This window comes from Rosa chinensis, chromosome 1 (assembly GCF_002994745.2).
Source record: "Rosa chinensis cultivar Old Blush chromosome 1, RchiOBHm-V2, whole genome shotgun sequence".
NCBI lineage: Eukaryota > Viridiplantae > Streptophyta > Magnoliopsida > Rosales > Rosaceae > Rosa > Rosa chinensis.
The window spans coordinates 46131056-46271740 of record NC_037088.1 but is presented as its reverse complement, the minus strand read 5'-3'; the positions used below and the strand labels follow the sequence as shown (position 1 = coordinate 46271740).

Here is a 140685-nt window from a genome sequence, read left to right as displayed (position 1 = left end):
TAAATGTGACGTTTGTCCATTAGCGAAACAAACTAGTCAACCTTTTCTTCCTAGTTCAATTTCAACTTCTAAGTGTTTTTCCCTTATTCATTGTGACATTTGGGGTCGTTTTAAAACCCCTTCTCTATCTGGTGCTTATTATTTTTTTAACTATTGTGGATGATTTTTCACGTTTCACATGGGTATTCTTAATGTGTCACAAAAGTGAAACACAAACATTACTACGCCAATTCTTTCATTATGTTGCTACCCAATTCAACACCAAAGTCCAACAATTTCGATCCAATAATGGAGCTGAATTCCTTTCATTACAAAATTTTTTCCTTGAAGAAGGTGTCATTTTTCAACACTCTTGTGTCTACACACCTCAACAAAATGGTGTTGTCGAGAGGAAACATAGACACATACTTGAAACAGCTCGAGCCCTTCGTTTTCAATCCCATCTCCCTATTGGTTTTTGGGGAGAATGTGTTCTCACAGCCGTTTATACAATTAACCGTCTTCCTACCCTGTTGCTTCACAAGAAGACACCCTTTGAAATTCTTTATAATAAGCCTCCTGATTATTCTCGTATGAGAGTTTTTGGTTGTGTTGCTTTTGCAACTTCTGTCATCCCATCTTCCAAATTTGCTCCTCGTGCAACCAAATGTATTTTTCTTGGTTATCCCATGGGTCAAAAAGCATACAAACTGTACAACATTGAGACCAAGAAAATATTCACTAATCGGGATGTCATTTTTCTAGAGGATACTTTTCACTATTCATCAAATCCAACTACACCCATAAATCCCATCATTAATCCGACCCAGCCCATTCCCCTTCCTCTCTTACCTGATATCCCTACATCAGCGCCTCCTTCTTCTTCGATCCACACCGACGAAATTCCTCCGTCCCCTAGAGCATCTTCCTCACCTGAGCTCGACCCATCCACTTCTGACCACATACCTTCTTCTCCCCCAGCCCACCTTACTCCAGACCTTCCCCAACTTCCTTCACCACTTCAACCCGCCAATTCCGCTGTTCCTCTGGCTAATCCCTATCTCGATGTTCCTCTGGTCAATTCCGATCCTCTGCCGGCGACCCCTATTCAGCCTCTCCGCCGTTCTCAACGTACCCGAGAAGCCAATGTCCGCCTTAAGGACTACGTTTGCTCGCAGGTGATTCTGCCTCCACACCAACTTTCATCGGCCTCGCCTAGTCCTACACCAGGTACGAGATATCCCCTTTGTCACTGTTTATCTTATCATCATTTTTCTCCTGACCATCTTCGTTATGTTGCTACTGTCAGTCGAGATGAGGAGCCGACTTCCTATGAAATTGTCGCAACAGATCCCAAATGGCAAGGGGCCATGAATTCTGAGCTTCAAGCTCTCATTGATAATCAAACATGGAGTCTTGTCCCTTTACCCCCTGGAAAACGTCCAATTATTTGTAAATGGGTCTATCGGATCAAACGCAAGGCTGATGGCTCCGTCGAGCGATATAAGGCTCGCCTTGTTGCTCGGGGTTTCACCCAGGCTGCAGGCATTGATTATCATGACACTTTGTCTCCCACTGCCAAAATGGTAATTGTTCGCTGCCTTCTTGCTGTTGCTGCTAGTCAGAATTGGTTTTTACATCAATTAGATGTTAATAATGCTTTCCTCAGTGGTGATTTGTTGGAAGAAATTTATATGTCTCCTCCTCCTGGTCTTCGGCGACAGGGGGAGAACCTTGTGTGTCGCCTCCACAAGTCGTTGTATGGACTGAAACAGGCCTCTCGTCAATGGTTTGCTAAGTTCACAGAAGCTGTTCTTACTGCTGGCTTCTCTCAGTCAAAAGCCGACTATTCTTTATTTGTCCGCAAAGATGGTACGTCTCTTACCGTCCTATTAATCTATGTGGATGATATTTTGATCGCAGGAAACAATATGGAGTCTATTAATGACCTGAAACAATTTCTTCATGCTCGTTTTCATATCAAGGACCATGGTGATCTGAAATTTTTCCTAGGCATTGAAATAGCTCGTTCCAAGAAAGGGATTTACATATCTCAACATAAATATGCCTTGAAGATTATCAAAGATAGTGGCTACTTGGGTGTTAAGCCGGTTGAGTTTCCTATGGAAGAATCCAAGCTTTCAAACAAGGGAGAACTACTCAAAGATTCTGCTGCATATCAACGACTAGTTGGTCGATTGATTTACTTCACCATTACTAGACCCGATATCACATACTCAGTACATATTCTCAACCGATTCATGCATGAACCACACCAACCTCACATGGCTGCTACCCTTCGAGTTGTGCGTTACCTAAAGTCATCTCCTGGTCAAGGTTTACTTCTTCGTTCTCATGATTCTTTAAACTTAAGGGCATTTTGTGATTCTGATTAGGCGGATTGTCCTATTACCCGGCGCTCCACTACTGGTTATTGTATATTCTTGGGAAGTTCTTTAATTTCATGGAGGACTAAAAGGCAAAAGACTGTTTCATTATCAAGTGCAGAAGCTGAATACAGGGCAATGGCAGGTACATGTTGTGAGCTTACTTGGCTGCGATATTTATTGGCAAATTTACATATGCCTATTTCGAGTCCAGCTATTTTGCATTGTGATAATCAAGCAACCTTGCATATTGCTGCAAATCCTGTATTTCATGAAAGAACACGGCATATTGAAATGGATTGCCATTTCATTCGGGACAAAATTTTACAAGGTGAGGTTGTCACTCGACATGTGATTTCTTCACCGCAATTGGCAGACGTGTTAACTAAAGCTTTGGGGAAAGAGAAGTTTAAATCGCTCATGTGCAAGTTGGGAGTTCTTGACATTCACTCTCCAACTTGAGGGGGAGTCTTGGAAAGTATATTGGCATTTAATTAGGATGATCTGTTAGAATATTTTCAGCATCAATTTGTATCAATCTGTATTCATTCTGTAAACAATCACGTTAGCTGTCTTTCCTTCTTAGTCTCCTAACTAGATAGAGATTCATAGCTGTGAAGATGTAATCTCTGTATATATTGCTGATAGTCAATACAAGGAAATCATTCTGGTATAATATCTTTTCCTATAGCCATTACCCAAGGTATCTACATGTCATTAGTTTTTTTCTGTGCATTTCTCTATTTCATAGTAATTGCAAGTTACTTTAGATTGAACTGTATTGTTATCTTTAAGTAACAAATCATGCAATTATGGAAACTAAGTTCTCAATCTTGCTACTTTTCAATTCAATTTTCAGATTACTACTCTAATTCCTCAAATTTTTTGCTTTATTTTGGTTGCTTCTTGGGTTTGTGAAGTAATTGCTCCTGTTTTTGGTTTTGGTTTGTGGGATCTGTGATGTTTTACTATTGTGTACAAGTCATGAATGAATGAATCAAAAGTTAAAGGCAGAAAGAAAAGAGAGATGGAATCAGTTTTGGTGGTGCATTATCTGGTGGCTTACATTCTATCTTTTTCTCACTCTGTTTCTCAATTGCATGAATATGTTTTTCAATGCAGAGAACGTCCTCTTTTTTTTTTTCCGCATAATGATTCGTGGCCTTTTGAATGGGAGATATTGATTCTAATTGAATAGTGTGTGAAATTAGGACTTTGGAGTGTAGTACTTTCAGCAACCTCCTCCACAAGTTGTGAATGCTGCTCTTGATGACTTGTGTGAAATTGTTAGAACTAGGAATGTAGTTGTTACTTCCTAATTGTTTCTTTGGGCCTTTTGGTCCCCCATATAAAAAATATAAAAAAAATAAAAAACTTTGCAATTGCATAGTACTTTCATTATTTGTCATTTGTAGCCTGATTTGTCCACCTAAAAAGCTATAAAGCACTTGGTAGCTAGCTGTTCATTTAGAATGGAATATTACTGAATTGATTATAGTAAGCTTCTCTTTCAGAAGCAAATCCACGTATACCTCTCATGCAAATAGGTTAATCATGCATCTCTGTCCTTAACTATGCGCTTTGACATATCTAATGGCTGCTCAGGGCAATAAAAACTTAAAATTGTGTAACCAGTAAGAATTATTAATAAAATCATAACAAAAGATTTGAACTTACATTCAAAGGGTACAGCTGGATATCAATTAGTAGGAGTGTGTGTCACGCCCCTGATTTTACACACATGAAAATCGATATATATAATCTCATAATTATACATGCGTGAACGTTCAGTCATCAATACAAAATACCTGAAATCTTTTTCCCTTTAACTTACACAGATATTGATGCCCTGAACTCTCAAAGTTAATATACACTCGCTCCATAGAGTTATGTATTACACAAGCTTACGAATTAAATTTCCAACAACAAAATAAAACGTAAATGCTGCTCAGAGTAACTATACAACGGAAGTCCTTATCAAAGGTAAAGTCACAAAGATGGCTTCCTACCGTAAAGCTACTAGCTCGCTGCCTCAACCTCGATTTTCCTAACCTGCAGGATTAACCCCTACACCGTTGGAATGGTGCACCGGGTTGCCACACAACAAACCCGGTAAGCTTTTGCAAACCCGTATGAGTAACTCAAAACACACATGCACAACTCACGCCAAAAACGAGGAAAACCTTTCAACTCGCGAATAAAGAAAACATATCATGCTTCCAAAAACAATACTCTTTTCCTAAAAGGAACAACGAAAGTCACACCGTGACAAAATCATAAAAATCGTTAACCTAACAATTCAAATGTGATAATCGATCCAACCTGGATAAAACAATAATTAGGTCCAACCTGGACAAAACCGAAAATAGGTCCAACCTGGACAAAACAACAAATAGGTCCAACCTGGACAAAGCATCAACACAAATAAATCATACCTATTGTTAACCTAACAAGTAGAATATGATAAATCGATCCATCCTGGATAAAACAGTAATTAGGTCCAACCTGGACAAAATATGTACCCAGGAGTCTTAAGTAACCTACTTAGATCCCTGAAGTACGATGGCAGACAGACTAGAGCTCTAACTGAATCGTAACCTGTCACCCGGCCAAGGTTCAATCTTACGATATAATATTGCCATGAGGATGCAACCTGCAACCCCGGATCCTTAGGCCAACCTGACCCTCAGATCAAAACGTTAAATCAACCCAAAAGGAGAAATCACAACCTGTGACTCTCAAATCCTCAGACCACCGGTCGTTAGATCAAAACGTTAAATCGAATCAAAAGGAGAAATCACAACCTGTGACTCTCAAATCCTCAGACCACCGGTCGTCAGATCAAAACGTTAAATCAAATCAAAAGGAGAAATCACAACCTGTGACTCTCAAATCCTCAGACCACCGGTCGTCAGATCAAAACGTTAAATCGAATCAAAAGGAGAAATCACAACCTGTGACTCTCAAATCCTCAGACACTTTTCAAAACAATAGAAATACCATTTCCCACCAATTGTTTTCCAAAAGCCACAACCCAAAACAATAAAAAGCATCATTTCATGCATATTGTTTCACAAATCCACAAACCACCAAAACATATATATCTACTAATACATGAATACGTATGTATATATATACATCCCATAATATATATACACACACAGATAGTCATCTACTCAGAATTGCCACTAATACCATCTACAGTTTACAGTTAACCAATTAACTCTCAAAACGATAAGGGTATTCCCGTTCGTGAATGAACTTCGTGAGATTACTCACCTCAGAATCCCGTTGTGTCTTCAATACAGAACCAAACTAACACTATCACCAACAACTCGTCCAATTCACCTTTAGAAGCACCTAATCACCAATGATCTCAAATTAGTAACGATTCACAAATGATTTAAGTTTGAAACCCTTGTTTTGAACTAAAATCCCCAAAGTGGTGCCAATCGAGGCGAAACCACATCCGAGACCTCCCAAAGTCTCCGGAATACGTCCACGATCGATGTGACCAAACCACAAGTCGATCGGACGCTCAAATCCTCACGGATAGCATAAATCGATCGGTATGAAACTGCAAAAATCATAACAATTCCAAACGAACTCCAAAACTTGCATATTATATATCGAAACGCTCGTATCAACGAGTAGAACATATATAATAACAAAAACAGTTCCTTAAGTGGCCGGAACACCGCCGGAACGCCACCACAGACGGTGGTGCACCGCCGCAGGCCAAAAACACATTATTTCACAAAACTCCGAACATCAAAGTTCTTCATCTAAGTATGCTTGTGAACTTTCATAACTGGATCGAAGTCAGAAAACAAGCATAAGGGGTCGAAAACTACCTCACAAGCGCTGAACAGTAATCCAATCCGAGTTGATCGAAGTTTCACGTGAATCGATCCAAACAACCACCAAGGATCGATCGACGAGGCCGCTCTGAGTTCAACCAAGAAAACTTGAAGCCTTGCCGACGTCAGAACAAGGAATTCCGACCGGGTCCGAAATCCACAAACTGAACTGCCTTTCAGCGCCGCCGTGGAGGAGAATCGGCGCTAGCAAGGTTCTAAAAAACGCTAGGCGCTAGTCGGGCGGTGACCCAGAGACTAGCGCCTAGGGGCCTAGGCGGGGACTAGGCGGTTTTTTTTTTTTTTAATTTTTAAATTATTTTAATGACATATAATAATATAAATGATAATATTTAAAGTCTAAAAATTAATTATAAATATAAAAATAGTCAAAATATAGAATAAATTAGGGTTTATGACCGCCTAGGCTCCGCCTAGAACCGCCTAGTCCCCGCCCAGCACCGCCTAGTCCCCGCCTAGCCCGCCTAGTCCCCGCCTAGCCCGCCTAGGCGCCCAGCGCCTAAGGGAAACGCCTAGGCCAAAATCGGAGCGGTTCCTTGCCGCCTAGCGCCTAGGCGCCGATTTTTAGAACATTGGGCGCTAGAGGACACTAGAGGGACGACCAGACGGAGGAGACGATCCTATCTGGAAAGTTTCGTCGCCGGAGACTGCCGCAGTTCGCCGGAAAAGTCGGGTCGGATCGACCGGGTCCGGGTCGGGTCAGTCGGATTATTTCGATACTGAAGGTAGCAGCCGAGAGAGAAGAGAGAGGAAGGAGCTGGTTTCCGAAAAAGGAAACAAATGAAAATAGTAAGTTTCTCCTTCGGGAAACTTCTATTTATACCAAAATGGAAATTTCTTCCAATGGCCATAACTTTCTCATACGAACTCCGATTCTCGCGTACATATCCACGAACTCGTATCGACGCGTTCTACAACTTTTGTGAAGGAAGTTTTCGGAGAATCCCAACGAATAAAAAGTCAACCTTTGGCAACCCCCTAAAACCATATTCTTCAATTAATTATTCGCCCGAAACACTTCCGCCCCATCCACGAGCCACGAAACCGTCCAATAGTTATAAAATTAATTCCGGAAAATCCTCGGAAAATAAATACGAATTTCTGGGGCATCACAGTGTGGTCTTCGAGATCCAAGTAACCTATAGACTGCTCTTTATTTGTTTTATTTTGATTTATCATTTGAAATTTGAAAGAATTGTTTATGTTTCTCTTCTATCTGTATTATAATTATATCTGAATTGTGTCATTTGGTTTAAGAATAATTGTTGATAGTAACCTAATAACTCTTTGAAGGAAAATTGTGGAACAAGTGGTTGATTGTCCAATGGCTGATCTAAGCACAAGTTACTGTTCTGTTGGGTAAGCACTTCTATCTATTCCTTTTGTTTTGTGTTTCGTGGGTTTCTCTGCCTTCAACATGGCTGGAATATGTGTGCATCATCTAGCTCCTTCTGGTGTATTAATTGTTACAACATTTTGGAGTCAACCTTCTTGCTTAGTCATACCATTAGTTACTGTTTGGAATCTCGATAAAGAATGGTGTGCAAGGTTTTGCAACCTTAGGTTTTTGAGTCCCTAGATTTATGGATTTTGATTATTCTAATAAGCAAATATGTCCTTATCATTTTATTATGTCTCTGGATTAAATCCCGACAGAAAAAGTTTCCATTTAATGGTCAAATCATTTAGTTAGAGCAGTAGTTTGTATATCAGCCAAACAACAATTAAACCAATACAAATATAACTATTAACCAAATTTTGAAGTGACTCATGAATAGGAAACACTAAAAATCATACTCATTACTTCTGGGCAGGTAATCTGGTTTTGTTTTGAAGAGTTTTTCATTGCCTGATCAAAACTACTGGTTTTGAACAATTGGCATTTTGTGTGGGTGAAGGTTATACTCCGTTTTGCGTTTATCGAGTTCACTGTTGAAGGTAGTGTGGGTTGGCCATATGTTGAGATTATATGGATGCATAAATTTGAATAGTTATATGTTGCAGATATGATTTGCTAATTGTAATCTGTTCATTGATATGGTTCATGGTTTTTGTTTAAGCAGAAGGTGCAAGCGCTGCTTTTCTACACTGTGAGGGTGTTGCCTTCTAAGATAGCTATTGCACCTGTTAACCCAACATTCTTGCCTCCGGTAAGTGAACCTCTTTTTTTGAGATAGTTACAGATTTTTGAACTTAAAAGTCTTTCAGCACCACATAATCAATAGTTTCTTTATTAATAACGTGGTTCTTCTTTGTACTTTGGTTTAGACTGAAGATGAACATGAGATGTGTGCAAGAAAATATATACTTTACAAATATTGACAAGAAGGTATTTTTATTGGTAACAATTTGTCATTTGTTGGCACCTAGATTTTGTTGTAGGAGAATAGAATTGTGTGTTTATTATTGATAATAGGAGCCCTTATATAGGGAGTTACAAGGTATACAAAAGGTAAGAGAATCCGAATACAATTGAATACCTATAACACTTTCCTATTACAATTCTAAACCCTAGTTTGTAGAGGCACACTATGTCGACATCCTTCAACACTCCCCCTTGTGCCGCTCAAACTTGGTGATGACGCTTTGATCGTTGCCTTGTTAAAAACCTTGCCAGGTAACAAAAACCCTGTGGGATAAAAATAACCCTGGTCGAAGGACAAAAAGAGCACAACACGTCCTTCACTCTTCGAGATCGAACATGTAGACATCATGCCTCCCCCTGATGTCAATATCTCCCCCTGATTGCTACAATCATGGGAGTTCGGATAAATCTGATGCTCTTCACATGTTTCTCGAAGGTGGATTTTGGTACCGACTTAGTAAATAAGTCCGCTACATTATCCTCTGATAGGATTTGGTTCACTTCAATATTTAGAAATGCTTGTTGTCATTTTGATGGAGGGGAGGAGGAGCACGGAAGGTGGCATTTTGCCTTATGGGGTCCGATCCCACACTTCCGTCATCTCTTTTCTCTGTAGGGATAGAACAAGCCCATATCAATCGTACCTCTCAAATATCGAAAGATTGTCTTTATACCAATCTAATGGCGTTGCGTTGGTGAGAGCTATGTCTAGCCAACAAGTTCATAATAATTGAGGTGTCCGGTCTTGTATTGTGCTAAATACAATAATGCTCCTATTGTACATAAGTAAGCACTTCTGCTATTTACACGTCTTCGTCATCATCCCTGGGACGAAACGGATCCCTTTTAGGGCCAAGACTACGGACGACCATGGTGCATCTTTGACTTTATCAAAAATGTCTCTTGACACCGTATACAAGTTCTGAATCTAGACAAAACCGTGTTCTCCCAAGGTCCTTCCTCTCAAACTCGGATTTCAAGTGTTCAGCAGTTTCCCTTAACTCTCAAGGGTTCCAATTATAAACCGCGACAATTGCAAATCCGGAACTTGTCATGGAAACGTGGGCATAGTTCATCATATCCCTTCCCAATCAAGTAGTCATTTTAGTGAGCATTTCAACCTCGTTGCAAATGCGCTCCGTGGTCTAGAGCCACTTGACTTGGGTATATAAAGTCCACAAGAACCTTCATTATATTCCGTATCTAGATCCCCATAGAGATACGTAGTGACCACATTCGTAAGCTGCGCGCATGTTCAGTTATTTGGAAACTACTAAACTGACAAGGTAGTGGAGTGCAATGACATCCATTACGAGAGAATATATCTTCTCATAGTCGATTCCAGGGCGTTGTGAGAAACCTTACTCCATAAGGCGAGATTACCATCTTTTTTTCTCATCACGCTATCTAACGAAGACCTATTAATGTCAATAGGTTTATGTTAGGAGGTGTTGGCATCTCAGGCCCGAAATCATTCCTCTTCGTTAGTGAATCCAATTCAACCTGGATCGCATCTTTCCATTTAGGCCAAGTTTCTCTACGTTGGCATTCTTCAACGGAGTAAGGTTCAATGTCATTGGTCTCAATAATTCCACGTCCTCATGTACACTAGTGTAGTTCGTAGAGATCTCTATATTCTCAGGAATTGGTTCTAACATTGAGGTGTCCCCCAACGATGTCTCTTGGACATAACCACAATCCAAAATATTCTCATGAGATGGATTTTGAGTATCAATGATCAATGGATCAAGTTGTGCCAAACTCGCTCTCTTCCTAGGGTGAGAATCCATCGAACCTATGGGTCTCCTACTCTCTCTAGCGGAACCCATGGCCTATGACGCCATTATGCCACCTTTGTGGGGTCACCATACCACCATCCATGGTGGTGTTGCCGTACCCATCTTCTGGGTGGCACGATGTCCTCTTGTGGGGACATCAATCCTTGCAGGCATGTTTGCAGCAGGTATATGTGATCTCGTCACTTTTAGGGGATCAAGATGAGACATAGTGGGGACAGACCACGACAATTCCTGTCGTTCCTGTTGAACATTGACGTTCTAATCTCCCCTAACGACGGGAAGACTGTCTCATCAAAGTGACAATTCGCAAATCCAGCGAAATAGAGATCGCCTGTTAAGGGTTCTACATAGCGGACTTATAGTTGGAGACTCATGTCCAACAAATATATATATGCATTCGTTGCAATGACTCATGTTGATGCGCTGTGGCGGCGCAATTGGCACATGAAGCGCACACTCAAATATGCATAAATACGAGATATTAGACTCGAACCCAGTCACTAGCTGTAACGCAAATAAAAGTTGAGTGGCTGCTATGAGTCGTAGACGAATTGGCATAGCTGCATGCAATATTGCATAATCCAAGCGGAAATATTGGTGCGCATTACCAATGTCTGGGCTACCATCGTAGTCGTTTAATGGTGGCTTTTCCGCGAGACCAATTGGGTGTGTACATGGAAATATGATACTTGATATCAATACCCAATGACATGCAATAGTCATCGAAAATTCTCGATGTAAACTCTCTAGCATTATCAAGTTAAATTGACTGAATGGGATAATCTGGGTAGTGAGCCCGTAGCCATATGTTATGTGCTAGGAGTGTAGTATAAGTAGCATTACGAGTGGATAATGGCACAACACGTGACCAGCGTGTTTGCGTATCAACCAACACCATAAAACATCTATACGGTCCGCAAGTTGGTTGATCAAATCCATAGAATTCCCTTAGATTCTTTGTAAGAATGGAATTATTTCCTCAATCTCCTTTGCATAGGATGGTCTCAATCCTAAATAACAGGCTTTACAGAACGAAACATGGGCTTTATAATCAACCAATGAAGGTTTTGGTTAAGCCATAATGTCACAATAGACTTGAGAAGTAGAGAGAGGAGTTTATGGCGTCAATGCCATGTATTTGCCACAGGGGGTAGGCGGCGCCGGTCATGTATGGCCGGTCTTTTCACAATCATGGCGCCATGAGGTGCATGTGCAGCTCCTCGAACCAATTCTTGGTTCTTACTTTTCTTCGTTCTGAAAATGGATGTCCGTGTAAAGTCTTTAATACACGGATCATCATGTCAAAGCCTATATGTGTCAAAATCCCATAAGTCGTGTCTCATGACATGGTTGGATTCAATAACTCAAATAGTGATTGCATACAACCCACTAGAGTGACACATAAGTTTCTCTAATACTCGTTTATGTTCGTAGTCATTAGAGGTGATGCAAAGGAACTCTGTCCATTCTCATAATGTGTTTCCACATGAAAACCATTGGCTCTTATATAATAAAGTCTGAATTAAGGTATGTCCAAGACATTAAGGAATCGACACTTTATTAATAGCCAATTAATGATTACATCAAAGTTTCTTAACCAAAGTCTAATCCAAAAATAAAAGTCAAACTTAGACAGATTGTAGTCACTCAATCCGTTCGGTGACTCCAATCAAATATGACCAGGAAAGTAGAGAGAGACATTGGTGGAGCAAGGCTCTCTTAAGTACCAATAATCTCAATTACTTTCCTAGACATCATACTTAATTAGGTGAGCCAAGAGAGAAAGAGTTAAAACAAAATGTCATTTATTGATTTAAGGCATAACTGCCATTACATAATTCTTGGAAAAATAAAAGACTATTCGAAATAAAAATCTGCGGCATTTTGTCTTCATCGCCAAATTTAAAGTCTTTTTGAACTCGATGTCTTGATCACTGTGAGGCAGCTACCTTCTTAGGTACATTGCACTCAGGCCCATTGATCAGACGTTCCATATCAGAAATAGATACCATGAAGAGGATTCTCCCTTGATTGAGGCACATTGGCGCAATGTGCATGGTCCCTAGGACCTGAGGCGTTGGAAGATTATGACCATGACCAACGTTGGCTCTATGGTTTCCAACCCTTAGTCCCTCAAAATCACGGCTCCTACAGTGGCGTGATTGTCGCCTTTGGCGACTACCTTCATGAGCATTTCGATCATATGGATCATGATGTCTATGGCGACTTTCTCTAGCCATGGGACGATGCTCTGGATAGCTATCTCGAAGCCTATCAATTTCTCTTCTCACAAGCTCGTTGTCTTGCCTTTCAGCAATTTCCATAGCTTCAATAAGCTTTTGAAAGCTTGTGATCTGTCTTACATTTATATGAGTCCGAAATAAATCACAGGATCTCATAGCATAGACAGGGAAGGTATTGAGGGTTTTCTCAATCAATTGTTCTTCTATGATCGTCTTGTCACAGAAGCACATCATTCCTGTGATGCGGAGAGCTTCCGAATAAAATTGTATGACTATATCAAAGTCAGAGAAGCGAAGATCATTCCATTCTGCTTCTAAATTCGGAAGGATGGAGTCACGAACATTGCCATGACGTTCACGAAGCGCTTGCCAAAGCTTTATGGCGCTATCCTCTTTCATGAACTCAAACTGGAGGTCTCTAACCATATAACGCATCATTAGGGCAAGTGCCCTGGAATTGTCAATCTCAGTTTGATGGTCTGGAGCAGTTCCTTCAGAACAAAGCTCTTGGATTATGTGCAATAGATCACGGGAAATAAGATGGAGCTCAACGTCCTGAGCCCACAATATGTATCTTTTGCCTGCATAATCCAATGGAACAAAATCGAGTATGTTCGAGTTTGACATCCTAAAAAAGGGTGAAACAAGAACGAATTAGTTTCGGAGCTAAACTTCCACGAAAACTAATAATAATAAGATTTCCGAGCTATGCTACCAAGAAATCAATTTCCAAGAATAATTGGATTAGACCAAACAATGATGTTTTAATATGGTCACAATTTGATGCTTACGGACGCTCTTAGTCCAAGCATTATGAACACTCTTAGTTCATACGAACGCTCTTAGTTCGTTTATTATGAACACTCTTAGTTCATTGGTTACGAACGCTCTTAGTTCGTTAAGCGTGAATCCCCACAATTCCGCTTATTAAATAAACGAACTCATGTTCGTATTATACAAATCCTGCAGCAAATAAAGAAATTTAAAAGACAAGAAAGCAGAAACTTTAATTACAAAAGCTTACTTGATGATTCGAGGCTTGAGAACACGCGCGTGTTGGAGCAGGCGTGTTAGGGCAGCAACAGCAACAATTGGCAACCGGAGGTGGTTGACTGGAAGTCGTTGCTGGAGGTGGTCACCGGGAAAGCTTGGCTTGGTGGGCTGCCCTTTCCTCTTTTTCTTCTTCCTTTTTACTTTCTTTCTTTATTTTGGTTTGGCCCAGGCCTGCCTTTCCTCTTTTTTTTCTTTTCTTTTCTGATTCGGCCCATGCCCGCACCTCTTTTTTTTTCTTTTTCTGGCACTTGGGCCACAGGCCCTAGGCTGCCCTTTTTTTTTTTTTTGTAGTCTTCTGGGTCCCACTTCTCCTTTACTTCTTCTTCCACATTTTCTTCTTATGGGGCCCAGTTTTTCTTTTCTTTTTCTTCCACGTTTTCTTCTCTTTCTTCTTCTGGGGCCCACTTCTCCTTTTCTTCTTCTCTTTCTTCTTCTTCTATCCGTCTTCTTCTTCCTTTTTCTGTTTTGCTGGGTTTTTTGTTTCTTTCGACAGCAAGAGTTGCTGCTGCGAGGGCAGACTGCAAGGGCACGGGCTGCAAGTGCTTGGCGGGGGCTGCTGTGCAAAGGCAACAGCAGTGGCTAGCTGCTGCGGGGGCGTCGTGCAAGGATGGCAGGCGCACTGGGCAAGGCTGCAGGACTGTGGGCTGCAGCGCGGGGGGGGGGGGGGGGGGGGGGGGGGGGGCGCAACCTGGCTAGGCAGGGTGGTGAGGCTTGCGGCAGAAGTTGAGCAGCAGCAGGGACTTGGTGCTGCGGTGTGGCTGCGGTGAAGTTGTGGTGAAGCTATGGTTTGATGTGCAAAGCGAGCTGTCAAGGTTGCAGGCGGGCTGGCAGGGTTGCAGGCGGGCTGGCAGGGAGGCTACTTGCGGCAGATTTTGGTGTTTAGGGTTTTTAGGGTTTTTTTTCTTTTTTTTTCGGCTAGGGTTAGAACTCGTGCTGATAACGTGTTGTAGGAGAATAGAATTGTGTGTTTATTATTGATAATAGGAGCCCTTATATAGGGAGTTACAAGGTATACAAAAGGTAAGAGAATCCGAATACAATTGAATACCTATAACACTTTCCTATTACAATTCTAAACCCTAGTTTGTAGAGGCACACTATGTCGACATCCTTTAACAGATTTTTAAATTTCTTATCCGACTGTTTTTTGGCTTTATTTTTGCAGGTTTTTCAAGCTGATGTTAAGCTCTTTTTTGAATCAATTTGTGGAGAGGTTTGTGATTTCAGGGGAAATTTAAAGTATTATGTTTCCCTTTTGTATTTTGGTTTCTAATAGTGACTACAGTATTGGACTCTATTCATGAGGATATATCTTCTGCTGTAGGTTTATCATCTGAGGCTGCTCGGAGACTGTCACCTCTTTAATTGAAAATGTCCAAGATAACTATATTTGTTTGTTAATTCATTTTATCTGATAAACTCTGGCTTGGCCTTGACGCCTACTACCAGAGGTGCGTGGAATTTTTTTCGTTTCTTTTACTCAACATGGAAATAGTCAATTTCTATTATGACTATTCCATTATGACTATGATGCTTGGGTGGATGAGTCAAAGCCTTACTTTCTTTCTCAAATACTTTATAGTTTGGTATGAGATCCAGAAGTCATCACTGTCATTCGTTTGACTTGGAGGATGGTAGTATGAGCAACATTGGCTATTCTTAGTTGTTCCGAACCCCCCTCAAATTGGCCTACTAATTGATGTTTGGTTGAATCCTTTATATGCAAGTTCAAATCTTTTGTTGTTACTTTATTAGAATTCTTACTGGTTACACAATTTCAAGTTTGTATTTTTTATTGCCCTGAGCAGCCATTAGATCTTTTAAAGTGCATAGTTAAGGAACAATTGGAAGGAACAATATTTTGGGGCTGCGGTGTGGTTTGAACAAGTAACCCTATTAGAGGGAGGAGATAACTCTTTGTTTTGTGTATAACTTGGCTCAATTCTTTGATGCTGGTTTTAGAATTTAGCTTTTTCAAGTAAAGCAAGCTTATGTCGTTCGTTAATTCTCTGAACAATAGTTATTTTTCTAAGCACAGTCTCTTAAACATAAAGCATACTAATGATTACATTTTGGTGATGAAAGCTTGACAACAGAACAGATTATTGTAGCGTGAAAATGACTCTAATGTCTAGAAGTTGCAAGAAATTGGTATGCTTTGTAGGTCACTTTTATATTAAAATGTTGCACAGAGAGGGAACATTGTTATAATACTAGAATTTGCTTTTTGTGTCTGCTCTATGGGGATACCCTTATGTTTAGAACTAACAATGTACATTCAACGAATGAGCCGAAGATGGACTTGATTGTTGAGTTAGGGTGTTCAAAGTTCATAGAACTGCTACTTTTCATATGTCATTTTAGTCACCTCTTTTTACTCCGTTTACTTCATTCATCAGGTTATATGTTTGTTTTGGATAGATCTCTATTGAGATTACATGTCATTATAAAATGCAAGCTTGCTAAGTTAACTGTTTTGGTAGCGGAATCATAGCAGTATTTGGAATATTTTTATTATGTTTGCTTATATGAAGGTGAATTGCTTGAATGCCAAGTCTATCAGCAGAGCAATAGTTCTGTTCATATAGATATTTAAGCCCTAACTATTCATTGGATTAGGACAATTAGCTGTCATGATTTCTCTCTGCTTTTCCTTTATCCCAATTGTACGTATCATTCTATTTTTTGTCTGTGTTAGTTGATCTTCTGTGGTTTTTCACTATTAATCCTATGATGTTACAATATGCAGTGAATGCCAGATGCGGCACATCTCAACACCAGATGAACCAACTGAGGGAATCTATTGTATTTTTGTTATGTCCAACCATTTTTGTAACCAGATCAAAAGCAACTTTGGTTACAGTGTTGATTTTCCTGAAATTATAGTTGAATGCGATTCAGAATTTATTTTTCAGTTGATGAACTATGGTGTAGATAACCTTCATCCTCTTAAGAGTTTTATCGGTAGCTGCCTACAAATGAAAGCTGGATTTGAAGTGTGTATTGTGGCTCATGTGTATTGAGAAGTTAACATGGTTGCGGATGTGCTATCTAAGTGTAGTTTGGACACTGACATTGGCACTATCTACTTGTAGTTTGTAATGCTTTAAGTTAGTGTTCTTGTTTGGGTCTTTTTAGGCCCCAAAAAAAAAAAAAAAAAAAAAATCGTGATAGCCAAGCTTAGTCTGTTTGGAACTTCGATTTTTGAAACATGTAAATATATGAATCTGGTTAGAACTCCAGATTTTGAAATATGTAAATATACATCGTTTTATGAAAAATGTATACATATACCCGCAGAATCGGGCGGGATATCTACCTAGTGAGATAATTGAAGCCTAGCTTTAGTAACTATTATTTTTTTTTTTCCTGCTGCTTGAAGTACCAATTGATTCTGAGTATGTGTGTTGCTGGAGGATGAATTTTTCACTGGAATTTGGTAACCGTTCAGTGATAATCCATAAACTCTTGTTGGTATAAAATGTGTACTCTGATTCTTTCAATCTTGTTGAAGTATAAAATGTTTACTCTGATTCTTTCAATTTCATTGTGAATTGAATGGTGTAAACCATATTTAACTTTTGTCTTGTTTTTTTTTTTTCCTTCTTTTATTAGAAAGAAGTTTCAATATTGATTATAGATGTTTCCTATAATACTATTCCACTGAACTTTTATGGGAAAACAGAGGTAGACAAAATGCTACATTATCTTTAACAGTAATTTGAGTCCACCGGTTCAATCCCAGAGATGAAGGGCTGTTTGGGAGGAAATTTTTACATCAATATGTATTTTTGTACTAACAATTAAGAAATAATTGTCTATTTTTCTTGTGCTATTTAGTTTAAGAACAAAAACAGAGTGATGAAAGGAAAACAGAGTATTTCCATCAAGTGCTACTTCTCAAGTCAAGTGAGTATTAGGCAACAATTGCATCGTTGACATAATAACTTGTATTGTTACACAATTCTAGAATTGTAGCTGTAGTAGCAGATACTACAAAATTACCAAATGATATTGTATAGTGCACAAGGGATCAAATCAAATGAAGGAATTCCTATACAAACTAGCGCACTGCAGGAAACATAACAAATACTATGCTATTAAGTTTTGGACCTAGAACAAAAACTGAGTATTTCTCCCACATAATCTCTTGTTTTGTTTATTTACTCCAATTTGTTAACTGATTTCAACATAAAAATAATGTAATTTACCGGTGATAATGAGATGACTCCTTTGAAATTTTTCGAGATCTTATCAGAAGCCCACAAGGTTCTCTCTGAGCAATTTCTGAACACAAGCTCGACGTCCTAATTGATTATGGCTATCATGGAAGACTGAATATCACTACCAAGTCAAGTCAATACTAGACCATATTTTCTTTGTGGAAAATTACAACATCTTTAGATTCTAATGGTAGTAGCAGACTGAGATTGGGCCAATTTTTCTTGTTTTCTATCAAGTCGTGGCTGTTTATTGCTGCGTCTCCTCTACGTTCAAATATTAATTCATGTGGGCACTGGTGTCTTGCATTATAGCTACTATACGATGCAATTTCCAAATGATAGTGACGCCGGCGGGAAAAAAAAAAGAAGAAGCAATAGCAGCAGATTTAGGTCCTCCTGATTGTAATAACTTTCCACTCTAATTCTCATGTAATTAGTAAGTCGGAACTCAAAATTACAACTCAACTGATGGAAAGGGGTGACAATTGAAAGGTGCCCTTTAGTAGTGTAGTTAGTTTTCACTAACAAATTACCTCTTGTCCGGTCAAGGTTTCTTTAGGAACCAGCAAATCTGACTCATCAACTTTTAGAATCTTGCCTCATGGACATGGTAAGAAGGTAAAAAATTATGAGTGGCTCTAGGAACTTTGATATTGTGCCTCTATATAGCTAATTTATCTCTATTAACCCAGATCATATTTTTTTCTTGGAAAACAGAGCTAGACAACATGCTACTTTGCGTATTTTTGTACTGAAAATTTTAAGAAAGAATTGTTTTACATGGATGATGGATTCACAGATACTATGCTATTATGCAGAGTATTTACTTTAGGAAAAAGAAAAAAAACAGAGTGATAAAGGAAAGCAGAGTATATGATTTACCTCTCCATTTTTGTGTTTTCTTGAACTTGTTGACTGATTTCAACATGAAAAGGTAATGCCGTAATGGTAATTACTGGTCATAATTACTATTTTACTCTGACAACAAGAGATTTAGAGCCTTCTGAAAATAGAGTATTTCATATACATCTCTTTTTTTGTAATGGTAACACACAGACTCTGATCAAGAAATCAATATTTTACTCTCCACTTTCCGACTTCTTATCACAAGGATTTTCTATGAGCAATTTCTGTCCAAATAAACTGATCACGGCTAATATGGAAGATTTTGTGAGCAATACTTAACCACATTTTGCATTGTGGAAATATACTTCTTTAGATTCCAGCAATAGTATCAAACAGAGATACTTGGGTCCAATGTTTCATGTTATCTATTAAGTTGTGGCTGTCTATTGCTGCATCTCCTTTACGTTAAGCTTATTGACCACCATCACAAGACAAGTCAATATTAAGCAGCAATAAGCAGATACTAAGCAATTTCCAAACGATTGTGATGCCGGCGAAGAAAGCAATTTTAAATTTCATCTTCTTCCATACATGATACCCTTTTTCACTAATCACATAGAAGAAAAATATGGAGGCACCTTGCAGTGTCAATGAAATATTTATATTTTACTCTAAGCAAGCTTAATCTTATTCTGAGAAATCTGACAACTTCAGAGTGTCATTCATCTTTTTTGTGTTATAAGCAAAAGTTCTCTTTCTTTTAATTGTTTTTACTAAATGATCCTCATAATTCCAACAACAACATTCCACTAAGAAACTCATGCAATTATTAAATCAGCACTCGAGTCATGTCAGTTAATGCTCAAAGTAGAGGATACTCTCTTCCTTCTTTCCACTTTTGTCCTGTATGAACTTGTGGCTCTGTTTCACAGCTTTGTTCAGATAGGAAATCCTTGGATTAATTGTTCTGAGGAATTACTATAAATAGGGAATGATTTGCATACAAAGATAGTATTATGAGATATCATATAAATATTTGTAGTGCATTTGTGCTTCTTATTCCATCATCTTCTGGATTACATTAATTAAGATGGAGTTGGGAAGGTGGCTCAAACATGCTTATGCAATATCAATTGTGCTTCTTCTGCATATCAACACTTCCTTATCCCTCGGCCACCACCATGCTAACATGACGGCAAGGTGCCTAGACAGGGAGAGGGATGCACTGCTTGCTATCAAAGGAGACCTGGTGGATGAATACAACCTGCTCTCTTCGTGGGGAAGCGAAGCCAAAAAGCAAGACTGTTGCGGATGGGAAAGAGTTCACTGCGATCACCAGACTGGCCATGTTATTCAACTTCATCTGAATGCAGAAAAAAAGGAGGTAATCCCGCAACTAGAGTATACCTCAATAACTTTGCAAGGTGAAATTAGTCCTAAAATCATTGAGTTGCAGCATTTGGAATATTTGGACCTCAGTCACAATTCCTTCACTGCCAGCCAAATTCCAGCACTCATTTGTTCTCTATCCAATTTAAGACACCTAGATCTCAGTTTCAATGAGCTCTCTGGGAGCAAAATTCCAGAGCTCGTTGGTAACTTGACCAATTTAAGATATCTAGATCTGTCTAAGAATTTTCTAGTTGATGAAACTCCATATCATCAGCTTGGAAACCTTACTCACTTGCAGTATCTCAATCTCGGGTATAATTTCTTCACTCCTGCTGGAGGAAACCTCAATTGGCTCCCACATCTTTCTTCTTTAAAATACGTGGACCTGAGTTGGGCCCGTCTAAGTAAGGCTTCTAATTGGTTGGAAACAATAAACAAGCTCCCTGATCTAAGAAACTTGACCTTAATAGAATGTGATCTTCCTCCTCCAATTCTTTCCACTCTTTCGCACATAAATTCTTCCAATTCTCTTGTAAGTGTTGAATTGTCCAAAAATCTTGCTGTCAGTTCTTCAATATTCAAATGGTTGTGCAACTACAATACCACCCTTGTAACTCTTAACCTCTCTTTCAACCAATTAAGTGGTTTGATTCCCGATGCTTTCGCAAACATGAGCTCACTTGAAACTCTTGACCTCTCTTCCAACCAATTAAGTGGTTTGATTCCCGATGCTTTAGCAAACATGAGCTCACTTGAAACTCTTGACCTTTCTTCCAACCAATTAAGTGGTTTGATTCCCTATGCTTTTGCAAACATGAGCTCACTTGTAACTCTTGACCTCTCTTCCAACCAATTAAGTGGTTTGATTCCCGATGCTTTCCCAAACATGAGCTCACTTGAATATCTTGACCTCTCTTCCAACCAATTAAGTGGTTTGATTCCCGATGCTTTAGCAAACATGAGCTCACTTGAAACTCTTGACCTCTCTTCCAACCAATTAAGTGGTTTGATTCCCGATGCTTTAGCAAACATGAGCTCACTTGAAACTCTTGACCTCTCTTCCAACCAATTAAGTGGTTTGATTTCCGATGCTTTTGCAAACATGAGCTCACTTGTAACTCTTGACCTCTCTTCCAACCAATTAAGTGGTTTGATTCCCGATGCTTTCACAAACATGAGCCCACTTGAATATCTTGACCTCTCTTCCAACCAATTAAGTGGTTTGATTCCCGTTGCTTTTGCAAGCATGAGCTCCCTTGACCTCTCTTCCAACCAATTAAGTGGTTTGATTCCCGATGCTTTCGCAAACATGAGCTCACTTGAATATCTTGACCTCTCTTCCAACCAGTTAAGTGGTTTGATTCCGAATGCTTTCGCAAACATGAGCTCACTTGCACGTCTTGACCTCTCTTCCAACCAGTTTAGTGGTTTGATTCCGAATGCTTTCGCAAACATGAGCTCACTTGCAACTCTTGACCTCTCTTCCAACCAGTTAAGTGGTTTGATTCTGAATGCTTTCGCAAACATGAGCTCACTTGCACGTCTTGACCTCTCTTCCAACCAGTTTAGTGGTTTGATTCCGAATGCTTTCGCAAACATGAGCTCACTTGCAACTCTTGACCTCTCTTCCAACCAATTAAGTGGTTTGATTCCCGATGCTTTCGCAAACATGAGCTCACTTAAATATCTTGACCTCTCTTCCAACCAGTTAAGTGGTTTGATTCCGAATGCTTTCGCAAACATGAGCTCACTTGCATATCTTGACCTCTCTTCCAACCAGTTAAGTGGTTTGATTCCAAATGCTTTCGCAAACATGAGCTCACTTGTAATTCTTGACCTCTCTTCCAACCAGTTAAGTTGTTTGATTCCGAATGTTTTCTCAAACATGAGCTCACTTGCAACTCTTGGCCTCTCTTCCAACCAAATAAGTGGTTTGAGTCCCAATGCTTTCAGAAACATGGGCTCACTTTATTATCTGGGCCTCTCTTCCAACCAGTTAAGTGGTTTGATTCCGAATGCTTTCGCAAACATGAGCTCACTTTCATCTCTTGACCTCTCTTTCAACCAATTAAGTGGTTTGATTCCCGATGCTTTCGCAAACATGAGCTCACTTGAATATCTTGACCTCTCTTCCAACCAGTTAAGTGGTTTGATTCCGAATGCTTTCGCAAACATGAGCTCACTTGCAGGTCTTGACCTCTCTTCCAACCAGTTAAGTGGTTTGATTCCGAATGCTTTCGCAAACATGAGCTCACTTGCAGGTCTTGACCTCTCTTCCAACCAGTTAAGTGGTTTGATTCCGAATGCTTTCGCAAACATGAGCTCACTTGCATATCTTGACCTCTCTTCCAACCAGTTAAGTGGTTTGATTCCGTATGCTTTCTCAAACATGAGATCACTTGCAACTCTTGACCTCTCTTCCAACCAGTTAAGTTGTTTGATTCCAAATGTTTTCTCAAACATGAGCTCACTTGCAACTCTTGTCCTCTCTTCCAACCAAATAAGTGGTTTGAGTCCCAATGCTTTCAGAAACATGGGTTCACTTTATTATCTGGGCCTTTCTTCCAACCAGTTAAGTGGTTTGAGTCCCAATGCTTTCGCAAACATGGGCTCACTTGCACTTCTTGACCTCTCCTCCAACCAATTTAGTGGTTTGACTCCCGATGCTTTCGCAAACATGAGCTCACTTTCATATCTTAACCTCTCTTCCAACCAATTAAGTGGTTTGATTCACGATGTTTTTGCAAACATGAGCTCACTTGCACTTCTTGACATCTCTTATAACCCATTCGAAGGAGGGATCCCAGCATCTATTTGCCTGTTATGCAGTTTGCGACATGTGTTAGTTTTAGGTTGTAATCTGACAAGTGGACAACTTTCTGAGTTTGTTCAAGGATGTTCAGCATGTGTTCAAAACTCATTACAGAGTTTTGATCTTTCCAATAATCAACTTGCTGGGTCACTTCCTAATCTTACAAGCTTTTCATCATTGGAGATATTAACTCTCTCTGAAAATAAGTTAAGCGTTCTGGATAGTATTGGAAATTTTTCTTCTCTGAAAGAATTATATGTTGATCAAAATCAATTACGATGGATGATACCGGAAAGTATTGGGAAACTCTCCGGTTTGTATGTCTTGGATCTCTCTGGAAATCTTCTAAGCGGAAGAATTCCAGAAGGTATTGGGCAACTCTCATCATTGGAACGTTTAGTTCTTTCTGGAAATCAATTAAGCAGAAGCATACCTGAAACTATTGGGCAACTATCATCTTTGCAAAGTTTAGATCTCTCTAGAAATCTGTTAAGCGGAAGAATACCGCAAAGTATTGGACAGATGTCTGGGTTGGGCTTTATAAATCTTAGTATGAATCGTTTGGAAGGGGAGATTTCAGAAACTCATTTCTCAAAACTCTTTAATCTAGATGAGTTGGATTTATCCTATAATTCATTATTAGAATTCAATGTCACTTCTGATTGGATTCCTCCTTTTCAATTGAATTACCTAAGTTTGAGGCATTGTAAGGTGGGGCCGGATTTCCCAAAATGGATTCGAACCCAAAAAGGTCTTTCCAACCTTGATATGTCTTATGGTGACATTTCAGATGTCTTTCCGAGTTGGTTTTGGAGTCTATTTGGTGACACTCCTACTATAGATTTGTCTAACAATCAAATTAGAGGAACATTAGGGAGTTCAGAGGCAGTATCATTCAGCGGAGTTGAAGTTCGATTTAGTTCAAACCAGTTGGAAGGTCCAATACCCTCATTTCTATCAAAAGCGTCATATTTGGATCTCTCTGATAATAAATTTTCAGAGGTGACTTCCTTCTTGTGTTCTGCGAATGTAAAAATTTCTAAATTTCTAGATCTCTCCGCAAACCATATTCCTGGAGAAGTTCCAGATTGCTGGAGACATTGGGTCAATCTAGAACTTCTCGATTTGAGTAACAATTCTTTTTCTGGGAAAATCCCATCCAATATAGGATGTTTACTTCGAATCAAAACATTGAAATTAAGAAGCAATAGACTTGTGGGAGAATTGCCTTCATCCTTGAAGAATTGTACAAGCTTAAATGTTATTGATCTTGGGAACAATACGCTTTCAAGTTCAGTCCCTGAATGGTTAGGGGTCAGTCTTTCAAAGTTGGTTATTCTTATGCTTCAATCTAATCAGTTTAGTGGAAGTTTGCCTTCACAATTATGCCATCTAGCACGCCTTCAAATTTTGGATGTCTCTGTGAATCAAATCTCTGGAACTATACCAAAATGCCTCGATAATTTGACTTCTTTGGCGCAAGAAGGAAATTCAAATCTAACCATCAGACATTCTTTTAATACATCTGAGGCCGAACCACCTATGAGTTCTCTATATTATGAGGATGATGCAACCTTCATGTGGAAAGGAACGTTGTCTTCATACAAAAGTACTTTGGGACTGGTCAAGAGAATTGATCTTTCAAGCAACAGATTAACAGGGGAGATTCCAAGTGAAATCACTCATCTCGTTGGGCTGGTTTCTCTGAACCTTTCGAGGAACAATTTATCTGGAAAAATACCTCTAGAGATCGGAAAGTTGAAGTCACTAGATTCTCTTGATTTGTCTAGAAACAAGATAGGTGGCAGGATTCCAACAAGCCTTGCTCGGATCGATAGACTTACCTACATGAATTTATCATATAACCACTTGTCTGGTGAAATTCCAACTGGTACTCAGCTCCAGAGCTTTGATCCGTCCTTTTATGCCGGAAATCCTCAATTGTGTGGACGTCCACTTGAAGCTTGTAATCCAGAGGGAACTGGTCGGCCAAATGTCTCGAGTGATCAAGCAGATCCAGATGAGCTCATCACACCGGGCTTTTACATAAGTCTGGGACTTGGATTTGCTATTGGATTCTGGGTTGTATGTGGGAGCTTGATATTCAAGCGGTCATGGAGATATGCATACTACAACTTCTTGAATGCTTTAAATGATTGGCTTTATGTGAGGGTAGCTTTGATCAGACGGCAATTAAAGGATATGCTTAGTGGACAATCTTAAGCGGTAATCTCTCTCTCTCTCTACATCTGTGTGTTCATCATAGATAGCTTTTTTACACTGCATCATCATTGGAATAATTGGTTATTATAAGTTTGTCTTTTCCTACTAATCGACTAATGGTATTCCACTTATGTTTTATACAGCGCCAGCATCTTCTGAAACAAGCGCTTCCTTTCAATTGAGCACATCACATACTTGCGCTGTACAATCATCTGCTCAAGTCTTCAAGTATACAGAGTGTTTAGTACCCTGCTTGTTCGGTCATGTTTTTCTTTCTTTTGTCTATACCTTGCAATTCGGTTTGCATGTCTCTTTGTATTAGTTTTCAATAAGAAGCTACCCCTCTGTACCATTGACATTTATGATAAGTATCAGAATAGTCGGAATTGGCAGTTGGTCATTTTCTTCATATTCATGTTAGAGTTGTGCTCAGTTAGTTATTTTACCATTCTTGATTATTGTACTTTTTAGCTTGTATATTATCCTGACAAGGTATTGGTATAGTCCCCCTTGCTATCTATCTTTTATTTGATTTTCAATAAATTCGGGTAAGAGCAATGAGTTAGCTCTTACTCCGCTTCCTAAAAAAAAAACCTGTAAAAACTTGTTGGTCCAATCAACTCTTTGCCTTAAATAATTTCTATTCTAGCTAGTGTTATTTCAGAAATTTTTGCAGTACAATAGTTTAAATGATAATGTATGCGCTCAGTAACTACTGAATGTCCAGTGATTAGGGACTGCATCTTAAGGTTTTCTTTCTTGAATTCAACTGTTTTTCATCAAGAAGAATAGACAGGTATCTATACACATATTGCATGCTTTTGTTATACATCTTTTCCTCCAACTGCCTTCTACAACTAATCTCAACTAATCTTCTTCTTCTTCCATGTTTTTTCAAAGTTATTTGTACAGGGTCAAACAAAATAAAGATTTAACTACAAACTAGCGCACCGGAAAATAACCATAATGTGTGAAGCTTCAACTTCCCTGGTTTGGAACCTTGTGTTGAACCTATATATTCCCTGGTTTGGAACCTTGTGTTGAACCTATATAGGTTAGAATGAAAAGTGTCAAATTTAGTACCTGTGCCTTTATTCTCACTTGTGTCCAGCAGTAGTGTTCCTTTTGGCTTCAAGCATAATTCCTTCACTCTAGATTGTGCTTTATTCTAATACAAGTGCAGAAGGGGCAGCAGCCTGAAGATAAGATGCAATGTGCCATATTAGGGAAGTTACATGAGGTTGCATTACATTGTTTAGAGCTTCCTGAATGGCAAAATTTATGGGAAAGACCATGTTTCCAACATCAATGAACTGCAAGTGAAAGTAACTGTTGGCATAGCTGTTGAAAAGTAATTGACACTGGGAAGTTCTAAATTAAGCTACTGTTGAAGAATAGACAGCCATATAAATACTTTGTATGGCATGAGCTTCTTCTTCCGTCGTCTGAAATAATCTTGTTTTTATTTAAATGTTATGATGGAGAGACTAGAAGGCGCTTGAAACATCTATTCAATATTGACGCTTCCTTATCCCTCAGCCACCACCATGTTAATGTGACGATGAGGTGCGTACAAGCGACTCTCTTCATGGGGAAGCGAAGCCAAAAATCATGACTGTTGCAGATGGGAAGGAGTGTACTATGGCCCCCTGACAGACCATGTGATTCAACTTCATCTTGAAGGAGTCTCATCACAAGGTGAATTTGTTAAAGGTATAGGTAGTCTTAAACCCCTTGAGTTGGAACATTTGGATCTCAGTCACAATGACTTTAATGGGAGCCAAATTCCAGCTCTCATTATCATTGTCGTGATAATGATTTTGTTTAACTTTATCTTTAGGACCTTCATCCTTGGAAGAAGTAGATGCATGTTTCCCTTGAGTTGAGGAGTTCATAGTTGCCATGGACGACAATAAAGCAGTACAAGTTTTCGAGGTTGGAGTGCAAGTTAAGTTCACAATTAAGAGATAAATGAAGCCTAACTTTAGTAATTAATTTTTTTTTTTCCCTTCTGCTTAAAATACCAATTGATTCTGAGCATATATATTGCTGGAGGATGAGTTTTTCACTGGAATTTGGTAACTTTTTCCATAAACTCTAGTAGAAGTATAAAATGTTTACTCAGATTCTTTCAGTTTCATTGTGAATTGAATGGTGTAAACAATATTTAACTTTTGTCTTCTTTTTTTCTTCTTTTATTAGAAAGAAAATTCAACATTGATCATAGATGTTTCCTATAATACTATTCCACTGAACTTTTATGGGCAAACAGAGGAAGACAAAATGCTACATTATCTTTAACAGTAATTTGAGTGCACCAGTTCAATCCTAGAGATGAAGGGCTGTTTAGGAGGAAATTTTTTAGATCTGTACTAACAATTAAGAAAGAATTGTCTATTTTACTTGTGCTATTTAGTTTAAGAAGAAAAACAGAGTGATAAAAGGAAAACAGAGTATTTACATCAAGTGCTACTTCTCAAGTCGAGTCAATATTAGGCAACAATTGGATCGTTGAAATAATAACTCGTATGGGTACACAATTCTAGAATTGTAGCTGTAGTTGCAGATACTACAGAATTACTAAATGATACTGTATAGTGCACAAGGGATCAAATCAAATGAAGGAATTCCTATACGAACAAGTGCACTGCAAAACAGAAAACATGACAAACACTATGCTATTAAGTTTTGGAACAAGAACAAAAACAAAAACTGAGTATATCCCACATATAATCTCTTGTTTTGTTTATTTACTCCAATTTGTTGATTGATTTCAACATAAAAAAGTAATGTTATTTACCGGTGATAATGAGATGACTCCTTTCCTCTGAAATTTTTCGAAATTAATCTTATCACAAACCCACAAGGTTCTCTATGAGACAATGAGCAATTTCTAAACACAAGCCCTATGTCTTAATTGATTATGGCTATCATGGAAGATTGAATATCACCACCAAGTCAAGTCAATACTAGGACATATTTTCATTGTGGAAATTACAACATCTTTAGATTCTGGTAGCAGACTGAGATTGAATATCACCACCAAGTCAAGTCAATACTAGGCCCAATTTTTCTTGTTTTCTATCAAGTCGTAGCTGTCTATTGCTACGTTTCCTTTACGTTCAAATATTAATTCCTATGGGCACTGGTGTCCTGTATTACAGCAATAGTAGCAGATACGATGCAATTTCCAAATGATAGTGACGCGGGCTAAAAAAGCAATAGTAGCAGATTTAGGTGCTCCTTATTCCAATAACTTTCCACTCTAATTATCATGCAATTAGTAAGTCGGAATCCCAAATTACAACTCAACTGATGGAAAGCGGTGACAATTGAATGGTGGCCTTTAGGAGTGTAGATGATTTTCACTAACAAATTACCTCTTGTACGGTCGAGGTTTCTTTAGGAACCAACAAATCTGACCCATCAACTTTTAGAATCTTGCCTCGTGGACATGGTAAGAAGGCAAACAATTATCAGGGGCTCTAGGAACTTTGATATTGTGCCTCTATATAGCTAATTTATCTCTATTATCCCAGATCATTTTTTTTCTTGGAAAACAGAGCTAGACAAAATGCTACTTTGTGTTTGATAGTAATTTGAATCCAGTAGTTCAATCCCAGAGATGAAGGATTGTTTCAGAGGAAATTTTTAGATCTATATGTATTTCTGTACTGACAATTTTAAGAAAGAATTATTTTACATGGATGATGGATCCATTGACACTATGCTATTATGCAGAGTATTTTGTTTATGAAAAAGAAAAAAGGGAAAAAAAACAGAGTGATAAAGGAAAACAGAGTATATGCTTTTCATCTCTATTTTTGTGTCTTCTTGAACTTGTTGACTGATTTCAACATGAAAATGTAATGCCGTAATGGTAATTACTGGTCATAATCACTATTTCACTCTGATAACAGGAGATTTAGAGCCTTCTGAAAACAGAGTATTTCATATACATCTCTTTTTTTGTAATGGTAACACGCAGACTTTGATCAAGAAATCAATATTTTACTCTCCACTTTCCGACTTCTTATCACAAGGATTTTCTGTCAGCAATTTCTATCCAAATAAATTGATCACGGCTAATATGGAAGATTCTGTGAGCAATACTTAACCACATTTTGCATTGTGGAAATATACTTCTTTAGATTCCAGCAGTAGTATCAAACAGAGATACTTGGGTCCAATGTTTCCTGTTATCTATTAAGCTGCGGCTGTCTATTGCTGCGTCTCCTTTACGTTAAGTTTATTGACCACCATCACAAGACAGGTTAATATTAAGCGGCAATAAGCAGATACTAAGCAATTTCCAAACGATTGTGATGCCGGCGAAGAAAGCAATTTTAATTTTCATCTTCTTCCATACATGATACCCTTTTTCACTAATCACAGAGAAGAAAAATATGTAGGCACCTTGCAGTGCCAATGAAATATCTGTATTTTACTCTAAGCAAGCTTAATCTTATTCTGAGAAATCTGACAACTTCACATTGTCATTCAGCTTTTTTGGGTTATAAGCAAAAGTTCTCTTTGTTTTAATTGTTTTTACTAAATGATCCTCATAATTGCAATAACAACATTCCACTAAGAATCTCATGCAATTATTAAGTCAACACTTGAGTCATGTCAGTTAATGCTCAAAGTAGAGGATACTATCTTCTTTCTTTCCACTTTTGTCCTGTATGAACTTGTGGCTCTGTTTCACGGCTTTGTTCAGATAGGAAATCCTTGGATTAATTGTTCTGAGGAATTACTATAAATAGGGAATGATTTGCATACAAAGATAGTATTATGAGATATCATATAAATATTTGCAGTGCATTTGTGCTTCTTATTCCATCATCTTGTTGATTACATTAATTAAGATGGAGTTGGGAAGGTGGCTCAAACATGCTTATGCAATATCAATTGTGTTTCTTCTGCATATCAACGCTTCCTTATCCCTCGGCCACCACCATGCTAACATGACGGCAAGGTGCCTAGACAGGGAGAGGGATTCACTGCTTGCTATCAAAGGAGACCTAGTGGATGAATCCAACCTGCTCTCTTCGTGGGGAAGCGAAGCCAAAAAGCGAGACTGTTGCGGATGGGAAAGAGTCCACTGCGATCACCAGACTGGCCATGTTATTCAACTTCATCTGAATGCAGAAAAAAAGGCGGTAATCCCGCAACTAGAGTATGGCTCGAAAACTTTGCAAGGTGAAATTAGTCCTAAAATCATTAAGTTGCAGCATTTGAAATATTTGGACCTCAGTCACAATTCCTTCACTGCCAGCCAAATTCCAGCACTCATTTGTTCTCTATCCAGTTTAAGACACCTAGATCTCAGTTTCAATGAGCTCTCTGGGAGAAAAATTCCAGAGCTCGTTGGTAACTTGACCAATTTAAGATATCTAGATCTGTCTGAGATTCGCTTGAGTGATGAAATTCAATATCATCACCTTGGAAACCTTACTCACTTGCGGTATCTCAATCTCGGGAGGAATGACTTCACTCAGGAGGTAGAAAACCTCAATTGGCTCCCACATCTTTCTTTTCTAAAATACCTCGACCTGAGTTTAGCCAATCTAAGTAAGGCTTCTGATTGGCTGGAAACAATAAACAAGCTCCCCAATTTAAGAAACTTGACCTTGAGACACTGTGATCTTCCTCCTCCAATTCTTTCCACTTTTTCTCACATAAATTCTTCCAATTCTCTTGTAAGTGTTTAATTGTCCGAAAATCTTGCTGTCAGTTCTTCAATATTCAAATGGTTGTGCAACTATAATACCACCCTTGTAACTCTTGACCTCTCTTTCAACCAATTAAGTGGTTTGATTCCCGATGCTTTCGCAAACATGAGCTCACTTAAATATCTTGACCTCTCTTCCAACCAATTAAGTGGTTTGATTCCCGATGCTTTTGGAAACATGAGATCACTTGAAAATATGTACCTCTATTCCAACCAATTAAGTGGTTTGATTCCCGATGCTTTTGCAAACATGAGATCACTTGAAAATCTGTACCTCTATTCCAATCAATTAAGTGGTTTGATTCCTGATGCTTTTGCAAACATGAGCTCACTTGCAGGGCTTGACCTCTCTTCCAACCAATTAAGTGGTTTGATTCCCGATGCTTTTGGAAACATGAGATCACTTGAAAATCTGTACCTCTATTCCAACCAATTAAGTGGTTTGATTCCCGATGCTTTTGCAAACATGAGCTCACTTCAATATCTTGACCTCTCTTCCAACCAATTAAGTGGTTTGATTCCCGATTCTTTTGCAAACATGAGATCACTTGAAAATCTTGACCTCTCTTCCAACCAATTAAGTGGTTTGATTCCCGATGCTTTTGGAAACATGAGATCACTTGAAAATCTGTACCTCTATTCCAACCAATTAAGTGGTTTGACTCCCGATGCTTTCACAAACATGAGCTCACTTGAAAATCTGTACCTCTATTCCAACCAATTAAGTGGTTTGATTCCCGATGCTTTCGCAAACATGAGCTCACTTGAATATCTTTTCCTCTCTTCCAACCAATTAAGTGGTTTGATTCCTTATGCTTTCGCAAACATGAGCTCACTTGAAAATCTGTACCTCTATTCCAACCAATTAAGTGGTTTGATTCCCGATGCTTTCGCAAACATGAGCTCACTTGAATATCTTTTCCTCTCTTCCAACCAATTAAGTGGTTTGATTCCTTATGCTTTCACAAACATGAGCTCACTTTTACATCTTGACCTCTCTTCCAACCAATTAACTGGTTTGGTTCCGAATGCTTTCGCAAACATGAGCTCACTTTAATTTACATCTTAACCTCTCTTCCAACCAATTAAGTGGTTTGATTCCCAAAACTCATTTCTCAAAACTCTTCAATTTATATGAGTTGGATTTATCCTATAACTCATTATTAGAATTCAATGTGACTTCTGATTGGGTTCCTCCTTTTCAATTGTCTCATCTAAGTTTGAGATCTTGTAAGGTGGGGCCGGATTTCCCAAAATGGATTCGAACACAAAAAGATCTTTCTCACCTTGACATGTCTGATGGTGACATTTCAGATGTCCTTCCAAGTTGGTTCTGGGGTCTATTTGGTGACCGTTCGACTACAGATCTGTCTAACAATCAAATTAAAGGGACACTAGGGAATTTAGAGGTTGTACCATTCGGAGTTGAAGTTCGATTTGGTTCGAACCAATTGGAAGGTCCAATGCCCTCATCTCTATCAAATGCGTCATATTTGGATCTCTCTGATAATAAATTTTCAGAGATGGCTTCCTTCTTGTGTTCATCAAATGTTAAAATTCCCAAATTTCTTGATCTCTCCGGTAACCATATTTCTGGAGAACTTCCAAATTGCTGGACACATTGGGTCAATCTAGAACTTCTCGATTTGAGTAACAATTCTTTTTCTGGTAAAATCCCACCCAATATAGGATGTTTACTTCGAATCAATACATTGAAATTAAGGAGCAACAGACTCGTGGGAGAATTGCCTTCATCCTTGAAGAATTGTACAAGCTTAAATGTTATTGATCTTGGGAACAATAAGCTTTCAAGTTCAGTGCCTGAATGGTTAGGGGTCTGCCTTCCAAATTTGGTTATTCTGATGCTTCAATTTAATCAGTTTAGTGGAACTCTGCCTTCACAATTATGCCATCTAGCACACCTTTAAATTCTGGATGTCTCTGTGAATGAAATCTCTGGAACTATACCAAAATACCTCGATAGTTTGACTTCTTTGGCTCAAGAAGGAAATTCACATCTAACCGTCAGACATAAGTTTAATTTTGAAGGAAATATGACCTCTCATTATTATGAGGATGATGCAACCTTCATGTGGAAAGGAATAATGTCTTCATACAAAAACACTCTGGGGCTAGTCAAGAGAATTGATCTCTCAAGCAACAGATTAACTGGGGAGATTCCAAGTGAAATCACTCATCTTGTTGGGCTCGTTTCTCTGAATCTTTCAAGGAACAATTTGACTGGACAAATACCTCTAGAGATTGGAAAGTTGAAGTCACTAGATTCTCTTGATTTGTCTAGCAACAAGATAGGTGGCAGGATTCCAACAAGCCTTGATCGGATCGATAGACTTACTTACATGAATTTATCATATAACAACTTGTCTGGTGAAATTCCAACTGGTACTCAGCTCCAGAGCTTTGATCCGTCCTTTTATGCCGGAAATCCTCAATTGTGTGGACGTCCACTTGAAGCTTGTAATCTAGAGGGAACTGGTCGGCCAAATGTCTCGAGTGATCAAGAAGATCCAGATGAGCTCATCACACCGGGCTTTTACATAAGTCTGGGACTTGGATTTGCTGTTGGATTCTGGGTTGTCTGTGGGACCTTGATATTCAAGCGGTCATGGAGATATGCATACTACAACTTCTTGAATGCTTTAAATGATTGGCTTTATGTGAGGGTAGCTTTGATCAGACGGCGATTAAAGGATATGCTTAGTGGACAATCTTAAGCGGTAATCTCTCTCTTTCTCTACATCTGTGTTCATCATAGATAGCTTTTTTATACTGCATCATCGTTGGAATAATTGGTTATTATAAGTTTGTCTTTTCCTACTAATCGACTAATGGTATGCCACTTATGTTTTATACAACGCCAACATCTTCTGAAACAAGCGCTTCCTTTCAATTGAGCACATCACATACTTGCGCTGTACAATCATCTGCTCAAGTCTTCAAGTATACAGTGTGTTTAGTACCCTGCTTGTTCGGTCATGTTTTTCTTTCTTTGTCTTTACCTTGCGAAGTTCGGTTTCCATGTCTCATTGTATTAGTTTTCAATAAGAAGCTACCCCCGTTGACATTTATGATAGGTATCAGAATAGTCGGAATTGGCAGTCGGTCATTTTCTTCATATTCATGTTAGAGTTGTGCTCAGTTAGTTACTTTACCGTTCTTGATTATTGTACTTTTCAGCTTGTATTTTATCCTGGCAAGGTATTGGCATAGTCCCCCTTGCTATGTATCGTTTATTTGATTTTCAATAAATTCGGATAAGAGCAATGAGTTAGCTCTTACTCCGCTTCCTATAAAAAAAAAAAAAACAAACCTGTAAAAACTTGTTGGTCCAATCAACTCTTTGCCTCAAATAATTTCTATTCTACTTTAAATGATAATGTATGCGATCAGTAACTACTAACTACTGAATGACCACTGATTAGGGACTGCATCTTGAGGTTTTTCTTCTTCTTTTTCCATGTTTTTTCAAAGTTATTTGTATAGGGTCAAACAAAATAAAGATTTAACTACAAACTAGCGCACCAGAAAATAACTACCACATATCAAACATCACCATAATGTGTGAAGCTTCAACTTCCCTGGTTTGGAACCTTGTGTTGAACCTATATACGTTGGAATGATAAGTGTCACATTTAGTACCTAAGCCTTTATTCTCACTTGTGTCCAGCAGCAGTATTCCTTCCAGTATTACGATCTCCCTCCTTGAGCCATGAGACCTTAGCTCTCTGACTCCAGTACAATTCCTCCTCCGATAGCAAACTCTCCAAACGTGCCATCAAAGTACCCCTCTCTGCCAACAACTCCGGAGTCGCTGACAAGCTCAAAAGCTCCTCCACCCATGAACGAGTCTCCGATATTGCTTTCTAACGGTCACCAAACACACTGCGCTGCCAATCATCTAACGCAATACTGGTTCTAGCAATCTTCTTGGACACCAGAAACATTAGTTGCCCCAGAACAAGGCGTTGCCATTTCTGCTGAACGATCTCATGGAAATCCTCATGCTTCAACCACATCGATTCAAACTTAAACCTGTGATATCTCTTCTACAGAACAACCGAAATTGCACTAATACAAAGAAAAATTGGAATATGATCCGACTTGCTAGGCGGCAGGTGGATCACACAAGAATGGCTGAAACTATCTAACCTCTCCGCCGTAGCAACCACCCTATCCAACCTAACCTTCATCTCCGAATCACTCCAAGTAAACGGGCATCCGTAATACCCAAGGTCCACTAGTTCCTCATATCCCAGCGCCTCTCGAAAACCTCGCATTTGACTTTCCGATCGTGGTATGCCATCCAGCTTCTCCAAGGCCAACAAGATTTTATTAAAATCTCCCAGCACAACCCACGGTAAACTGTCGTCATCACTCAAAGCCCGGAGAAGATCCCAGGACTCATGATGATCTGCTGCACCTGGATTGCCGTAAAATCCAGTGAAACACCATAGCAGGAAGCCGTCTCCTTCATCAACCACTGCATCAATAAAACGGGTCGTAGAAGGCTGCCGTATTTTGATCTTAACTTCGTCATTCCATAATAAACCCAGTCCCTCAGCCTGCCCAACGCTCATCACGCCTTTTGCATGATCAAACCCTAGGTTACGTTGTAGTCTGTTGAACTCCTCTCTTTCTCTAATTTTTGTTTCAATCAGAAACACCAATTTCGGCTTATGCTGTGAGATTAAAATCTTCAGAGCACGCCTAGTGGAGGGATTACAAATCCCTTGACAATTCCAGAACAACACGTTCATGGCTATTAGACTCGTTTCAGATCAAAGAAACCATAGGTTTCCGATCGCAACCCTAGCTCCGAGAAACTAGGTCGGGGTTATATTTTCAAGAAGTTACTCTTTAAACATAATACATTTCAATTAAATTATAATACTTTATCATTCTGCTGCTCTTGCGGGCAACGCAATTGGCTTAGTGCTATGAGCAAAGGTTTTGGACAGCGGTGGTCGTTGAGGAGAGGAGACATGAATCATTTAGGATGCGATGGTTTTAGTGATGACGGATCGTGGGCAGACGACGACAGCCACGGCTTGGGATCCTGGTCGAACTATTGGAACATGTGGAGGCGTTGCTGTCGGGGGTGGTTCTAGAGATGGTGTCAGTGGCCTTGACATGGGAAGCTATGACTTCGGTGCTGGCGGTCGTGGAGGTAGACTTGGAGAGAAGATTGGCCTGTGTGCAGTGGGTGGCGGTGACATTGTTTGTGGCTGTCATGTTGCACACAATGTTGTTGATGGCTTTGAGTGTTGGAGGTGGAGATTTGTGGTTCAATTTCATGCTGGGTTGGATCGTTGGGTCATCAATGGAGCCAGCCTCGATTTTGGCGGCTGTGGCACAAACACTAACGGCGAGTCTGAAGGCGGGAGTGGCAGTCCAATCTTTCGTGGCGGCTGACTTCATTTAGGATGCCCATACCTTTTGGTGTCTGGAGCATATGGGTCTAGGCTCACAGTTGGGCCTGGTTAGGGTTTGGGTTACTGGGTTGGGCTAGAGTTCAAACTTTGGTGGGTTAGAGCCATTGGACATGACACCAAATTTCGCTATTGTGGAAATATGAGGCTAAGGGCATTCATTTCATCTGTGCCTCTTGATTTTTCCATAGATGAATTAGAACTTTTTTGGATGTGCTTAATTGCTTCTTAAAAAGGTTGAATCGTTTAGGTAATGAACTTTTTGTCAGCCCCACGTGGGTAAATCATTATGTATAATTTCGCTGATTAATAAAAGAGTAGTCACATTTCTTCAAAAAACAAAAAACAAATTATTATTTTTATGTTGTTTATTTCCTGCTTTACAGTCTTTTTACTCACTACACCATAAGCTGTCATCTATAGCAGTCAAAAAACGCTATGGTATCATGTCTTAGAGTTTATTTCCTGCTTGTACAGTCTTTTTATTAATGATAATATTTTTTCTAACCACAATAAAAGTGTATCAGTTCCATTGTGGAACACAATGGCTAACGGTCATTCTCTTATGAATTATTGTTGTAAAAAAAAAAATATCTATGTAGATACCTCTACTAGTGACACTAGTTTGCTATCTCACCAAGCATAATTAACACCCTCTATGGGACACCCACAAGCCATGGTGAGGCCCAACCGCTACTTGCATCTTGTAGCCCTATGTTCAAGCTACGCTACGGTATCCGGAAGTCGCAAATCCGTCGCCGGGAAGCCACCTTCCCGGCCTTGCCAAGTTACCTCCACAATATGCTTCTTTAGACTAGAATAGTGGGTTCTTGTCCCACATCTAAGAAAATGTAAAGGAGATGGCTTCCTTCACCTATAAAAGGAATGCCTCCTCCCACTTAAACACCATTCATTCCTTCCCAACTCCATTACACACTTTGTAATGCACTTGAGCCGCAAGGCTCGACACACTAGTATAAGCTTTCAAGTGGACGTAGTTTCCCGCTAAGACGGGAAGCGAACCACTATACATCTTGTGTCACTCTCTCTCTCTCTCTCTCTCTATCTCTTACTTATCGTTAATTAGATCCCCAACGGATCCAAACATCAACAATCTATATCAAGTTATTGACACATACAATAATGTATGTGATGTTCATTCAAGACTTGTTACATTTGCCCGTACAACCTCTCGTGCTGTTTTTTGTCATACTGTAGTTAGGGCGTATGAGCATGTTATCATGAAAACAATATCTCATAGAAACTATATGAATATGTGTAATTCCCAGCGTATTATCTGTGTGTGTGTGTGCGATGAATCAAAATAAGGACAATGAGATGGAACAACAAAGAGCATGTCATAACTAGTAAAAAAAGTTAGGAAATAATTTGTATACGGTGCCAATTAGTTTAAAATTTATAATAATATCAGAGCCAGGTTTCGATCCTGGGACCTGTGGGTTATGGGCCCACCACGCTTCCGCTGCGCCACTCTGATTATTACTAACCAACTGTTGCACTAAATACTTAACTGAAACGACTACAGCACATTTACATTCTTGATAAGAAGGGAGGGATCAAAGAGCAACGCCAAATGAGCAAAATGGCAAAACCGTGTGGTACTCTGGCAGAGAGGTTTGCTTGCACAGCCTCAATTTCAGATGACGTCCCTGAACAACGGGTCAAGGATACACTGCATTTTCTCAAAGGAGTGGGTATCTCCGACCCTGTTCCAGATCACTGCGAGACCAAAGACTTCTACTCCTACCTCGTTCGTGGCATCCTTAAGCCCCTCAACATTCAACGAGGCCGTGTCACCTGCCTTGTCTCCGTTAAACCTGCTTTTATTGTAAAGCCTTCCATGCTTCTTCTCTCTGTTTCAATTTGTAAACTTTTTCATTGGTTTGTGTTTGTTTGCTTTAAAAAAAAAAAAAAAGGTTATAAATTGGGTTATCTACAGGGGGAAATTGGAGCAAAGATTAGGACCCTTTTTCACATTTGCTTAGATTCAATTCCTTTTAGTCGATTTCTAACCTGGGTATTACTGATCCGAGGCAAAGTAGGATACTTTGTTAGATTAGACTGAAGGTTGGGCTTTTTTTAATGGAATTTCACCCATTCTTTGCTCACCCATTTTTCATTCGTGAGAAAAGAAAAGGGTTAGGGAGCTTTGGGTTCAATTTGATTTGTTTCTATGTATTGGCTTGGCAACAGACGCAAGGGAATGATGTTTTGTTTCATGAATCTGCAGAACTCTTTTGGTGGATTCCATGGAGGAGCTATAGCTGCTGTTGCTGAGGCTGTGTCGGTAGCTACTGCGAGAACGGTTGTGGCTGAGGATAAGGAGCTTTTTCTTGGGGAACTAAGCATCTCTTACCTCTCTTCTGCTCCAAAGAATGTGAGTCCTTTAGAATTTGATCTAAATTCTGGTAACTGTTGTATATGGTGGAACTGACCGCCTCTTCTGAGGCAATGTAAGTGGTACTGAATGACCCCAAAGCAAGATCATAGGATATAGGATTTTTTATGCTCATAAAATTTACTTGTATATTGTGATTGTAACTTTCCTTTTACTTGTTTTAACTTTTCTAATAAACAAGAGATTGTTTGCTTTTCTTTGAAACCCTTTTCTATGGAGGTGAGCACACTTTGTCATTCTGACTAAGAAATGGGGCAAAAAGTGGAAACATACAGACCACTAATGGTTTTTTTTTACCAGTCAAAATGAGATTGCTTGCTCTTCTTCAAAACCATTTTCTTAAGATGCCAATGTGGAAGTGCTTCAGCACAGATACAGACTAGCAAATCGGCCAAAATATTTTGAATCTCAAACAGTATAGTTGTAACCTCATCATTCATGTATGAATAAGGCTGATAGTGGCTTGAACCTCAAAGGTAGAGATTTAATCAATAACATCATTGCATCCTACTCTTCAAATTTTGATGAAGCTGACTGAAGTTAGACACATATTCAATTCAGTTCAGGCATGGAACCAGAGGGGGGCTGGGTTGAGCTGCAGCCCACCTCATTTTTTTGTGGAAAAAGTATTTTAAGTACAGGTTTTATATAGGGTGTAGCCTCTATAAAGTCAAAAATCTTCTCCCATCCTCTTATTTTAGCCTCTGTCCCCATTTCCCAGTTCTAATTTTTATCTAACTTAGTCATCAATTAAGAAAATGGTTCTAAATTAGTTTTAAATTTTAGTAGCAGTTTTCATGTAAAATTAACTTCAATTTGCAGCCCACCCGATTTTTCAAGTCTAGTTCCATCTCTGGTTCAGTTCATCATTGGTTAGGTATTTTACATGATCATGACAATTAAAATTTCATTGTAAAGGTGTTATGAGCTAATTGGCATTGACGTTGTAATCAACAGAGAAAAAAAACTAAAAAACACATCTTGTTATGTCATTTCTACTGCTCACTGATCTCTCTTTATGTGTAGTTTACAATCATTAGTTTACATCACTCATTTATTTCTTTGCAACTTCTTTACAGGCAGAGGTGATAGTTGATGGATCTGTAGTTCGGAGTGGAAGAAATCTTACTGTAATAGCACAGGAGTTTAAGCTCAAGAAAACTGGGAACTTGATCTACACTGCTCGTGCTACCTTCTATCACATGCCTGTTTCAAAATTATGAATTTGGATGTTCAGTATATCTCTATTTGGGTTACCTCACTTTGCACCTCATGGCTTTGTCTTCAACACATTACCAATTGTGGTCTTTGGCTCAATAGATTATGGTAATATGTATAGGCGGCCTATGTATATTTATTCTTGAATAATATCCTTCAGTAAGAATCGATTACTTATTTGTGCAAATGTATATAGTTTTCAGTAGAGATGAATAAAATCAGAGTTATTAGGTATCATTGATGGATCAACTTCCCTTTTCTTTTTTCTGGTGAATATATTAACCTCCCATCTTATATCCATGGCTATAACTTATAATCAAATATTCCTGTCTGAAAATGACAAATATAAGATGCGAGTATGTCACCCTTTAGTCCTTTACCCATATAATAAGATAAGAAAATAGAATAGTTGGTTGGTTTCAGAGAGGTATCTAGTAATTGACACAAGAATAGGCAAGAAGATAAAGATGGCAAAGCCCCCAATTGCTCTCTTAGAGAGCTTTGCTTCCAATTCCAGAGCAACAATTTCCAAAGACATTCCTGAAGAACACTTGAACCAACTGCTGAGGTTTCTTGAAAGAGTGGGGGTCTCTGGCCATGTCCCAGATTATTGCAATACCGAAGACTTCTATTCCGACCTCATAGGTGGCATCCTCAAGCCCCTGACAGTCCTACGAGGCCGCATCACTTGCTTGGTCTCTGTAAAACCTGCTGTTACTGTAAGCTTTCCCTGCTTCTCACCTTTCTTGTTTCAATCTCTACATTTTCTTCTGTTCCTGTGTGTGCGCTGAGAAAAAAGCTGGGAACTGGATTCTGACCCAGGAAAAGCCCTTTCTTTGTTTTGTTTTGTTTTACTTCAACTGGATTTAATAATAACCAGCTTACAAGGACACTTTGAACTTCAGCAAGACATGTTAAGGTGATTTTTCTATACCAAGGTGAAAGATGATAATTTGCTAGGCTCGATGTTTGACTTTTCAAAAAATCCAATTCCACCGATTCTGCTAACTATGCTAAGTTGTAATTCAATTTGATAAATGAAAAGGCTAGAGAACTTCTGGTTAATTTGCTTTCATTTTTGTCTGGAAACAAACAAAGTAACTAATTTTGTGTATGAATCGGTAGAATAAATTTGGAGGATTTCATGGAGGAGCTGTTGCTGCTGTTGCTGAGGCTGTGTCGTTTGCTACTGCAAGAACGGTCGTGGCTGAGGATAAGGAGCTTTTTCTAGGGGAACTAAGCATCTCTTACCTCTCTTCTGCACCAAAGAATGTGAGTCCTTTATAACTTGCACTAAATACTTTTTAACTGTTGTAATTGATGGTCTCTGACTTTACTGAGACATTGTACACATGATTTAGGATTTTGTTGGTACTTAAATGTAGTTTGTAAAAGTATGATTATATCTTCAATTAAGGTGATGAGACTAATGAGTTATTTGTACCTCTATGCGCACCATCTTAGACTTTGAATCTCTGTTTTTCTAAGCATCTTGTACAAATGGAGATATGTTTTTGAAACCTCAAACAATCAGTTGTAGTCTCATCAACCTTGAATATATAAGGCTGATGGTGGTTTTGAACTCTCAAATCTCTTGTTTAGTGTATGGATTTTGTCATATGATGCTTTCTAAACTTCGATGAAGACGACAGAGTATAATTACATATTGGTTAGAAATCTTGCATGATCTTCGCAACTGAAGTTTTATTGGTAAGTGACATTGATTATGTCATCATTATGCAGAGAAACTTGTTATTTCTACTGCTGAATGATATCGATCTGATGCTGCATGAGTGCATAGTTTACATTGTTTACGATTTTCATTTATTTCAGTTTTCCTCAATGGCATTTCAAAACCGGACTTACTTGCAGGCAGAGGTGATAATTGATGGATCTGTAGTGCGGAGTGGGAGAAACTTAACTGTGGTAGCACAGGAGTTCAAGCTGAAGAAAACTGGGAACTTGATGTACACTGCTCGTGCTACCTTATATCACATGCCCGTCTCGAAATTGTGAATTTGGAGATTGTAGTTGTTGGGGTTACCTTGGTTGTCATATTACTGAAACAATGTCATAAGAACCATATGAAGTGTTGAACATCCGCTCACGGAAACAAGTTGAGACTATTGATAATAACTAGTAGTAATGATAACCGATTGGTCATTGCCGGTGACCTCAATTAGTGAGCATTACGGTAACTAAATTTGAGCAACCAGATCTAGAGTAGTAATGAGGGAACGCTAGCGATACTATAACAAGGTTTTTATCCTCGATGACATCAATGTCCATTAACTTAGAACAATATACGAAACTTCAAATTTCTGTTATAATTGAGTTCATTGTTAAACACTGAAAGTCATAGATTTCCCCTCATATTTTGTATTGGCACACAAGTTGATTTTTGGAATTTTAATAAGATTGACACCTCTCCCTCCAAACCCACCCCCCCTCCCCGGCGATGCAGAACGGATGGCAGCCCAGTTCGAAGAGCAGTTTGATCGTGCAAAATGAGGAAAACGAAAAGTTACTAGTAGCTACGTCATAGCTGGGTGTCCGATTGGAGCGCGCCATAGCTTTCCGGAAAGGGAATCGCGCCAGGAACAAAACACGTGGCTATGCCACGATGTGTGGGCTTTTTCGGGCTTTCGGGGTCGTTTAGGGCCTCAAAACTGCAATTTAGTAATTTATTGTTTTTTCGAATTTTCGGTTTCCTAGTTTTTTTTATTTACCCGTGGACTTTAGGGTTTCATTGTTAGTCGCCCTAGGGTTTCTTTTCTCATATATAAGCAACCTTAAATGGTTGCAGAACTATATTTTATCATATTATCAATCAGATTGAGATTTATCTCTGGTGGACTCCAGAACCTTTGTTTTAGGTTTATTGCTTGTAAACCTAAGTGATCTGCGTCACCCCCACCACCCCCCCCCCCCCCCTCTCGTAAAGCCATATAAGGCAGCCCTCCAAATTGTTTCTCGCGGGTGACATTGTGTTAAGAGAAAATGGTTGACTAAAACATAGAATATTGGTGGTTTGGCTATTTTTAATTTCAGTTTATACTTTTATTTATTTATATTTTATTGACTTAATTTAATAATTATGTTATGAAATGGTATTATAAACACTTCAAAATTTGATGAAACCCTTTAACACTAAAAGAGGGCCTCCATTTATAGTAGTAGATATTAGACTTCAAATAGACATGTTTAATTATTTCTCCTAAATTGCCTAATAGAAAAAAGGATAAAAAAAGAAACATATATAAATTAGGTATTTGGCTAGCAGCACTATCAGAGCTTCAGATGCGACTAGTTCGTAATGACAGCCTCTCAAATTTGTATAATGTATCTCTACTTTAATTATTCAATAGGGGCAGCTGGCCATACCGCTTATACGTACTGAATTATAAATTATGAATTCACTAATTATAGACATATGATTTCATTGATGAGCTTAAGTAAACAGATGCAAATTAGTTTTTCAGTTTTCATGAACAACATGGATTCCTGCCTTCTATTTTCTTGTTTCTAATTATTTGGGACTTACAAAGTATGCATAATCACATGGGCTAGAAAACAAAAACTTACCTCCAACTCCAAGACTCCAATATGTTAACTGCCAGTATTATTCCATCTCAACACTTGTCCGACTTGTCACCTAGCTGTAAGTCAAGAAAATTTGACACTAAAATTCCTACTTTTTGCACCTCTTAGTATGTAATTCTAACTCCGCTACTGATGATGTACCGGAAAATACAACATTTTTGTTACCCGACCATCTTTGTTTTACTTAATGGTACCACCAAAATGTTAATTAGCTTGAACCAGGATCCGGAACTTCAAATTTCAATTTTATTCGTATCCTAATTTAAAAATTCATTGTCATGGATTTCTGCCCTTAATACCATTTGATGAAATTCAAGCCTTGTATCCACATGGTGTTTTTCCTCCATTGAACTTTTAATAACAATGACATTTTCCCTCTGAAAAAAAAAATCAAAATTAATTGTATGGTTCAATAACAAGGTAATCAAATGTGAAGCTTTACTTCGATTTTGTGTGTTTTGGCAGTGGCTAATTCACATGCAGTGATCTCTGTTTCAAAGAGTGACCTGCATGTAGCTGTGATAGACTGAAAGTGGATCGATGGATCTGCAGTGAGGAGTGCAAGAAATACCGACAGCAAGTAACGGAGTTCAAAACTCGAGAAAACTGGGCACTTGATTTATACTTCCTAGAAATCATCCTCCAGATTCTGCAGCTCCTTGAAACAAAATAGCTGCAGTCAAGGAGTTATCAATATCAACACCTCCACACCATCAGATGTGTGGGGGTGTAAAATTTTGGGCCCCACCCATTAAATCAATTCGGATGATCAAAACTCAAATGTGACTAACAACTTGCTAAAGTGAAAGATGGTAAAAGATGATCGGGTAGTGGGGAACGTGCAAACACCACTCTTCCCACTACAACATGGAGTAAGTGCCAAGAATCATGAATTGAGGACCAAGGAATAAGTGACTATAAATCCTCAAGCTTATGGAGACATTGTGGAGAGCAGGAGAGGAATGGAGGGGAAGAACGGTAACAAGCATGAACCCGATTTCTTTTTATATTCTTCTAATCAATTGCAAGATGGAAGCATCAAAGGCTTCTTGAAGATTGAAGGAGGGAGATTTTTGTTGGTACTCTCCCAAATTTTTGTGCACCTACATCAGGGGAAAAAAAAAGTATTTGGGAAATTAAACTGTTCATTTTTCACCACTGAAAACATACATTAAATCTTTAGGCGTCGGTAACAGAAAAGATATAGTAAATTACTGATATTACATTCAAAGGAATGAGTTGGATATCTTGGTGCCAAAAAGAACAAAGAATCAGTTCATCAAATGATCAATTGTAGTGTCATTGTCTACCCCTTGCTATCATGACCTCAATGAGCTGTAAACGTATAGAACTTAGACTCGCACCTCGACTCTGCACAGCAGCAATCACCTAGAACATTAAGTGCGCTGCAAGTCTTAACTCTGTTGCCCTGCGATTTTAGAAGTAACTTATTTTGCTTCCAGCCTACACTGATTTCTTTCTTCTGCTAATTGTACACTACCTCTTCAATTGGGAATGGACGTATGACACTCACCACCGGTCTATGAAAATATGGCATTCACAAAAGCCTCTGCATCAAAGGGTTGTAGGTCTTCTACACTTTCACCAACTCCCACAAACTTTACAGGGATGCCAAGCTCATTTACCACACTAACCTAAAAGAAGATACAATCTTAGAATTAGAAAAAGCTCTGAAAAATCCATGAGAATGATTTCAATGAATAAAATAAAAGATGATATGGGAGAGATAATGTGAACATACCACACAGCCACCTCTTGCAGAACCATCAAGCTTTGTCAAAATCAAACCAGTTATACCAACAATCTGTCATAATCTTCAAATTGTTAAAAGTCCACGCATTAACAGATTATTGTGTAGTACAAAAAGATAAGAGAAGAATAATATATTGCACCCAGAGTACGAAAAGTGATAAAGCATTCTTGAAACAAACATTATAGCGAGGAATAGCCAACCATTTTAAATGAGGAGACCAAAGATAAGAACATTACTTCATTGAATTCTCGTGCTTGTGGAAGCATGTTTAAACCAGTGGTCCCATCCAGAACTTGTAGGATCTCCTGTTCATTTCAAAAACATAGCATACTGTTAAACACAGAGAGAATTATTTCAGCATGCACATAGAAATACTACATGGCGAATTTTGTTCAAGTCACTAAATTTTTGACTACTCGGGTGAAATTTATAGTGAAAAATAATATACTGGAAGTGCATGTCATACATACATTATGAAACAATGTAGCTTAGGCAGAATTATTTTATTTAACCAAAAAAAGATGAAATTCTCAAACAGCTGAGCTTACATTAGGGGCACCAGGCATGACTTTGCCTACAGCTTTCTTGCATGCAATCAACTCTTCCATCAAGCTGTAATTAGTGTGCAGACCTGCAATTAGAAATAATGCTCCCACTCAGAATTAACCGGCTAAGCTCACAAAAGTACATTAACAGTTAAATATGAAAAAATTTCCAAACTTACGTCCAGAGGTGTCACATAAGACAATGTCATAACCTTGTTCCTTCCCTCTCTTCACAGCCTGAGAAATAACTATTCAGAAAGCACTTTAAGACTATATGTCAGTAATTACACCATGTCACTTGAATTCTTATAGACAAAACAAATGAAAGCAAATATGAGTTGATCTGTCTACCATTCAAGTTGCCTAGCTGTTGCTGCTTTGGCCTTCTCTTTTTCAGCCACAACTATCTCACAGCCAGTCCTCTCAGCCCATATCTCCAGCTGGTCACCGGCAGCAGCTCGAAACGTATCCCCTGCTGCAATCAATACCTGCACAATTTCAAACAACAAGGCAATTCAGACCACTCTTGTATGTTACCAGTCTTTCTCATATACTTCAAACCAAATCACTGCAGAAGGGAATTGACGATGAATAGATGAAAATCTCACCTTTGCCCTTTCATTTTTCAATCTATAAGCCAGCTTTCCTGATTGAGGATAGTTTATCAGATCATTATCAATTATCCACCATTTCTACAGTAGAATAACAATAGCTAAAATCTATATTAAAGTCTCTGATGCAATTTATTAAATGCATATGCCGCTATAAAGTTTGACCCAAAGTTCCTTAATATTATGTTTAGCCCATCTCCTGTAAGTTTTCCCAATCAATTTGTCTCCTAAAACCTCAGTGGATTACTTGACACAAGCTCAGTTCAATTCTTACCGAGAGACGTTGTCTTCCCACCTCCATTAACCCCAACAATCATAACCACAGCCGGTGTCCTGATGACATGATAAAAATAAAACCCGCATCAACTCCAAGAAGAATCAAAATCAGGATTGGCAAAAAAATCTCAAACACCGAAAATTCTATAAAAAAAAATAAAAAAAAAGAGTGCAGGACCTGTATCCAAGTTGAAGCTCAGTTTTCCCTTCTATAGTCAACAAATCCAGCACATTCTTCTTCAACGCCTCCTACAATCACCTCCACATTACATTTAACTTCCACACTAATTAACTAATCAACCCTTCATTTCCTTGCTCAGCAAATTCAGAGCCATCCACTCAAATTAGTCACATACAAGTATATAACAACATATGGCACCAAGTTCGGAAATTTTTCGGAACCCGAATAGCCTAATGAATCAAGCATCATATATACATAGAAACATATTGAATTGCCAATACCTTTATTTCACTTCCAGACTTGAGCTTTCCAGCTACTATATCCTCCCTCAAACTCTCCACAATCTTAATGGTGATCTTGGGCCCAAAATCCGATACCAGCAGAGCCTGAACAGCCCAATTCAAAACCCTAGTTACCAAAATTACACCTCAACCAATTACAGAAAATCAGAAATTTCCAAATTTGTTCACCTCTTCAAGCTCGTCGAGGACTCGATCGGTGTCGGCGAGGTTCCAGTAGAGGAGGAGCTCGTCGATGACGGCGAGATTGTCGCGGGTCTTGGAGAACCCGGAGAAGAGCTTGTCCACGTCGCTCTTGGCCTTCTCCTTTATGAGGCGTCCGAGACGGTTGAAGAACCCGGTTCCGGCCCGGCATTGGAACCCGGAAGACGCGGGTCCGGTCGGGGCTAGGAGGAGGCGGCGGTGGTGGTTTTGGGGCGGTGCGGGTTTGGAGAGGAGTGAGAAGTGAGAGAGGGAAGAAGGCAAAGGCGAAGCCATTTGCTCTTTTGAGCTTTCAGCTGAGACTGAAACCTGTTTTGTGTAAATTATCCAGTGTTGGCGCCTCATGAAACGACGCCGTGTGAGATTAGTTTTGTATAATTTTCTTAAACCATCTCTTAATGTTGGTCAACTCTCTTGCATGGGATCCGAAATAAGTTTTGTATTGCCTCCACGGATAACCTACATGAAATTCCATATGTAACTAGCAAATTTTTATATGGTATAAGGATTATTAATTATCATGTTTCTGGGGCCACAATACAGACTCAATTTTCATTATCTCACTCTGAGTCTAATCTTATACGCATTTTTCTTATTGTTTCATATTCTGGTGTGTCACTTGTGCATTTGTGCTTTTTGTTGTTGTCATTTTAGGATATATGAAACATATTAGGCCATTTCTAACTGAAAGGGCTGAAAATAGTTCTTGAGCTAAATTTTTACCCTAAATTCTTCACTATTCATCGATGTGACATCAACGGTCTCCAACCCGTTAAGGCTAAATTATAGCCCTAAAATATATTTAAAAATTTGAATATGTTATATATATATATATATATATATATATATATATATATAAAAGTAAAAATGGAATTAGAATTGGTCTACTTGTTTCATTTCATAATCCCTTTAAATAAGGAGAGAATTACAACGGAAATATCAATTACAATGATGACATTAAATGTTGATTGATCTGTAATCCTTGCTGATTGACGGTAATCACTAATTCATTGATTCCCTCTCCGTCAGTCACTTTGAAGAAGGCACTTAATGTGCTTTTCCTTTAACACTCCCCCTTGTGCCAAGTCAAAGACGAAATGGTGCATGAGTTGTTGCCTTACTAAAAACCTTGCCAAGTAACAATAAAAACCCTATAGGACAAAAAATACACCTTGGTCGAAAGAAAAGAGCACAACACACCTTTTACATTTGAGGATAATATGTGTGTGTTAGACTCCCCCTGACGTCTACACCTCCCCCTGATCCTCACATTTATCAAGGGAGCTTGAAAATTCTTCGCATTCCTATGTTTTTCACATGTTTCTCAAATATGACTTTAAGCAATGATTTGGTGAACAAATCTGCCACATTCTCCTCAGACCTTACTCGATTCACTTGAATCTTGAGGAGGGCTTGTTGTTGCTGATTGTAGAAAAACTTTGGCGATATGTGTTTTGTATTATCACCCTTGATATATCCTAGCTTCATCTGTTCGATGCAAGCTGCATTATCTTCATAAATGCAAGTAGGCTCTTCAGTGGTAGAACTCAAACCACTAGTCCCTCGAATATGTGTAATGATAGCTCTTAACCATACACACTCACGAACCGCCTCATGTAGAGCAATGATCTCTCAGTGGTTCGAGGAGGTAGCCACAAGTGTTTGCTTGGTTGATTTCTAAGATATCGTCGTGTTCCCAATGGTAAATATATAACCAGTTTGGGAACGACCTTTATGTGGGTCAGAGAGGTACCCAGCATCAGCAAAACCAACCAAAACGTCATTTGGCGTTTCGGTGTAGAGAGTGGCGCTTTCGCCATCAACATTTCCTTTAGGGATTGTAGTTCCATCTGCAGTCCCTCTTGTCTCTCTGTAGGGAAAGAACAGTCCCAAGTCAATGGTTCCTTTTAGATATTGGAAAATATTCTTGATACCATTCCAATGACGCTGCGTTGGCGCTGAGCTAAATCTAGCTAACAAGTTCACTGAGAATACAATGTCTGGTCGAGTACATTGGGCTAAGTACAATAATGTGCCTATTGCACTTAGATAGGGAATTTCAGCTCCCAACACCTCTTCATCATCTTCCTTTGGACGAAATGGATCTTTCCTTGCATCCAAAGTTCGACCGATCATGGGAGTGCTAGCAGGATGCACTTTGTTCATGTTAAATCGCCTAAGCATCTTCTGGACATACGCAGACTGGTGAATTAGTATTCCACAAACTAAGTGTTCTAGTTCAAAGCCTAGACATAATCGAGTTTTCCCAAGATCCTTCATCTCAAATTAGCTAGCGGTTTCTCTTATTTCATCTAGAGTACCTATTATGTTCATATCATCGACATACACTGCTGCAATTACAAATCCGGAACTTATTTTCTTTATGAATAAGCAGGGGTATAATTCAGCGTTCTTATATCACATCCCAATTAAGTAGTCACTTAGACGGGTATACCATATCCACCCGGATTGTTTCAATCTGTAAAGTGAGTGTTTCAACCTAATTGCAAACGCACTTCGTGTTTAAAGTCACTTGACTTGGGTAATGTAAGGCCATGAGGCACTTTCATATATATCTTTGAATCAAGATCCCCATAGAGATATGCAGTAACCACATCCATGAGCTGCATTTCCAGTCCTTCGGAAACGACCAAGCTAAATAAGTAGCGGAATGTTATAAAGTCTATTACGGGTGAGTATGTCTCCTCGTAGTCAATTCCAGGGTGTTGTGAGAAACCTTGCGCCACAAGACGAGCCTTGTACCTTGGGACTTCATTCTTCTCATTACGTTTTCTAACAAAGACCCATTTATGTCCTACAGGCTTTACACTTGGTGGGGTTAGCACTACCAGACCAAATACTTGTCTCTTTATCAGAGAATCTAATTCTGCCTGGATTGCTTCTTTCCATTTAGGCTAATCTACTCTTGGTTGATATTCTGCAACAAAGCGTGGTTCGATATCATCGTGCTCTATAATTTCTTGAGCAATAGTGTATGCAAATACATCATCAATGTGTATGAAAGATCTTTCTATCAACTCATACGCACTCTCATAATCCATTGAGATTTCTTTGTTCTCTGAAATCATTTCAAACATCATAGCGTCCTCCAGTATTGATTCATAGACATAACTATAATCAGAGACAATCTCATGAGAGGGATTCTCTACATTGATGATTAATGGGTCGGTTTGTGCCTTACTCGCCCTCTTCTTCCTTGGGTGAGTGTCAATCGAACCAAGTGGCCTCCCCCTCTTCCTTTGGGGAGCCACAGCCTCAACCACACCTCCACTAAGTGTGGTAGCAGTGCCTCTATCTGCGGCACCGTGCCCCTTGTTGGGGACTTCTAACCTTGCAGGTACATTTGCAGCTGGTATATATGATCTCGTCACTTTTGCGATATCAGTAAACGTATCAGGCATCGAATCTGCTACGTTCTAAAGATCGATTATTCTTTTCACTTCACTTTCACATTATGAAGTACGGGGATCAAAATGAGACAGAGTGGGGACAAACCACAACAATTCCTGTCGTTCCCTTGGAAAATCCTTTTTCCTATCTCCCCCTAACGATGGGAAGACTGTCTTATCAAAGTGACAATCCTCAAATCTAGCGGTAAAGAGATCGCCTGTCAAGGGTTCCAAGTAGCGGATAATTGTTGGAGATTCGTATCCAACATAAATACTTAATCGTCTCTGAGGACCCATTTTGGTGTGCTGTAGGGGCGCAATGGGCACATATACTACGCAACCAAATATGCGTAAGTGTGAAATGTTAGACTCATATCCAGTTACCAACTGGTACGCAGAAAATGATTAGCTAGCAGTGGGTCTGAAGGGAATAAGTAAAGCTATGTACAATATTGCATAACCCCAGGCAGATATAGGCAGTTTGGTGCGCATAACCAGTGCCCTAGCCACCATCTATAGCCTTTTGATGGTGGCTTCTGCGAGACCGTTTTGTGTATGCACATGGGGTGCATGATGCTCCACATCGATCCTAATAGACATGCAATAATCATCAAATGCTTTTTATGTAAACTTTCCAGCGTTATCAAGCCTTATAGACTTGATAGGGTGATCAGGGTGGTGAGCCCTTAAACGTATAATCTGTGCTAGGAGTTTTGCAAATGCAGCATTTCTTGTAGACAATAAAGCGACATGTGACTAGCATGTCGAAGCATCCACCAGAACCATAAAGTACTTGAATGGTCCACATTCTGGATGGATAGGTCCACAGATATCTCCTTGTATCCTTTGTAAGAATGGAACGTTTTGTTTTGTGTCTTTTGCATAGGAAGGTCTTGATCCTTTTTTCGCTAAAGAGTAGGCTTTACAAAACGAGTGATGTGTCTTTTAAATAGTCAATGAGGCATAATGGAAGGGAGGTAGTGCTTCTGGTACTTCAGAAGGCAATGGCTGCATTTGAGCAGTACTAGGACCGACACCTTGCAGTGTGGCGTATTTTTCTCCCATTATATTTTTCACTCGAAATAAGGGATGTACATGTGAGTTTTTTAAAATACGGATCATCATGTCAAGACCGGGGTGCCCTAGGCGGTCATGCCAAAGCCTGTATGAGTCAGTGTCCCACATCTCATTGTTGGTGACAGCATAGGATTCAATGATCCGAATAGTAGTGAGGTACAGTCCACTAGATTGACTCATTAGTTTCACTAAAATGTGTTTCCTTCCACATTCATTAGAGGTAATATAAAGGTACTCAGTTCCATTCTCACATTGTGTTTCTACATGATAACCGCTAGCACGAATATCTTTGAAACTTAACAAGGTTCGATTAGCTCTTGGTGAGTATTTCTATTTAGGTAGAATGACAATCTTTTCATTCTAATAATTTTTTCTTTTTCTAGATGTATTGCTTTACATCTTTATAATGCTATTTAAAACCATATAAATATGTGTAGTAAATAAAATCGAATAAATTCAATTGCTTCAGAATAAAATCTGAAATTTATTAATAAGCCAACGATAATCAAATCAAGATCTTGTTCAGAAATCTAATTTATCAAACCATTATTAAAAATAAACTTTAAGACCACGCAATAGTCTAATTAAAAATGAGGCATTATGCCTTTACAACTGTCTTTCGAAAATAAATAGATAAAGAAGATCAGTCAAAATCTAGTGCATCCATTGACAGAGCAAGTTCCTTATTGTCATTGAAGTATGCAATTGTGAGGTTGACATCTGGGTCATGGCCTCCTTCTTCCATATAGTGAGTCTATTGTTCTTTAGACTCCCTATTCCTCTTGTAAGTGGCTACTACTCTGTTGCTTGCTTGGCAGTTCTTATACCAATGCCCAATGATTTCACACCTATAGCATGGTTCATTGCCAACTCTTTCTTGTTTGACTGAAGATTTCTTAGGTGCCCTTGCACCTTGTTTCCATGACCCCTACGTCCCTTTCCAAGTGGTGCATTGTTGCCATGTGGATAGAGATCGGCACGTCCAACTCCCTTTGCATTGGGGTTTTTTCCACCTTTCATTTTGCCATAATTATCCTCGGGAATTTTCTTTGTCCTAATGGGCCTAACATTGTTATTCAAGAGAATCTCATTATGCCTCTCAACCACTTGCAGTAGGTTGATCAGCTTATTGAAGGTTGTGATTCTTTTGTTGTCATACTCCAGCTTATACTAGTTCGCTAGTATAAGCGCTGAAGTGGGAAAAGTGGAAAGAGTCTTCTGGATTATATCATCTTCTATGAGTTCCTTTCCACAGAAATTGAGATGTGCCTTTAGGCGCAACATGTTCTTGTTGAAGTCATTAACCCTTTTGTAGTCAAGCAAGCGGATTTCATTCCATTGAATGGTCAGTTCTGGGAGCAAAGTGTCATGAATGTTCCCAAAACGTCCCTTAAGGGCATCTCACAGTTCTTTGGGTGTCTTCAACTGAAGGTACTCCCAGCGTAGGTTAGGATCAATACGTCGCCTTAGAAACATTAAGGCATTTGCTTTCACCTTGTTAGACATCGTCTTTGGGGTTGGTAATGGTGGCAGTGTAATCTTTTGCCACAAAGGTAGTTTCCATATCGGAAACCCAATGATGGTACTCAAGTCCTTCTGAGTCCAAGATGTCAAATTCAGGTCGAGTTGGATCAACCATCTACAGAAACAAGAGGGAAGATATAAATTACACAGTTATTAAGACATCCACGTGAATTATTTTCCAAAAATATGAATTAGATTTCAAGACCAAGATTCGTAATGGTCACATTTTTTTCCGATGCTATGTGAAAATACTTTATCACAGTAATTATGTGTTTATAATGCACATGAATTTTCATTATCATGGCAAGATGCAATTTATATGTAGCATGCTAAATAAGGAATAACCATAGCATATTTAAACATAGCAATGATAGCATATATAAAAATAAATTACATGGCATGCTCAAATTTCACAAATATACAACAAATATATGCTACACATAATAGATCTTGCGAAAAAAAATATAAACAATAGCATAATATAAAAGCATCCTTAGGAATAATTATATAAACGTAAATAAAAAAAATCACAAAACATGCTCAAAATTTCATAAATAATAAAATTATATATATATATATATATATATATGGCATGTTCAAAATAAAGTATAAACCATAGCATAATTAAAACATGCTTAAACATAATTATGTAACACATAAATAACAAGACATGCTTAAAATGATCAAAATTATTTAACTAAACATGCTCAAAAATTCTAATTATAAACAATTAAATATTGGTATGAAAATAAAATAAAAGAGAACATACTTGGTTTTGAGAAAAAAAAAAATCCTAGCGCACCGTGATGATGTAGGCGTGCGTAGCAATGTTTTTTTTTGCTTCTGCTGGACCTGCTGATTTGTTGGGCTAAGAATTAGCACTTTTTTTCTTCTTCTTCTTTTTTCTGCCAAAAGTGGGCCGTAGGGCCTGTTTCTTTTTTCTTTTTCTTTTTTTCTGGGCCGCTTCTTTTGTTTCTCCCTTTTTTTTTTCTTTGGGCCGGGTCACCTTTTTTTTATCTCTTTTTTTTTTTGTTCTTCTTTCTTTTTACGCGTCTTCTTCTTCCTCCTTGGCAGGGCTGCTGCGTCGAGGTCGATATGGTGGTGTGGAGGTTCAGTTGTTGACTGATCCGGTCAGGTCTAGTGCTGCAGGTTGCAGGCTGTCTGGGTCTGATTTCGTCCGGCATGCAGGTCGTCGCTAAGGTCGCTGAGAATACCGGAGGTTGTCGCTGAGATCGCCGATGATCTGAGGAGGTCCATTGATGTCGTCTGGTCCCGGACAGTGATCTGGAGACGTCGAGAGATGGTGGTTGTGACAGTGGAGAGCGCCGGCGTAGGGCTCCTGCAGGTCTGGACGAGGCCGGTACGGAAGAGCAAGTAGGGGTGTTGCTGCGTCGGGGCTGGGACCGGTACTACGTCGGAGATGGGCTGCAGGTGAGCGACTGGAGAATAGGGCTGTTATTGTACCATTCATAATAACGCCTTCTGGATCGGTCTCTTCTGAGGGAGCCGTTATTGTACCATTCACAAAACCCAGCTTGTTCTTGGAATTCAGAGCTAAAGTCATAGCCCTCTTCTATCCTGCATAATTGTCTCCATTCAGAGGTTTAGAGACTAGGACTAGCCCTGAATGATGGGTGTAATAAGGATTAGAAAGGTTTGATTTTGACATTTCGGATATAGGAGGATTAGAGGAATCGGCATGTGATTTGTCGTGGTCTTTTGAAGGTGGAATATCGTCTTTACCCATGTTGGTTGGGTTGGTGAGAGACTACAGAGCAAGCTTGCTACACGAGAAGATAAAGCGCAGCAGGGAAGAAGAAGAGTCAGGATCTAGTCCTGCTCTGATACCATGAAAGAAGGAGAAATCAATGGATTGAAGTGATGATTTCATTAACATAGAATCGTATCCTTTATACAAGTGTGATTACAAATTGTTCCTACAAGTCAGGAATCTATTTACCACCTAAAATACATACAAGGAAGGCCACAGCTATTGTACAATTCAAATGATAGAGCAATCTGCAATAATATGGCAGATCACTTTCCTTACAAGAAGGTTACATAAGAATGCAAAGAGATGCTGCTGCTCCAGAAGGTCTGTGTGATATTGCCATGGAAGCCTCTTACCCCACTGCGTAATGTACCATTGAAATCGAATCAAAGCCTACTACCATTGTAGGTATATACTCGTCATGATATTATGTACATGATCTTATGTGTGTAATACTAAGAAAATACATTAGTAAGAAAAGTAGTAAGTTTCATGAATGATAGAAACTAGTGTCGCCATGTATGAAATCAAACCATTATATCCATAGAAATATATATATATATATTGTTTTAGGGAATCAAAAATTGAGAGGAATTTGCTATGTATTCTCATTGATAATAGAGACCTTTTTATATAGAGGTACCTTATTACTAACTCTTGATAGCTATCATAGGCAACAATAGATTAACTCTGTCGTAGCAATCTTCTAGGCAAGATTACCTTATGGGAATTCTAGGCATGCACGTCTTCCATATATATTAATATATATCCCTTGTTTAATTGTAACCAAGGATGATTATGCCCTTCCTTTCTTGCTCCACCATAAGACTTAATTGCATGGACAATTATATATATATATATACACACACACACACACACACACCTTCCTTGATATTCGCGAGCAAAGCAATTGTCTCCTTACCCAACTTGTTTGCGTCCTTGCAGAGTCTTGACATTCAAGCAAACAAATCACCATTAATTATCAAATCTTTGATAATTACTAGTAAATCAATGAATATTTAGATTTGCTTCAAGATTGCTTGGCCTCCAAGTAAGCTTTATTTAGCCTCTAAACAATATATTCCAAACTTATCGCAAATATATAACTTGGGCCATGGATATTGGCCCGGATTTCTTCGAGTCCCCCTTGTCGGGAAAAAATGTTAATTTTGGGTTCAAATAGGGTGGACGTAGATACTGGGGGAGAGGGATTGGAGCAAGACCACACTTGCTCTTAGGAGATGCTTCTGTATCAACGCCCAATTTCCTTTTCTCATCAGAGAGATTTGATCAAACAGCAAAGCTACTTAGTTTTGGGGATGAATTCAGGTCTTCCTTTTTTCTCATCAGCTTCTCTAATTTCATATCAGAGGGCTGAATTCATTTTTAGGTTTTCTATTATGTGTTTATTAATACTTTATTTTATGACTGCTTCTGGGAATTGAAGGAGGAAGGGGGAAGGGGCAAAATCCATGTCTTGGTAGTGAGACTAGCTAAGGTGATTGCAGGAAATAGGCTAATACGTCAAGAATAAGCTAATGGGTTCCATCATTCTTTTTGTGCAGAAAGATATTCAAGGGAGGATTGACAAAGAACAAGCGGTTCTTTGCTTTGCTCAGCTCACCGGCATTGGTAAGTACTCATTGAATTGAGTCACGATCCTCTTTAATATTTTCATTTCAATCCTTTCATTTTAAACAAAAGTCTTTCAATTGCGCATGCAGGTTACAATTCTGAGTTCAATTGCGTCTGAATTTGGTTTGAATGTTGGAGCTTTTGGGATTAATTTGGGTTTGTTTCTGTTGACAACTACAGATGCAAAGAGGGAAACTCTATGTTGGATATTATGTGGCTACAAAGGGGTTCTCTGCTTTGCTTATCGCCATTGGTAAGCACTCAATGGGTATCTGATTGGTTATTTAGCAATGTGGTATGAAAGTGAAACTTTTCTGTATAATTCCATTCTTCTTGCTTTCTTATCGATTTTTTGTGGGTGAGTGAGTGTAATAGATTTGGTTACTTAATTGGATGAATAGACATTTCTATAAGTTCAAAACTGTGGCTATGGTTAGAATATGTAATATACATATTGAGTGATGAACTTTTATTAGTTGATTGATTGATGTTAGTTGCTGACATTGACTGATCTATGGAGAATGTTAACATATATGAATGTGTTAGTTTTTTCTGAATTTCAAGGAGTATGGCTTTTTCTATTTTGTCTTTGTATGTTGCTGCTTCTGTTTTGGCGTTTTCTATTGGTTTTCTCCCGGGTTGTGAAATTCATGGTCAGGTTTTTGTGTAATTATTTGTTTTATCTGCAGAAAAGGTTTCAAACAAGGCATATTCAGAGTTTAAACAGAATATACAAAAGATATTGGACAAGAAGAAGATAAAGAATCATAATAGGAACAATAGTGATGTCTTTGTAGGAACAAAAATTTACGCCATCCGCATTGTTTAGATATTGTTCTTTTATAGTGGAAATTTATTATCTTGATCTTTCTTTGTTATCAGTATCATTAGTACAATTGAGAGTGGTGCCTCAACGTGTGTTGGGGTTGGGTTGGGTTGGGTATTCACTCATGATTCAAGTAGTTGAGAAGCTACAAGTACATTGTTTGGTTGCCCGTGCTGCTTTTACATATTATTTAGTTTCAAATACTGTATTATTATTTGTTGAGTTCATATAATGAACAGGTTGCCTTATTGTGTATATAGCTGTAATAAGTAATCAATTTTTCTGTTTTTTGTTCTACAGATATCAGGAACAGTGAGCTGTCAAAATCTCCAAGTATTTCAAATTTAGGTACAAATGTTTGAATCATGTTATTAGGATTGCAAGTATTAATCTCTATGTAAATAGATATTAGTTTTATGTGGAGTTGATTATTGTTCATATATGAATGCTGTCAGATTGCAGGAGCAGTGAATTATTAAGTTATTGTCAATTTGTTTGTTGTCAGTCTGTTAGCTTGAACTAATGTTATCAGTTTTCAAATTAATTTACAAATTATTATTACAAAGAATAATTATCTAAACTTTTAAGTAAATTACATCTTTGGATACAGTGATGGCATCGAAAGCTGTGTCAAGAGAAACAAAGAGAATGCTAGGACAGTGTGATGGCATTCAGAATTCTGCTTCAACGAGAACTGATAGCTCAAGAAGATCAAAGATGTGGAAAACAGGTAGACATATCTGATATATTTGGAGATGTTAATTTGTATAAATAGTTTTAGCAAAAACTGTTGTCTGTTTACAGGTATAAATTAACTGACATTATTTAAATTTTGATTATAGCATGTCAGCAACAAACGGCTGAAGCATCAAATAGTTTCTGTGGAAATGACGAACAAAATTCTTCTGTACTTCACCTCAACGAGCTGCCATTGTGTATACCCTTTATATTCCATTAATAATAGAAAAATGATATGATCATGTTCATTTTATATGGTGTACTGATGAAATTTTTGTCAGTCATTGTTTGGTGACAGACTAACAGATTGAAAAATTGAAAATGGATCAATCTAAGCTCTACTTGAGGAAAAATGGGTTGAGACTGACTGGCAATAAGGACAACCTCGTTTAATGGATTAATGAGCATCTAGAGTAACCTAAATTTTTTATTTGTTATTTTTTAAAAAAAAAAAAATTGTCAAGGTTGTTTATATAGTTCAGGATTTTCAATGGTGCTGGTGAGAGGTGAGAAAAAAGAAGAGAAAGTTGATACAGGCAAGAAAAGAACTCTCCGGGCAAAGGAGGTTGTTGACAAGGAACTACTGCCAGTATATTTTCAGATACATTCTTGTAACTTTTGGTTTCTTTATAATTCTGGAATATCATCATCAATATGTCTGCTATAAGAAAGAATTTACTCAATGAAAAAGTTGTTTGAGTTTTTGTAATTGTGGATTTTGTACTTAATTAGTAGAACCAATAGTCTATACTTTTTATTACTTATCTTTTTGTAAATATGGATTAAATAGCTTTCACTTTTCGTGATGTAGGACGAGATTTCAACCAATTTCAACAAAGAATCTGGAAAAGAAAGAAGCGTCTCTACATTAAGAAGAATGATTTGAATATTGGAAATTGGTATTCAAATAGGCTTCTTAATGATGAAATTAATCATAAATTACTCTATTGGATATATCGGGATTTTCGAGCAAAATCTTGGTTGAGATTCCAAATACTTATTTGCGTAATATTCTTTAGTATCTAGGATTTTATTTTTGATTTTTATTTAATCAAGTTTAATTAGGTTTCCTAGTTTTAGTCTACAATAAATTCTTCTTTATGTTTTCTAGTTTTATTAGGTTTATGCTATGTGCCCTATATAAGGGACCTCTTAGATTGTAATTTTCATTCAAGTTATCAATAAAAAACCAAATATTAGAGAAGTTTATCTGTGTTTCTTACGGTTGTGCCCGTAATTGCTAGTGGATTCTAGCTCATCTCATATGGTTTTCGACGCTTGACGGAGCCTCTTACTATCATGTTCACGCTTCCCGCATCATTTCGTTTACAATCACAGAATCTTATAGAGTTTTGATAGAATTTCCTAAACTTCCATGTGGAACAGTAAGATACAAAAGTAAACTTAGCCTATGTATCACAATAGTGCTAGAGCCAATAAGATATAAGGGTCAACCCCAATCTCTACAATTCACAATTGTGGTTGTCCTAGGCCCATGCATTTTTTTTCACCCTGTGGAAAATTGAATTTTCAACCAACCCTTTAGCTGATGTTCTGCAGACTGGATTTGGATCCAACATGGCCTGATAGATTCAAACAATATGATGCATTCAACTTTGGAACTGACCAAACAATGATAGATAAAAATTTCATTGAACCTATTTCATTTTGCAGATTTTAAGAAATTAAAGTTGAATCAGCTTTGGAACTGATTTTGGGCAATTCTGTTAGGTTTATAGCTAACAATTGATCTTGACTACATGACCTGCAACTGCCTCTTCAATCCAAGTATGATCTCTGAAATTGATGTTCCAATTGTTTACATGTTGTTCCAAATGTTAATATTATGTAATTCAACTACCAATTGTCTTAATTTATGAGCTTCCCACAACTTCATTTGCAACTAAAAGTTATAGATATACTCATCTCTTTCTAGAATGTTTCTTTCCTAAAAAACCTTATTCACAACTTCTTTTCTACTACCGTTGAAGTAGCCAAATTCTTTGATTCAAAATTTGCTTCAATTTTCAAGGAAGTTTCTGCTATCTCTTTTGTTAGTTAAATTGTGTATACTCATACAAAGACTCAGAAATTTGAGGACATTGAGAAAGAATTTACATCAGCAAGTGATAATTCAACAAAGTCTGTTGATTCTATATTATCATATCAATTACTTAACCTCAAAGCAATTTTTTTGCAGACTTACTTCAACTGAATCATATCATTCACGAGGCATCAGGCAAGCTATGTTGCTGCGTTTCCTTACTCCCCATATTTCTTGGTAAGTATTAACACGTGCTCTATATATCATTTTTGGTAAGAAGAAGAATGTACTGCTTCATCTCATACCCTCGCTTTTATAATTTTGTAGTATCATTAAATCAATTCAAAGTAGTTTTGGTGTTTAATATCAACTTCTAGAAATTGAAGAAGACAATGCTCTAGCTCTTGCTATAATTCCATATTAGATTGAGAAATATTTGTCAAATATGCATTGTGTAATTTAATGATCAATCATTTTACCTTACAGGGACTGTGGTAGAACTTCAAAATGGCAATGATGCACTGAACCTCAGGAGAGATCCAAGATTTTGGTCAGTTTTTGGAGGAATCTTTAGCATTGTTTTAGAATAAGTGGCTGCTAAAATTTGATCCAAAACTGTTTCATTCAGTTATCTAAAATTCTGCTCTTAAGTGAGTTTTTTCTTTCTAAATTTTGTGTATTAGTATATTAACATGTGAATGAAAATAATTTGGCTTTAAATAAGTTTCAATTTGAATGGAGATCAAACTAATGATGTCCCCTGATGCTAAGGTTTTCTTTAGCTCAATCAAGGCTTCTAATTCATTGATAATGCTAAATCCCGCGGCAGAGCGCGGGCAAAATTTCTAGTGTTATATTTGACAAAGACGTTGCTCTACAAACAGTAAATTAACAAGCAAAAAGTGAACAAACACAAAAGGAAAAAGAGAACGAAATAAAGAAAGGAAAAGACTTTGGAGAAGGAAAAGCAAACTGTGGTGGATTTCTCAGAAACATTGTGTTCCCAGGAGCAACTAATAATTTAGATGTGCTGGATCTCACAACAAATCAAACATTTTATCGTGCATGGACAATCATTCATTCGAGTGGGTCGGCTTGAACTTTCTTCTTTGGCATCAAATTATTTGAGTTGAAATTAACGTGGTTTTATTTTCTGATTCCTTTGTATGAGGAGCGCTTTAGAGATAATCAGCTTTTAGACCAACCTTCCATCACATGCCCGCTTCAAAATTGTGGATTTGAGATTAAAGTTGTTGGGGTTACCTTGGTTAATTGATACACCTTTGAGATTTCGATCATGTTGCTACAGTATTAAGACATTGAACCTCTTTTATTAAAGGTGTCATGAACGTACCATTCCTGGAAATCTAGCTAAATGCCGGTACCCAATTGCAAGTTGAAGATTTGGAAGGAAATATATTACATTATAATGGCATTACACACGATTTGGAAGGAAATATTTAATTTATTTTATTGAAAGATAAAAACTTACAAGATGGAAACCTTACATTTATTTATTGAAATGCTTAGCCCTTTGCAGGCTAGGAAAGTAGACACAAAAGCAGACACATACCATCATCAACGGTGAAATAAACCAGAGAGCTCCATTAACGGGACCCCTAACTAATTCTGCTGGACAGGATTTGCTACATCTGGAATCACTTTGAATGTCAAGCCTGAACCACCCAATTTTTCTTCTATGACTTTGGACATTCTCTCCTCCATCTTAGGGGTCAAATAGTTAACCCAATCTCCCACCTCAGCTTTTCTGAAAAAGACCTTATTCTCAAACTTCGACATGCGAATCATGCCAGTTTTGTTGACCTCCAAAGCCTTCAAGGACTCAAAAGAACAGAGCTTTGCTATATCTTCAATCACACCATTTCTCTCCTCCTCCATAGTGAAAGGGTAGTCTAAAAACTCGGCCAATCTTTTCAAGTGCAACACAACATCTTCCTTCATGTCCTCGTACTTGAAGAATAACACATTCTGAGGTCTTTTCAAGCTCTCTTTCCAGTACTCCAACACATGATCCCAAAATGGACCATACGGACTCATGCCTTGGCAATACATATCAAAGGCCTCATCAAGCGACAGTGGAGCTTGATGTTGTGGCTTGATTTTGTTAGCGAAATGCCAAGCAGAAATAAATGTGTCAAATGGGTTTCTGCAAACATAAACGATCTTACAGTTGGACTCTGTAATTGTACCCAAAGAAGGAAAAGGAATATGAGTCCCAAAGAGTCTTGGCTCAGGAAACTTGGAGAGATCAGGAACCAGCTGGTTGTTTGCATAGAGATGTAACTCAAAGTATGGCACAAGATCATGAGGGTTGGAAGTGAGCAAGGGATGGGTCTTTATTGCAAAACGGTGTCGATTCACAACAGCAAAAGTCAAGGCTTTCAACCATGTTGTTCCGGATTTGGGTAGGGTGGCCACAACTATGTCGGAGTCCCTAGCTTGGAAGTGCTTTTGGAAAGAGATTACGGCTTCGATTGCTTGTGTTTCCCACCAAAAGCCTTGGAATTGATATAGGTGGAGGGTTCTCCAGCCTCTTTTTTTGGGGAGAGAAAGGAGGAGTTCCTTGCACTCATTACCAAGGTATTTTTCTTCATCGTCAGCCGGTTGATTTTCAGTCATGGTATTATATTGATGAGGGAGTGGTAGCTAGAAATTGGATCCGGCATGAAAATTAGCTCACACAGACACCCACATATATCGTGAATCAGCTGCTAGCTGAATGTAACCTCCTGAGTGCCACGTGCCTTGGGCCCACATGACCTGTGCATTTCAGAATCTACCATCCAAATCACGCATTAGTTCTTTTATTATTTTCCTCAGCCCAAGTTTTTCGTGCCATTTTTTTAGGGTGCGGCTATTGCCACTCTATTATTTTCTTTGTTCACCCTACTTGCTCATTACACCCTACATTTTAATTTTAATTATTAAATTTACTTATTGAACCTATTTCTCTTTCCAAGAATATCCTTATATGACATATCCAATTGAAAAATAAATATTTTTAACGAAAATCTCTCATTTAATTTATACTCATAAATAAATTAAAATTTATTAAAGTTTCCTAATAAAATCATAATCTGATTTACTCCCATTTTTTTAATTTTTTTCTTTCAATTTCAATGTTCTCTATTTCAATCTATGTAAAAAGATTAGTAAATTTACAACTATGATCAATGAAGAAGAGATTGATGTTTTTTTCTTCGTGTTTTAAATTTTTACTTTCGGTGTTCACAAAGAATATTGCAAAGATTTTGATGAAGTTAAAGGTTATAATTTTGTGAATTGAATAACGAATTAACGATGAGGAGGCGACAAAAAGACAAAAAAATAGTAATAAATTCAAATTTGAGTGGAGAAGATAAAGATTAATGTTATCCAATGAGAAATTAAGTAGTCTTTGTATTTAATTAATTACTTATATATTTATTTTTTCTTACATATTTGGATTTTAGAAAATTAATGTACTTATTAGTCATTTTACACTTGGGTAATATAGTCTTTCAATAATTAAAATATTTGTAGGGTGAACTAAGAAAATGGTAGGGTGGCAATAGCCGCACCCTATTACATCCTAAAAATAATTAAATTCTTAATCGGTGGATCTAAAACCTTTTCCTGAAATGGGTCGGATCAGAGTACAACGGTATGTCATATTATTGATTACTAATATTTTTCTGCTCTATGCCTCTGTGATTCATTTTTAATTATTTTTATACATTAAAAATAATTAATTAATTCTTAATTGGTGGGTCAGATCTAAAGACTATTGACCCATTTCAAAACTCAATAAAACTTTCAAAACTCATTAGCAATAAAACTGTATTTCTTCGCCGCAGACAACTGTATTACCGGGCAATTGATTTATACTTCCTAGAAATCATCGTCCAGATTCTGAGGCCCCTTGTCACAAAAATAGCTGCAGTCAAGGCGTTATCAATATTAACAACTCCACACAATCAGAAAAAAAGAAGGAAAAAAGAAAAGAAGAAGAAGAAGAACTAAAGCATTTGGGAAATTAAACTCTTCATTTTTCACCACTGAAGGCATACATTAAATCTTTAGGCATCAGAAACAAAGATACGGTAAATTACTGATATTACATTCAAAGGAATGAGTTGGATAATTGGTGCCAAAAAGAATAAAGAATTCAGTTCATCAAATGATCAATTGTCTACCCCTTTCCTATCATGATCTCAATGAGCTGCCAACGTATAGAACTTAAGACTCACACCTCAACTCTGCACAGCAGCAATCACCTAAAACATTAAGTTGTGACGCTGCAAGTCTTTAACTTTGTGGCCTGGTGCTTTTAGACGTAACTTATTTTGCTTCCAGCCTACACTGATTTCTTTCTTCTGATAGTACACTACCCCTTCAATTGGGGATGGAAGTATGACAGTCACCACCCCTTTAGGCTATGAAAATATGGCATTCACAAAAGCCTCTGCATCAAAGGGTTGTAGGTCTTCTACACTTTCACCAACTCCCACAAACTTTACAGGGATGCCAAGCTCATTTACCACACTAACCTAAAAGGAATACAATTGTAGAATTAGTAAAAGCTCTGAAAAATCCATGAGAATGCTTTCAATGAATAAATGTGAACATACCACACAGCCACCTCTTGCAGAACCATCAAGCTTTGTCAAAATCAAACCAGTTATCCCAACAATCTGTCATAATATTCAAAATGTTAAAATTCCACACATTAGCAGATTATTGTTCAGTACAAAGAGATAAGAGAAGAATAAAATATTGCACCCAGAACACAAAAAGGGATAAAGTACGCATCCTTGAAACAAACATTATAGCGAGGAATAGCCAACCCTCTTATCTAAGAAGACCAAGGATAAGAATGTTACTTCATTGAATTCTCTTGCTTGTGGAAGCATATTTAAACCAGTGGTCCCATCCAGAACTTGTAGGATCTCCTGTTTATGTCAAAAACATGACATACTGTCAACCTATCATCTTATATTTTGTTCAAGCCACATAAAAATACTACTAAAATCCCATATACACGGCGAATTTCATTCAAGTCACTAAATTCTCCGCTACTCATAGCGGTGAAATTTGTAGTGATAAAAGAATATACTGGATATGGTAACCTATCTTGCACATGGGGTATGGCATACGCACATTATGAAACAATGTAGCTTAGGCAGAATTATTCTCTTCAACAGAAAGTCTACTTTTTTAATTTAATAATAGAAACAAGATGAAATTCTCAAACAGCTGAGCTTACATTAGGAGCACCAGGCATGACTTTGCCTGCAGCTTTCTTACATGCAATCAACTCTTCCATCAAGCTGTAATTAGTGTGCAGACCTGCAATTAGAAATATATGCTTCTGCTCAGAATTAACTGGCTAAGCTCACAAAAGTACACTAACAGTTAAATATGAAAAATTTTCCAAACTTACGTCCAGAGGTATCACATAAGACAATATCATAACCTTGTTCTTTCCCTCTCTTCACAGCCTGAGAAATAACTATTCAGAAAGCACTTTAAGACTATATGTCAGTAATTACACAATGTCACTTGAATTCTTATAGACAAAACAAATGAAAGCAAATATGAGTTGATCTGTTTACTATTTGAGTTGCCTACCTGTTGCTGCTTTGGCCTTCTCTTTTTCAGCCATAACTATCTCACACCCAGTCCTCTCAGCCCATATCTCCAGCTGGTCACCGGCAGCAGCTCGAAACGTATCCCCTGCTGCCATCAATACCTGCCACAATTTCAAACAACAAGGCAATTCAGACCACACTTGTATGTAACCAGTCTTTCTCATATACTTCAAAACAATTCACTGCAGAAGGGAATTGACGATGAATGGATGAAAATCTCACCTTTGCCCCTTCATTCTTTAATCTATAAGCCAGCTTTCCTGATTGAGGATAGTTTAAGAGATCATTATCAATTAATAACCATTTTCAACAGCAGAATAACAATAGCTAAAATCTATATTAAAGTCTCCAAAGCGATTTATTAAATGCACATGCCACTATAAAGTTTGACCCAAAGTTCCTTAATCTTATGTTTAGCTCATCTACTGTAAGTTTTCACAATCAATTTGTCTCCTAAAACCTCAGTGGATTACTTGATACAAGCTCAATTCAATTCTTACCGAGAGACGTTGTCTTCCCACCTCCATTAACCCCAACAATCATAACCACAGCCGGTTTCCTGATGACACGATAAAAATAAAACCCGCATCAACTCCAAGAAGAATCAAAATCAGGATTGGCAAAACAATCTCAAACACCGAAAATTCTAAAAAAAAAAAAAAAAGTGCAGGACCTGTATCCAAGCTGAAGCTCAGTTTTCCCTTCTATAGTCAACAAATCCAGCACATTCTTCTTCAACGCCTCCTACAATCACCACAACACCACCACATTACATTTCACTTCCACACTAATTAACTAACCAACCCTTCATTTCCTTGCTCAGCAAATTCAGAGCCATCCACTCAAATTAGTCACATACAAGTATATGGCACCAAGTTTGGAAATTTTTCGGAACCTGAATAGCCTAATGAATCAAGCATCATATATACATATAAACATATAGGATTGCCAATACCTTTATTTCACTTCCAGACTTGAGCTTTCCAGCTACTATATCCTCCCTCAAACTCTCCACAATCTTAATGGTGATCTTGGGCCCAAAATCCGATACCAGCAGAGCCTGAACAGCCCAATTCAAAACCCTAATTACTAAAATTACACCTCAACCAATTACAGATAATCAGAAATTTCCAAATTTGTTCACCTCTTCAAGCTCGTCGAGGACTCGATCGGTGTCGGCGAGGTTCCAGTAGAGGAGGAGCTCGTCGATGACGGCGAGATTGTCGCGGGTCTTGGAGAACCCGGAGAAGAGCTTATCCACGTCGCTCTTGGCCTTCTCCTTTATGAGGCGTCCGAGACGGTTGAAGAACCCGGTTCCGGCCCGGCATTGGAACCCGGAAGACGCGGGTCGGGTCGGGGCTAGGAGGAGGCGGTGGTGGTGGTTTTGGGGCGGTGCGGGTTTGGAGAGGAGTGAGAAGTGAGAGAGGGAAGAAGGCAAAGGCGAAGCCATTTGCTCTTTTGAGCTTTCAGCTGAGACTGAAACCTGTTTTGGATAATGTATCGAAATGTTTACACTGTGTTGGCGCCTCATGAAACGACATCGTACGATATTAGTTTTGTACAATTTTCTAAAACCATCTCTGAATGTTTTTTTTTTTTTTAAAGATAAATTAAATTAAATGCTAAAATCTATAGGACAACCAGAGTTTACACTGTCAAACAACAACGCTCTTGAGGCCTCCAAATGAACTCTATCAGTCCAGCAAACATCATTAATAGAAGCATGACTTAGATTTGCTACTGCATCAGGTACAAAATTTGCATATCTGAAAACATGTTTAAAAGAGATCGAGTGGAAGCAAGTAGCAAGCTTCCTTATATCCCTGAATGTTGGTTAACTCTCTTAATAATGTTTGCATCAGATTTGCTAAACCATCTCTGAATGTTTGTTAACTCTCTTATATGGGATTCAAAATAAGTTTAATTTGTATTGCCTCCACAAACAACCTACATAAAATTCCAGATGTAACTAGCAAATTCTTATCTAGCATAAGGATTATTATCAGTTTCCATTATCTGACTCTAAGCCTAATCTTGTACACATTATTCTTATTGTTTCATATTCTCGTTTGTCACTTGTGCATTATTGTGCTTTTTTTGTTGTCATTTTGGGGGGTTTCTAATTTTTGTAAATTCTTTTTTTCTATTTTGCCCCTTCTATAAATTAAAAAAAAATTAATAAAAACTACTTCTTTTAATCATGTGTTCTCTTCAACAGAGTCAAATCCTCTTTCTGTCATTTGTTCAACCCACTTAAGGTTCTCTGTTCTTTTAATATAAGGTCATGGAGATTGATCAACAAGTTTTATTTTTCATTCTTTTTCCACCCAATCTCTATATAAACAATAAGGGAAAAGTTATCAATGTGATACCTGAACTTACAAAGTTATCAATGTGATACCTGAACTCATTTTTTTGTATCAACGTCGTACCTACGACCAATTTCCGTCACGGGACCGTTAAATTTTACATGTGCAATGCACGTGAGTCACTTAATGAAGACAAAATGACCGATTTACCCTCAATTTTTTTTCTTTTCTTTTCTTTTCTTTCTTTCTTTATTTCTTCTTCTTTTTTGGTTTCTTCTTCCCCAGATTCAAATCATCACGAAAGCTTCACTCAGAAAAAAAAAAATCATCACGAAAGCAATGCAAAACGCCTTTGTAATTGAGTACCTTCCAAACAAACAAATAAATCCAAACCTAAATTCAATGCATTCGTCTCGAAACCAAATCCTCTAACCGGCATTTCATCGAACACATGCAGTGCATCTCTAGAAACCAAATCGTCAACCACAAGTTCATAAAATTCAAAACTTTTTTCCGATTAGAATTCGAAATTACCAGAATTTAAACTCGGGGAGGCGTCGAACGAAGGGGCGGAACTCGTCGGATCCGCGGATCGGGAGGCTAGGGCCGCCGGAAAGGTCGTGGATCTCCGGGTCGACTTGAGGAGAGAGAAAGCCGATGAGCAAGTTGAGGAGGTAGATCCCCAAGCCGTATGACATGATGTAGAATCCCTGGACGAAGTATACGCGGAGGATGTAGACCAGGGCCACGCCTAGGGTTGCGAGCCAGCGGTGGAGGACGTGCGGCGTCGTTTTGTCGAGCAGGTGCTGGCATCGATGCGACACGCCGAAGCTCCACGCCTGGACGGCGTCGAGCGGCTATCCTCCGAGACGACGAGTCCTCCGCCGACGACGACGACGCGGCGAGACCCACTCCCGCCGCTCCGGTGTCCATTGTGGGGCCCTCTTGGGGTTCGTTGCTCGAGGTGTGTCAGTCGGTTGGTTTCTCTTCTTCTCTGGATTGAGACGCAGCGGATGTGATTTGAATCTGGGGAAGAAGAAACCAAAAAAGAAGAAGAAGAATAAGAAATAAAGAAATAAAGAAAGAAAGAAAGAAAAGAAAAAAAATTGAGGGTAAATCGGTCATTTTTTCTTCATTAAGTGACTCACGTGCATTGCACATGTAAATTTAACGGTCCCGTGACAGAAATTGGTCGTAGGTATGACGTTGATATGAAATAATGAGTTCAGGTATTACATTGATAACTTTGTAAGTTTAGGTATCATTCTGAAAGTCCCCTAAGTGTCCAGACACCGTTGGTGAATTTTTCCCAAACTGTCAGGACCCACCCCGGAATTACCCTCCTAACTCCAAGATGGACCTGCGGGGCCCACTTTTCGGAAAAATTCGACAGAACTTCCCCTAAAAGTGGACAACCCTAAACCTGCTGAAAACACTTCTAAGTATAGTAATTTCTATGCTTGAAGCCACCCTGCTTCCAAGTAACAATCCGCAACTTTCCAAGTATAAACATCGTACTACACAAACATAACCATTTATATAAATTACAACCCAGCAAATTAAATCTCTCGACTTCCTCCAATATTATACAACTCCCAAACACACATAATTATACAAATGTATAAATCCACCCTTTTTAAGTCATCAGAGCAATCTAAAGAACACACTCGAAATATAATACATAGAGTAGGTTAACAAATAACCTACTGAGGATAGATGGCAAAGGTGGTACTAGCCTCCACTCCTAAGCCGGTCAGCAAGGCTGCGATCTGGGCAATTGAAACCAAAGGGCCCAGGGGGAAAGTACATAAAAACGTTAGCGTGAGTGGACCAAAATAAATAAGTATAAAGGAATAAAAGTTTATACTTTCCCACAAATTTACATTATAAAATCTTGATGCATGCAATATTTATAAAACGTAATTCTTTAAATCCAAAACTCGTGAAAAACATACCAGCCCCGCTGGTTAAAAGAAATCGGACTAGCCCCGCTAGTCAAGTAATGATAAAATATGGGGAAGAAATTTCACCATACGAAAGAAGGGAGCCTCCCAGGCTCGGGTCGGAGTGTCCCACACTCTGGAGCATCCCATGCTCTGCTCTTACTCACCCACAAACACATAGTAAGTAGGGAGGAGTACTAATAGGCTAGCTAGCAATAAAATATAGCGACCCAAGTATGGTGGGTAAAAACTATTAAAATCCAATAAATCCTTAAGGCTTCCCCATGTCCCACGAATAAAGAAAACGCGGGTGCGATTCCCAACCGTACCCGAAAATTCTCATAAAAAGTCATAAAAACCAACAGCGTGTCCCACACGCTAAAAGGATAAATAGATTATCAATAAAGCATTCTCAATGCCAAAATCGTAGGTCGATAAGTAAACATGGAGGTTTACTCCAACAAAACTCAATTTACCAATAAAGTCTCAAATCAACGAATATAAATATAATATAATATAAATAGTATAAATCCGAAAATCACCTCGAAACAATTCGTCGACAATCAACATCAATTATGAATTCGAATCCGAGCCTAGCAACTTGGTAACCGAAACTTACAAGTGGTATAAATCAATATTTATTTCATGACAATCATTATCAAAAGCAAAACCATGGGATAATTTGCAATCAAACTTATATGCTCGGAAAATAATATGTTAAATAAATAAATCATGCTTTAATAAATAAATGCATGCATCACTTATTTGAAAACGAAAGTCCACTCACAGTGTACGGCTAAGCCTGCCGTCGATCCGAACCCTCCTCGAGGGAATCCTCCTCACGTCCTGTACAATATAACGTCCGTAAACCTTAATTACTGGATGGAAAACTAAATTACGTTAATTAAAACCAAACCCTAACATCATCTTTATTTGCCCAAAATCTCCCAATCTTCTTCACTAATATTATTCCCTTAAGGTATGGGCTTTAGGGCCAAATCAAGGAAATCCGATAGATGGATTTCTCATAATTCAATTAACAATTTCATCATTGATCAACATCAAAATCCATAATCACTCTTCTCCAATTTTATCCCAAAACTGCAATCATGGAACTAAAAGTATAATTGACTAATTATATCAACAACAGAAGTCAAATTCTGGCCAAAACAGAGTCTCACGCGCCACCTACAGTGGCCACGCGCCGGTACCAACCTCCACCACCGGCTACCAAATTTCATATACAGCAACAATTCAACACACTGATTAAACTTCTCAACTACAACATCCCCAAATTATACCTGTAAATGGTCGAATTCAACCGGCGAAATTAACCCAGAAAATCAAGAACCCTAGATTTTCAATTCTGCCTCTACACTTCAAATCTTGATTCGAGGCTAGGGGCGAAATAATCTCCGTGGAAAACCGAGCCTTCGACGGCAAAATGATGACCGGAGGTGGCCGGAATCGCCGGAAATCGGCAAAAATGGCTAACTGCCACCGTAGCTTCCTCCGCTCCAAATCGAGCTTCTCCGGCCAAATCACCGTAATATACCTCCACAGACGTGAAAAGGGGAAGAAACCGAGCTTGGGGGTGGCCGGATTACATCCTGGGACGACCGGAGGAGGAAGAAATCAAAGGGGAAAGAATCGGGCCGAAAGGGAGGAAGGGTCGGGGAGAGAGAGAAGAGAGAGTTACCCGGCTAGGTAGATTTCCAAAAATAGAAATCTACCAACAGTAATTTCCATATATATATAACTTATCATGAACAGTAAATTCTACATTTTTAGCCATAACTCTCACATACTAAGTCCAATTTTTACGTACCACATATGCACGCACTCGGTTTAACGTCCCCTACAACTTTCACGAAGAACATTTTCTCAAATTTTGACCTGAAAAAAAAAAGTCAACTTTTAGGGCCACTAAAATATCAATAAAGATTAAAAATTGAAAGTATCCAACAATCATTGTCCAAATAATGAGTAAATCGTTAATTCTAGGTTTGGGACGTAACACAAACAATAATGGCTTCCATAATCATTGACTACTTGTTCTTGATTTTGAGATTGAATTGGGACTTATCAGCTAAGTATGTGGTTAGGTTGAGGTTCAAATTGAAGGCTTGCCAAATCCATATTTATAATTTTATATAAGTTGAAACGATAATCGAAGAAAAACATGATATTAAATTGGATTTAGTGAGCTCTATACTTCCTGGGTCTGAGAAAGCGAGAGGTACCAAAATTGGATTGTTTCGCACAAAGAATTGGTCTTTATTTTTGTTTTTTGATGCATCAATGATGTTTAATGAGGCAAAGATTGAACCTTTTTGGAGGGAGGTGCAGTTTTGATGATGATGTGATGATCTTTTCTAAATTGGAATGAAATAGAGAATTTGTTATTTGCAAGGAAGAAAATATGGAATATGAAAGCATGATTTGATGAATTCTTTGCTCATTTTGCTGCTCAAAAGGGAGGTTTGGCTTCCCGGATCCATGCCCAAAGACTAATTCTTGTTGTTTTTTAAGGTCTCATTGCTAGGAAGATAAAAATAGCTGGGTTTGTAATGAATAGGAAATTCTTTCTCTTCTTATTTTTTTAGTGGGTAAAATAGAAAATAATATTTTACAAAAATTATAAGAGGTCTAAATAACAAATGAGGAGGTCTAACTAGAACCACTCTTTTAGGATATATGAAACATATTACATTTGCACAAACTAAACATGATCCTTATTTGCAAGAGTTATGGCAACCTAGCTTGAGGCAGGGTCATGTCTACGAGATAAAATTGATAAATTATAAGAGGAAGACTATCATTCATCTTCATTTTCTTTTTTTGTATTGCGATTTTTGGAAACAAACAACATATGGTAGCCATATACAGACTAGTAGGCAGGGCTAGACTTGAAACGGCACCATTGGTGCAGCTGCACCAGGCCTCCAATCACGTGAAGCATATATAATATACACACAATATTTCTCAGGTAAGGATATCATTACCTAAGCTTATGGAATGTATTTCTAGTTTTTGGCCACTTTTCAATCACATATTCACATCTTAACCGTTCAGTTTTTAGGTCCTAATGTATAGATCATCTCTGCAAAATTTCAGCCAAATTTATGATTGTTAAGGCATTCAAAACTGTAATTTACATGAACGAACCAAATCTGTCAAACCGGAACCGTTTGTGTGCATTGTTGTAATTTGCAATTTTGAATGCCTTAACAATCATCAATTTAGCTGAATTTTTCAGAGATGATCTATACATTAGGACCTAAAAACTGAACTGTTAAGATGTGAATATGTGGTAGAAAAGTGGCCAAAAACTGGAAATCCGTACCTAAACTTAGATAAGGATGTCTTGTGTGTGTGTGTGTGTGTACACAAACAGGCTAATTGTATCACTTGAGCGCAACTTAAGGTTTTACAATAAACTTCTCTTGTGTTTAATAAGTTTTCTTGTCTTAAAGGTGTTTGGCTCCAAAAACCAGTCTGGTGTGCAAATAGTCTCTTTTGAGTGCGCAGGCATACCAGCACCGTAGAGTGCAGTCGTCAGGGCGTCCCTTGACCTGACTTCTTGATCAAACACTGTGGACGAGGAGAGCACCAACCTCATCACCAGGTTCTTTTCTATGCCTTTCGGAAAATAACTTTTTGCCTTACTGGAAAGGGCTTGTGATGTGATCTCTTGCGTCACCGAGTCGATATTTAACATTGTAGGTTAAGCAGAGCAATCACTGGCATGGGAAGTAGGAGAAAACACGGGTTTTGCTAAAGCGTGACTTTAGCTTCGCTGGGTTGTGAGGGTGTTACCCTTGCTTCGCTGGTTTTCAACTAGGTTGAAGGTAAGTTTGCTCCGGATAGACTTTGAATAATCGTTGAGATAGATTGATTGATTGAAGTGTTGTCTTTTTTTTGTCCTTGAAACCTGGTATTTATACCTTAGGGTTTCGACTGTTCCTTGACATAAAATGATGGGAAAACATCACCAATGGTCACTGAGTTATGACTTATTCGACACTTAACTCACTATATTTTCAACAATATCACTTAACTCACTCAGTTTTACATCCGTCTTTCACTTAACTCACTGTCGTTAATTCTGTCGTTAAAAGCTATTAAAATTGGGGAAAAACTTACAAACAGTACCTGAATTACGGGCCACTAATAACTTTCGTACCTCAACTTCAAAAACTATCACAATGGTACCCAGATTATCTAACACGACCTTACATTCATACATGCCGTCCACTTTGCCGTTAACGGTGTTAAATTTACAAGGGTAAATCTGTCATTTCACTGTTCATCTCTCTTACCATGGTACTGTTCTTTTAAAAAAAAAAAAAATTTCCTCTCCTCAGGGAAAAAAATAAACAAAATAAAATAAAATAATTAAAAAATATATATATATATATATATTTTAAAAAAAAAAAAAAATAATAAAAATAAAAAAAAAAAAAAAAAACAGTGCCATGGTAAGAGAGATGAACAGTGAAATGACATATTTACCCTTGTAAATTTAACACCGTTAACGGCAAAGTGGATCCCAGGTATGAATCTTGGGTCGGGGTGAAAAGTCCAGGTACCAAAATGATAGTTTTTGAAGTTGAGGTACGAAAGTTATTAGTGGCCCATAGTTTGGGTACTGTTTGTATTTTTTTCCCTTAAAATTGAGGGTATATTTGTCTAAACACTAAAAAAATGCATTTCTAACTTTTTTTTAAAAGACAATTTTTTTAGAAATTATATTTAAGTAAAAAAAAATTATTTTTTATTAGAAATCTCAGAAATTTAAAAAATTTAAAAAAGTCTAATAAATGAAAAATGCATTTCTAACTTTTTTTTAAAAAAAAAGACAATTTTTTTTCAAATTATATATATTTAAGTTAAAAAAATCATTTTTATTAGAATTTTCATAAATTAAAAAAAAATTTGAAAAAAAAGTCTAATAAATGTAGTTTTTTTTTAGTTAAAAATGATTTTTAAGTATTTTGACAAATATACCCTCAATTTTAACAGCTTCTAACGGTAGAATTAACGGCAGTGAGTTAAGTGAAAGACGGATGTAAAATTGAGTGAGTTAAGTGATATTTTTGAAAATACAGTGAGTTAAGTGTTGAATAAGTCATAACTCAGTGACCATTAGTGATATTTCCCCTAAAATGATTATTGATTGAAGTTTCCTCTTCAATCTCGGCCACTTGAATCCAATAAGGGCTCGTTTTCCTCATAGATCTCAGAACTGGTGAAGCTATAACCCAAACCCAAGCAAACTTAATTTTGGGCCGCAAGTATCGGCTCGCTACGCTAAATCCCCTAAAAGGATTTTGCCAAAAATACTTTTGGGCTCAAACAAAATGATCCAGCCGGATTGGAGGCTGCAGGACAGAATAGTACTGGGGGGAACCTTCAAGCTACGAAAAAGTGAGAATTTCTAGCTAAATGCATGAAATAATGTTATGTCCCTCAGAGAACTTCATTTCAGAAGAAGAAGAAGAAGAATCTAGCTAGTCCTTGCAGAGTACTTCATTTCTCCTTTGCACGATTACTTATTAATTTCCTTGCATATATGTAGAGGGGGCTAAAATTAAGCACCCACAGTTCAGTGAGGGGCTAGACAATTAGACACTGCAGGAAAATACGTTTTTATTCAAATCACCAGTATTGTATAGTGCTTTTTTAGTTAATTCTTGGTTTAGCGAAAAAAAAAAAAAAATTACAGAGAAATTTCTTTTAACCAACCTAAGTTATCGATCAAAATCAATAGTCGAAAGCGCCTTTACGAGCACATTGAGCACAAATTTGGCTTCCTCTTACCTAGTGACCCAAAATAGTTATAGCATCTGCGTTAGACTCATCTTCTCTAAAATATGGCGGCGAGTTTGCTAACCTTCCAGTTTCTCTATTATTTTTAGTTGGTTTGTTAATTACTTTGGGATTGACTTTCGTCTTTAAAGGAAAAAAAGATGGACTAGTATTTAGCTCGAGGAAAATAGAGATGGGAAACACTGTTTCTTGGATTGGCTGGGTTACCATTTTCATTCATAAACACAATTCTGACGCAATCAAGATGACGCATGGAGCTGACAAGTTGTGACTATGAGTTGAGAAAATCTCCAGGAAATTATATCCAAATTTCAGTACGTAGAGGAATTGACCAAAGAAATTTCATTAGGTTAGACCAAGAGTTGACATCGTCAATGGCTATAATTAACATCGCCAGGAACGTCTTCCATGCTCGGAGCTTCTAATGCTCGTTGTAATTGGGTCCACACACGTGAGCTGCACATGTAAATTTATTAAGGGGAGGTGTAGAGGGAAAAGGCCATGCCTGTTCCCGGTAACTGTTGGTTGGGTGCCTTAAGGTGAATTTGGATTTTTACGTACAAGTGGATGACTTCCCCCAAGCTTGGCTAACTGGTAAGTAAAAAGGAATGGAATTTATGGAGTTGTGTGTAGAAGAAGTAGATCTGGAGGTGCGGCGTATTCCTACGAAGACTGAATCTTGGTACATTTCTGATTTCTCTCCAACGGAATGGAACCATGGGCATCAAATTTGTTGAAGGGGAGCCAATAAGGATTCTTATTGGTTTTAGTATGAGATTCCAACTCTGATGGGAGAGGCTTAGTCCGATTGCACTCTCATTTCTTTTTCTTATTAATTCATGGCATTTTCTACTGAAGAAACGCCTGGGTTTGTGCATATTTGGAATAGTTGAATCAAGATCAGTTTTCCCTCTTTGAATTTCAGCAGCAGCTTAGTTCGTTGCTTTTGTCTATATCAGTGTGTATTATCCTGTTACCAAGGAGCAACAGCTCTCACCGAATCCGTCTTCTATTGTTTGATGTTTTGTAATTTTCTTTGGGCACCCTTCCTATATTTATTTATTTTTGGTGGGCTTGCATATACTGTGTACACTTAATAAACCAATTTCTTTTTTCTGGAATAAGATATTTCTTTGATAAAAGCAGAGTAATTACATAACTTTCATCAACTTTCATATTGAGCTGGATCAGAATTCCATTTTCTTGATTACATTCCCATAAACTTTCATATTGAGCTGGATCAGAATTCCATTTGTAGTTTCTGATCATAAGCCAAAACTGTCAGACATGTAACAAGAACCCAAATGGAAACTGATAAATCAATTAAGGCAGATATCAATTAAACAGACACAACTTATAGACCAGATGCGTTAATCTACATTCCAATCACAATGACATATTGATCATACAGAGTAGAAAGCGAACCTAATTGTAGCACAACAACCATGCTGATAAACTTTTTAGTACATGAACAATTAGATTGTGACTGTCTCAAAACTTGTATTGATTCAAGAACTCAAAATTACTAGCACAATCAACATGCTTGTGAATTCTTTGAGGCAGACTGCAACGTAATAGACATATATGCAGATCTGAAGCTTTTTATGGCAGTAATGACCTGTCATACAATGCCTACAGAGCCAGAGACTGCAGTCAAATACAATATTTCTGAGTTTTTGGCCTTGAAACACAAAGATCCTCAATCAAATACACAATCCACAAATTTATCATTTGACAATAAGTCATACAGTAACATTGATGCATATAATCGAATGACACTTTCAATATTATAAAACTAAAAACAATCATATTATCACCATTTAACCAATTTACTTCCGAATTGAGATTATTAGTATTGTGAATTGTTGAGGGCGCCCCAAATTTAAGTTTATTATTTAGCCCCAAATTTAAGAAAATCATGAACATATCTGAATTGACAAACGGAACACAAGCCAAAGATTAAACAACAATAATTCATCATGACTGAACCCAAATTGATATAAAAAGAAGTTTGTACCTATACTACATATACATGATTGTCTGATCATGAGACGCCCGCAATAGCATCCATCTAAGCCTGAAAGCTCTATAAACCTGTGAAGAGAGGAAACAAAAAGAAACAGCATACCAAATTCAGAATCATGAAAATAACAGAGATGCAGGACTGCTTCAGACGCAAGCTTAAAGCAGCGGTTTGATGATCTAGGAGGAGTTCGACCAGAATAGGACCGGTCTGGCCAGAACAGAATGTAGACCAGGTTAGATTCTCTCTCACGATAAGCAAAATAAAAGGGAGAACTGGAAAAACACAAATGACAAAGCGATGATGAAACTTTAAAGTGTTTGTGTATACCTGGAATTGGGTCGCCTCGCTTTTTGCCTCTGGACCTTGCTCTGCATCCTGATGACTCTGACTCCTCCACCACTGTCGATTACGATGACTACTACTACAACTGCATGTGATGGGCTCGTCTCTTTAACCATTCGTGCTGAGCGAATTTGCATTGCTCGGACTTTGGATTTGAGCTCCTTCGATAGGCCGGAAGGGAGGAACAGAGAGAAAGAGAGAGTAATTCAACAATATTAGAGGAAACTATTTTCTTTTATTATCATTGAATCGATGAGGGGAAATATGAAGGTAAAGTGGGCGGGATTTTAAGTTGAGCTCAAAATTTTGCCGCCATGATAAGCGGGAATTTTCTTTGGACTATTTTTCAAAGCTAGAAATTAATGATTTCTAAAATCCTCACATTTCTAAAAATCATAATAAATAATTTGGGTGTCCCCGAAATTCTCACCAACTCATTGTGACGCGTATTTTATTATCGTATATCAAGTCTTATATTCATCAATAGTCTTACAATTTGAAGTGTGGAGTTAATAAAAATAAGAAAAAAAACCTAGTCGGTTGACCGAATTTTGAACCAAAAACTTAAAATAATGTACTTGTCACAATACCTGTTAATACGCTATAAATATATGAGTAATGTCAAATTTAACGATTTCTAATTTCAATTTTTTGGATTGCACAAAATCGTTATCTGTCTATTAATGTGGTATAACTAGTTTATTAGTTGTAATGAAAAGTATACCTTTTATGAGCAACAATATGTATGAAATAGACTTTATCAAAATCGACCGTAGGATATTGTCATGATAAAAAGAAATAGTTATGGTCAAAATTTCAGCTATTTTCGTTGTCGTTTAGATCTCGATCTACTAGATTAACTCTAAAACCTAAATACACATAAAACTAATATGCTCATAACCACTCATTCGCAACGTATTTTTTCGATCTGTTAACTCTCATACTCTCATGGGTATGAGGTATATCAAATAAAGTAAAAATTTTGAAAAGTTTATCTCTTCGTGGTTTAGCTCCCCTGAGTGAAGTATAGGTGTACATAAGGTTAACTGTTTTATTTGATATCGAAATGACGGCGGATCGGGCTAATCTTTTTATACAATACCTACTAATACGCTATAAATAGATGGGTAATATCAAATTTATTGATTTTCAATTTCGATTTTTTGGATTGCATAAAATTCTTATATGTCTACTAATGTGGTATAACTAGCTTATTAGTTGTAAAGTATACCTTTCATGAGCAACAATGTGTGGGAAATAGACATTATCAAAATCGACCGTATGATGTTATCATAACAAGAAGAAATGGTTATGGTCAAAATTTCAGCTATTTTTGTCGTCATTTGGGTGATCTAGTAGGTCAACCCTAAACCTTAAATACAACATAAAACTAATATCCTCATTACCACTCACTCGTAACTTATTTTTTCGATCTGTCAGCTCTCACGCTCTCATGAGTAGGAGCTATATCAAATAATGTAAAAATTTAGGGAATTTTATCTCATCAAGGGTCGGCTCCCCTTAGGGAAGTAGAAGTTTTTAAAGGGTTGACCGGTTTATTTCATGTCGAAATGACTTCGAATTGGGTTAATTTTTTTGCACAATACTTATTAATACGTTATAAATAGATGGGTAATATCAAATTTATCGATTTTTAATTTCGATTTTTTGGATCGCACAAAATTTTTATATGTTCACTAATGTGGTATAACTAGGATTCACAACAACAATCTCTAAGATTATCCAAGCCTCTCTAGAGCAACCCCTCTCTAAGAGCAACTCCTCTCCTTCTCTTACCGGTGATCACACTCCAGTCCTAGTCTTCTCAAGAGCCGACTGTCAGTGCCACCAAACCCTCTGTCAATGTGCTTCGGTCCTAGTCTCCTCGGGAGCCGACTGTAGTACCGCGACCACAACGGTTACGGAACCAGCTAAGCAAGGGTAACGCCCTCGCAAACCTTCCAGCCAAACTAAAGTCACGCTTTAGCAAAGTTCTCTTCACTTCCTAGTAGTTCTCGCTCTGCTCGATCTACAACAAGCTTGATTCATTAATGCAATCTAATCAACAAGGGATGTTGGGTTCAATTTCGCCGGTTTGCTTTGCCTGCTTGCCAATTCAGATTAGCTTTCGAATTCCGTTGATTAGGAGTGTAGGACATGAAATTGATCTTATTATTAACAGTGTCTCATATTTGATGAAGAGAAAAGAGGGAAAACCCTTCAACATCCCGATTTTATTCATTATCCTCGGAGTTATGTATTCAAAAACATATGTGAAATTCCTAGACACACTGCAAAGATAACTAACCTACTGGCAAGAGCTTAAAAAGGGGGCTTAATAGTCAATACACAATTTCCTTTACAAAGGGGGCTGTCTATATCAAAATCACCTGCTAGAAAAGAACTATGTTGAATACCAACGTGACACTGAATTTCCTAGTAGGATTTGATGACCGTAATTTCCAAGCTTCAAAGAAATCCTCTGGGACATAAAACTTTAAACCATTGGCCTGCAAAAGAAAAAACTGTAAGCATAGAAGCTTCTTAAATTTATAAGAGGCGGCGAATAATAAAGTAATTCCCAAGCAGCACATATGATGAGAACCCACTTGAAGCATTTTTCAATTAAATTCTGACAGGTGATCAGGTAGTCCAAAACTCTGACAACAGAACTGTGGCAAAATTCAAGAAATTGGCAATTTATAAGGTCCAAAAGGGAAGTAAAACTGCATAGCTTAGCACAACTTTTAAATTTGGCTTAGCCTCGATAGATTGGCATAAGGAAAGCTACTATGCTAAAGGATAATGGATCAAAGGAAATAGATATTAAGTATGCAACAATGAATACAATTGGAGCATAAAATATAATATATAAAACTTTAATTTGTACCTCTGCAAACTTAAGACAGCATCACTGTGATCATTGCTTCTTCCAGCAGCATCACCAATATAAAAAGATCTACATTACAAACAGAAAGAGCTTTTATTTATAATGATGTCTGCATCCATTAAATAACAAATGCAATAGAGAAAAAGAAAAAAGAAGAAGAAGACAAACAAACTAAACTTAGTAAGGTAGCATTTCTAATGAATCTATGTGAAAAGTAGTGATGTGTAATCCCAGGAAAAAAAAAAAATAGGAGTTCAATAACTGTTTCATATCAATGGAAATGCCAGAGTTGAAGTGTTGTTCCAACATATGCCACAACCCCGGTTTGGGTTTGCGAAAGGGGTCTTCTCCTTGACTCGTCCCACAAGCTATGAAAACCTGGATACAGATAACTGAAATTCATCTCCTTGCATATATAACCCTTAAGGAAAAAAAATGCAGTGTATATCTTCTAAATAATGGTCTCATCATAAGGTACTCTTTTACAAAGTTATATATAACGTCTGAAATATAGCTGAAACCTGAAGGTATATTCAAAATATACTTGGGCCAAAACCAAATACGTGGAAGGATATTCTGCAGTGTGAAAGAAAACAGAGGAAATGGATCAGACCTTGTACTTGTCCTTCACATCAGACACTGAAAAGGATATTTCCAGGTTAGATACCTGCAAGTAAAATACAGAATGATCAAGTTGATGATAAGAACTAAAAGAATTCATACTAAAAGCTTGTTTAACAAGTCTTTAGGAGTCCAAGTCTGCAACAAAAGATAAACAGAAAGAATGTTGGTCATAACTCATAAAAACTCTCCATCACAGAAACAGCAGAAAATATCAATTCATTGTATAAACTAAATCGAAAAGACGCACTTAAGATCAGAAGTTGCATCCCAAGAAAATACACCATCACTTCCTGCAAAAGATTGTTGTTGCTGCATTATAAACCTGCAACCTAGCATGTTCAATCTTCCGTCTCTGGAACTAGCATGCTCCAAATTCATGTCTTCTTTTATCAAATAACCTGTTGTCATAAGCGAACTCATTCAGCAAAATTTTCAACATTCAACACTTTCATACTGGAAAATTTTCAATTTCCAATTAAAAGCAAGAGAGAATTGTAACTGAAAGCTTACTGAGCAATCCGACTCAAAAGCCTATCTTATTTCCTCTGTTTCAATTACATATATAGACTGCACTTGGAAGAGCTTTTACATAAATTAAGTAAGTAAATCAAAACAAGACTCCTACTCAACTTCACTCCTCAAGACTTGGACTCCTAAAGACTTGGTAAAAAAGCTGACTTCTTAAGAATTAGGATACCCAACGTACCCAACTATCTTATTCAAAAACATAAAAGTTTAACAATTCATGTATATTCAGATTGTGTATTTTACAATCTGCATCACATCAAGAAACTCGAATGAATTCCATTGCATATATACATTGAAATCATACCCATTTAGCAGCAATCACTCAAAACCCACAAAATTGTAAATTGTATGCAAGTCATATCTAAAAGATCTACTCTTTAGCTTTGTAACAAGATTTGTAAAACAGAGAGCATAAAATTGATGTAGAACGAGAGCCGTAGAGTTGAAATTTATAGAATTAAAAAAAAAAAACTCACTCGGCTAGCTGCTGCTGCGAATAGACACAAAAATTGGGGGTCTGAGAAAGAGTGCGTCTGTTTGTCGATCGTATTTGAGATTTATCTAATCCTATCTGCTTCGCCAGCAAGCTCCCATTCTTCTCTTCCAAAAGTCTCACTCTCTCTTATCTAATCCTATCTCTATACGCCGAGGCCAAGCCCCTCTCTCCTCGATTGCGACACTCATGCCCAACAATGAAATAACTGTTTCCTACACAGTAACTTTTTCAACTATATAAAATAGTAAGCAGGTCAGCCGGTCAGTATTCTCAACCATTAGATTAAGGAGCATATATATCCGACGGCCCATAAGATGCTGACGTGCCCAAGCATGGTATGCTCGGAGCATTGTAGAATTTTCGATTTAACTGCTTGCACTCCACACTTTCTTGGTCCCCAACATACTATTGCATGCACGTGTTTGAGCCCAAAAGTTTCGTGTCAAACAGCACGCATGTTTCCCATAGTCTAAAGAAGGAGATGGGTTTCTGATTCCCATGTGCAAGTATACTGCTTTTATACAAAACTACATGATAGATACATAGGATGAGGATCAGAAAATGCCAAGTAGAAGTTAGCTGCACGTGTGCTTCAAATCCTGCGGCTTCTAAGACGGTGGATGCGCCCACGAACTGAAGACCCAGGTAAACGGTACAAGGGGGGATGAACATTGAACATAAAGATTTACAGGAGGGGCTCTAAGACCAGTTGATTTTGAATTTTTATAATGGGAAACTTTTGATGAACCAAAAGGGAAATTAGATACAATTACTAGGAATTGAGGCATAACCACTAATATTTTTTTTTACATCAGAAGATTCATCACGAGAATTAATGGACCTGTGAATCTGTGATCATTCGGTCGAGCTAGTGACAAAAATTTTTAGTCGTGAAGTGTTGGCTAACTAGCCTAATTAACATCGCTGAAGTCACATATTCAGATATCGGCATCAAAGATGGGTGGAGTGGGTAGGGGTAAAGGTGGGGGGGGGGGGGGGGGGGGGGGAAGGGAACTACATGCAGTTAATGGATAATTGTGAAATATATAAATCTAGGGGACCATCTTGTCATTTTTGACATTTGATTAAAATTTTGCATTTATTTAATATTGTTGGAATATAGTTAAATTTTCCTTTATACCAGTGATTTTTTTTAGTTTATTAACTAAAAATTGAAAGGTTTTGACGATATTTAATGTGAAAAATAATTATATACATATATATATATATGTATATTTTTTTTTCTCTATCAAATCCAATAATTCTTATTAGAATACTTTTTTTTTCGACACTCATTAGATTACTTTCTACTCTAGGAAGAAGACAGGTCTAAGATAAGCGAATCTCTCAATCTCCCAACTCGATGAAATTGCAAAAGCACAAAACTTCAATTACATGGTAAAACTAAAGTGGACAAAAGCCGCAGTCACAACTAAAAATCTAACATCTGTAACTAATCTCATACAATCTAAAGTAAAAAAAACGCATAAACTTAAGTTTTGACTACAGAAGATTTATCTTGAACCAAAGCTGAGTTGCCCGATAATCAATCCTTACTCCTTAGCTACTTTACAGAGCATGTTATGAAAAATCAACCTCAGCAACATCTCTAAATGACTCGCTACTTTAGTTTCTCCAAACGGTGGCTCGATCTCTACCATGGTTTCTAAATTTAAACCATTCTACGGTTGCTTAACGTGAACTTTAAAACTAAGCTAGAGTATATAGAATTCTAGGAAACGCATTTTAAAATTCATTTGAAGAAGAATCAATGAAATACGTTGCAAAAGAGTAAGTCAGAGAGAATGCTATTAGAAATGGCATAGATGACTAGATGTCTAGTAAGTTTCACTCCACTGGAAAAAGTTAGAGAAAGTACCCCCAAGATATGACTTGATGACTAATTTTCACATCTTTTCGAGTCATATGATAATGAAGCACAGCGACATAATCGAGTAAAGTGAAAGAAACAAGAACAGGATGATGATTTCCACTTGAAAATACTTCCTACAAATAGTTGGTATATTACCCCACAAGATTTGAAGCTTCAATGATTCTATATTTGCCAATTTTCAAACAACGTGTGGTTGGAATTTCGTATAAACACTGTGTCTACTTTTCAAATATATTTACCAAAGACGATTCCTAATTTTGTAACATGACTTGGAAAAATCTTCCACGCCAGAATTGAATTTTCCTTGTAATTTGAGGATACTCCACAAAACCGCTTATCATGGTTATTAATTCCGACACGATTCGATAACACGACTCGAAACCCGCACAAAATAAAACGGGTTGAACCCACACGATTAAAAAGAGGATCGGTCGTGGGTCAACCCGCCATGACCCATTTAATAAATAGGTCGGCCACGGGTCAACCTACCAACACAAAGTGAATCCATATAACCTGATTATGCTATACTTCTTTTTGAAATTTTAGACGTTGGGAGTATTTGATCATAGGATTAGACAATTTGAAATATTTTGCTTTATAATTATTGGATTTAATTATTTATGAATATATATATAATTATTTATATTCTTCGTTTTGTGGAGTTTTTAGTGAATTTAATCAATTTATGCATTTTTTTAGTTAAATGGGGTCGCATTGTTAACCCTTACATATTTGTTAAATGAGTTATTCGGGTTAGAAACGGGTAACCTGTTTAATAAATAGGTTGTGTTTTGGTTTATATTTTTGACATAATGTCATTTTGTCTAACACGACACGACGTATTTGTTAAATGAGTTATTCGGGTTGGAAACGGGTAACCTGTTTAATAAATAGGTTGAGTTTTGGTTTAAATTTTTGACACAATTATTAAATGGGTTGGGTTTGGGTTTGTATCTTACGACACGACAAATATCTTGACATGACACGAACCTAACCCAACACGACTTATTAACAGCCTTACACCCCACTAAAATCCAAAGGTCAACTCAAGAAACCCCTTCCGAGTTGGTTTCCAAATCCCAGCAGAAATCACATCGTTGTTTCTCTCTCCTTTATATTCCTTCCTAGGAAGGGTTCCTACCCTATATATAACAATCCACACGAGTCGTTAGTCTCACTAGTTCAATATTTCCCTAGCAGAAGTGATTCATCAAAACTTCATTTCAACACCATGACGTCTCGACATGTAGAAATCACTGTTATCTCAGCAGAAAATCTGCAATCAAACCGAAAACCCTTTAAGAAAAACTCCTTCGTTACTGTGCGGACTGACGCTGCCGTATCCACCTCCAAGTTGTACCGGACGGCGGAGACTGACTGCGAAGGCAGCGGTCCAAGGTGGAACGAGAAGATTGAGGTCGAACTTCCGGCGCAGGCTAGGAATCTGATATTGGAAGTACAATGCAAGAACGGTGCAAGGACGATCGGAGCGGCTAGCATTCCGGTGTCGGACTTCATCGGCGGGTGGGTGCCTGAGAACTACTTGCATTTTCTGAGTTATAGGTTGAGGGATGAGAGAGGTGTGAGGAATGGGATTATTAATATCTCGGTGAGGATGAAGGTTCCGGAAGGTTTGATGTCGACGTACGCGAGGAAGGTGACGAGTGGGTTTGCTACGACGTCGTCGCAGACCAAGGTGGGGTATCCGGCGGTGGAGAACAGTGGTGTTGCAACTGGGGTTCCGCTGAATTGGAATAGCTATCCTCGAGTTCAATATTAGCATTTAGTTGTTCTTATTGCATCACAATATGACAAAACTGGTCATAATATATATATATATGTTCCAAATTTGTCTCTCTGTTTTTTTTTTTCGGTTACATCCAAATTTGTCTCGTTAATGCAACGGTAGGCAACACCCTCATGCTAATTTGGAAATCAAAGAAGGATTCTCAATCAAAGTATGGTCGAGAGGAAAAGATTCGGAAAAGTACTATTAATATTTCAATAAATGTGACAATAATACACATTTTGATATCCGGATCGGCAGAAAATTTTTATTATGCAAAGCTCTATTTTTTATCAAGTCGAATTTTTATATTGGCGTGTTTTTTTTATTTCATATTTTTAACCATCTAGAATCTTGTTGCGGCGAGTTTTGTTCCTCCTGCTTCTTTCTTCTTGCAACGGAAATTGGGTGTGGCATACTTGCTATGGTTCAACATGTATGTAGTCATGAAAAAAAATATATATTTGATGTTCTGGAAATGACAAGGAGGCTTGACAAAACTTCCACTTTAGATTCGGTAATTAGATATAACTTAAACGTGAAAATCATACTCGACCTAATTAAGCTGATGAAGATGATAGGAAACTTCAGGGTTTCAGACTTTCAGGTAATCGGTAGCCCGGTAGGAAACTTGTGGTCCGATCCAAATTAATCATCGGAAGTGCAATAATGATTGAGGAACAACGGCCGCATGACCTATGCTGACTTAATCAGTGGAGGAGTAGGAATGACGACCTTGAGATAGTCATCCTGTGCCATTAATCTGTGAAATAAAGTAATAAACATAGAGATAAGCTTTTCGGAGAAGCACCTGGTGATTTTTTTTTTCTTTTCTTTTAGCTCCTGGTGTTTTTTTTATTTAGTTTTACTAGTTTCTAATTCCTTTCATCTGCTAAAATATTACCCAGATTAGTACTCTAAAACGTAAAGATGAACTTGGTCGACTCACTCGACTGTGCTTGTTGAGTCACATTTTTAGATTGAATAACTTGGTGGCAGATCATCTTGATGTTAATTATATGTTTATAGCTGTAGTGTAGTCTGAGATTGCTTTTGCTAGCCCTCCTTCTGCTATGGACATATTGGACTCCAATGGCCTCATGAGTAGTGTAGCTACAGCCATGATTATACTTTTCGTGTGCGATAAGTTTTTCTTGAGCTTAAGGCTGGGTTGGGAATGACCTTGCTCTTTCTAAATATTGGTCAGTTTGTTACTAAGTTGTAATTGGGATTGGACTTTCCGTGTTTAGAAAAACAAAGAGTTAATTACTGTTTACTCCCTATACTTATAGGATTTCATCGTTTCAGTCCCTGACCTTCGAATTTTACCTAAAAAGTCTCTGAACTCTCAATTTCCTCCCAATTTGTCCCTGTCGTCAAGCTCTGTCCAAATTATCCGTTAATTTGCTGATGTGGCACCCATTTTATGCCAAAATGTCTATTTTACCCTCACTAGAATTTTTTTTTTTTTTTTACTTTAAAAAAAATCTCTCTTTTTTTATTTTTTCTTTGTTCTCTTTACATCCTCTTCTAACAGAGCCCCAATTTAGTATCGGAGCTGCCCTCCATCATTATCAGTAAACGCAGATTTCATTTCTCTTCTTCCTCACCTACTCAAAACCCCCGATTTCATTTCTCTCTCTAGACATGACGGTGACTCTGTGTCTCAAGGCCACTCCCTCTTCCATTCTCTCGCTCTCTCTCACCTCCCAAACACCACCACCACCTCTCTTTCCCCAAAACCCGCATCCCCACATTCACCACCATCACCATGTTGTCATTCCCCGTCGTTGAGCACATTGTCCTCTTCAAGGTCAAAGACAACACCAATCCCTCCAAGCTCAACGACCTCACCTCCCTCGGGCTCACCTCACCTCTCCGCTGGTCCCCTCCTCTGCACCCGATCCACCCTCTTCACCTTCAGTCATCAAGTCAACGCCGCAGTGATCTCCGAGTCGCTGCGGATCTCCATGCATGATCTGGTTTTGTTGCTCTACATCGCCATTGCAGATGTTTGGCCCTCCACCTCAGCTTTCGACTAGATATTTGTCGGCTTTATCGCCGTTGTAGGTGATGATTTGTGCCAAAATTGATTTTTTTTTTGCTTTGGGGTGGTAGATTGTGCAGTGTTGCTGTGCTTGATTGGACCGTTGAATTTGGGAAGATAGGTTTGAGGCAAATTGAATTGCGTTTGGCAAATTAAAGATAGGTCAGCGCCACCATCTCCTCCTCCTTCTTCTCTTCCCTCGAGCGCTTCTCCTGCGTCAACATCGCCACCACGGACGCCAACAAGGACGACGAGGCCACCCACCGCCCTCTCGCTCTCACCAATCTCACCCACTCCGATCAACAACACCACCACGCCAACGCAAACGACGTCGCTCAGTTCCCCGTCTGATTGGGTTAGATCTCGGCTTCTTCTTTCTTTCTTTTTTTTTTTTTTTTTCTTTTTTTTTTTTGTAACTGGATTTGCCAAAAAAAGGGTTCTGGCAGTGAATTTTGCTGTGCGTGAATGTGGAATTGTATATGAATTGTTGAATTATCAAGTTTAACTGATTCTTGATTCGTTGAGATTATGATCTGTTTTGGTTTAATCAATAATTGAACTGAGTAGTGAATCTATGATTAGGTTGGATTTATGATATTATCTCTAATCCCAATGATGTTTATTGGAGTTGATCAGTGGTTTGTTTGTTGTTATGGTAATTTTCGCATGATTCTGGTCATGGGTATGCACATTCTCGGTCCAGCGAGAAAGATGTCGGAGGATGAGAGCTTCCGGATAATAGACTAAGATAAACAGAGGAGAGGAGAGATGTGGAAGAAGAAGACGTAAAAAAAAAACAAACAAAAAAGAGAGAGAGAAAAAAATTAATTAAAAAAAAAAGAGTAAGTGAGGGTATAATAGACTTTTAGCATGAAAATGACCGCCACGTCAGAGAGATAATGGAGTCTTGGACGGAGGCTTGACGGCAGGGACAAATTTGGAGGAAATTGAGAGTTCATGGACTTTTTAGGTGAAATTCGAAGGTCATTGACTGAAATGATGAAACCCTATAAATATATAGAGTAAGCAGTATTTAATCCAAAAACAAAAGTTGTGCAGAATTTAGAATGACTTTATCCGTGGAAATATAGAGGAGGAACACTTTTCTGTCTCCCGGAGACTTTTGCATTCATAAAACCCAAGTGACGCAAATAAGCTGACGCATATATGGGTGCAGTCGTGACTCCAGATAAAGTTGTATGCAAAAGTTCAAGGAAATTACAGTTAATATCATACTTCATCAGTCGGAGTATTTGAGTTGACATCGTCAAAGAGTGGTCCAAGACCAACAACGTCGTCGGCGTCAACTAAACTTACTAGTTGCTACTATTGCAACCAGTGCTTTGCATTCCCAAGTAATGGTAAGCAATTGGTTTCTGATTCCCGCGTGCAGGTTTTATGAAAGTTGAAAAAAGAAAAAAGAAAATTATCCAATTTGGGTTGAGGATGATCTATTACTGAGGCTTCGTACATCCACTGACCAAATTAAACCATACAAGGGGGATGATCATTGATTCATTGAACAAATATGCATTTACAAGACGGAAGACAAGAGGTCTTGAAATTTATAATGTAAAATTGAAGAACCAAAGGGGAAATCGGACTAAACTACTAGGAATTTGGGCACATACCACTTTCAATTTTCTTCTCAGATGAGAGGATTTAGCAATAAATTAACAAAACGGTATATGACAAACTATTCGTAATCAGGAAAATTTACTTACATGCTACAAATTTGTCTTTTTAATGCATCCATGCAACGGTAGGCAATTAGTCCTCTCATGCTAATTTAATAACTCCGATTTCATGACTAAAAAGATAGTATAGTTTTTTAAGAAGGGTTAAATTCTCATTTCAATGACTGTCGAGGAAAACTAAAAGGTACTAGCAAATTTAACTGTAGAAATTAAAATAATGAGAAGGCCTGCTCACCTAAAGGACAATTTTTAAGGGACTGTGAGGGACAAGTGAATCTGACGGGCTGAAAATAAATGCACAGTTTTAAGTTTGTTATAATATCTACTTTTATATTTAATACATGTGATTGAGATGCATTTGTCTCTCACAGTCTCTTAAAACTGTTCCTTAGGTTAGCAAATCTGAAATAATGAGAATATTCCTCTCAAAAGAGTATGTTATATAATGTATAATAAAAGAGTGTATTAAATTATTACTTCAAAATCTCGAACTTTTGTATTGGCGCGCCCAAATTTTTATCCTTTCGATTCAACGTTTCAACCGTCTACAGTTTTATTGTAGTGGAGTTTCGTTCTTCTTTCTCCTGTTAACGGGAACTGCCTGTGACATGCATACCTGTTATAGTCAACATTTATGTATTTAGTCATGAAAAGAACAACATGTGATATTGTGATATATACTAGCAGTAACAAGGAGGCTACATTGTCAAAACTTACACAGTAGATTAGATATAACTTAAACGCGCGTGAAAATCATGCTCGACCTAATTATGTAGACGAAGATGACAGGAAACTCCGATCCAAGGGTTTTAGGTAATCGGTACGAAACTTTTAAGTAAAAGTCATCGATAGTGCAGCAATGATCGAGCAACAACGGCCACATACATGAACTATTTTAACTTAATCAGCGTAGGAGTAGGAATAATCTCATGCATGCCTGTGTCATTGGTTCGGTGAAATAAACGTGCTTCTTGGAGAAGTTTTTCCAAGAAGCACATGCATGGTGTTTGTTGATTAAATTGTTACTGGTTCCTAATTCCTTTTTCTGCTAGAAATGTACGTTACCCAAATCAGCTTATATATGATGGACAAGAAGCATCAATTACCAGTGGCTTTCAGAGGCTACCGTGTTTTTTTATTTTTCAGCATAAGGAGGAGTTTACATTAATTAACATACATATTCACGTACGTTCATACGCAATATACTACATTGATATGTACTGAATACACCACATTAAGAAGGTTCAGCACCACTGAATATGAACATGGCGGGGAATGCCAAAATGATGCTTTGATCAGCACTGGATGAACTTGGTCGACAACCATGCATGCTTATTGAGTCACATTTTTAGAGTGAAGAACTTTATAGCGGATCATCTTGATGTCATACAGCCATAGAGATTGTTTTTTGCTAGTTCTTCTACTTCTTCTATGGACATATTGAACTTTAATGCCCTAATTAAGTAGTGTAGCTTACAGCTATGAATATACTCGTGCGGTCATTTTTTCTCGGTCTTTCCAACTCTTTCTTAGTTTGTTGGTTGTTTAGGATTAGACTTGATTTCTTTGTCATTACAAAAGCACAAGTTGCGGAAATTACATTGAGATTCCCTTGTGGAAATAGAGAGGAGGAATACTTTTCTGTCTGGCCGGAAACCTTTGCATGACGCAAATAAGCTGACGCGTGGGTGCAGTTGTGACTCTAGATCCAGAGAGTTGTATGCACAAGTTCAAGGAAATTACAGTTAATATCAAACTTCACCAGTCTGAGACTCTGAGCAGTTGAGTTGAAATCGTCAAAGACTAGTCCAAGACCGACAACGTGGTCGTCGTCTACAGTACTTTTACTTCGAGCTACTATTGCAAGCCGGGTTCTGCATAATTCCCAAGTCTGATTAGTTGAGTTGAAATCGTCAAAGACTTGTCCAAGACAGACAACGTGGTACGCTTTTACTTCGAGCTACTATTGCAAGCCGGGTTCTGCATAATTCCTAAGGTATGAGATGCCATGGGTTTGTCTGATTCCCGTGTGCAAGGTTATCTAGTGATAAAGTCCATAGATACTTCATATTTGGGATGATATGATCAAATACTGCGGCTTCTAAGAGGGTGTGACGAACCAACTGACCAATTAAAGTAAACCATACAAAGGGGGGTGAACATTGAACAAAGACGCATTTACAATAGGGCTCCAAGACGAGGGGTTTTGAAATATATGGTATAATGCAAATTTTTGAAGAACCAAAGGCCAGAGAAACTGGACTTAAACTACTACGAATTCAGGCACGCACCACTTTCATTTCTTTTCTTAGGGAGGATTTAGCAATAAATCAGACTGGGAAATTCTACAGTACCTGCATGTATGTGATACACTTATTTACAGATTTAACAACAATTTTGTTGTCATTATGGTAAATAGAATTATTTTTTTAGTAATTTTAGTTCTATTAGAACAAATTGTTGTCGATATGGTAACTTGGTTCAATTATATGTAAATGTGTAAAACAAAAGTGATAACTTTGTTGTCGATGTTGTAAATTTGGTTCAATTAAATGTAAATGAGTGTATAATAAACATCCAAGTACTATAGACAACCCTAAACCAGACTGACATATGAAGAGTGTGAGATAACTGTTTATGAACTGTCTTTGTCACAAAACACAGTTATACAACAAATATCATTTAGTCATATTTGACTAATAATTCTTTCTTCTTGTTCGATCTGGTTAATCACTAAACCTTTTCCAATTATTTTTTTTTTTTGGCAAAGAGTATTTGGGAGGGGGGAGGCAAGTCCCCCCCAGCCCAGGAACTTTATGATCGACCGTTTGCCCCGATTACCCGAGGTAGGCCTTGCTAGGAGCCCAACTAACATCTGGGCCCCGAACCGGTTAAAATTGGGAGTAGACAGACCCCGCAACGTCCCAAAGCCCACACTACCACACTGAAGTGGTCAGGTGGTAGGACCTACAAGCATCCTCAATCAAGCCTCGATGGACTTAGACACCCATGAATTGGGCACGTTTCACCGGCGTTCACATAGGCCCCGCAAGACCTCGACACTCAACAACCTACCAACAAAGGATAAATTGACAACTCTGGGGTTCGAACCTTGGATGGGGGTGCCAACCAAGGCAAGAACCGTGCTTTTGCCAATCCTGCCAACCTTTGTTGGTTCTTTTCCAATCATTTTGAAGACTAATTATAAAAAATATTTTCTCTACTGCCGCTCTATAAACATAGAGAAGACAGGGCACAAAGAAAGTAGAAACACTGATAGATTAAGCCCAGGGCGATTTTGATCAGTCTTCTGTGCACATTGGTGCTATCTTGTAGTTTTTTTCATTGTTGGCCTCTTGTTTCCTTTTTTTAGTAAAATCATTGCAAGGAGTTTTTTTAGTAAAATCATCTACGTGGGTATGTGGCTGATTATATTAGTAATAGCTCTTGGGTCATTCCTGATCTCCTTCATTTGCATTACCCTGCGTTGTGTGAGTTGATTGAAAAAGTCTCTTTAGCTATGGATCCTTCGGTGGAGGATAAGGTAATTTGGTCTTCTGCTGCATCAGGGAAGCTCACGGCAAGGAAGGCTTTTCAGTTTCTACGCCAACCTCTTCCAACAATGAATTGCGGTAAGTGTATATGGTCTAAATTTATCACTCCTAGAATGTCTTTACTTACTTGGAAGGCGCTACGGGGTAGGATACTATCAGTCGATTTTTTACAAAGAAGAGGAGTGGCTTTGGCATCGAGGTGTGGTCTATGTGGTAGGAACTCTGAATCATTAGCTCATATTTTTCTTATTCCAACCAGATTTGGTGTTGCATGTTTTCTAAATTTGAGTTAGGTACTGTACCCAGTTCATTAATTCAGGTATGGCAAGTGGGATTGGTTAATCATAGTCCTCAGTTGCAAGAGTTGTGGTTGGCATGTTTTACCACTGTTCTATGGTTTATATGGCAAGCAAGGAATAAAATTGTCACGCCCTGATTTTCAAACACAATTAATTATCAGAGTAAATACACAGGGCGTGATGGTTCAGACATCAATACAAAACACTAGGAAAAAATTTTCTTTAAAGAACAACAAGTAAAGATGTCATGAACTCACAATGTCAATACAGACTCGTTCTTTAGTGTTTTGTATTGATGTCTGAACCATCACACCCTGTGTATTTACTATGATAATTAATTGTGTTTGAAAATCGGGGCGTGACAAAAATGAAGCATGAAGGTCAGGCTTTCAATGTGACAATAATTTTCCGTTTAATTGTTGGGCATGTTCAAGTTGCAAGTCACATTGCTTCCGGCTATATGACCAACTCTCTTCTTGATCTTGAAGTGTTGAAGTATTTCGGAGTTCAATGCAAGCCGCGCCGTACTCCTTCAATTATTGAGGTTAATTGGTTCTCTCCTTCTTTTAGGTGGGTGAAAATAAATACTGACGGTGCTTGGAAGCAAGATTCAGGCCGTTGTGGTTATGGAGCTGTTTTTCGTGACTATAGAGGAGAATTCCTTGGTGCCTTTGCTTCTAACCATAACATTTCTAGTTCGATAGTGGCAGAGGTAATGGCTGTCAGCCTGTCATTAAGGCTATTGAGCTAGCTTGGGTAAGGGATTGGAAACATATATGGCTAGAGGTTGACTTTTCCCTAGTTCTAAACTTTCTGCAGTCCCTGGATTTAGTGTCTTGGCAGCTTCGTATTGAGTGGTTTAATTGCTTATATTGTATTTCTCAAATGCAATTATGATCTTCACATATCTTTCAGGAAGGGAATCGCATTGCAGATGCATTAGCGAATTACGGTGCGACTTCTAGTGATCTGACTTGGTGGGACCTAGCTCCTCTTTTCATTGATAGACATTGTCAGAGTGACCATTTGGGGATGCTGCATTTCCGTTTTTGTTAGTTTGTTTTTTTCCTATAACTGATTTTTGTTTGGTATGGGAGGTTTTGGCTTTTGGTCCCCCTCCCTTTGTATTTTTTCTTTCTTCTTCAATAAATTCTCAAAGGTTAAGGTGGCTTCTTGCCTCTCTTAACCTTTGACTTCAGCCCAAAAAAAAAGGAGTTTTTGGATCTTGTGTTTCAAAAGTTTATTGAAATCAAGTTCTATGATTAAATTTCTTGTATAGAAGGTGTTATCACTGACCGACTGAACTAGGTAGTAGGTTTTTTCTATTGTTCTCCTATAAGATAAAAAATAACAACAACTTCTATACTCTGTTGAGTTCTTGAGACCAAAAAACCAAAAAGACTAGTCATAGTTCTTTGCATGGAAGACTCTTTTGATCATTATCGGCAAGCCAGATCAAGCATATATTAGTCAGGGCGCTGCTCCGGCCAAGCATGGCTGCTGTCGCTGGGAATGGAAAGGGTGCAGAGATAGGTTTTCTGCAAGTGTTGGGCCACGGGTTTCCTCAAGTTCTTGGGCCTAGTCTTTGGGCCTTGCTACTTATGAAGATTCGTGGCTATCTGGGCTTGGTGGGCCAGCTGTTGCCTTAGGATCTTTTTGCGTTTTAAGCCTTGGGCCTTTCTCTTTAATAGGTTGTTCTATTTTTTACTTGAACCCGAGTAAGCCTCCTCTGCATAGGTAGGTCCCGGGTTTGTAGAATAAGTTAGGGCGGTCTTCTTTCTCTGCCCTTTCATTGTCTTGGTTCTTTGGTCCTTGATACTTATTACTATGGCAATATGGTGATAGCATTTAGGTTATTTTAGGGTAGCCTAGCATAACTTAATATTGACGTGGCCCTTGCGGGCTGGTCATATTTGTTGTTAACTATATTTAGTTTTATAAAAGGCTTGACATCCTATTCTAAAAAAAAAAAAAAAAGTATATACTAGTCATTTTGTATAGCCCTTCGTCTAGTCAAAAGACACCACGATAAACATAATCTAGCCAGCTAGAAGGAAACGTATAGCCCTTCGTCTAGTCAAAAAAGTACATATTAGTCACCACTTTTGTAAATACAAGCAGTACTAGTCATTTTGTATAGCCCTTCGTCTAGTCAAAAGACACAACGATAAACATAATCTAGCCAGCTAGAAGGAAACGTGAAAACAAGATGATGGCTTCCACATTCAAATACTTAACTACAAATATTGGTAAATCACTCCCAAATGAATCAATGCCCTCATCCAGTCTTCAATGCCGCATTAAATATCCAATCTACCTTTCAGTATATAAATCGAAGTTTCAATGACATTTTGTTGAAATTTCAGATAAAATATGATTTATCCCACAAGCACACACATATATTATATATTTATCAATAAAACTATATAAAAAAACCTACAAACAGGTCTATACGTACCTTCTCGAATTTTTAATTTCCACAGAGGCTATTAATCTATTATAATTTTCTGCAATTTCCTAACATGACTGGGAAAGTTTCTTTTGATTCCTTCCACACGCCAAAATTGAATCTTCCGTGTAATTTGAAGGTTATCTCGCCTTTCCTGTCACTTTCAAACTCCTCACAGCGCAGTGCCGCAGTCCAACCGCATGGTCAACCCAAACAAATCCAAACAGAATCACCTCGCTATTTCTCTCTCCTTTCTATCCATCATCCTATTTCCCCACAATAAATACGCCTCCCAACTCTCCAAACTTCTCAAACAAATTTTCTGAAGCAATTCATCGTTCACTTTTCTTAAAACAACTCATCAAACACTTTGCGCCGCATATTTTTTTTCACAACCATGGCAACTCGATATATAGAACTGACCGTTATCGCAGCCGAAAACCTCCAATCCAATCGCAAACCCTTGAAGAAAAACTCCTTCGTCACCGTCCGGACCGACGCCGCCGTCACCGCCTCCAAATCGTACCGGACGGCGGAGACGGACTCCGAAGGCGGAGGGCCAAGATGGAATGAGAAGTTAGTGATCGAGGTTCCTGCGCAAGCCAGGAATCTGATCATGGAAGTGCAATGCCAGAACGGGGCGAGGACGATCGGAGCTGCGATTATTCCGTTGACGGACTTCATCGGCGGTTGGGTGCCCGAGAGCTACTTGCATTTTCTAAGTTACAGGCTAAGGGATGAGAGAGGTGTCAGGAATGGGATTATGAATATCTCGGTGAGGATGAAGGTGGACGAAGGTGCGACGTCGACGTACGCGAGGAAGTTGTCGAGTGGTTGCGCTACGACGTCATCGCAGACCAAGTTGGGGTATCCGGCGGTGGATAACAGTGGCGTCTCAACTGGGGTTCCGGTGAATTGGAATAGCTATTCTCGAGTTCAATATTGATTGTTAAGTCACGGTGACAAATTGTTCATCAAGAACTCCATCAAAAAAAGCTTATATCAAATTCAATGGTTACAAATCTATGCAACAATTTAATTCATTCTTTACTTAATAAAGAATTATTCGCTGTTAAATTTCCCTATGTATATAAGTATTTTTATTTTTCATGCAATGCAATACGATTACTTATGTTAACGTGATAAATTGATTTGAAGAAACGAATTGAAATAACGAAATATGTCATATAGTAGAGGAGTCTCAAAAATCCATTGTAGTATTTTTATTTTTTATGCTATGAATATCATCACCACGATTACTTATGCTAACATGATCGATCGATTTGAAGAAACGAATATAACCATTGAAATAACGAAACTTGTCATATAGTAGAGGCCGGGAGTCTCAAAAATCCATTGTAATGCAAGTCTCATGCTGAGGTTGTAACTTTAACCCTTTCGATTTTGAATTTTAGCAGTGTAGAGTTGCGTAGCGGTTCAATCAAGTATGTGATGTAGTACTGGTAACAAGGAAGATTAACAAAGCTTGCCCCAAAAACTATGCCTAATAAATATGAAAATTATGCTCAAATTAACAAGTAGATGAAGATTATGCCCAACTTAAACATGAAAATTATGCTCAAACTAAACAAATAGATGAAGATGATAGAAACCTTCAGGGTTTTAAGGTAACGGCTAGGAACCTTCAATTTTCAGGGTTTTGTGGTAATGGCAAGGACACTTCAGGATTTTAGGTAATGGCAAGGAAACTTCAGGGTATAGTCATAGAAAGGGCTGCAGTAATATTGGTTGAGTAACGGCCGCGTGACCCATTTGACTTAATCAGTGTAGGAGTAGGAATGACCTTTGAACGAGCATAGAAAGCTTAGTGATAGATCAATGAGATTTCCAAGAAACACCACTAGTTATTACTGGTTTCCTAATTCCTTCATTTGACCCAAATCAGCATATTTCATTTTCTGTTGATTTCCAAGAAGCCCAAGTCACAGTGATTTTCATTAGTCTACTATATTTTTATTTTTCAGCATTACAACGAGCTTACATTACATTAACATACATACACATATGGATAATAGATATCGACACTGAATAAACAACATTAGGATATGGATATTTTGCACCAACAGTGTCTGGAGATTTGGGTGACTGACAATATGATACCCGAACTTACAAAGTTATCAAAGGAATACCCTAACTCAACTTTTCGTATCTCCGTTATACCTGCAGTCATTTTCCGTCACGGCGCCGTCAATTTTGACCACATGCGAGACACGTGAGTAGCATAATGAGGGCTAAAAGGTCTTTTTCCCCTATTAAATCCTAAATGAATAAATTCAAAATTAAAAATAAAAACTGAATTTTTTTTACTTTGTTTATTAACCAAAGATCCCAATCGGTGGGGAGAGAGTTTTTTTGCGTTTTCTTTGTCGACTCGCAGACTGCGAGTGTGGATCTTATGAAATTAGGATCTCTAAATTCGCGGAGAGAGCTGCAGCGGTGGTCGGGTTGATCTCGGATGCCCAAAACTGGGGCTGAGAAGACCGTAACTGGGCCAGGGACGAACATGAGTTCCGGCCAGTCGAAGTTGAACTGCCGCGAGGAGGGGAAAGAGGTTATCTTTTTTGAACCTATGACGCTGGCTTCGGGTCTTTTAGGGAATGTGAGGCGGCTACCGACCTGGTGGTCTTCGTTTGTCAAGTCGCGAAGTGAGGAAGGAGAATCGAAGGGGAGAAGCTTCATGGATTTTCGGCGAGCTTTCCAGATTCCGGCCGTTTTGAAACCTTCAACAATGGCCGTAGCTTCCTCTTGACGTCATGGACGTCCTTATGGTGTCGGATTGTCCCAACAACGAAGCATGAGTGAGAATCGAAGGAGAGATGGTGTAGGGATTTCACGGTGGGTTTTCTTCCTTTTCCGGCGACCTTCGATTTCAACTCAGATATCAAAATTGGTCTACTTGTCGATCTTTACATGCTTCTGCACTTGAATTTCAGTTTGGTTGAGATTTTGCAGGTTCGGCCACCGTGTGTGGCTACTGTGCACGTCGGTGATTTAGTCAATTTTGGTCATTTCCCATAGCTTTGATCACTTCTACTAGCATAATTAGTAGAAAAGAATACTTCAATTCAGGGTTAATTCGATAAATCTATCCATCCCACAATGGGGATATATATACAAATACAAAGGAGTAGTCTAACTCTAATAGGAAACAATCTTTCCATAATTACAGGATATTTTAATTAAATAAAATCCTAATTACATGCAGATTTACAGCGATTCTACACTCCCCCTCAAGTTGGTGCATAGATGTCTATCATGCCAAACTTGTCAACCGAGCTGTCAAATACCTTCCTGGACACTCCTTTAGTAAGAACATCAGCTAATTGCTCCTCTGAGTTTACAAATGGAAAGCGAATAACCTTTCTGTCGATTTTCTTTAATAAAATGACGGTCAACCTCCACATGCTTTGTTCTATCATGCTGAACTGGATTATGTGCAATCTCAATGGCAGCTGTATTATCACAATGCAAATCCATAGGCTTTTTAAGCTTGTAAACCAGGTCCTTCAAGACATTACGAATCCACAATATTTCAAATACTCCATGTGCCATACCTCGGAACTCAGCTTCTGCACTTTATCTGGCAACGACTTTTTGCTTTTTGCTACGCCAAGTGACAAGGTTCCCTCCAACAAAAGTGAAGTACCCAGATGTAGAACGTCTGTCCGTTTTATCACCAGCCCAATCTGCATCTGTGTACCCAACAACTTCCAATTCATCTTTTTTCTAAAACAGTAACCCTTTACCTGGCGCCCTCTTCAAGTACCTCAAAATACAAAAGACTGCATCCATATGCTCTTCACTAGGACAATGCATAAATTGACTAACAACACTCACAGCATAAGCAATATCAGGTCTAGTATGTGAAAGATAAATCAACCTTCCTACAAGACGTTGATACCTCCCTTTATCAGTTGGAACTTGATCAGGATAGATAGCAAGTCCGTGATTCATCTCAATGGGTGTCTCGATGGGTCGGCAGTCCAGCATCCCCATTTCAGCAAGTAAATCAAGAACATATTTCCTCTGTGGAAGTGAAATCCCCTTCTTAGACCTTGCAACTTCAATACCCAAAAAATACTTTAGTTGTCCCAGATCCTGCATTTCAAACTCCTTTGACAAATACTTTTGCAATTCATTTATCTCCTTCGGATCATCCCCTGTAACAATCATGTCATCAACATACACAATAAGAGCTGTAATCTTACCATTCTTGCGCTTGATGAACAAGGTATGGTCAGAATTGCTCTGTCTATATCCAAAGGCTTTCATGGACTTTGAAAATCTTCCAAACCAAGCTCTTGGAGACTGCTTTAGGCCATACAAAGACTTCTTCAATTTACACACCTTGCCAACATCACTTGGGTAATTCTTAACACCTGGGGCATATCCATGTACACTTCTTCCTCCAAATTCCCATTAAGAAACGCATTCTTCACATCAAACTGGTGCAAGGGCCAATCTTTGTTTGCTGCAAGTGAGATTAGAATCCGGACAATATTAATCTTTGCCACAGGTGCAAAAGTCTCCTCATAATCAATCCCATAGCGTTGTGTATATCCTTTGGCAACCAACCTCGCTTTGTATCTATTAATAGTTCCATCTGCATTAAGCTTCACAGTAAATACCCAACGACATCCTACAGTCTTCTTTCCAACTGGCATAGGTACTAGCTCCCATGTTGCATTTTTCTGAAGAGCTTCCAATTCTTCATTCATCGCCTTGGTCCATTTTAGATTCGTCAATGCATCCTGCACGTTACTAGGAATAGATACAGTAGATAATTGATCAACAACAAGTGCATGTGACCCAGAAATCCTATGGTTAGACATAAAATTAGCTATAGGGTATTTAGCTTTGGCTTTGATATCTGGTTCATATTGTTTCTTAGGAATTCCCTTGGTAACCCTTTGTGATTTCCTAGGTTCGACACTTTCTAACCCAGAAGACTCATTAAAGTTTAGGGGTACCTGAGGTGGATCATTCTGACTGGGATCTTCAGTTGGTGAGGCAGAAGGGGGAATATCTTGTGTGTGAGCTTCAGATACGTCTTGATTTTGTTTCAAATTATCCAGAAAAGTAGTCTCTTCTGTCTCGGAATTCACAACGCTCTGTTCGGCAGTTTCATTCCTTGTTTCGGAATTCATAACACTCCGTTCGGCAGTCGCATTTTCTGTTTCGGAATTTACAACACTCTGTTCGGCAGTCGCATTCCTTGTTTCGAAATTCACAACACTCCATTCGGCAGTCGCATTTTCTGTTTCAGAATTTACAACACTCTGTTCTGCAGTCGAATTTTCTGTTTCGGAATTTCTACCTTCAAATCGTTCGTCCAAATCTTCCAAGTCTTCAAAGACATCAAAATCAATAATAGAACAAGGATTCCCTTCATAACCTCTCTTCCCCTGAAGGGAAGACTGAGAAGCTCCTTCTGAGTAATATGGCTCTGATTCACGGAATGAGACATCAAGATATATATGTATAGTGCCAGTAAGAGGATCATAACATCGATAACCCTTCTGGAAGTCAGCATAACCAACAAATATACACTTATGGGCACGGGGATCAAGCTTGCTACGTTGAGGCTTGGGAATATGAACATAAGTTGTGCACCCAAACACCCGGGGCTCCAAATTAGGCATAGAAGGGATGGTCAAAAGTGTATGAAGCTTCTTATGAGGATTCTGAAACTCAATCACCCGGGAAGGAGTACGGTTGATAAGATATGCTGCTGATTTCACTGCTTCGCCCCAATAGGACTGAGGTACATTCATGCCAAACAAGGAAGCACGAACAACTTCCATCAACTGCCTGTTCTTCCGTTCTGCTAAACCATTCTGTTGAGGAGTATAAGAATTGGAGGTTTGATGATGAATTCCATGTGACCGGCAAAACTCAATCATAGGGCCATTCACAAACTCTCCACCATTGTCAGACTGAAACACTCTGATGGATTGTTGATACTGAGTTGCCACCATTTTGTGAAATTCGGTAAACATTCCAAATACATCACTCTTATTCTTCAGTAATGACACCCATGTCATGCGAGTGCAATCATCAATAAATGTTACAAAATACCGAGCTCCAGAAAGAGAAGGAATTTTCGCAGGACCCCAGACATCGGAGTGAATCTTCATAAAAGAAACAGGACTTTTATTAAGACTTGGTGAATATGAAATACGGTGACTCTTGGCCAGTTCACAGATGTACGTCACAGTGGAAATCCAAATCACTAACAACTGAAAACAATTGAGGTTGCAGCTTCTTAAGACAACGAAAGGATAGATGACCTAAACGGCGATGCCATAACCATACAGCTTCCTTCACATTATCTACCCCGTTAATCTGATTAGCTTGTCCCAAAAGATGCTTTTGTTTCTTTCCAGTCTCTGTCAGATCCAGATAGTATAATTTCCCCCTTCTAACACCATAACCAAGAATCCGTCGAGTCAGAATGTCCTGAAACACACAGAAAGACGGATAGAAGGTCACAATACATGCAAGAGCTAAAATAACTTGACCAACAGACAGGAGATTATAAGCTAGTGATGGAACAACTAAGACAGATTCAAGGGTTAAGGTATCAGATAAAGCAATAGAACCTTCTCCGGTGACCGGAGTTGGAGTACCATCAGCAGTAGAGACAACGTCTTGAGGGGAACGTCTAAGGTTTTTCACAAAACTTGGGTCATTGGTCATATGGTCAGATGCACCTGTATCAATTATCCATGTACTATTAAAAGTAACCTTACCCTTCATACCTGACTGCGCTACATTGGCGGAGGCATTATCTAGGTAAACTTCCTCTTTAGTAGCAACAGCAGCCTTGCCCAGATTCTTTCGCGGTTTCTTGGTAAAGTCCCACCAATCAGGGTAACCAATCACTTCATAGCACCGCTCCTTGCTATGACCTAATTCCCCACAGATAATGCACCTTTTGTTTGCATATGGATTTGGTTTACCTAGAGGACGGTGTGGAGAAGGTCCTGAGAAGCTTGGAGGAGGACCCTGTTTGCGTTGGGCCATAACAGAAAATTCGGTAGTTACCGAATGCCCCATAGCCTGTTTCTCTGATTGCATCATTGAGAAATTCATGATTTTCCCAGGATTGGATTTTCAAGGGTTTCAAGATGGATATGAATGTTTTGGAAAAAAAAGGTAGGGTGATGGTGGTTTGAAATTCAGGATGGTTTGATTTCAACGGTGGTGGTACGCAGCGGTTTGTGGTGTTCTTCGGGATTCAGGGTTCAGGATTCAAAGGATGCAACGCAAGTTCAAAGGATTGAACTAGGCTCTGATACCAAGTAGAAAAGAATACTTCAATTCAGGGTTAATTTGATAAATCTATCCATCCCACAATGGGGAAATATATACAAATACAAATGAGTAGTCTAACTCTAATAGGAAACCATCTTTCCATAATTACAGGATATTCTAATTAAATAAAATCCTAATTACATACAGATTTACAGCGATTCTACATAATTAACCGAAATTGAACAAGTGGGTGGGTAGAAGACAAATCACTGGAGTTGAGAGGCAAAAAGTTTCCTACTACTAATGCCAAGCTAACTGAAGTCAGCCGGAAAGGTTCGGAGATAGATAGCAACAATGGACTTCGAGGCTCGAGAAGTGCCCTTCGAAGAGATGGATCCTCCTCGAATTCAAAACTGGTTACCTTAAAGAGAGAGAGAATTTAAGGACTTGAGTATTCTTAAAAAATAATAATAATAATAATAATAATAAATAAAGAAAAAGAAATTGAGGGCAAATCGGACTTTTTAGCTTCATTTAACGAGTCACATGCTACGCACGTGATTAGATTGACAGAGACGTGACGGAAGTTGACAGCAGGTACGACGCTGATACGAAAAATTGAGTCTGGGTATCACTTTGATAACTTTTAAAGTTTGGGTATCATATTGTCAGTCACCCGAGTCTCCAGACACTGTTGGTGCAAAATACCCTTAGGATATTATAGCAGATAAACTCTAGCAGCACCGAAGATGAACCAAGGAAAGCCGGAGTGATGGTTTGATCAAGCACCCTAAAGAGTGTAGATGAACTTGATCCATGTGCTTCACACGATTATCCTACCATCTCCGTATATAGGCTTCAAGAAGTCGAACTTGCACATAGGGCAAGCAGTTCTCTTGCGTAACCATTTATCTAGGGCTGGGCGTCCGGACCCGAAAGACCGAGGATCCGACCCGAACCGAGGAAAAAAGCCCGATTCGGTTCGGTTTTAGAATAGAAATTTTCGGTTCGGTTCGGTCTCGGGTTCCATATTCATGTAATCGGTTCGGTCTCGGGTTCCATATTTTCAGGGCCCGAAAGCCCGAACCGACCCGAAAGTTTTCCTTACATAAGTTTTCCTTTCTATTTTCTTTGCAGGATGACTTGTAAAACGTTCCAATGTACAACCTAGAAAGGTTCCCTTGTAGTTTCCATTAGGATAGTTATATTCTTGTGATACTTTACAATTTATATATTACAACACAGTGACACACCTTATATTAGGTTGCCAGAAAGAGACCCATCTAGGGGCCCCGTGGCTGCTGGTGGCCTTTGATTTTGTAGCTAAATGAAATCTTTATCTTGATCACATGTAACATATACAATGATGTGGTGTTGGGCATTAGAAAAGGAAAAAAAAATATTTCGTTTTTGTTTTTCGGTGGAAAACTGAAAATAAATGTTTGGGCCCAAAAAAGCCCGAAAAAGCCCGAAAACCGAACCGGCCCGAATGGGTTCGGTTTCTGTCGGTTTTCAGTTTACAAAAAGACCGAACCGGCCCGAACTGACATTTTCGGGTTCGGTCTCGGTCTCACTAATTTTCGGGCCCGGCCCGACCCGAGCCCAGCCCTACATTTATCTATGCAGGCGCAGTGAAAATGATGATGGCAAGGTAATTGGCGCAGTTCTTCTCCATTTTGGACTTCCAGGCAGATGCAGCAGTCCTGCAAGTAATAACAAAAATCCATGTCTTAAGAGCTGTGCTGTCTAGCTCATAGAATTCTTTGTCATGATGGACTGCAAAATCAAACCCAAAACCAGCACTTTGGTTGAAAATAACATAAATATTCAATCTACCTTTCAGTATTAATCGAAGTTTCAATGACATTTGATTGAAATTTCGGATAAAATATGATTTATCCCACACGCACACACACATATATTATATATTTATCAATAAAACTATATAAAAAAAACCTACAAACGGGTCTAAACATACCTTCGTAAGATTAGTCATACAGAAACGAGCTTTACAATCTCGAATTTTTAATTCCCACAGAGGCTATTATAATTTTCTGCAATTTCCTAACATGACTTGAAAAGTTTCTTTTAATTACTTCCACACGCCAAAATTGAATTTTCCTTGTAATTTGAAGGTTCTCTCACCTTTCCTGTCACTTTCAAACTCCCAGCGCAGTCCAAACGCAAGGTCAACCCACAAACAAATCCAACAGAATCACCTCGCTATTTCTCTCTCCTTTCTATCCATCTTCCTATTTCCCCACAATAAATACGCCTCCAACTCTCCCAACTTCTCAAACAAATCCATCTTCCTATTTCCCCACATTAAATACGCTCCCAACTCTCCAAACTTCTCAAACAAATTTTCTGAAGCAATTCATCGTTCACTTTTCTTAAAACAATTCATCAAACACTTTGCATTGCATATTTTTTTTCACAACCATGGCAACTCGATATATAGAACTGACCGTTATCGCAGCCGAAAACCTCCAATCCAATCGCAAACCCTTGAAGAAAAACTCCTTCGTCACTGTCCGGACTGACGCCACCGTCACCACCTCCAAATCGTACCGGACGGCGGAGACGGACTCCGAAGGCGGAGGGCCAAGATGGAATGAGAAGTTAGTGATCGAGGTTCCTACACAAGCCAGGAATCTGATCATGGAAGTGCAATGCCAGAACGGGGCGAGGACGATCGGAGCGGCGACTATTCCGTTGACGGACTTCATCGGCGGTTGGGTGCCCGAGAGCTACATGCATTTTCTGAGTTACAGGCTGAGGGATGAGAGAGGTGTCAGGAATGGGATTATGAATATCTCGGTGAGGATGAAGGTGGACGAAGGTGCGACCTCGACGTACTCGAGGAAGTTGTCGAGTGGTTGCGCTAAGACGTCGTCGCAGACCAGGTTGGGGTATCCGGCGGTGGATAACAGTGGCGTCGTAACTGGGGTTCCGGTGAATTGGAATAGCTATTCTCGAGTTCAATATTGATTGTTAAGTCACGGTGACAAATTGGTCATCAAGAACTCGATCAAAAAAAGCTTATATCAAATTCAATGGTTACAAATCTATGCAACAATTTAATTCATTCTTTACTTAATAAAGAATTCTATTCGCTGTTAAATTTCCCTATGTATATAAATATTTTTATTTTTCATGCAATGCAACACAATTACTTATTATGTTAACGTGATAGATCGATTTGAAGAAACGAATTGAAATAACGAAATATGTCATATAGTAGAGGAGTCTCCAAAACTACAATTTTTATTTTTTTATGCAATGCTACGAATATCATCACCACGATTACTTATGCTAACGTGATCGATTGATTTGAAGAAACGAATATAACCATTGAAATAACAAAATATGTTATATAGTAGAGGAGTCTCAAAAATCCATTGTAATGCAAGTCTCATGCTGAGGTTGTAATTTTAACCCTTTCGATTTTGAATTTTAGCAGTGTAGAGTTGGGTAGCGGTTCAATCAAGTATGTGATGTAGTACTAGTAACAAGGAAGATTAACAAAGCTTGCCCCAACAACCATGCCTAATAAACATGAAAATTATGCTCAAATTAACAAGTAGATGAAATTAACAAGTAGATGAAGATTGTGCCCAACTTAAACATGAAAATTATGCTCAAACTAAACAAATAGATGAAGATGATAGGAACCTTCAGGGTTTTAAGGTAACGGCTAGGAACCTTCAATTTTCAGGGTTTTGTGGCAACGGCAAGGACACTACAGGATTTTAGGTAATGGCCAGGAAACTTCAGGGCATAGTCATCGAAAGGGCTGCAGTAACGGTTGAGTAACGGCCGCGTGACCCAATTGACTTGATCAGTGTAGGAGTAGGAATGACCTTTGAACGAGTCATAGAACGCTTATTAATCTATTAATGAGCTTTCCAAGAAACTCCCAATAGTTATTACTGGTTTCCTAATTCCTTCGTCTACTACAAATTTTACCCAAATCACCATATTTCATTTTCTGATGATTTCCAAGAAGCCCAAGTCACAGTGATTTTCATTAGTCTAGTATACTATTATTTTTCAGCATTACAACGAGCTTACATTACATTAACATATACACACAAACATAGATAATAGATATCGACACTGAATAAACAACATTAGGATATTATAGCAGATAAACTTTAGCAGCACCGAAGATGAACCAAGGAAAGCCGGAGGGATGGTTTGATCAGCACCCTAAAGAGTGAAGATGAACTTGATCAATGTGTTTCACACGATTGTCCTACCATCTCCGTATATAGGCTTCAAGAAGTCGAACTTGCACATAGGGCAAGTAGTTCTCTTGCGTAACCATTTATCTATGCAGGCACAGTGAAAATGATGATGGCAAGGCAGTTGGCGCAGTTCTTCTCCATTCTGGTAGACTTCCAGGCAGATGCAGCAGTCCTGCAAGTAATAACAAAAATCCATGTCATGAGAGCTGTGCTGTCTAGTTCATAGAATTCTTCGTCATGATGGACTGCAAAATAAAACCCAAAACCAGCACTTTGGTTGAAAATAACATATAATTCACTTTCAGGTCTCAATCTCTTGTAAACAAAATAAAAAGAAATTTGGGAAAGATGAGAAGGACGGTAAGGAATACCAACGGAAGTCTAAAATTCCAAAGCTATCGCACCAGTAATTAGTAATTACTGATTACTTAGCAGTTATGCTACTTGAGTTGCCTGAATTATATACCATATTACACCTACAAAGCATTGTGTAACAGATATAGACTTTACAGAAAGGCACAAGGAAACTTACAGCATAATCCTGGGAACCAACATGCTCATTTGGTGCACTGGCATCAAATTCGGTTGTAGATCCTCCAGATGATTCTTGGAACTGACCATTAACCATCCTAAAATCATCAATCCTGCAGAATTTGAACTTGGGTAAGCTATTAATCTCGTCCTCTGTAGCCCCAACCTGTTTCCATGCACAAGGGAAATAATCAGCCAAGTCATATATGATTGCATAAAAAATTGCAATATATCATTGGTACATGATAAGCAAATTCAATAAAGAAAACGACAAATATCTTGTTGTCGTTAGCAAATAACCTAAACAATAAGACTGAAGCAATTACCCCATGAAACGTAAAGCATCATCCGTGCGTGTGTGTGTGTGTATATATATATATATAGAATATACGGAAACCTTGGTGTTTTCCCTGTTTCTTCTTTATCCATATAACATTAACCAACTATCCAAAATTCCAAAACCCAAAATTTCTATATCTAAAAACTGTAAAAGAACTACATGTGGTCCCCATAAAAAGTCCAGAGGTAACAGAATTGCAGTTCCTTTCAAACAAGAATTGGCTAACAGTTTAGAAGAGTCCCTTAGCAATGTACATTTTTACAAATATGGATGCACAAATATTGTGAAAAGAGACACTTCCTTCAAATTTTCAAGAAAAAGAAAAATGTCTATCAATACAGAAATAATCTCTTTCAAGGGATTCAAACTGATGCCAATTATACAAAGAGAGGGAGGAAGAGCAATAAGTACTAAGGTGCGTAGAAACAAGTTAAAATCTTAGCAAGCTGGCAAGAATTTGTACATATCACACAGTTTATAGATTATGACCAGTAAGCTGTTAGCTTATTGTCGCCACATAGTGAAGCATCATCATGTGCCATTAAGATATTGCCAAAATCCAAGATTCATATGCATAACTCAATATAAGAGAGATTTATTAGCTTGCCTATCATAACATAATATGCTATTTCATATAATCAAGTGGACCACATAAGTTATGTAGATACAAAGTTCTCCATTTGAATTCAATTTCAGGTGAATATCACACACTTAGAGGACAGATTATATAAGGTTAACACTTTCTACACAATAATACTGAAGCTTGAAGACATCTCTCACTGTTGTCTACCTTATTTGTCAAAGCAGGTAAGATTGCAAGTATGCACGGCAGACAACAGCAGACCGAGAGACAATAAAGACATGTGGCAGCAACACATAAAATGAAGATCATGATATCGCACAGTAGAAATGCAACACAAAGCCTGCAAGAGAGACATGTTTAGTAAGTAGTTAAATACACATAAACACACTTCAGACAATCGTGCAGAAGAAATCACATCAGAGGAAAATGTGTTCAAGCTTAACCAGAATAGACGAGGAGCGTCACTTAAAGCTTCGCCACCAACCACCCAGTAGAATCCAGCGAGCCACCAAACCACTGAAGCCATGGAATTGGCCGTACTCACAGTCTTTGTGAAATCTCTGCATTAGGAAATGAGGATTGTTATGCATTTTCATTGCACAATCACATCCACAACAAAATCTCATCAACACCAATAGTATTATAGTAGTCCAACTTCATCTTCATCACAAACTTTAATCAGAAACAAGAAAACCAATCTAAGTATCAATCTTAAGGACATCATGAAATTCATTACCTGCTCGTTTTTATGGATCTAAACAAGTAAAAAAGTTCAAAGCTTGACAAATATGTAACTCTGTATCAGTAACCATATCTTGCATGCAACATCTAAATCAAGATTCAAATTTTACAAAACAAGAAACTTTACCTTCTATACTCCTCAGCCCGGGCCTGCTCACTCTCATCACTTTCGCCTTCACTTCCAGAACTCCAACCCTCTGAGCCGAAACCCAACTCTCTTCTCTTGCCTACAACCACACACCCAATATGAACTGCAGAGAGCAACACATACCCACTCGCCCAAAACCTCAAAGGCACCGGAGGCTTCTCCGCCGCGCTCAGCCCCAGCATTGTGATCCCAACCACCACAAACGACAGATTCCACAGCAAGTCCAGAATTATAGACAACTTCAAGGAGGAGCTGCTGTGGCCCACTTGCAGCTCCTCCCCGGAAATCTCCCCGGCCCGAACCGGCTGCTCATTCAGCCTCATCACACGGCGCAGGAGCCAACCGGTGCCGCGTACTGGGGCCGGCGCCCGCCGCATGAGCCGCCGGTTGCGGAGGAGCTCGTCGGCGGCGATTGAGTAGCCGACCCTGGGCATGGGGTCCATTGCCATTCTCGTGTCCCATGCCGCCTGCATGGCTGAAACAAGATTCTGAGAACTGGGTTTTGGTTGGTGGGGGATTTGAAGAACTGGGTTGTGGGTGGTTTGATGAATCAGTGGCGTTGGAGGTTGGAGAAGGACATGTGCAGAGGAAAGTTGGGTTGTGTTAATGGGTTTGAGATTGAAGTGAGATAGGTTTGAAGTGGAAGACTTGAAGGCATTAAATTGGAGTGAGGGAGTGATGAAAGGTGGAGGTTGGTGTAGAAAGGAGCTGAGATTGCTGATGAAGCGGGAGGTTTCTGCATTCGGTTTGGGATTGTCATGGAAAGTGGTGACGGTTTCGGGGGATTAAAGAAGCTTTTCGGGTTTTGTTTGTATCTTCTTCTTTATGAGATTGAGCTCTGTGAATCAGGTGGTGTCTTCCGGATTTTAGATGGGATTAGAAGCTGTCTTCTGTTTCTTTTTGCACGACCTCACGGGAAACTTGTGCTTACGCTTCTATTTGCTTGGCTTTACATGTTTCCTTTCAGATCTCGATTTATTTTCTTCTGTTTTTCCTTTTATCATATAGAGCAATATTAAGAAGGAAAAAAAAAAAAACAAAGACTTGTAAAAGTTGCTAAGATGAAGAAAAGGAAGAGGTACTTTTATGTTTTTGGGCAAACTAGGTTGATGAGTCTAATTATATATGTTGATGTTTTTGTATTATTTTAATTTTGCACCGCAAAGATGATATGTCTCTGTGTTGAATTTCTTTCTTGGATAAGTGTGTGCTCGAAAGCTTGTAAAATTTTCAGTTGTAAGTGGAATACAACAAGCTAGACTGACAACTTTGCGGCGCAAAGTTGATATATGTACGTGCGGTTTTCTTATCTTGAATGTCTGAACTGAATCCAGCCATTTTGTTTCATTTAGTAATTGGCGCCGCAAATTTGGTATATTCGTTTCTTTAAATTTCACGCCATAAAGATGGTATATTTGCTTCCCTAAATTTCGTGTAACAAAATTAGTTTATGTGTGTTGTTGAGTCACAAATTACTTATGCAATTGTGCCCCATAATTATGAAAATTGATTTGTCTTCCATGATATTTTACCCTTTTTAATCCATTTCCTTTTATTTGTAGGAAACCTTGCATTGAGAATAAAATGACTATTTGAGGCTTGAAATGCGGAGATTTGAAGTTAGGGGAAGAAGACACGGAGATTGGAAGAAAATTGCAAATCGACTTTTCTGACGATTTTTCCGGCGACTTTTCCCTCAAACTTTTCCGACGAGCCGCCACTCATGGAGGGTGTTTTCTCCAACAAAGGAGGACCATGGTTGTGAGAATATCCTATCACTTGAAATTCAAATATCTCCCTACACCTTGTCTTTTTGTCACCTTGCTAATTTGGGACCATTTGGGGGACAATGGTGTAAAAGCATCTCTTGCACACTTTGGGACCAAAGAGGACATACATAGTTGATCAAAGAGATGCCAAAGACCAATTATTCAGCATTTTTGACTCAATTCAATCATCTTCATCCTATCCAAGATCCATTTTCTCTCTAGAGAAGACACCACCATTTCCACCACTAAAACCACCATCTCCACCTCTAAAACCTCCATTTCCACCACTACAACCTCCATTTTCTCCACCATTCAACACCACAACTCACCTTAGAGATTCCAAATTTCACTTTTCTTACCAATATCAAAAGTTTGGAGCAAGGAGAAGGAGGTGACTACCACCACATCATGTTCTTGGCGACCCATCTCCACCACCTCTTCTGGCATCATCAATAGTCACCTTTACTCCCTATCTCTTTATGTATTTGATGTTTAATAGAATGTTGAAGCTTGTGTATCTAGCTATGTGTGAGTAGTGAACTAGTTGGGGCTAGGGTTGAAAGCCCTAGCCAAACTTGCTTGGATTGATGCTTTTGTTTATAAATTGATGCAAATTCATGTTGTCATTCTCATATGCTAAGTCAATAGTTGAATGCATTACTTAGACCTAATCAATTTGAGTTATGTGTTTGCCATGACATGAAGTTTTTCCTAGAGATTAATTACCTTTAGGGCAAAAGGGAGCATGAAAGCACACCATGTGTGCATGTGAGGGTAGTGAGCTAAAATCACCTAGAGATAGGATTGGTTTGCTTGCTTAGTTACCTAAACTCTAAGCTTTATGCATTTAGGGGCAAATGATTGAGACCTATCCGGTAATTGAATTTGTCTCTAGGTAGTTAGCTCTAGACTTATCCAGTTAGAGTTAATAAAATGAAAGGGGTTTAAACCTTAGTAGTCTTATCCGGATGCTAAGAGGGTAGTTGGACAATTAGTTTTGCATCATTCATATTCAATTGCTTTAATGCTTGCAAGGAAGGCAAAAGGTGGAACCCAATGCCCTAACTCCCATCCATTTGATAACAACTTGCTTAGTTTAGCTTAGTTTATATTACTTGCTTTAATTGTTTCAATTTGAATAGAAACCAATCTCAAAATCAAAATCAAATCTCTACACACCATCTTGCACATACTCACCATGAACTTTGGTTCACTTGTGAGCCTTTGTTTGTGATTGTACATTTGCATATTCTTCTAGTTTTTCCTTAGTTTTTCCCTAGCTAGGAAAGGATTTACCAATCCTCGTGGGTTCGACATCCTTACTTAATTTCCTATTCTATAACTTGTATCTCTTGCACTTGAGGGTGGCTTCAATGCTAACATTGTGCGTGTGATTTCTTAGTATATGGTGTGTTCACGAGACAAGTGTAAACTATTATAATTTCTTCACACCTTTTCCAAATCCAGACTCCACGTGTTGTTTTATTCGCATGGTACAGTTGCTACGTTTGTGTATGATTTTTGTTCGTGAGTGAGAGTGAAAGAACTAAATTCTAAAGTGTGTCAGCAGATATTTGTAAAGTGTTATGTGCTTATGATTGCTTAACAACTTTGCCGAATCAGACGCCAAGGGGTCTTCTAGTTAGTTTGGCCCAAAATTAGATTATATGAAAATGATTTCCTCATATGGGAATCAGAGGATGGAAAATGTGTTCAAGTGTTGCTAGGGGTAGAGTACAAGACATTAAAGTAATATTTCTTCATAATTCGCTTCAAAAATATGATCTACAACCAAACATGCCTTTGGTACTTGCAATTTTCTTATCTACATGCATACATAAGTATCTAAATTTCTATATAGTATTCACACGGTTACCAGGTGACTAAGAATTTTGTAATTCACCCTTTGATTTAATATCAGTGGCTATTGACTATGATTAAAAGAATAAATTTTAAGTGTTTTAATCTCAATGCTTGAAATTAATGATAAAATATTTGAAATAACTAGTATTGCTGGAGAAAAATTATTAGACCTATAACTATATTTAAATTTTTTAGTTATCTTTTAACTCGAAATATAGCTTACGTTGTTAAAAGTGCTCAAAAGATGTTCTACACTAAAAAACGTAAGCTATATTTCAACAATAAATCAATATCAGAATTTTCTCTCACCCAGAGAAATAAGACTGGGGACTCCGTTTCTGCAAACTTGTTCTCATCCGGCGGTTAGACCTGTAAATGGACCGGGTTTGGATCGGATCGACCTAAATCCAAATCCGTTTACTAAAAGAAAAAACTTGATCCAAACCCGCTCCGTTAACCTGGCGGATCATTGATAGCTTGATCCAAACCCGTATCCGCTGGATTAACGGATACCCGATCCGCTAATCCGATCCGTTTATAATTTAAAATATTTTTGAATTTCTATTGTTCTACACCGTTCTTACCCTTTTGGTCAACTAAACATGCAAACCTTTATTGATAAATGATAAAGCTTCTTGGAATCTTGGCATTCTTGACATGTTTTGTTGATAATGTATCTTGAATCTTGGGAGATGTCCATTTTTAGACATCTTTTTTTGATAATGCCGTTTATGCTTAGATTCCTACAAAAACATTGTATTAAAAATTTGCAATATTTTATATTTTATATATTTTTTAAAATAATATATTAATAAAAATAATATTTTATTATTACGAAAACGGGTTGGATCATTAACGGATCGGATCGACCTAAACCCGTATTTGATCCGTTAAATAAATGGGTTAACGGATTCGGGTCATTAACGGATCAACAGATCAAAATGTTCGATCCAAACCCGTCCAATAGCCACGGATCTGGATCGGGTCCGGATCAAAATCCGACCCATTTACAGGTCTACCGGCGGTGCCCTGACTTCCTGGCTAGCCTCCGGCCTCACCATCGTCTTGGGATTTTTGCTGCGGACGGGAGATCAATCTCTACTTCCCATAGGACTTTGTCGAAGGAGTTTTTCTCGGGTTTCATCATAAGGTTTAGCTGCGCTGGTGGTGAAGAGGTGGTCGTGGCGTTACAAACTGAAAATTGATCTCCATGAAGAGTTTTTTGGACCGACGGTGCCATGGGTTTCGATCGGTGGCTGTGCGTGGGGCTGTAAGGACCCGGATCGAGGATGGTTTTTGTTCCGTGATGACGCAGGTCGGCGGCGTGGCTAAAGATGGTTGAATCGCCCGGAGAGATGTCGTGGCGGTGGGGATCGCGACTAGACAGGTCAAATGGCTTGGGTCAGCCTGAACTCGGTCGGAATGTGACGTACAACGAAGGGGATAGGAGCGTATGGTTTGGATTGGACTGAACCAAATGATAGGCCTGAAGGGATCTCCTGGGTGATTACCTTATTAGGCTTCGAGTTGTTGGGCTGGGGTCCTACCCTAGTCCATTAGGTTCTAAATTTGGGCTAGGGTTTAGGCTCTTGGCCCAAACCTATGTTTTTAGCTTTTGTCTAATTACAATAAGTTTCCTTGTATTAGGAGTCTAACGAGTGTAGTTTTGGCTTGTCTATTTGCTATGTTTTTCATAGCTTATAGGCTCGCTTTTATGTGAGCGATAAGTTCAAACATAATTTATCTATCCTATGTACCACTGTGGCTCCCCACGAAACCTTGTTCTGGCCATTGTTATGTGTCAGCGGGTGGGTATGTAATGGCCTTCTTGGCATGCGCTATTATCAATGGAATTACCATTATTTCAAAAAAAAAAAAACACTAAAGGTTATATTAATAAAGTTGGAATGATCGACGAAAAAAAAGATATTTACTTTTCTTGGACCTTGGATAATTATAGAGATTTTATTCGCACACCTCTAAATGCTAAATACACATTCATTTTTTCACACACCCAACATCACATTTTATGGGTAAGTTAAATTACCAAAAGAGATATTTATATTAACAATAAAGAAACATAGTTGGAATTAAGAAACATATGCAGTTTTTTTGTTTGTTTCCAGGTCTATCGCAGATAGATATCATGAATTTGATTCTCAATAATTTAGCATGCATGGGATCGAACCTTCTTATCAATCTTGTTTCAAAAATGTATTAACTGTCCAAATGATATGGACAAACAAGAGCAAGTGAAAACCATTGAAAAATTCCTCAAGAACTCTTGTGATGTATTGTTTTGTTTCGCTCTAATTTCATCATCAGTAGTTCATAAATCTCAACAATTGGCATCTGAATATTGTCCTGGTCAAGTCCTCAATGACAAGAAATTCCCCATTGGCATCTGAGTATATTCAATCCAACAAGTGAAAACCAATTAAAACATTCTTTGGGTGCCGTTGTATTAACTTTAGTGATGACCATGTGATTTACCGAAACTCTCACATTGAGTCATTGAAGAATTGATACTGAGTCTTCTAGTGTAAATGTCATTCTTTGGTTCTCGTTTTTTTTTTTTCAACTGCATCAATGCAATAGATAGTTTCTCATGTATAAGAAAAAAAATGGTAGTCTCTTACCAGATATTTATCTCAATTTATTTCACCAAAAAAAAAAAAGGGAAACATGAAAAGATATTGTGTATTGTGAATGAGGATAGTTTAGGAAGTTTTAAGTTGTGTTTCTAGTAAAATATTAAAATAAAAAAGTTAATAGGTTGTGTATTAAGTAAGAGATGTGTATCTATCATTTAGCATTGTGTGAATAAAATTTCTCATAATTATATCGTAGCATATAATGTATATACACTTTTCTTTATGGATTAATTACTGCTTACTCCCTATACTTATAGGATTTCATCGTTTCAGTCTCTGACCTTCGAATTTCACCTAAAAACTCCTTGAACTCTCAATTGATCCCTGTTGTCAAGCGCCATCCAAATTGTCCGTTAAATTGCTGGTAATAGAAAGAGTGTGTCTAGCGATGATGATGAGTTTCAGCAGTGTAGCTTAGCTGCTGAATCTGATGAAGATGATGAGTTTGATGATGCTGACTCCAAGGCCGGGTCAGATGGGAAACTGGTGTGGAGTATTGCCAGGTTGGGAATCCGACTTGCGACATTCTGACTGTGCCGGACGGTGGCTCAGCAACTCAAAGTGACGGTGAAGGCAATGAGTAGCAGGAGGCTAAAGAGTGGGGGAACTAAGCCTGCAGAAATCATTAAAAGGGCTTGTGGGTGTTGCCAAATGTGGTAAAAAAAAAGAGCTTGCAAATCTTGAAGGTCTGTAGATTGGAACCATTTTGATGAGGAGATGAACAGAAGGAGGAGAGAGAGCTGGAAGAAGAAGAGGTAGAAACTAGAAAGAAAAGGGGAAAAAAAAAAAAAGTGAGAGAAAAAAGAAAATAAATAAATTTTAAAAAAAATAAGGGTATAATAGACATTTCGGCATGTAAAAAAAGTCACGTCAGCAATTTAAAGGACAATTTGGACGGCGCTTGACGGCAGGGATCAATTGGGAGAAAATTGAGAGTTCGAAGAGTTTTTAGGTGAAATTCGAAGGTCAAGGACTGAAACGATGAAACCCTATAAGTATAGGGAGTAAGCAGTAATTAATCCTTTCTTTATCCTCTAATCATCATAATTTTTTTTCTTTTTTAGAATAACCATAACTTTTAATGATCATCCACAATCACAATCACTACATAGTATTTTGAACAGAAGAATAAGAAAACCCTTAAGCGCTCTCTGCCGCTCTCCAAACCCCAAAACTACAAAATGGCATACTGTCGAGTTCATTCTCGCCCCCTCCAAATCAATCATGCCTTCCATTGAAGATGTCACTACAAGTTTTACAGCCTCGCTTGTCCTTGCTGGAGAAGATGTTGTCGACATCTCTCACATGGACGGTCCTGAAACTAGAAAGAATTCCCAGGGCAACCTCTAAGCGTGCAAATGTTGACGACCAAGCCGTTTAATTGCATGGATCTGCAACGTCAGTTCTGGCATGTGTGGGTCCTGGATGCTGGCTTTAAGATCCATGATCAAACACAAAACAGGTTCGTTTTCTCTTTTGATCGGAGGAAGGACATGAACAAGGCTCTTCGAGGAGAACCATGGTATTTTAGCCGAGATCTGGTGGTCTTCCAAGAATATGATGAACTGGCTACACCAAATTTGTCCCAATGGAATCAATCTTCTTTTGGGTGAAGACCGGTAACATCCCCCCGACTCTGGAGGTTAAAAACACAATTATAAATGTAGCATCCATTGTTGGAAATTTTCTGAAGATTGATCAGAAACTGTTTGATACAACTGGTAAGATTCTTGTTCATGTTGCAGAGTTCCTTACTGGTTCATGAGTAGAAGTTTCGTAAAGGTGGTGGAGATGAGCAAGCACTGAAGGTTACTTTGGAAGGAGGAAGAGGCAGAGGTGAAAGAGGGCATGGCAGAAGCATTTTTAGAGGAAGAGGAAGAGGTAGAGGGTGACAGGTCTTCAACAAAGCCATAGTAGAATGTTATCGGAGTCATAAGCTCGGTCACTTCCAATATGAGTGTCCGACTTGGGAGGCTAACTATGCCGAATTGGATGAACATGAAGAGATGTTGTTGATGGCATATAAGGAGATGAATAAGGCAAAGCGTGAAGATGTTTGGTTCTTGGATTCGAGATGTTCGAATCATATGAGTGGAGATGCAACGATGTTTTGCAATTTGGATGAGGGGTTCAGGCAGAATTTTAAACTCGGAAACAATACCAGAATGGCAGTACAAGGCAAAGGGAATGTTCGGCTGCATTTGAACTGTGTAAGTCATATTATTACTGAGGTATTTTATGTGCCAGAGTTAAAGAAAAATTTGTTAAGTATCAGACAGTTGCAAGAGATGGGTCTTGCGATCCTAATTCATGCAGGAATGGCTAAAATCTATCATCTAGAGAGGGGCTTAATTATCCAAACTAGCATGTCTGCTAATAAGATGTTCGTGCTGTTGGCGAATATACAAGAGCAAAATCCTGCCTATTTCTACACGAGCTCACAAGATGTCACTCATATGTGGCATTGTCAATATGGCCATTTGAGTTATAGAGGTTTGAAGACACTTCAGACAAAGAATATGGTGCGTGGATTGCCTCAGCTTGCACCAACCACAGTGATGTGCACAGATTGTCTGGTTGGGAAACAACACCAAGATAACATTCCAAAGAAGAGTGCGTAGAGAGCTACGGAAAAGCTACAACTTGTTCATGTTGATATTTATGGGCCGACATTCCAAAGAAGAGTCGTGGAGAGCTACGGAAAAGCTACAACTTGTTCATGCTGATATTTGTGGGCCGGTGAATCCTATTTCAAACAGCAAAAAGAGGTACTCATTATGCTTTATCGATGACTTTAGTAGAAAAGCATGGGTTTACTTCCTTGAAGAAAAGTCAAAAGCTTTAAATTCGTTTAAATGCTTTAAGAAGTTGGTAGAAAAGGAGACTGGTATGTATATCAAATGTCTACGCACAGATAGAGGAGGAGAGTTCAACTCCGATGAGTTTAAAGAGTTTCGTAGACACAGTGGGATTAAGAGGCAACTGACAACTGCATACACTCTGCAACAGAATGGAGTAGCCGAGAGGAAAAATCTCACGGTAATGAACATGGTACGTTCAATGCTTTCAGAAAAGAAAATCCCTAAAAATTGCTAGCCCAAAGCAGTGAATTGGACCATGTATGGGTTGAATCGATGTCCTACCTTGGTAGTCAAGAATATCACCCCAGAAGAAGCATGGTCAGGAGTGAAGCCTTCGGTTGAGCACTTTAGAGTTTTTGCTTGCGTAGCACACGTACATGTACCAGATGCTAGATGTACTATGTTGGAGGACAAGAGTTTTGCTTGTGTGCTCTTAGGTGTCAGCGAGGAGAGTAAAGGCTATAGACTGTATGATCCAATTGGGAGAAGAATCGTGATTAGTAGAGATGTGGTTTTCGAGGAAGAAAGGCAGTGGGATTGGAGTTTTGATTATGAGGAGCAGGTGTTATTAGATCTTGAGTGGGGTGACACCGAGAATGACATGGATGAAGAAGAAGAAATAGATGGTACTGAAGGTGAGATTAGTGAAGAAAATGAAAAAGCTGTAGGAAGTGGTGATGAAGTTATTCAAGCTACTAGGAATGAACAAGATGCCGAAATTGGTACTTCAAATGCAAGAGGTAATAGAGACAGAAGAATTCCAAGCTACATGGAAGACTACACCACAGGGGAAGGCTTATCTGAGGAAGAAAATGAGGTTAACATGGCTTTAGTTCAAGCTGGAGATCCCACAAGTTATGAGGAGGCAGTGGTAGGCTCAAAATGGAGGAGTGCAATGGACGTGGAGATCAGTTCAATAGAGAAGAATCGGACTTGGGAACTCACCGACTTACCAGCTGGATGCAAGAAGATAGGGGTCAAATGGATTTACAAAACAAAGTTGAATGAGCTAGGAGAGGTAGGTATGTACAAAGCTCTGTTGGTAGCGAAGGGATACTCTCAACAACATGGAGTAGACTACACCGAGGTGTTTGCCCTAGTAGCAAGGATGGACACGGTGAGGATGATTGTGGCACTTGCAGCTCAAAAAGATTGGAGAATATATCAATTGGACGTCAAGTCTGCATTCTTGCACGGTGAGCTTAGTGAGGATGTATATGTGGAACAACCAAAGGGATATGTGAAGAATGGCAGTGAAGAGAAGGTCTACAAGCTTCACAAAGCTCTATATGGGCAAGCTCCTCGAGCTTGATTTAGTTGTATAGAATCTTATTTCATTGATGAAGGTTTCGAGAGGTGTCCAAATGAGTAGACGTTATTCACCAAAAGAAGTGTAGAAGGCAAGGTACTAATTGTAAGTATTTATGTCGATGATTTGATTTTTACTGGTGATGATGAAGACATGATGGTTGGTTTTAAGAATTCAATGATGAATGTTTTTGATATGACGGATCTGGGGAAGATAAGATTATTTTTTCTTGGGATAGAAGTTTTGCAGCAGTCTGATGGCATATTTATTTGTCAAAAGAAGTATGCCATGGATGTGTTGAAACGTTTTGGCATGGATGGGAGCAGTTCAGTAGGTAGTCCGATCATACTAGGATTCAAGTTGCATAAAGATGAGTATGGAGTACGAATTGATGAGTCTTATTATAAGCAAGTTGTTGGGAGCTTAATGTATCTCACGGCAACTCGGCCGGATTTAATGTTCAGTGTAAGTTTGATCAGTAGGTTCATGGCCGAACCTACTGAGATGCATCTTCAAGCTGCCAACAGGATTTTGAGGTATTTGAGAGGCACAACCAGTTTTGGAATTCTGAATAAGAAGGGAGGGACATATGAGTTGCTTGCCTATACGGATAGTGATTATGCAGGTGACATAGAGGATCGGAAAAGCACCTTAGGCTATGTTTTCTTATTAAGTTCAGGTGCAGTTTCTTGGCTGTCAAAGAAACAACCCATAGTTACTCTTTCTACCACAGAGGCAGAGTTTGTGGCTGCTGCGGGGTGTGCAAGTCAAGCTATTTGGATGAGAAGAGTTTTGGAGACTCTAGGCCATGCTTAAGAGGGTCGTACTACTGTGATGTGTGATAATAGTTCTACGATCAAGCTTTCAAAGAACCCGGTGATGCATGGAAGAAGAAAACATATTGATGTGAGATTTCATTTTCTGAGGGATCTCACAAAGGAAGGTATTATCGAGCTGATGTACTGTGGCACTCAAGAACAATTGGCAGACTTGCTGACTAAGCCTTTGAAATTGGATACATTTCAGAAGATCAGAGAAAAGCTGGGAGTTTGCGACATTGCAGGTGTAAACAAATTACTGTGAGTAATTAGTTTAAGGGAGGGATTGATGGTGTTGTTGGCTGAATTCAAGGGTCTCACTCAATCTTGTTTAATTAGTTGTTCTCTGTTGGAATAATCCCTAGTTTCTAGGGTATTAGTTGTTTGATTATTTCAATTTGTATTTATCACGTTGCTTAGATAATGCACAAGTTAGGACTGTTGTAAGGCTATTTAAGCCAAGTTTGTGTTTCAATAAAACTCAAGAAGTCATTCAGCCAGTTTGTGTATACTTTTGATCTAGCTGCAGCTTTTGTGTTCATTGTTTACAACACCACAATGAACAATGGGGACCGTGCAATCAATAGAGTTTCTAACGGCATTTAAATCATTGACAATTGGTTTTGATTTGAGGTGCAGGACTCTTTCTCCACATGCAAAAGACTAACATTTTTATGTTATCTAATATAATTATATAAGTTGTTCACATATTTGCTTTGAAAATTTGTCATGCATGAGAGAGTACAGCGTATAAGAAACTATGTGAGATCAATGGCGAATTTAGGATTCGAAAATGGGGTGGGCTACATGTTAAGGTGTCTTCTTTTGGGCGAAGGCAAAAAAAAAAATTGGTACAACCATGTACAAATGTAAAAAGTATCATGTTGTATTGTCGTTGACGGAGGGCGGAAAACGAGAGTATTTGGAAGAGAACAAGCGGTGGCTGAATGGCTGTAGAAACGAGAGTGAGAAACCTGAGTGACGAAGAAAACGAGGGCTCAATCGCTGATGAGTGATGGAAATGACGGAGAGAATACTGGAAACCAATCCCTAATTATTTTCGGGTGAGCTTCAACATCAAGACTATAACGTTTTGATGACATTATATATAGAAAAGAAAAGAAAGAAAAAAATCTCCAAAATTTTGGGGTGGGCTTTAGCCCTCCCCAAGCTATATGTGGATCCGCCACTGTGTGAGATGTTGTTCTCACATTAAAAAATAGAAATTCAAGCTTATAAGAATTGTCTTTATATAATAGTGATTATAAATTTATTGATCCCATTTTGTCTATTATAAATCAATCAATCTCATTTTGCCTATAAAAGGGGACTCCGTTAACCAAGTGATCTTTGTATTCAGGATCGCCCTCCTAAATTAGACAATTGCTAGGGTACGTTGTGAAACCAACATATAGGATAGAACAGTAGATGGAACGATTCCATTTTGACTAGTGGTTTTCAATTGTTGGTCAAGGAGAGGAAATGTGGGCTAAGAAAGGAAATTTTTTTTTATCTTGAAACTAAGAGAGTTTCTATTGGGACCTTTAAATCTACTCACTTGACCTCACTCTATTATGAATTATTAAATGACATATATAACCTACTATAAAATGACTATTAAGGACAAGAATTATACCAAAAAAATATTATATTTATTTTATGTAGACTTTCCAATTCAATAATATTAGATTGTATTCCTTATTATTTTCCTTATGTATTTTTATTTTCCAATTTCACTACATACTCATTAAAGCATTCATATATATTTAATAAGAATTTAAAATATGGTTAAGATCATGTGACATAAAAATGTATGATATATATGTTGAACGCATATTGGTGAGGGAAAACAAAATAAATCCTCTTATGATTTATGACCTAAATCTAAGTCAATTCATCATATTTGAAAAAAAAAAAAACTAAAAACTAAAAATATTTAAATAATTAATCATGTGGTACAAAAAATACAGAAAAAAAAATAAACATTAAAAAACGAATGATATATTTTTTTTTGCACAGCTAAAATAGAGAAGAAAAAAACATAATAGTTCATGACATTTTCTTATTGATTAGACATTAATTCTTGAAACTCAAGTTTGATTAAGAAATGTATATTTAGTTAATATTTATAAAGCGATTCAATCTTTGAAATGACTAAATTTTTTATTTTAAAGATAATAATTTGTTTGCAAATTATATGAGTGAGGTTATTTGAGGAAGTTTAGTAAGGTTTAGTGAGTAAATTTAGTATTTGAAAATTTGATAAGAGGTGTAAAAAGCATAGAGGTCAAGTGAGTAAATTTGGAGGTTCTAATAGAAAAACTCTGAAACTAAAGCATAGGAATTTGTAAAGGATTTTACGATAACATGAAGAAAATGACACATCCTCAGTCTGGTTAGCAATTTCGAAACTATTTCCTTCTCTTATGTTCCCAATAGGCCTGTAAATGGATCGGGTTTGGATCAGATCGACCTAAATCTAAATCCATTTACTAAAAAAAAAATTCGATCCAAACCCGCTCCATTAACCCGGCGGATCATTGATACCTCGATCCAAACCCGTATCCGTTGGATTAACGGATACCCGATCCGCTAATCCGATCCGTTTATAATTTCAAATATTTTTAAATTTTAAATAGTAATATTAAATTTATATCATGATACCTCATAAGATATTAATAAAATATTAAAATAACATGATCTACATGAAGAGTATCACCAAAAGTAAAATTACATTATCAAAATATTCCTTACACCGATAAATTAAGGTAACCAAAATACTTTCAAAGCAATACTTTGGCTTCAATTTCATCAGCTCTTAAGTCTTAACACTTTGCACACAATTTGAATACGAATCAAAACCTGTAAAAACAAAGAAAAACTTAGTTTGTTTTTATGGCGAAGAAAAAAATGTTCAAGGCAAAGAAGGGAAGAAAAAAAAAGAATTATCATTGCAGTACGTAGCAACTATTGCACTTTTGATTGAACTAACAAACAATAGTAAAACATTAGCTGGAAAGCAACAACGTAATAAAAACATATATGCACTTACATATCTTTGGATCAAAGGGACCTAATTTCATCTTGGCATTTCTTCTTCTTGGAAGTGTGAAACAGATCCTTCAAAAAGAAACCTAACAAAATAAACCTCTGTGCAATGAGAAAATTAGCAACAAATCTTGAACACAAACAAATACTAATCAGACTTACTTTTCCGTTTTCGAGAGGGAAGCCAATCTTTTGTAGTCTATTGATGAAAAAATTGAAGAAACTGTAAAAAAGATATATACCTTTCTTTCGAGATCAATAGTTTGTTAGTGAAAGTTGACCTTGATTAAACAATTGTATGTAGAAGGATATGGGCAGGATTCTTCTTTCTCTGAGAGATGTCAGGACTCAGGAGATGAGGAGATGGGTATGAGTCTTGATGCTTCTACTAACTTTTTGGTAAACTAAATATGCAAAGCCTTTATTGATTCTTCTTGGTTGATGGACTGATGCCGTTTTAGTGTTTTACCGTTTACGAAGACTGCCTCTTCGATTTCTGCAAAAAACTTATATTAGAAATCTTTAATATTTTATATTTTATATTTTATATTTTTAAAAAATAATAATATATTGATAAAAAATAATATTTTATTATTACGAAAACGGGTCGGATCATTAACGGATCGGATCGACCTAAATCCAAATCCGATCCGTTTATTAAACGGGTTGACGGATTCGGATCATTAACGGATCAACGGATCAAAATGTTCGATCCAAACCCGTCCAATAGTCACGGATCTGGAGCGGGTCCGGATCAAAATCCGGTCCATTTGCAGGTCTAGTTCCCAAGGAAGTCAACTTCGTTGCTGATGCTGTTACAAATATGGGTCATAAATCATCTACTCCTTTCACTTGGTCCAAAAAGTTGCCGTTCTCTACTTTGTCTGCTTTTAATTTTGATCAGTTTAGTTCTGGTTGTAGTAGGGGTTTTAAGTTGTAATTTTCTTTCCCTTCTCAAAAAAAAAAAAAAACATGAAGAAAATGACTCCAATAATAAATCTTGACTAATGAACTGAACAATATCTTCAAAGATTACAAAGATATTCACTTCAGAATTTAGAAAACCTATATCTCTCTCTTACCAATTAATCTCAGATTTCTCTTATACTTTATCACTCAACCTCCTTCATTAATCTCCCTTTCTTACCTCAAGTTGACTTACCGCCGATACTTGCTCAAAGAAGAAGACTCTGACATTATTTGGGTCCTAGGCTCAAATTTGGGTAGAGAGAGAATCACTGTGTTTAAATTCTAGATCTTTGCCCTCTTGTTGAATCATTTCACATGAAAGAAGACAAATAGATGCCAATCATGAATAGATTTGGTGGTCACTCACTCACTCTTCAATTACATTATTTTCAAAATTTCATTTGACTTTGTTTTTTTATTAATTTTCAGTTTACATAATTGGGCTTTTCATTTTTCCTTTTTGCTAATCTCATTCCATTGATCCTTTCAAAAAAAAAAACCCAATCCATGGATACTGGGCTTCCCTTTTGGGCAAACTGTACATTGCTGCCGAGTTCAATACATATGTATGAGTTCAATACATTTGTATGCACACCCGCCCAAACCACAATTAGCCGCTATCCTTGCTTGTATACTTTATTTCTGCGACAAGAGATCTTTACGTACTCGTATTAATTTATTATATGGTCCAATTATATCGTCCCGGTCCCTGCGCTATGTGTGCTTTGTCATATTGTAGCTCGTGATTAGAATAAGTGAGATTTGATGTCAAATAAGTGTTACTATCCCACGTACATTAATGATGTTTCTTATTTGCTCTATTTTATCTTTAGCGATGGAAGCGTATACATTCTAACTTGAATTCTCTTAATGATCAATTGAGATGATCTTTACGCAAAAAAAAAAACGAAGGATGAAAAATATAATTGACAAGATTGAGAAAATAAAACAGGGAAAGTATCACCTGTTTGTCTTGACAACTTTTTAGATTAATTTGGTTAAAGTGGTGAACGAGTGTGAGAAACTAAATTTAGATTAAACAGAGTAAGATATATATTCGATTCCTTTTAATTTTTTTGCTACATAAAAAATTCATTACATGTGCTAATTTTTTGGGCTTAGTACTACGTACTGTACTAGTTATCTCCAGTAACTGACCGGATCTTAGACTATATTATGGTAACTTTTTATTCTATATCACACAAGCTAGGTGCCTACAATCTTCCCAGGTGCGTCTATAAAATTTTTTTATTCATCGTCTTCATTTGCTTACTAATTAGTGCCTCCAAGGCGCATGCAGTCAATATATTTCTTTTTGCCATTTTTGTTCAAAACGCTTTAATTAATGGTAGTGGACACCAACCACCTGAACACGCAGATAATATAACCCATTAACCCGAAGCCCTAAGGGAATCAAAGTAGTAATTAAAAAAGTCCATCCATGAATGAATCAGCTGATAATGACATGAGTCACACCTTAATTAGTGAACAATTTGTCATTTACCCTTGTTGTAATCTTGTTGACCACTTAATTTAATTAATCGATCAGCTCTTTAGGGTTTGGCATGAGATTCCAATATTCCTTCATTATGATTTGTGCTCTTCAATCCCTATTGCTAGGTTAGCGCTTCGATCTTTTTCTATACTAATTATAAAATATTGGGTCTATGTATGAATCTATATATGAATCAATGAATGGATCATCATGCATGGGCACATGTATTAATTCCTCGTCCAACACATTATTTAACTTAATCAAGCTAGCTAGCTAAGCAAGTTCACCTGTTGAGCTTGACCGGTCAAGACTATTCACTACTTTTTTGTTTTGTATTTCCACTATTGAGCTTGACCAGTTAGATACTGTTCACAAAATGTCACGACTAGTCAAGTTTTTAATCGAGTTCTTGACTAAAAACTTGACTAGTCGTGACATTTTGTTAACAGTATCTGACTGGTCAAGCTCAATAGTGGAAATACAAGGCAAAAAATGAATAGTCTTGACCAGTCAAGCTCAACTGAGGGACTTGCTCTAAAGGAAGGTCAGAACCAATAATAATTTTGAAGTCCAAGAATATATGTTGCATCAGGAAGAAATTAAAAGGTTCAAGATCATATTCATTAAGATTCAACAGCGGATCTATAATATATATGTAACATAATATTGATGGCTGATGGATCCTGGTAAATGAAGACAGATAAAATTAAAGAAAATGGTGTGTGTGAATGTGTGATGGTGAGAGAGAGAGAGAGACAAAATATATCTATCATAATAGACGATGGCCGGATGATCATAGACTGACTGTCCGGACGACGAGCGCTAGCTCCACCGGATCGACCGGACTTGTTAGTTGTTGCCGGTGATGCATTGCCTTTGTGTGATCGATCATGGTTTAGGGTCTGAGACTATCTGCTTGGATTTCTTGCCATTTGGAGATTTGGGTGTGGCGGTTCCTCCTCCAGCAGAAGAGCAAAGAGAGACAAAGAAGTGGAGAATTTTAGTGAAAGCCATGGTCTTCACCAACCTCCTCTTCGCCGGAAACACACTGCCCTCCTTCTTCGGCATAGGCTTCTGGCGGCCCGCCAGATGTGGCTCTGTCTCGGCCCAGACAGTTTGGTCTCCTCCATTGTTGTTCTGCAACCTCACCACCATTTCTGCTGCTTCTGTGCGTTTCTTAATCTATCTCACCGCCTCATCTCCCGTCTTTCTGCTTTATAAAGTTGTGGGGTGTTGTTCCAGTGAAAGTTGAATAAAATAAGAGCAGGGAGCCAATCAAAGCAAGAGAGAAACTAAGCTACGAAACCAAACCAACCAAAACAGTTGCTCAAAGTCGTTGATGCAGGATTAAATAATATTATTCAAAACACGAACGCGTTTAAGGCGAAGGCGCGCTTAGAGCTAGAAGTGGTCGATAGTGATCGAAACTGAAGTGCCTCTTCCCGACTTTGGTGTGAAAACCTCCTCAGTCGGTGAGTACCTTCATCCATCCAACAGAGCATGTGTGTTTCTAGTACTAATTAACCATCCACCAAAACAAATGGAGATTTACTCTCTAATTGGTCTCCCCCAAAACAAAAGGATATCTATGTTTCTTATCTCCCCCCAAAAAAAAAAAAACAACAACAACAAAAGGATATCTACTTTCTTGTTCATGATTTAGGGTTTAGTAAACGGCTCTGTCAGCAGATGAATATTGTAATGTGAAGTTATTATCAATTAACCTAGCTAGAATCAGTGTATAGTTAAGATAAACTAATTACGCACATGGAATTGGAATATTTGGGATTTGGGCCGATGGGTCCGGGGAAGAGGTGGTGTTAAAGTCATATATGTCATGTCAAGAAATGCCCCAAAAAATCTCATAAAGAAAGATTCTTGAGTGCGTCAATCGTACCGCATGGCGTTGCGGCTTCGTAAGGACATTTTAAGTATTTTACTTTTAAAAAGCAGGGATAGTTTTAGAAAAGAGGAAAAAATTTCTAGCTTTTGATTGGTCAACCACAACGCCGCGTGGTACGGCTGACATACGCAATAATTTCTCTCTCATAAGAGGCGGTAAACAGTTCCCACTTCCTAGTCACTGTCTGATGTGTCGTATCTGTTAGGGCAAGAACAATTAGTTAATTCAGTGTCCGGGACCATATTTTTATTATTATTATTTTATTTTTTTTTATTAAAGGGAAATTTCATTAAAAACGGACAACTAACCCACAGAGGTACAAACAAACCCACAAGGGGTACACATACAACAAAAACAATGGGTCCAAACATTTACTAGGCAATAACCTAGAGATACAAGGGGCCCAGCCCAGGTCGGTGGTTACCGAATGCCACACAGATTATGCATTCACCATTAGGGAACATCCCCCCGACTCTGGAGGTTAAAAACACAATTACAAATGTAGCGTCCATTGTTGGAAATTTTCTGAAGATTGATCAGAAACTGTTTGATACAACTGGTAAGATTTGTGTTCATGTTGCTCATGAGATCTCGAAGCCTTTTCTCCTAGAGAAAGAGAAAAAAAAAAAAATAGCTCCTGGTGTGGTGGTATGTATCTCATATTTTTTTTAAAACCTAATTGGCAAATGTTGTAGCTACAACTTGATCTATCATGAACAGGGGGTCTGCCATTCGGCTACCACACCAGAGAGGAAAAAACTAGAAATAACATAGAGAAATAGGTCGGAGTTGGCTAACCCTTTTGCAGGTTTTGCTAGAGCACGTTTCACAAATGGAGCTTTTTGGGTTCAAGGTGTTCAAGCACCCATCTTGTCTCCGATTGCTCAAAACCTCTTTGGTGCGAGAGATGGCAACAAGACACGCAAGCCATGTATACTCAAGTACTCGGACTTGCAGGCAGAAAGTAGTAACAATTCTCTAGCTTTGGTTCCAGTCGAGGTAGCACCGCAACCTCTGAAAGGAGGGATGCCAAATTCCCCTTTCTCTTCCCCAAAGAAACTCAAAGTTCTGCTAAATGCTTTGCAGAATGAGAAGACGTACAGGACTCTACCTTGACAAAGAAGGTAAAGGTCCCCGAATTCCCTGTTAAGTTTATTGCTAAGTCCTTAGGACTTGTCGGAACACCAGCTGGAATGTTTTTTTTTTTTTTTAATTAAAAAAAAAAAAAACTATTAGCCCACCCAACCCTTCCATATGCCAGTGAGAATCGAACTCATGACATTTGCAATGTTGAAATTATAACTTACCAACAGGCACATCTCAATAGCGGAATGATTGTGCCAAGAGGATGATGCCTAAGGAAGTGATGCCGCACACCCCACAAGTCCAACCTAAACAAGCCACTGCTAAGAAGAAGCGTGGCAGACCCGTTGGGGTCAAAAAACAAAAATCCTCCAAAGTCGAAGAAGCTTTAAGGTACCTACAGAGGAGGTGTTGAGTATGCTATACTCAGAGAAGCCTCTCCTAGCCCTAGCTTAAAAGGGCATAGAGAAAATGTAGTTTTATGTTATTTATTTTGAACTGCGTCTATTTACTGTGTTTCTTGTTTTATATAGATTATAGACTTAATTTTAATAAGTAACCGCTGCTTGTAAATTGGAGGGTCTAACCCTATGTACCACGTAACCAACAACCTCTTGCATGTCTTTCATGATGGCGGAGGGATATGAATGGCCTTCCTGACTTGAGTTAATGACAACCATTTGATGAATCGATTCAAAAAAAGAAAGACAGTAGCCATGCATAAATCCCCCTAATCAAATAGATCAAACTCGTAATGCAGAACATACAAACTGCAGAAGTAGAGCTGATTTTTGCTTCTTTAGGCATCGGTTAGCATCAATAAGGTACAGACATAGACCCAAATGGCAAACTGCAATTCTAGATTCACAGGAACAAAACCACTAATCTGCTCATTACTGCAGAACAAGGCATTCCTGGGTCCGGGACTCCATACCATGACGGGAGCTTTTGTTAATGGCACTGACTTCTTCATGATAGCGAGGATTCACATCTGGATCGTCAAGTGAATTTGCATTCCCATCATCACCACCACAAGCAATGGCTCCAAATATAAGAGCATTCACCTCTTGGAACCTCTCTTCAGAAAGAGAGACCTCGGCAAGGAGCTTCCTAGCATTTTCATCAGATGCCTCATCATAGTCCTTCTTCCTCTTTAACACCATATGTCCACTAATTTCCCACACAGCTGGATTCACCTGAGTATCCAGAAGCTCTGCCCTAACTTCCCCAAGAGCTTGTTTCTCAGCATAACACTGTGGCAAGAGAAAGACCCTCTTTCCGCAGTCGGATATGAGGACATTGAAAGCAATGTTGTTCGCTTGAAGGCAAATACAGGCATCAGAGACAGAGTTTGACAAATCTTCCAGAGTATTTCCACCCTCAAAAACTAGACCTCTAACAGGATAGCTCAGAAGCTCAGAGATCTTCACCCCAACATCCAAACTGGTTATTTTCTTGGTAGGAGCCTTTTCAATGGGAAAGGTTAAGGCCAAGTAGTAAGCCTGGAAGTGAAGGTGATTGATGGTGGCAAATGCACCCAAGCTGTTGTAACCCAATCGGAAGTAAGGACTCCCTGCTTCTGCCGCCATGTGAAGTGCAAGCAAGAAGCTCTCACGATCAATTCTTTGTGGCAAAGACTCAAGAATACGAGGAATCAACAGCACATGCCCATATTCAATTGGACTGACATTGATGGCAACAACGCTTGGAGAGTTTTCAACATCAATAGGTGCGTTAGGGTGAAACTGAACTTCACCATCTTCACTCGCTTCAAACTGGAACAGAACCTCTTCTTGGCCAACTTTAGTGAAGTTGAACTTGTTGCCATCAAAAGGTTGGAGGACCTTGTCAACTCGAAACTCGGTTGGACGCTTCTTAAGGTGGCGGCCCTCATTGAGCTGCGCAATGAAGCCAAACTGGCCCGGGATCACCTTGGTTTCGCAGGCAGTGACATCATATCGAAATAGGCCTTTCTTCATACGATCCTCCCACTCTCCAAGAACTAATGAATCAAGAAAAGCAATGGGAGCCTCTTGCTTCTCATCACCAAGTGAGTTGTTTTGCTTCTTGAAAGCATACAATGGAAGTTTTGCTCCTGGAATGCAACATTTGTTAAGGCAGTTGCGGCCACAACCCCCAACTCCGCGCCCCTCTTCCGCCTCATCTTTCTGGTAATTAGAAACCACAGTAGGAACTTTCTTTATCTTCAGCATCTTTCTGTATTTTCTTTTTCTTTTTTTAAGTATGATATTAGTTTAATTTCTTAAATGGATTTTATAGCAGAAGTAGATTTCTTTAGGGTTATCTTGAAGCCCACGCTTTCTCTTTTCCTATTGAGACAAGGCAATCATTTCCACTTGAGACAAGGAATTCTTTTCCTATTGAGATCGGTATCCCTAATCTCTATATATATTTCTCCACTCCTAACCCACTGCTTAACCCCATCTCGTATTTCCCTTTTCTCTGTTTTTCGACCATGGCGAGGACCAAGTCTCGGCCACTGAATTACTGGAGGAATTACTTTGAAACTGCGAAGGATACGAATATTTTCAGTATAATTGATCATGCCATCAAGGTGGCCGCTTCAGATTTTCCAAAAGACTTCAGTTTACAAAAGGACAGAATAGTTGCACGATTGTCTTGTATTCAGTGTTTGGGCAATGATGAAGAATCAGCTCATGGTGGTTGCAAAAGTGGATCCGATAGCGATGGCTGTGAAGGACTACTTGAGGCCGATGTTAATAAAGAGAGCAACCTAAGTGATGAGGCCGATCGTGTTTCGATTGATGACGCTTCTCAAAATATTGATGTAGAGGTCTTGAGGATCAAGGAAATTTTTGAAAACAGTGATAAGGAAAAGGCTAATGACCCTTCAATGCTCGAGTCTCTGACGAGACTAAAGATGATGACTATGACTGTGGAGACTCTTGAGGCAACCGCAATTGGTAAAGTTGTTAGTGGTCTCAAAAAGCATGGATCCAAGCAGATTCGTGATCTTGCTCGAACACTTGTTGATGGGTGGAAAGTCGTGGTAAGTGAATATTTGGCTACCCAAAATTCGAAACAGTCCTCTTCAGATGTTCTTAGCAAACAAAACAAGAATGAACAACTAGTGATCAAGAAACAAGAAGTTGTAGCTGTGAAGCCAATTAAGGCCTCAAACAACAATGAAGAAAAGATGCAGCGCTTGGATGATGAAGTTGCAGCGCAAGCGAAAATCGAAGCCACAAAAAGGAAACTCCATGAGCGCTATGAGCAAATTGAGAACACCAAGAAGCAAAGGATGGTTCAAGTCTTGGATGATCTCCCCAAGCAAGGGCCTAAAGTTGGCTCCCACACTACTAATCTACATGGAAAGAAACCTGGTTCAGCACATGGACGGATATCCGATAAGTTGCACAGATTAAAAAAGCAAGCTGGTGTGGTCGGCAAGTAATGAGATATTCCTATATTTCTGATAGTGAATGAGAATCCTTTTTGCATATATTCTTTGAGAGGTTTTTCTCTGAAATAAATTAGTAGGATTTGCCCATTTGACATCTAATTTCGAAACGAATACAATCGATCTCCAGCAGTATCCCGAATCAATGGCTGCCTGCAACTTATCATCTCGGGTCTGTTTGTCATCTGACCATTGCTTATTGAGGTCCTCATCAGGCTTTGGCAAGAGAACTTCTGAGTAGTGAACATGTACCGAGGATTGTAGCATATATATTAGCCAAGTATATCCATATTCTGATTTGATCTTTGTAAAGCTATTTCGAAGGACTCTTTCAATAAATCACTTGATTCAGAATTTTTTCATAAGTTGGTTCTGCTTCCGAATTACAAATATAAGCCATATGCTTCTTAAGCTCCGACAGAAACCTGATCGATGTGCATGTCAAATCTCCTAATAATTTAAACTATTATAACTATGCTTCAGCATTTTCTTACTGATGCAGGAAGGAGCAAATAGATTGGAATAAACAACCGTAACTCAAATGGGGAAAACAACTTGAATACTTGAATTCCTTTGTAACAGGGGAACAGTATACAGTGAGAACCTAATTTATCTAAGTGATCGCCTTAGGTTAGTTTCCACAATACCCATGCACCTATATGACAAAAGAGTAACATATATGAAACAACTCATCTTTCACAAGTCGAGGCGTCCATTGATACAATGTCAAACTGGTGTTAGAATCTCGTTGCTATGCAGCCCCACTGCCCCCGAAAAAATTCCTCCATCCGTTTCTGCAAACAGCCCTCCAGGAACTTATCTCACTGCTCCTGTCCTGATTGATTTGCAGAAGGGTAAAGGCAGCACAGCTCGTGAGCATCCAAGCAATCAAAAATGCATTTACATCACGGAAATATGTGACACCTCTAGGTTCAGTAATTAAGTCCTTGCATGCTCGGGGATGAGACGATGTCGGAGTTCAGTGGATGCACCGGCCAATTCTGCAGAGCATTTGACATCAAGATTAAGAGAAGACTTAAAAACCTTTAAATCAATAATGTTGGAGGAATAACCCAATTGCTTACCTTGAGCTGTAAAATCAAACAAAGGAGGTACCGCCCGTCCATTAGGCAAGCTAACATTTGGGTCTCTCAAATCATCAAAGAAAGGGTGCGCACAAGCCTCCAACTGAAACAGAAAACAATTTAGAAACAACTTTGAAGAAAATATACATGAAACAATCAGAGTCCGAATAAATCACTGGAGTGTATGACCATTCCAATTCCCATTTCAAATTGAATGCCTACAACCATCTGGTGAGATATAACCCTACGTGTAAGTCAACTACGCAATTGAATGCTAAAGCCGCAACATCACCATATGAAGTGGTGGATTGCACTCTTTAACATTCCTTGCTAAGGGTTGAAAAAAGGTTGATATATATATAAATAAATAAATATATATATATATATATATCATATCTTATTTGGGAAAGGAAAGACTAATCTTATACTAATGCAACTAGACATTTCACAAGGTTCTAACAAAATTTATTAAAAGCAATTTATTTTCTTACAGCAGTACAACGCAGATTTGGTGAATACTGGAGCAGCCTTGAAATGAGATCCACAGCTTCAGAGGGCATTCGCTTATGGAATATCTGAAGGTTACAAGCAGCACTATAAGATTCACTGCTAATGACAGTTGGTGAAAAGCTGATCATAGATACTCTAAATTAAATTACTGGACAGACCTTATGCCAGGGGTGAGCTTTAATTTGAGGAAACTTGAACTCAGTGTAGTTTGGATTCATGCACTTGATTTCTTCTCTGGTTGGTGTTCCAAGAATCTAGTATCATTCCAGAATAAACAAACTTAGAATGCAAAATAGCAAAGCTATCACCTGAACAAGAAACAAGATCACCATACATCCAATACCTTTATGATTTCCACCAGCTGATCAACACCACTCTCCCCAGGAAACAGTGGCTGCAATGATGCAAGACCCAGCATATATGAGAAATAGTCAAGTGTTTCAAACAATGAAAACAAAGGGAAAAAAAAAAGGTGCATGTTCCCCAGGTAACGAAATAGAATTCCCTGCCCAACCACCCGGCATACAAAACTAGCAGTTAAGCACTTTATTTAAACCTGTGCAACTTAGATATAAACACTTCAAATATACACTCACCTGCCCAAGAAGAAGCTCAGCAAATACACAACCAACAGACCACATATCAATGGCAGTTGTATATTCTGTAGCTCCAAATATGAGTTCTGGAGCTCTATAATATCGTGAGCAAATATATGATATGTTGGCTTCACCTGGCACCTGAAATTAGAAAATTAAATATTCATGAGTACCAGATACCATCTTTTTTAACTTACTAACTAAAATGTCCCTAGATACCATCACAGTCCCTTCAAATTCACAGGATAGTAGACATACCAGCATCTTTGCGCTCCCAAAATCACATATCTTTAGCTGATGAGTGTGGGGATTGACCTGCAATATGCAACACAACCTCAATCTCCGTATAGTGACTTAAGGTACAATCTCAGAACAACTGAACCAGATAAATAGACAAGAAATATAAAGCTATCATGCATTCTTACTTCAACTTACAACTTACCCAAACTTGGGTGTTAAGTCAACCACCAGCCCATATAGTGTGGGGATATCCATTCCTTTTGTTTAAATAGAAAGTCTTGGTTTTGACTCCAAACGAATTGTTTAGTTGTTTGTTTTTTCTCTGGTCTGAAGGGGTTGAACCCCAATTTAAAAGGTGTCTAGTGTAACTATGAATATAGTCAAACTTGTGTGAATGTGAAAACTAATTGTGGTTCATATGTATCAGCATTAATATCAAAATAATAAAAAAGTGCATGATTATCTTACCAGTAAATTCTGTGGCTTAATATCACGATGACACACACCAACAACATGGTGCAAGTAATTTAATGCCCGACAAATCTACAGGAGAGAAAACATATAAATTAATACCCAGGATAGGCATAAGAATAACCTCATAACCAACTATTTAAGAGATAAAAGGAATCAGCAGATGGTATCCAAAATTACCTGGTATGTGTACAACTGCACATAAATAATGGGAACATGTTGGTTCATCCTGACATAATGCTTTGACACTCTGTAAACAGTCTCAGATATATATTCAAGGACAAGGTTAAGGTACAGCTCGTCCTTTTCAGTAGTTGAAAAGAAACAATGCTTCAATTGAACAACATTGGGATGGTCCAGTGAGCGCATGATCTGAAGTTCTCTATTTTTATATCTTTTATCCTGCAGCACCTTTTTTATTGCAACTGCATCACCTGTTTCCAGACACTTGGCCTGCAGAACAAAGTATAGCGAGGAAGAGAGAGAGATTGAATCCAATATGTCGGTGAAAAGACAACCAACAAAACCTATAATGGACAGATGTAAATAATCCTAAGTACCTGAAAGACGACTCCAAATGAACCAGTGCCAACTACGCGCTCTGCCATATAAGAGATTGTCTGTAACCAAATAGAAATATAACATTATGATTAATAGCTCTCAAATAAGATATAGCATCTATCAATGGCATTTAAATGAACCAAAGATTCAAGACACAAACAAATGAAACAATCATGCAGAGAGAAGTTGAAATCCATTTTCTTTAATAAGAAGCTCAAAATTTATTAATACAGAGAATACAACGCAAGGGACATGGTGTACTGTCCTCTAACATAACAAGCTCCAAAATTATAATGTGAAGGAAAGCATCAGCTACGTGGCAACAGTTCTCCAGTCAGATAAAATAGCATGAAAAAATCAATCTGTAAACTCCGAGGAAACCAAACCAGAAAAGGATTCCGAAATATAAACTCTATCCTATAAAAGAACCTACTTATAATAGCCATAATTCATTCAACATCAAAACTTTGCAGTATGGTATCATTAAAGTTTTCAGATCCATGAAATAAAGAAACACTTGTCAAATACAACGCCACTGAACCATAGAAATGAAGTCACCTGTTTAGGTTGTCCATTTTGACCGCCTACTGTTGTCGCAATGATATGGCCTGTTTCTGTTCCATTACCATTTATGATAGTTTCTTCCATATCCTGTTAAGGGAAATTTACAACCATTAACTTGATGACCAATCCTGATTTGCTTGTTGAAAACTTTACCCCAGACTTAAATAGCAGTATAATTAATACATACGTGGTATACAAGAAGAGAAGAAAAATGGAAAAATTAAAACCTACAAAAAATTTACCTTTTCAACATGGTTGTTCACCTTATCATCTCTAATATTCATTTGATGCATATCTTTCGGAAGTTGATCAACAGTAGATTTTTCTTCTTTGGCCTGTATCTTAGCTACTGAAGATGCACTGGACGTGCTTGCAGCTGATTCCATTGATGTTGATTTTGTAATTTGGTCGGTGGCTCTTCTCTCAACAGTAACCTTCTTTTCAGTTTGTTGATCAAACTTTGATCTCTTTGAGCTGGAATCACCACTCTGAAAAAGGAAAAATCTTATAAGAGATCGATATCCTGAATCAAATTTAAATTCACATCCAAAATATCCAAAATAATGACAAAAAGAACTCCTGTATTATCTCAGAGTCACAGCTATTACCATAATTTAACATGCACATCAAATTTGGAGAGTAAGAGAGTACTAAAGATGGCAGCATTAACATAAACGAGTGAGACTTAAATTCAATCGTAGTATAACACAAAACAATCAATTAAACCACATTGTCAAGTTCGCATATTCAACACAATCTGTCATTTTCTCCACATTGATGATCCTAAAGACATATATAATTAATGTGCACAGGGTGAACCTCCAAAGAACAGAGATCAAATGTGACAGAAAATACAAACACAAACCAAATGATCCTCAAAATCCATATAAATGCACAAAAATCCGTGATGACTGGCCATCTTTTCAGACATAATTTGGATCAAAGCTAATATCTATTTCTGTAAATACATACACATATATGTACCATATAATCCAAAATTAATCGACTAAATCTCAGCTCAGGCAAGCTTCTCCATATTACAAAACCACAACCTCTACATATATCTCCGAGCTAGGAATCAAGCTCTGAGCAAATATAAACACAAAAACTCAATCTACACAGTAAAAATCGAAACTCACCGGGTCCGACGAAACAGAGGTCCGACCCGACGCAATGCTCTTGAGCCTACGCATCATATTCATCTTCTTCTTCTTCACCGCTTCCGTCTTTCCAATCCGGCTACACAACAACCCCCCCGAAACCCTAAGTTTCCTTCCTCACAAAAGAAACAGAACGGGAAAGAAAAAAAAACACCAAAGAAGAGAGAGAGAAATGCAAACGCCTTCCTCTCTCTCCTTCCTCCTCCTCTCTTCCTTTGATTCACACCACAAAAAAACCCTCCAAATCAAAGGAAGAAGAAGAAGAAGGAAAAACACAAAAACGAAAAACTCAAAGCCCCCCTCCTCTCTCTCTCTCTCTCCTCTTAAGAGTTTTTCCGATTTCCTTTTTCTCTCTCTAGAATCGTTTTTTTGGGGGGTTCTCGTTTTCTCTCTCTAAAAATTTCTCCCCCCCCTCTGTTTTGAGCTGTTTTCTCCTTTCTCCGGTCAAACTTTGGACCGAAGAAAAAACCAGCCTTGCATACCCGCCACGAGTCAAACTGGGGGGTCCAGCCGTCGATTGCGTGTGATTTTGGGGATCGGACGGCGGGTGTTTGCGGTTTGGCTGATAGAGGGGGCGGGTGCGGAATTACGGAAGTAGCCCTGAGGGGAACAGGGGTTGGTATGCGTACGGAATATTCGGGGGGGTCTTTTTGACCGGTCATTTGGACGGTTTGTTTTTGCGGTCAAGGTTTTTGGGCTTTTTTTTTTTAAATTACTTGGGATCTAATTAACGGTGCTGGCTAAGAATAATAATAACTCCCTTGAGAATCGGTCACGCCAGAGAAGATTAGCTGTTAAAACCTGCAAAATTTGTCAAAAATAATATATGGGAGATTACGACTACTAAATCTGGTTGCAATCACTATTTAATTGATAATAAAGTCTCATAATTATCTTTCAGTCTAATTCAATGGCTGATTGAGATGGTTATGACCATAGCTGCAAATTCTTTAGCTCTTCCCGTCTGATGTCATTCCTCTATTGAAAGTTGATTTATTAAGCTTATTTAAGTCAAAATTAGTTTTAATTTAAGTTTTTTATCCTTTGTCTTTTGATTTCCTCGTAATAAAAGAAAAGAAAGTTGAGTTTTTTTTTTTATAAGAAAACATAAAAGTTAAGTTGCTGGTGCATTTTGTTTAGCTTTCTTGCTAACCAGGTTTTGAGGGGGAGGGAGCACTGAGAATGTGTATGGCAATGATGGCTACGTGAAGGGGCAGTGTCGGTGTAATGATGGAAGTGCTTTCTGTCATTATAAAAAGAGCATTTTCATTTGTTTATGGCATGCGGTTCTAATGGATTCGAGGAGGGTTAGTTCAATTCTCCAAAACTCCTAAGAGACTTTTAATTTGTGCCCTAGTTTCTTACTCTAAGAAATTTGAGACCGGTATTTTGAAGAGATGAGCTTGAATTTTTCCAATTTATATATCGATTCTATGAAAAAATTGACGAATAATTAAAGTTTAAAACAAGATATAAATTAAGTAATTAAAGTGATTTTTTGAAGTGAGTA

At 38.2% G+C, this 140685-nt stretch overlaps 18 protein-coding genes, 3 long non-coding RNA genes and 1 other non-coding gene across 35 annotated transcripts; 13 read left to right on the top strand and 9 right to left on the bottom strand.

Moving 5' to 3' along the window:
• The first annotated feature begins 3056 nt into the window (after positions 1 to 3056).
• LOC112182854 lies at positions 3057 to 16832 on the top strand. 3 transcript variants are annotated; one of them, XR_002929582.2, is made up of 6 exons: positions 3057 to 3069; positions 7538 to 7603; positions 8308 to 8394; positions 8513 to 8573; positions 14870 to 14917; positions 15029 to 16430. It is a non-coding gene; the product is annotated as an uncharacterized LOC112182854 (long non-coding RNA). The 3 variants fall into 3 exon arrangements; XR_005804617.1 differs by lacking the exons at positions 3057 to 3069; positions 8513 to 8573 and adding exons at positions 8059 to 8182; positions 16454 to 16832 and having other exon boundaries at positions 7556 to 7603; positions 15029 to 15155; XR_005804616.1 differs by lacking the exons at positions 3057 to 3069; positions 8513 to 8573 and adding an exon at positions 8059 to 8182 and having other exon boundaries at positions 7558 to 7603.
• Positions 16833 to 21051: 4219 nt separating this feature from the next.
• On the top strand, positions 21052 to 22741 carry LOC121049489 (receptor kinase-like protein Xa21). Its single transcript, XM_040506998.1, has 2 exons — positions 21052 to 22538; positions 22738 to 22741. Exons 1-2 carry the CDS (start codon positions 21052 to 21054, stop codon positions 22739 to 22741), a joined length of 1491 nt encoding a protein of 496 aa, XP_040362932.1.
• Positions 22742 to 22793: 52 nt separating this feature from the next.
• Positions 22794 to 25567, top strand: LOC112187223 (receptor-like protein EIX2). Its single transcript, XM_024325923.2, has 2 exons — positions 22794 to 25203; positions 25344 to 25567. Exon 1 carries the CDS (start codon positions 22843 to 22845, stop codon positions 25198 to 25200), a length of 2358 nt encoding a protein of 785 aa, XP_024181691.2. The 5' UTR covers positions 22794 to 22842; the 3' UTR covers positions 25201 to 25203; positions 25344 to 25567.
• Positions 25568 to 31040: 5473 nt separating this feature from the next.
• On the top strand, positions 31041 to 31991 carry LOC112167879 (probable leucine-rich repeat receptor-like protein kinase At1g35710). Its single transcript, XM_024304975.1, has one exon. It carries the CDS (start codon positions 31041 to 31043, stop codon positions 31989 to 31991), a length of 951 nt encoding a protein of 316 aa, XP_024160743.1.
• A 993-nt stretch (positions 31992 to 32984) lies between these two features.
• LOC112167872 (receptor-like protein EIX2) lies at positions 32985 to 33669 on the top strand. The gene has a single exon (XM_024304962.2). The coding sequence runs from the start codon at positions 32989 to 32991 to the stop codon at positions 33667 to 33669; it is 681 nt and encodes a 226-aa protein (XP_024160730.1). The 5' UTR covers positions 32985 to 32988.
• A 4141-nt stretch (positions 33670 to 37810) lies between these two features.
• On the bottom strand, positions 37811 to 37882 carry TRNAM-CAU. Its single transcript has one exon. It is a non-coding gene; the product is annotated as a tRNA-Met (tRNA).
• A 65-nt stretch (positions 37883 to 37947) lies between these two features.
• Positions 37948 to 40255, top strand: LOC112182351. The gene is made up of 3 exons (XM_024320836.2): positions 37948 to 38233; positions 38636 to 38782; positions 39883 to 40255. Exons 1-3 carry the CDS (start codon positions 37979 to 37981, stop codon positions 40024 to 40026), a joined length of 546 nt encoding a protein of 181 aa, XP_024176604.1. The 5' UTR covers positions 37948 to 37978; the 3' UTR covers positions 40027 to 40255.
• A 103-nt stretch (positions 40256 to 40358) lies between these two features.
• On the top strand, positions 40359 to 42446 carry LOC112182352. 2 transcript variants are annotated; one of them, XM_040514489.1, is made up of 3 exons: positions 40359 to 40740; positions 41147 to 41293; positions 41855 to 42446. In XM_040514489.1, the coding sequence occupies exons 1-3, from the start codon at positions 40489 to 40491 to the stop codon at positions 42035 to 42037; spliced, it is 582 nt and encodes a 193-aa protein (XP_040370423.1). In that variant the 5' UTR covers positions 40359 to 40488; the 3' UTR covers positions 42038 to 42446. The 2 variants fall into 2 exon arrangements, with proteins under 2 accessions (XP_040370423.1, XP_024176605.1); XM_024320837.2 differs by having other exon boundaries at positions 41894 to 42421.
• A 2305-nt stretch (positions 42447 to 44751) lies between these two features.
• On the bottom strand, positions 44752 to 67711 carry LOC112180679 (cell division protein FtsY homolog, chloroplastic). 3 transcript variants are annotated; one of them, XM_040516490.1, is made up of 13 exons: positions 67671 to 67711; positions 47482 to 47820; positions 47293 to 47397; positions 47009 to 47079; positions 46829 to 46887; positions 46552 to 46589; positions 46313 to 46431; positions 46123 to 46193; positions 45947 to 46029; positions 45635 to 45703; positions 45387 to 45449; positions 45159 to 45279; positions 44752 to 45053 (listed from the first exon to the last, which is right to left on the bottom strand). In XM_040516490.1, the coding sequence occupies exons 2-12, from the start codon at positions 47785 to 47787 to the stop codon at positions 45166 to 45168; spliced, it is 1098 nt and encodes a 365-aa protein (XP_040372424.1). In that variant the 5' UTR covers positions 47788 to 47820; positions 67671 to 67711; the 3' UTR covers positions 44752 to 45053; positions 45159 to 45165. The 3 variants fall into 3 exon arrangements, with proteins under 3 accessions (XP_040372424.1, XP_024175014.1, XP_040372425.1); XM_024319246.2 differs by having other exon boundaries at positions 44752 to 45279; XM_040516491.1 differs by lacking the exon at positions 44752 to 45053 and having other exon boundaries at positions 45387 to 45459.
• LOC121052189 lies at positions 56482 to 57076 on the top strand. The gene is made up of 3 exons (XR_005808341.1): positions 56482 to 56622; positions 56859 to 56925; positions 57018 to 57076. It is a non-coding gene; the product is annotated as an uncharacterized LOC121052189 (long non-coding RNA).
• Positions 61982 to 63224, bottom strand: LOC112180685 (cytosolic sulfotransferase 15). The gene has a single exon (XM_024319249.2). The coding sequence runs from the start codon at positions 63174 to 63176 to the stop codon at positions 62160 to 62162; it is 1017 nt and encodes a 338-aa protein (XP_024175017.1). The 5' UTR covers positions 63177 to 63224; the 3' UTR covers positions 61982 to 62159.
• LOC112180669 (cell division protein FtsY homolog, chloroplastic) lies at positions 64568 to 67680 on the bottom strand. 2 transcript variants are annotated; one of them, XM_024319234.2, is made up of 11 exons: positions 67332 to 67676; positions 67143 to 67247; positions 66861 to 66931; positions 66688 to 66746; positions 66410 to 66447; positions 66168 to 66288; positions 65980 to 66048; positions 65803 to 65885; positions 65420 to 65488; positions 65168 to 65230; positions 64568 to 65086 (listed from the first exon to the last, which is right to left on the bottom strand). In XM_024319234.2, the coding sequence occupies exons 1-11, from the start codon at positions 67635 to 67637 to the stop codon at positions 64973 to 64975; spliced, it is 1098 nt and encodes a 365-aa protein (XP_024175002.1). In that variant the 5' UTR covers positions 67638 to 67676; the 3' UTR covers positions 64568 to 64972. The 2 variants fall into 2 exon arrangements, 1 of the variants encoding a protein (XP_024175002.1); XR_002928399.2 differs by having other exon boundaries at positions 65018 to 65086; positions 65319 to 65488; positions 67332 to 67680.
• Positions 67712 to 80802: 13091 nt separating the features above from the next.
• Positions 80803 to 83573, bottom strand: LOC112198116 (polynucleotide 3'-phosphatase ZDP). 8 transcript variants are annotated; one of them, XR_005805014.1, is made up of 6 exons: positions 83158 to 83520; positions 82401 to 82551; positions 82143 to 82288; positions 81792 to 81907; positions 81530 to 81598; positions 80803 to 81149 (listed from the first exon to the last, which is right to left on the bottom strand). XR_005805014.1 is itself a non-coding variant. In XM_040512968.1 (6 exons), exons 2-6 carry the CDS (start codon positions 82435 to 82437, stop codon positions 81137 to 81139), a joined length of 417 nt encoding a protein of 138 aa, XP_040368902.1. In that variant the 5' UTR covers positions 82438 to 82551; positions 83158 to 83573; the 3' UTR covers positions 80803 to 81136. The 8 variants fall into 8 exon arrangements, 4 of the variants coding, with proteins under 4 accessions (XP_040368902.1, XP_040368903.1, XP_040368901.1 ...); XR_002935866.2 differs by having other exon boundaries at positions 82143 to 82196; positions 83158 to 83505; XM_040512968.1 differs by having other exon boundaries at positions 80803 to 81311; positions 82143 to 82196; positions 82435 to 82551; positions 83158 to 83573.
• A 1375-nt stretch (positions 83574 to 84948) lies between these two features.
• Positions 84949 to 87105, top strand: LOC112167863 (BON1-associated protein 1). The gene is made up of 2 exons (XM_024304959.2): positions 84949 to 84968; positions 86200 to 87105. Exons 1-2 carry the CDS (start codon positions 84949 to 84951, stop codon positions 86849 to 86851), a joined length of 672 nt encoding a protein of 223 aa, XP_024160727.1. The 3' UTR covers positions 86852 to 87105.
• A 10195-nt stretch (positions 87106 to 97300) lies between these two features.
• LOC112167854 (BON1-associated protein 1) lies at positions 97301 to 97849 on the top strand. Its single transcript, XM_024304949.1, has one exon. It carries the CDS (start codon positions 97301 to 97303, stop codon positions 97847 to 97849), a length of 549 nt encoding a protein of 182 aa, XP_024160717.1.
• An 8774-nt stretch (positions 97850 to 106623) lies between these two features.
• On the top strand, positions 106624 to 107172 carry LOC112167847 (BON1-associated protein 1). The gene has a single exon (XM_024304940.1). It carries the CDS (start codon positions 106624 to 106626, stop codon positions 107170 to 107172), a length of 549 nt encoding a protein of 182 aa, XP_024160708.1.
• A 1007-nt stretch (positions 107173 to 108179) lies between these two features.
• LOC112191597 (E3 ubiquitin-protein ligase At4g11680) lies at positions 108180 to 111766 on the bottom strand. Its single transcript, XM_024331003.2, has 5 exons — positions 110754 to 111766; positions 110329 to 110445; positions 110093 to 110225; positions 108964 to 109128; positions 108180 to 108603 (listed from the first exon to the last, which is right to left on the bottom strand). Exons 1-5 carry the CDS (start codon positions 111245 to 111247, stop codon positions 108427 to 108429), a joined length of 1086 nt encoding a protein of 361 aa, XP_024186771.1. The 5' UTR covers positions 111248 to 111766; the 3' UTR covers positions 108180 to 108426.
• Positions 111767 to 121383: 9617 nt separating this feature from the next.
• Positions 121384 to 122046, top strand: LOC112167824 (secreted RxLR effector protein 161-like). Its single transcript, XM_024304911.1, has one exon. The coding sequence runs from the start codon at positions 121384 to 121386 to the stop codon at positions 122044 to 122046; it is 663 nt and encodes a 220-aa protein (XP_024160679.1).
• Positions 122047 to 124865: 2819 nt separating this feature from the next.
• On the bottom strand, positions 124866 to 125427 carry LOC121051893. Its single transcript, XR_005807396.1, has 3 exons — positions 125339 to 125427; positions 125101 to 125182; positions 124866 to 124910 (listed from the first exon to the last, which is right to left on the bottom strand). It is a non-coding gene; the product is annotated as an uncharacterized LOC121051893 (long non-coding RNA).
• Positions 125428 to 131325: 5898 nt separating this feature from the next.
• On the bottom strand, positions 131326 to 132780 carry LOC112180559 (GDP-L-galactose phosphorylase 2). The gene has a single exon (XM_024319120.2). It carries the CDS (start codon positions 132757 to 132759, stop codon positions 131440 to 131442), a length of 1320 nt encoding a protein of 439 aa, XP_024174888.1. The 5' UTR covers positions 132760 to 132780; the 3' UTR covers positions 131326 to 131439.
• A 242-nt stretch (positions 132781 to 133022) lies between these two features.
• LOC112167816 (probable mediator of RNA polymerase II transcription subunit 26b) lies at positions 133023 to 133982 on the top strand. The gene has a single exon (XM_024304904.1). The coding sequence runs from the start codon at positions 133023 to 133025 to the stop codon at positions 133980 to 133982; it is 960 nt and encodes a 319-aa protein (XP_024160672.1).
• Positions 133983 to 134493: 511 nt separating this feature from the next.
• LOC112180549 (shaggy-related protein kinase theta) lies at positions 134494 to 139465 on the bottom strand. Its single transcript, XM_024319109.2, has 13 exons — positions 139155 to 139465; positions 138258 to 138503; positions 138010 to 138102; positions 137451 to 137510; positions 137071 to 137343; positions 136888 to 136962; positions 136438 to 136494; positions 136180 to 136320; positions 135927 to 135977; positions 135742 to 135837; positions 135565 to 135648; positions 135074 to 135176; positions 134494 to 134989 (listed from the first exon to the last, which is right to left on the bottom strand). Exons 1-13 carry the CDS (start codon positions 139215 to 139217, stop codon positions 134928 to 134930), a joined length of 1404 nt encoding a protein of 467 aa, XP_024174877.1. The 5' UTR covers positions 139218 to 139465; the 3' UTR covers positions 134494 to 134927.
• Positions 139466 to 140685: the final 1220 nt, after the last annotated feature.

Bases quoted from the DNA above. Each gene is read 5' to 3' on its own strand.
- LOC121049489 (XM_040506998.1), top strand. From the start codon at position 21,052: ATGAGCTCACTTGAATATCTTGACCTCTCTTCCAACCAATTAAGTGGT.
- LOC112187223 (XM_024325923.2), top strand. From the start codon at position 22,843: ATGAGCTCACTTTCATATCTTAACCTCTCTTCCAACCAATTAAGTGGT.
- LOC112167879 (XM_024304975.1), top strand. From the start codon at position 31,041: ATGAGCTCACTTAAATATCTTGACCTCTCTTCCAACCAATTAAGTGGT.
- LOC112167872 (XM_024304962.2), top strand. From the start codon at position 32,989: ATGACCTCTCATTATTATGAGGATGATGCAACCTTCATGTGGAAAGGA.
- LOC112182351 (XM_024320836.2), top strand. From the start codon at position 37,979: ATGAGCAAAATGGCAAAACCGTGTGGTACTCTGGCAGAGAGGTTTGCT. The intron at 38,234-38,635 runs GTAAAGCCTTCC...ATGAATCTGCAG, and splicing joins CCGTTAAACCTGCTTTTATT to AACTCTTTTGGTGGATTCCA. The intron at 38,783-39,882 runs GTGAGTCCTTTA...ACTTCTTTACAG, and splicing joins TCTCTTCTGCTCCAAAGAAT to GCAGAGGTGATAGTTGATGG.
- LOC112182352 (XM_040514489.1), top strand. From the start codon at position 40,489: ATGGCAAAGCCCCCAATTGCTCTCTTAGAGAGCTTTGCTTCCAATTCC. The intron at 40,741-41,146 runs GTAAGCTTTCCC...ATGAATCGGTAG, and splicing joins CTGTAAAACCTGCTGTTACT to AATAAATTTGGAGGATTTCA. The intron at 41,294-41,854 runs GTGAGTCCTTTA...CATTTATTTCAG, and splicing joins TCTCTTCTGCACCAAAGAAT to TTTTCCTCAATGGCATTTCA.
- LOC112180679 (XM_024319246.2), bottom strand. From the start codon at position 47,787: ATGGCTTCGCCTTTGCCTTCTTCCCTCTCTCACTTCTCACTCCTCTCC. The intron at 47,080-47,292 runs GTATTGGCAATT...AGGTGATTGTAG, and splicing joins AGTCTGGAAGTGAAATAAAG to GAGGCGTTGAAGAAGAATGT. The intron at 46,432-46,551 runs GTGAGATTTTCA...GAAATTGTGCAG, and splicing joins TGAAAAATGAAAGGGCAAAG to GTATTGATTGCAGCAGGGGA.
- LOC112180685 (XM_024319249.2), bottom strand. From the start codon at position 63,176: ATGACTGAAAATCAACCGGCTGACGATGAAGAAAAATACCTTGGTAAT.
- LOC112180669 (XM_024319234.2), bottom strand. From the start codon at position 67,637: ATGGCTTCGCCTTTGCCTTCTTCCCTCTCTCACTTCTCACTCCTCTCC. The intron at 66,049-66,167 runs GTAGGCAACTCA...CTTTCTGAATAG, and splicing joins GAAGGCCAAAGCAGCAACAG to TTATTTCTCAGGCTGTGAAG. The intron at 65,489-65,802 runs GTAAGCTCAGCT...TGACATAAACAG, and splicing joins TCATGCCTGGTGCTCCTAAT to GAGATCCTACAAGTTCTGGA.
- LOC112198116 (XM_040512967.1), bottom strand. From the start codon at position 82,250: ATGAATTCTTTTAGTTCTTATCATCAACTTGATCATTCTGTATTTTAC. The intron at 81,908-82,142 runs GTCTGATCCATT...ATCTGTATCCAG, and splicing joins ATGTGAAGGACAAGTACAAG to GTTTTCATAGCTTGTGGGAC. The intron at 81,599-81,791 runs GTTATTGAACTC...TTTGTAATGTAG, and splicing joins ATTTCCATTGATATGAAACA to ATCTTTTTATATTGGTGATG.
- LOC112167863 (XM_024304959.2), top strand. From the start codon at position 84,949: ATGAAATACGTTGCAAAAGA. The intron at 84,969-86,199 runs GTAAGTCAGAGA...ATTCCTTCCTAG, and splicing joins ATGAAATACGTTGCAAAAGA to GAAGGGTTCCTACCCTATAT.
- LOC112167854 (XM_024304949.1), top strand. From the start codon at position 97,301: ATGGCAACTCGATATATAGAACTGACCGTTATCGCAGCCGAAAACCTC.
- LOC112167847 (XM_024304940.1), top strand. From the start codon at position 106,624: ATGGCAACTCGATATATAGAACTGACCGTTATCGCAGCCGAAAACCTC.
- LOC112191597 (XM_024331003.2), bottom strand. From the start codon at position 111,247: ATGCAGGCGGCATGGGACACGAGAATGGCAATGGACCCCATGCCCAGG. The intron at 110,446-110,753 runs GTAAAGTTTCTT...TTCCTAATGCAG, and splicing joins CGGGCTGAGGAGTATAGAAG to AGATTTCACAAAGACTGTGA. The intron at 108,604-108,963 runs GTAAGTTTCCTT...TATTACTTGCAG, and splicing joins TTGGTTCCCAGGATTATGCT to GACTGCTGCATCTGCCTGGA.
- LOC112167824 (XM_024304911.1), top strand. From the start codon at position 121,384: ATGATGGTTGGTTTTAAGAATTCAATGATGAATGTTTTTGATATGACG.
- LOC112180559 (XM_024319120.2), bottom strand. From the start codon at position 132,759: ATGCTGAAGATAAAGAAAGTTCCTACTGTGGTTTCTAATTACCAGAAA.
- LOC112167816 (XM_024304904.1), top strand. From the start codon at position 133,023: ATGGCGAGGACCAAGTCTCGGCCACTGAATTACTGGAGGAATTACTTT.
- LOC112180549 (XM_024319109.2), bottom strand. From the start codon at position 139,217: ATGAATATGATGCGTAGGCTCAAGAGCATTGCGTCGGGTCGGACCTCT. The intron at 136,495-136,887 runs GTAAGATAATCA...TGCATATTGCAG, and splicing joins TTAAGCCACAGAATTTACTG to GTCAATCCCCACACTCATCA. The intron at 134,990-135,073 runs GTAAGCAATTGG...AATGCTCTGCAG, and splicing joins GTTTGATTTTACAGCTCAAG to AATTGGCCGGTGCATCCACT.